We start from the raw sequence: 144,179 nt of genomic DNA, 5'->3' as shown, positions 1-144,179 counted from the left end.
CACAATGTGGAAGTTTATTCAAGTTTGGACATTTCCACCTCATTCATGGAACCAAGTCCTAAACAGGAACATGGAGGCCACCAGGCATTTGACAGGAGTGTGAGAGCCTCACTGAGTTCAAAGGTATAAAGTTGAATATCTCAGCAAGTGTGAAGAGTAGCACATGTAGTACGCATCCTGTAGTTTTTCATTATGTATCTCAGGAAGTTGAGTATATTTAAGGGAAAGGTTTAAAGGCAGTGTGGACTGGGCTTTGAGCCTAATCATGAAGACACAATTACCTAAGAGCATCCGCTAGTGCATTCTTTCAGTTATCATGTATGCCATGTTGGTGATTTTTTTTCTTTCTCTTTTTAATCTAGGTCGAACTGGAAGGTATACACTTATAGAGAAATGGAGAGATACTGAAAGACACTTAGCACCTCATGAAAATCCCATCATATCCTTAAACAAATGGGGGCAGTATGCTAGCGATGTGCAGCTCATTTTACGTCGAACAGGGCCATCTCTCAGCGAGAGACCCACCTCAGACAGTGTGGCTCGAATTCCTGAAAGAACTTTATACCGGCAGAGTTTGCCCCCTTTAGCGAAACTGAGGCCCCAGATTGACAAATCAATCAAAAGGAGAGAACCTAAGAGGAAATCATTGACATTTACAGGAGGTGCCAAAGGGTTAATGGACATTTTTGGAAAAGGTAAAGAAACTGAATTTAAGCAAAAGGTGCTGAATAACTGCAAAACTACAGCAGATGAGTTAAAGAGGCTAATCCGTTTGCAGACAGAGAAGCTTCAATCCATTGAGAAAGAGCTGGAATCAAATGACATAGAAATACGATTTTGGGAACAAAAATACAGTTCTAACCTTGAAGAGGAAATTGTCCGCCTGGAGCAAAAGATCAAAAGAAATGATGTAGAAATTGAGGAGGAAGAATTTTGGGAAAATGAATTACAGATTGAACAGGAAAATGAAAAACAGCTGAAGGATCAACTTCAAGAAATAAGACAGAAAATAACAGAATGTGAGAGCAAATTAAAGGACTACTTGGCCCAGATCCAAACCATGGAAAGCGGTCTTGAAGCAGAAAAGTTGCAACGGGAAGTGCAGGAGGCACAAGTCAATGAAGAAGAGGTCAAAGGGAAGATTGGCAAGGTCAAGGGGGAAATCGACATTCAAGGCCAGCAGAGCCTGCGGCTGGAAAATGGCATCAAAGCTGTGGAAAGGTCTCTGGGACAAGCCACCAAACGCTTGCAGGTAAGAACATGTTTATAGACTGGTTATCGTCTTGAGGTGATTGTCCAGATGCTCTTCCATTTAAAATTAGAAGCCTTCCTGCCTTGGTTTATAAGTTTCTTAAGTTCCTGCGGCTTATGACAAAGCTAAGGTGTGAGACTCAGACAAAGATGAGCACTACAGCCTCCAGGATCCTTGCTCAGGAGGGCACTTTCTTACCCTGGTGCTTGTGGCATTAGGTGACTGTACCCAGGAGCAGAGGGTCCCCATGCAGAAGTGGACATTAATGAGGAGACAGACACTGACCTTCTCCTTCCAGGACTAGGGACACTGAAGCTGAAACAGATCACTAAGGGTCATTTCAGCAGGGAGCACTCCTAGTTGCCTTCGTATCTGTCACTGGTTGTCAGCCCCATCTTCCTTCCTGAGGAGACGTCCTGCTTAGCTGTGACCCCTCTCTGTAGTCTAAGAACACGGGAATTTCTCAACTTGTATTTCTTTGATACCAGTTCTTGAAAGGACAGTGCAGTGATGTTTTGTTAGGAGTGTGGAACAGAGGTGTCTGTCTCCAACAGACAAGACAAGAAGGAACTGATGTGATATAACTACTTAAGTTTAAATTAGCTAAAATTAAATAACACTGAGGCTGTTTTAAAATAATTAAAAATTCTGATTTTAGTTAGACTTGGCCATTTTTCAAGTGCTGAATTGCAAATATGTATACCAGCTGCTTTATTGAATACTTACACCATCAGAGAAAGTTCTCCTGGACAGTGCTGGTTTAGAAGTTCGTTACTCACCCATCCACTCAGCTTCATGGCACACTTGTTAGAAATTCAGAATCTACACTGTAACAAGATCTCCAAACAGTGCCTCAGCACAGTGTCCCATGGGTACAGACAGTCAAGGTTTCCAGAAGACCTGACATAATTTCCTTTCTCAAGCAACAACTGTATTAAGCAATACTACTACTACCCACATTTTGAAAAGGCACTTCTAATGTAGCAGAAGGTTGTTAACCTCTGATTTGTCAGCATTTTACTATTTAGATTCATTTTGACACAAGGATGTAATTGGAAATAGTTTCCTGTGATATTCCTTAAAGGAATATGATTTATGACCACATTATTAGTAAATCCCATAGCCCATCAAAAAGGGTCCAATAATCAAACTACTAACCTGTCTCCAAGTACACTCTATACTCAAAATAGAGAAAACAACCCATACTTTCTATTGTCTTGTCCCCACCAAATCCTCAGACAGCAGCCTGAGAGGGAATTTGCTCTTTTCTTATAGTGCAGTACGGAGAGAAAGAGAAGAAAAGTCATTTACATAATTGAGTGCCACTTGCTTTTGGAGCTTTCTGGTTATCCAATCTCGCTCTCCTTTCTTCAGCGCTCTTCAGTTCTCAGACCTCTCTTTGTCAGAGATTTAAAAACTTCATAGTGAATGCCACGTGACCCAGCAATACCGCTCTTGGGAATTTATCCCAAGAACATGAAAACACTAATTTGAAGAGATTGATGTATCCCTATGTTCATAGCAGCATTATTCACAATAGCTAAATCATGGAAACCACCTAAACACCCACTGAGTGGGTAACGTAGCTATGGTCTGTATACTCAAGGGAATACTGAGTAACTTTTGAAAATGTTGAACTTTTGGTTTGTGGTATGGATGGGACTGAAGGGGATCAGAGGGAGAAAGACAAGCACCACATGATTTCACTCATGTGGAATAAAGAAACAAAGCAAAAGACACTAACAAATCACCACAAAATATCTCTCAGACTCTGTGGTGCCCAGGAGGAAATGGAGTGTAGTGGGTTACCAAGGGGACAGGGCGGTTGGGAGGAGGGAAGGAGAGAGGATGACATCAGCCTGAGAGTGAGAAGGCACTAGAAACCGGTGGGGGTATAGGTGAGACTCTTGCTCTCGCTCGCGCTCTCTCTCTCTCCCCCTCTCTCTCACACACACACTCACACAGACACACACACACAGTGTGAAATATGCATCATACTGTAAATCGATGGCAAAAATCAATAGAATTTATTTAAAAATAAATTAAAGCCCCACTGTTCAACTCTTGTGGGCATTTTGCCTTCCTCATACTACAATATAAATGATCCCTTGAAAACTTTATGAACAGTTTACCAAAAAACAAGAATTCTGAATCCCACAGATCAGATGACTGTTTGCAGTCAGTTATGGTGTGAATAAAAGGAAAATTTAACTATGAGTAGTTTGCAAAATTGCCATAAACCTTGGGATGGGTGATTGATTGATGACAGTTGTGTTCGTTTCATCAGGTGTGTAGTGTATTCCTAGCAGAGTGACACATTACATTTGGGAGAACAGAGTAAAGAAGCTGTTGGCCTTTATTTGCTTATTTGTTGGTCCCTGCCACAGACTGAAAGTGACCGCATTAGCCCATTGCCACAATGGGAACCAGCTTTGGTGACTGTGCCCCTGTGAATGAAAGGAACCCACGTTCCACCCTTGTAGCAGATGGCCCCTCACCGGGATCTCTTTAGCTGGCCAGTAGTGACTACTCCAATTAAAAAAAATGTAACTTCCATCTAGGACAAAGAACAAGAACTGGAGCAGTTGACTAAAGAGCTGCGGCAAGTCAACCTCCAACAGTTTATCCAGCAGACAGGGACAAAAGTGACCGTTTTGCCAGCGGAGCCCATTGAAGTAGAGGCCTCACACGCAGACATAGAAAGGGGTAAGATGCTGAGAAATGTGCTGTTTTACTTAATCCTCACTGGTTAACTTTGAATACACTGTCGGCTTTCAGAGTACCATTCAAAGCTAATTCTTGGGCCACTTAGAAGACATTTTAATGTACTTCCCTTTCTGGGGGAAAATCAGTATTTCAGTTATTTATTTAGATGAGCATGTATTCACCAAATTGCATTGCCCTCCTTTTAAACTGCTTCTCTGTCAGGTTTTTTCCTGAGATCTGTATGAGTCATTTGTAGTCTTTTCACTTGAGTAGTGTCTTCTCTGTTCCTCCCCGCAAAGTCTTTATTAGTAATTGGTGCTGTAGTTAAGGCACTTCGTCAATGTATGCATACGGTCTGAACATTCAAGAAGGAGAAGCAAAGTGTTCATCCTTTGAAAAACATCATTAACTGTTCAAATCACTGCAAACTTCTGTCAAGTGAGGGGCCCCAACACCCCAAGGGATTGCAGTTTTTCCACTTTGTTCTCGGGGGTTTGGAGGGATGTTCCAGACTCTCATAATGCTGAGTGCTCCGAGTCGATGAGTACACTGAGTGACTCCCTGTTTTCCTGTTTAGAGTCTCCATTCCAGTCTGGGTCCCTGAAGCGGCCCGGCTCATCTCGGCAGCTCCCCAGTAACCTCCGTGTTCTCCAGAACCCCTTCTCATCTGGTTTTAACCCCGAAGGCATATATGTATGACGTATCTGTCTTCAGGGGAGAGACCCAGAATGGTTCCAGGGACAGTAATGTTCCCTCTTTGACTAGTGCCAATGATGAACAAAGGATCTATTTCACAGGCCACAGTATCTTTTTCTGTCCTAAATTGCACACCACCCGGAGCCCTACCCTGTGCACTGAGGCTAAAGAACAAAGAAACTGTGTTTGCGCACATCGACAGTGTTGACGCTTTTGTCCAGCAGCTGTAATGCAAAGCCTTCATTTATGTCTGTAGCATGTCGAGAGCACTCAGGAGAGCAGTCTATCCTGTGTGTGCACACAAATAAACCCGTGACTTCAGAGTGAAGAGAGATATGTGACTGGCTTAGTTTAATTTATTCCATGTAATCCATTAATGTGTGAATGTTCATGTGTTCTGTTTTTTATTAACACTCATCCTGTGATGCAAGCACATCACCTCATGTGTGGTGACACATGTTCCAGACTTCGTCCCCACGATGCTGATTTGCAACTGCACAGGTGTTGTAGGGTTCTCCCCCCCACCCCCACCCCCACCCACTGCCCGAAGAACCCACTTGCATTTATTTTGTGAACCTGTCCTCACCATGACTGATTTAGGTGACATAATTCAGGTTTTCTATTTAATTTAGAGTTTAATCTTTTCTTTACAGTATTTCCAGTATATGAATGACCACATACCAGAACAGATACATTTTTGTGAGGTAAACTATACACTTAAAATACTGGCAGTGCTTCAGACACTTTTGAACAAAACCATAATTCTTGAATATCTGTCCACACAGGCCTGGGGATTTCCTGATACATTATATGTCTTATTTCTGCCCTGCCTTATCATTTTACTCTCATGACTCCTCAGAATTATCAGAGGATACATAAATTAGAGATAACCAAGGACCTGGTCCATCTGCTTCAGGAAGGTGACGCTCAGCAACTCAGCTTAAAATAACACACTTCCTAAGTGTGACCCGCCAGTATGCACACCCACGGGTAAACTCTTGTCCATTCATCAGCCACTCTGTACAGTATGGACTATTACCATTTCCCCATTCACTTAGTGAAAGCAGATTGGAGTTAGGTACTTTCCCAAGAAAATAAAGTTCAGTTCAACGTATGTTTTTATTTTCAAACTTGACTTTCACAGTACATTAACCTCCATTTGTGTGTGTGTGTGTGTGTATTATTTATCAAACCAAAAATGAGTCAGTCTCCCTCCCATCAGTAGTGGCTTTAAGACTCACTGGAGAGATGTGGTCAGTTACCTCTTCACCATTTTTACATTCCCTCTGATCAAACTTTGGTACAATATGATTGAGACTTATACTCTGAAATTGAAAGTAGCTTAATTCTGAGGAAAATACATTCTCTGTATTATTTACATGCAACAAAGTTAAAATGGATTAGTATATTAATGCCATGGTAACAATAAAAAGACATGTTACATCTTATGCATGAGGGCATTTTTGAATGTTTTAACACATTTGACTTATTTTTGGTTTAATGAATGCTGAGAATGCTGCTATATTTAGATTTCCAATGAAAAAATTTAAGAATGGTTATGAAAATACATAGGAGCTTCTAGAGAACTGAAAGTAATAATGCAGAGTTGCCTTTCCTAGTGCAGCTAAATGGCTGACCTCAGCTAAAGATATTGTTTTCTTTGGGTTCTTGGAGTTAACAAGTTGACCTTGCCATTATACCATTTTGTGAATAACTTGAGAAATTACCTAGATAACCACAACATACACGCTTTTGCTCTCAATTTATAATAGTTATTTCATATGTACATACTAGATTTAAAATGAGGAAAATTTACGTCAAAATAATTTGTAGATTTTGTGACAATGACTTATGTATGTCCAGTATATGCCTTATTTTTAAAGGATTCCATCCTCTACTGAGTCATTTTCTTACTGTTGTTCAGAGAAATTGAGATCTTATTCACAAAGAAAAACATTTTTATAAATTTAACATAGTCCTATTTAAAAATCAAACTGTTGAACTGAAGGTATATTAAACTTTGCACTTGTAAATTGCAATGATGCTTTGGTATGTCATAAAAAACACAAAGTCAGTAGCCAACTTAATAGTGGTCAAGTACTATCAGCATTAACCTAGTGACTTCAGAGAGAGCCTGGCAGCGCCCTTCCCGCCAGCAGGAGCCTTGGTTTCCAAGCAGCAGCCCAGTAAACCTCTCTGACAGCTTCGCCCAAGTCCTCAAGCTGCCAGACCATCTTCATGGACCTCGTTACAGGTAGGGAGGGTGGGGGATCTAAGTGTGAATCTAGTGAAAACATCGAGCAGCTGGCCTTTTTAGTCAGTCCTATTCTGAAAGCACATCTCTAAGAAATATTTTCTAAGTCTTTTTTTAAAACAAGAAAAACTCACTTCCCTAGAACATCTTAAAGATAGTCTCTTCCTGGTCATTTTTATCTTTTATAAATACAAATGAATTAGACTAAGTGCCACATCTTTGGATACATTTCAGAGCAGGGAGTGGGAAATGGTATACAAAAAATACCAAGTATAAAATTTTGCGTCTACAGGGACAATTCAGGTTCTAAATATCAAATTAGATCACAAGCTTTTTTAAAAAAAACTATTACACCAAAAGTTTTATTGCAGTTTTCTATAGGTATTAAACACATTGGAAAATCATTTGACAAGGCATAGGTGCATTTGTCCCTTGGAATGTCTGTCATCCTCAGAGAATGGCCCCTTAGGGGCTGCCTTAGTCCTTCTGTTATTCTTATGAGATAATTTGGGTTTGTAGCATTTGAGTGTTGTCTTGATGCACTTGGTTGATACAAAAGAGTTATCCACTCAAGGCCAGCAGGCACCTCTGATCTAATCACCAATTCCTGTAGTTCCAATCAGTGATAAACTTGAGCTAAAACAAAACTGAAACAGTGAAAATGGAGAAATTGTGGTGTGAAATGGGAATTTTAACCGTGTATACAAAGAACAAATTAGTCCTTGCTTCCAGAGCATAAGTGAAATTTGTTCCTGCATTAAAAGAAATTTTCTTTGTGAATAAGAGCAAAATGGTCTTTACAGAAGAGAGACTTCATTTAAAGCCATTTCTGTGAACATCTTTCCAAGTTAGAGAATGGATTGAAGAAATAATATGGAAAAGGCAGAAACTCTTGATTTCAGGTGTGCAAAGGGCATCAGCTGAGGGGCAGTTCCCTGCATTGCCTTTGAACAATTGGGCCTTAATTTACATGTAAATAACAATGCTGTGTTCATATCCCTCTTCTACCCAGAGTTGTAGTTGATAAGTCTGTATTGTGTTAAAGTTCAGCTCATGGGTATTACTTTAATATTACGTCCATTTTTTAAGTTGCATGTTTATACTGTTTGCTACAGTATTTTTTTTTTTTTTTAAGTTTGGGTGAAGGCCATCAGCTGTGTGGAGAAGACAAAACAATCACTATTTATTCTGTATTGCTGCTTTACATTCTCAGAACAAGCTTTCAATGCCAGGACAGTGACTGCTTGAAAGCTGCAGGAGCTCTATTCCAATGCATTTTATATATTTTTAGAAACCAAATAAATGCAGATAACTATTTAGTATACTAATTATATTAAACCAGCAGAAATATAAAGGCAATAAAATATATACATATATATATGGGGAGGGGAAAGATTAAAAATAGGTTTACAGCCAGACATGGTGATAGCCCTAAATGTATTTCTCAATGTTTTTCTTTATTGACCCTAGGAGGATTTGAGTTGCTGCAGCTTTAAACAGAAAATTGCCACCATTACTAATTGTGAATATAAGTCTGCTTTTAGTACTGCTTTGCTTATGTACAAATAAAATGTCTGTAATCTGTATTATATGTAATTATTCTTTTGACTTTCATTTCAAATGTATACTTTTTGATTATTATCATGAGCTGTAAAACAAATGATTAATATCTGATATTCTCCCAAATAATAAATTTTCAGGATTCATTGGGGCATTACAATTGCTGGTTTGTTTGTTATATGTTTAATATTGTAAAATATTGTATTTCCTTTAAAAGATGCCAAAGAGAGTAGGTCTGCACATCAGTGACATAGAATAACATCTTTATAAGAGTAATGTTATAACTTAAGAAGCATCTGGGGTAGAAAGTGAATTAAGAAACTGATATACCCTTTTGTTTAAAAAGTACCAAAAACATTATTTTTAAATGAAGCCCTGTATCCCCAGATCTCCTGGAAGCTGTTAGAGGAAGAAGGTAACAACTCCTTGGCGGCCTAGTGACAGGGCAAAGAAGAGCCTCTCAGCCATCTGGGAACTTGTCCCAAGTCCCACAATAATAAGGAACTCATGGGACATTTATTTGTTTTTCTCAAATTTTATTAATTTGCAAGTTGTTTACATAACTATGTAATTTTATGGGAGAACAGCTTTGCCCCCCACTCTCGCCCCCACAGAGCTCCAGTCACACAGCATTTGAATCAAGACCTTCTGGAACTTCCCTGCATCCCATGATAAAGCTACATAGGCTTTATAGTGCCCACCTTCTGCCTTTTAACCATTTTTTAATAGAAAAGTAACATAGAAGTACAAAAATTGGAATTTTTATGTTCTTATCAGTAGGAGTTAGCTGTTGATCAAGAAATTATACATGGAGCATGCTACTATAGAACCAAAGCTTAAATGAGAAAAAAATGTCAGCATGTAAGTCATCCTATTTCCTTGTTTAGGAGATTTTTTTACTTATCCTGTCCTCCTCTGAAGTCATAAGTCTTGTTAACGGCAGATCGAGAGTAAACCCCTGTACACCTGACCCTCCTCCTCTGGCCCACTCCACGTCCCCTGGGGACGGCTTTCAGAACAGGAGGAGCACGCTGACCGCCATCGCCTTCTGCAGTCCTTCAGTGTGCACTGCTGCTGTTGGGGACACCAGCCCGACATTGGTAGGATTTGCTTTGCACCCTAAGGGGGTCCCAGTGTAACCAACGCCACGAAAGGAGAAAGAGTTGCATGGCTGGAGACACCAGGAGGCTTTACCCCAGCGCAGCCCTCCGCAGCCCCTAGAGAAGGGACCCATTGGGAGGCCTCTGGTGCCACTAGAAGGTGGAGATGCAGAGGGCTGGGGTGGCTAAGAGAGAATGTTGATAGGCCTCAGGTCGGAAAGGACCTTGGTTGCCTTGACGAGAAGTTTGGACTTGATCCTGAGAACTGTGGAGGAGAGTTTAGGATGTAAACGAAACGGTCAGATTAGTGCACTGGGAAGGCCCTTCTGGCTGGCCCTGTGGAGGACTATCTGGAGAAGGGGTCTGATGAGAGGCAAGGAAAGATCGCTTCAGAGATGTGCAGGTGAGCAGGCCTGAGGTGCCAGAGACCAGAACTGAGAGGGTAACTGGGAGCTTTGTGCCAGGAGAAGAGGAGCAACAAAGTGGCTGCAGACATCCCAGGTGGAGAGCAGTAAAAGGACCTGGTGTTTAAGAGGTGAGAGCAGGGCCTCCCTGGTGGCACAGGCAGTTGAGCACAGCGCTGTGAAGCTGTCCGCAGCCTCTGCAGCGCTGGTTCGATCCCCACAGGCCTTGCTGCAACCCGCATGGCGAGCAGACCTCTCCTGTCTCGCCCGCTGCTCCCCTCAGCAGTGTATTTCGGTCCTTCTGCCTGTTCCCTGCTCTATCTCTGGTGAATCCTCTCACCCTCCCGCTCATCTGGCCTGTACCCTGGTTCTTGTATAAATAAAATAAATCTTTAAAAAAAAAGAGAGAGAGAGAGCTGAGAAGAACCAAAACTGTAGGTGCTAGAGAGCTCATCACAGTGAAGACCAGTGGGAACAGAGCTGCAGGTGGGTCTACATCCTGAGTGATCATGAGGACTCTGCTGGGGTATAAGATTATCCAGGATTGAGGATATACACTTCGTGGGTAGAATATGCATTAAGAGCTTGGTCTTCAACACCCACCATCCACCACCTCCCACCTGCAGTGCGCCCTGCAGCCTGGCCTGGGAGGATGGCATGGACATGGGGAAATGCCCTTGGCAGCCTTAGCTATAACCTTGGATGAACCTTCTCTTCATCCGGGACATTGGAGCACTTTTTCCCAGCATCATGTTTGTGGGCTCTCAGCCCGGTTCATCCATCTGCTGTGAGAGTGTGTCCAGAATGATAGAAAGGCCTGACCATGGTCCGGAATAAAAGGAAGTGAGGAGGCTGGACATCAACTCCTCTGTAAGCCCAACCTTGACCATGTTCCTGCAACAGCTAGAAGTATGAAAATCAAATAAGCAAACAGGAAAACTTAGTAATCAATGATTTTTAAAGTATGAGGTAATCACAGAGTTTTAAGCAAAGAATACAATGAGCTTAAGTGCTCTGTAGCAATAAGTAGCACACAAAAATAGGATGGGGAGAGCTTGGAGCTACCCCATGCTCCAAGGCAGCGACTCCGAGCATCGCAAAGGCCCACTTCCACATCACCCCCACCAAAGCGGCCCTGTATGGGAGCCCTTGGATTGTACCATCCTGGGCTACCTCGACAAACTGAAAATAAAAAGGTCTGCCTTAATTGAGCCCAAATAGATGTCCTTGTAATTTCTCATTTAAGACTACACAGAAGTAATTTTTCTTCGATAGTGGCTACATTTTTCATCAATATGGCTACATATTTAAAGCCATCTGCTGTGCCCCCTGATGTTTTCATTCCCAGGGTAAATATTCACAATTCTTCCAAAGAGTGTAGTTTCCAGCCTCTTCTCTCCTGAACACGCTCTAGATCTCTCTCGAATGTGGCAGCCAGAACCCAACACACAGCTCCATTGGTTATTAGTCCAGGTCAGTGCTGAGGAACTCCACTCATGGTTAAGAAGCCTGAAGCTAAACCGGGTGGGTGGGTGTCTGGTTAGTATTTTTGTGAACCATTTTATTGAATCATTGAGCTGATCATTGGCTGAAAGTCCATCTTTTTCACATTTTCTTTCATCAGAGAAATACTAATTTACATTTGTACTTGAGCTAGAGTATGCATGTAGAATCTTAAACCAGAATACTTAACTCTGAGAGTGGTGACTCCCAGAAGGGAGATGTGAGCCTTCATGCTGGATCAATAATAAGGTGAACTTTGTCGGGGGGATTCCAGGAACACATGGGTGATGAGGGGAAAGGAGGACCAGGAAGGACTCCAGTGAAGGGGCTGGGTCCATCTCCTGAAGAGTCAGTAAGCTTTGGCTCAGTCCTCATTATTGAGTGCCTACTAAGTGCTGGAAACCGAACACAAAAGACTAGAATCCTTACCCAGGTATAGCTGCTATTCTAAAAGGAAAGACATCAGAACAAAGAAGTATACAATATTTTTGACTGACTACGGAAAAAACATAAAGTAGTAAAGAGCAGTAAAAAGAGCCAGAAGGGATCTCCCTGGTGGTGCAAGGGGGTAAGCACAGCACTATGAAGCAATCCGCAGCCTCTGCAGCACGAGTTGGATCCCCCACCAGGGCATTGACCCACATGGCACAGCAGACCTCTCCTGTCTCTCCCATTGCTCCCCTCAGCAGTGTATTTCAGTCAGTCTGCCTGTTCTGCTCCCCACTCTGTCTCTGGTGAGTCCTCTCACCCCCCACACTTCTGGCCTGTACCCCAGTTCTTGTATGCATAAATAAATAAATCTTTAAAAAGCCAGAAGTTGGGAAAACCTGCAATTTTATACAGGTCTGAGAACACCTCTCTTAGAAGGCACCGTGGGATAAAGACCTGGAGGAGGTGGCTGGAACCTGAAAGACCTGAGGTGTCCAGTTTTTTGTTTCCAGGCAACTGTCTTACACTGTGCAGGCCTGTCTGGCTGTGAGTCTGTGCCCTTCTCCCCATTGTTCATTCCATCAATCTTCTCAAACCTAATAAAGGGAGATAATATTTGAAAGGTATTTTTAAAGTATTTAAAACCTGAATTGAATTACCCTTAACCCTTCCCAAATTAAAATTAAATTCATAAGTAAAATGTCCTATGAATAGACTCTCTCCCACCCAACCTGGTGGTGAAAGGGATGCTCTATATTTCTAGACATCCCCTCCAGATGCAGTGCAGCTTTGTAACCTGAAGATGTGGGTTTTTTTTTCCATTCGAGATCTTAGAAACAAGCCATCTGCCCGCTCCAGACCAAAGTCAGAGTCTTTATGGAAGAGATCTGTAAGGAGGCCAGAGACCGCTAGGGAGGTTTCACCAGGCACTATGTAAAGACTCCCCAGAGAGACCCTAGGGTGGTGGGTGGCTGAGCAGAACTCACTAAGTCAGGCTAGGAGAAGGAACTGACAGGAGAAGCGGCCACATTGTGCAGGACCTTGGGCTTCTGCAGGAAGACAATGGAGAGCCAGGCCTTCAGAACACAGAGACCCAAGATGGACTGACTTAAAAATGTGGCGATGTTGGTGGCGCAGTGATGAGCTGCAGGGGAAGGCATCTATAATTAGTCCTGCTCGCTGTCCAGATCCTCTCTTCCCACCAAAACACGAGTCAGTCCCTGTGACAGCTCTCCCCACCCTGAGCATAGGTATGATCTAACCTATGGAAGCCCCTAGGTGGACTGGAATGGAAAATTCTATGGCTAGAGTGCAAAACCAGGTACAAAAAGATTGCTTTACAGCTGTACTTAAAATATCCTGTTGTACGCTAATATCCTTCCTGTCACAAAGATAGGAGCCATGTCTGCTTATTACCCCTCTAAGTCTCCCAGGTCCTGGCGCAAGATGTGTACTCAGAAGATATTAAAGGAATGAAAATAGGAATGAATGAATTTCATCTTGCATGTGAAAACAAGAGCTCGTTAATCAAGTTAAAATCACTAACAAGTGAGAGACAAAAACAGGGGTCCGTTCTCCCTGGCTCTGCGGCCTGTCCACCCTGCACTCATCTCTGGGCTTTAGCTTGAGTGCTGGGGGAGGCGGGGAGAAGAAAGCAGGCACTTCTCACCTGCCTTTCTTTCCTCTGCTTGGTGGCCAGTGTACAGCCCCTGTCTGAATATGCAGTTGGCTCCCACTGGAGAGAAGTATGCCTGTTTCTAGGTGCTAACCTATGGGCCCATGGCCTATGCTCATTTAAGAGACATACACACTGACCTCTCTCACTGCTCACGTGCCTTCAGCTGCATCTCAGGCTCCAGGACACAGACACTCAAGATAGAAACACAGTGTTTGTGTTTCTCTGATGCTCTCAATTCAGGATCATCTCTCATTCCAAATGCAGCAATCCCATCTCTGTCCTAGATACACTTAAGGGGTTACATAAACTGAGGTCAGCCCTTTGTCCACCCATGCCAAGTTCCAGGTCCACTTCCACAGCCCATGTGCCCCTGCCGCCCTTCCCTCCCTCTTGCCCGGAGCCACATGGCTCAGCAGTTTCCCTCCATCTGCTATATCTGCTTACCTCCCTCTCTTAGGCGCACAGCTCCAGCTTACAGAGTTCCTTCTTCAAAATGCCATTAGGCTTTATGTCTCGAAAATAAGCAAAATAAACACGTTTGCCCAAGTGGAAATTACTATAGCGCTCCACATTATAATGTCATCAGGACAAATTCCCAGTCTCAATGGCCCAAAGTTCTTTTACTTGCTTTTTCCTATTTATTACAACTCAGAGAAAAAGCATTTCCAATGACATTCCTCAACCTCTAGTGGACCATTTATATGATTTAAAAAAGCCTAACTTTCTCCTAACCAACCTGCAGCACAACAAGCGGGTAGAAAGAGAAAGCACACAGCTAAGGCCAGTGGTGGGCCCCCCTTCTGCACTGTTGCCTGGCAGTCTCCCGTCTGTCCCACAAAATTACAGAGGGTCTTGCTCCCAGGGACGGTACTGCAGTGCCCACCACCCGCTCCTGCCTGGTCATCTGATGCCCTCTACAGGAGGACTTGGTCTTGGCTCTGGTATCCAAAACTATCACCAGGAATTACCCCGTTCCTTTAAAATTAGGGATTTGTTTTCATGCTCCTAAATTTCACAAAAAACATTACTGTCTACACTGAGAAATTCTGGTGCCTGGAACACGCACACTTGGAGGGAAGTCCTGATAAGAATATGAATGTGGGGGGCGGGAGGGGAGGGATTGGGGTCAGAATGGGGCGTTTGCAATTGTATGGGGGAATATAAAAATAAAATTTATTATTTTAAAAAATAAATAAATAAATAAAATGTAAAGAAAAAAAAAGAATATGAATGTTCTGATTTTAGTTTATCTCCACAGCCCCTTGACATATAAAGCTAATTGCCTTCTCATTTACCTTTTGCTCAGGGGCTTCACTTCAAGTCCCATATTTTATTTGACTCTTCCCTAGTGAAGAGAAAACACCTAAAGAACAGAACAAGTTGTAGTGAGAAACAAAGGCTCTAGGCTATTTTATGGTCTTTACTATGTGACCCTGAAAAACGATTTCATTCCTCTGGACTTCCATTTGATCTTCCGTAAAAGTACAGGGTTGGCCAAGATGATTTCCTAAGACTTCTTCAGGTCTAAAAATTAGTCTCCTGTGTCACCCTTCTCTGTTCACATTTATTGCTTAGTATAAAAAGTCGTATAAATTAATTTTATTGCCTAACTTGTCTTTTGTGCCTTTGGATGGTTATATTTCTGAGTCTGTTGCGCTACATTTGCTATAGTCTCTCCAACAGTTCAGTGATGTTATATATAAATCCTTCAGGAAAAACAAGGGCACAGACTTCGTGATTATATTTTTACATTTCAAAACAAATGGTTTTCTTTCACTGTCCCCTTTCCAATTATAATTTAGAGTTATCTTCACTCTGTAGAGTGTTTGGTATCCAGCATCAAGAGTAATAATCTTTAGCATCCAACAACAAAAGCATTTATTGAGCACTTACTATGTGTCAGACGTTCTGTTAGATGCTATGAATATAAACGTAGGCACCCTGGACCTTGTAAAACCAAGGGTAAGAAAAAACATTCCTATGTTTAGAAGTTCATGTGCTCCTATCTACTAATTATTCCTGCTCCATCCCAAAGTGGACTTCAAGTATATACTGAATCTACAAACCCTGATGTGGACAAAGAATCTATGGAGAGGCATGTGATCTTTCATAATGTATGGCTGCACCAGTGGATATGTGGCCAACGACCTCAATTCTTAGATGACTACCCTGGCTTCTTTGTCCATAAAATAAGAGAGTTATATATGCAGACTTGAGGCTGGGCTTGGACTACATGATTCTAAGACTCATTTTGTCTCTTACAGGCGTGCGTATTGGACTTAAGTCTCAATTATATAATGATTTTGCTATTAAGAGCAGGACTTCTTCATAAAGACTAGCAAAAAGGAAGCAAAATCCACAGGATCTTCTATTGTTGGAAAGCTTCCATGTAGAGACACCAGATACATGACTAGCCAGGTCTATATTGGATCTATACCAAACAGTTCTCAATTATCTGTATCATTTAAACATAACACATTTATTTCCCAAGCATGGACCATCAATGTCTGCAGTAGCAACAAGTTTTACACTAGGGGGCAGCAGCCACCGTCCAGCAACCTTGCAACACTCCAAAGCTGCAGGGGATCCCCAGAAAACAAAGACTCACCATCTAAGTTTGCTGTTTGTCTTTATATTAATTTGCTTGGCTGAACTACCTTTGAAAGAAGGTGGGCCAAGGACTTAAGGTTATTTCTTGGCCAAAAAGAAAAAGCAATGAACATACTTTATCGTTTGCAGTCTAACTCATTTCTAAAGTTGACAATATAACAGAATCTGGAAAGCTCATTTAAAAACTGAGTTACTCTGTACAGTATAGTAGTGATTGCTCATTTTTACCTACTACGGATTTGATCAAAGGGAACATGTTGTATGGTTGAGGCTACTTAGCTATAACAATTCTGTAACTTATGAAAATGCTCAGATTTAAAAGGGAAACTGAAAATCCACTCACTTAGCTTGAATTCTTAAAGGATTGCAATGTCCTAAAAACAAACAAGAATCGACTAGTCCATATTTTAAAGGAAATAATTTGCAAAGGTGGCTCTGTTTACCAAAACGAGGAAAATTATTCAGTAGCAGAAAGATAATCATCCACTGCCCTATAGATGAGGTAGCTCAAACTTAGCTTGTAGTATTGTGTGCAGTTGTTTCAACTGGATTTTCCAAATAAAAATTTGATAAACAGTGGATTGAAAGTTTCATGAACCAGAAAGCTAAGAACTGCTGTTGTGAATTCCAAACTCTTAGCAAGTTTGCTAAGATTTTCAGCTAAGTCCTGTTAAGAGGCAGGACTTTTTCATAAAGACTAGCAAAAAGGAAGCAAAATACAAAAGTTCCCAGCTTATCACAGACCTCCAGCAACTGCCATGGGGCAGTTTTATCCAATGTGGGTATCGGGAAAGTTGCAGGGATGTTTGGTGGTCTATGATTAGAGGAGTTACTTCCATTTAACATAGAGGTGAGTCCAACATGCCAGTCCATGGGGGTGCAGAGCAGCCCCAAACAGTGAAAAGGCTTTTTTCCAGATCTCCCACACTTTTGACTGCCCTGTCTTTAATGTGTAGGTAAGAAGCTTTTGTAAAATTTTGAGCCTAGGGCGTAAGTCTAATTTCTGTATAATTGACAAAATTATTTTTTATCATGCTTTTAGTAAAATTGAACGCTTTGGGAATACTACTGAAAAATCAAGGGAAACAAGCTGTTTCATTTAGAAGCCTGCCAGTTGTTTATCATGAAGATGCGTCCCCAACAGCATCTCACCTTGTGGGACTCCGTGACCAACAGGACACGCTGTTCAAGTGTACATTCAGCGCTCTTGATTCCTGGAGGAGCTAAGTGTACATGTAGATAGATCTTTCAGTCTTTATTCAAAATGTCAAATATGAAACAAAGAGGCAACCTAGGCACTTTCCTACATCTCTTAAATTCCAACACAGTCATTATCAATGGAAGCATCTGGCCCCCTCCTTGTGGTTTCTAGTGCAGCAACAGCTGTGTATTTTCATTCTTCTATATATGTCTTTCCTTTTATTTCTCCTTTATAGTACAGTGCTGGCATTTTTCTTAATGTGCAATGTAGACCATTTTCTATTGATTTTCTTTCAGAGTAGTAAAGGAGTAAAAGTATGTTATAAAAATGGTCTACCCTTGGACCTCACAAGTTTGAAAGCCAAGACTATCGGGGGCCCCCGTCCTTTTCATCTCTCTCTCTTCTCTCCCGATTATTCCCCTGGCCACTCGCACAGAAGAGAATGATTAGTAATGAGAAATCACTAGGCCAGCAAAGAAAATTTTATTCTGATTAATAATTTTCTAAAAGTTGAGTATTCTTATATGGTGTGGATGTAAATACAGGGCTGCCAAAAGCACATGTTAATCATTATTTCAGTAATTATAATATTAAGTGTTACTAAGTACCTAGTAGATGGAAGGCATTTTGATGTTAAGCAGATAATGTCTAAATAGCACCAAAGACATTGCCACCCAAAAGAAAAATCTCTTTCTTGGGCCTCCCCTGGTGGCGCAGTGGTTGAGTGCTGGGCTGCAAAGCTGCCCGCAGCCTTTGCAGCGCTGGTTCGATCCCCGGCCACTGGCTAGGGTCCCACATGGCACAGCAGTCCTCTCCTGCCGCCCGCTGCTCCCCTCAGCAGTGTGTTTCGTCAGTCTGCCTGTTCTGTTCTCCGCTCCGGCTCTGGTGAATTCTCTCACCCTCCTGCTCTTCTGACTGTACCCAGTGCTTGTATGGATATTTAAATAAATAAATCTTAAAAAAAAAAAAAAGAAGAAAAGAAAATCTCTTTCTGGAAACCAGCAACATGGATTTAACATGAATGTTATTAATACAATAGGTGACAATAGGCGACAAAACATCTCGGTGAAATTTTCAACTAGCTATTTCAGATATTTAACCTGTGTCTTATCCAGCTCAGGTAGACAAGGTCCCAATAAGCCAAGTCAGTAGATACATAAGAAAAAATAAAGCTGAAAATTAATTGAATTTTCTTCATATTAGAAGAGAACAATTTTTAAACAGTATTAAAATACCAATCAAATGGTGAGAGCCTCATAATTTTTAATCTAAATATACACTTATGAATCAAAGTTACATGACAGTGAATTGACTCCACCTTTAAAGCTCTTGTGTATGACTTTGCAATCAAACTCTAGCGAACTTAGTCATAGAAAAAAGACCTCTGCAATTATCAGAAATGGAGTAAATGTTCTATGGAGATTTATTCTTTCCTCCAGGTAGACACTAAAATCAATAATGGAATAACAGCAAGAGTCACAGAGCCCTGGGAAGGTGTCTGTGTGACCTGTAACCGGTGGCTTGACCCCTCAGTGCCTGTCCTAATAAGGTAGAACCTACGTTATGAGTAAAACAAGTCAGTCCACAATCTGTGCCCAGCTGATATGGGAAGTGCCTAGGCTATCACATGACCAGCTTCTGCGCCCCAGACATGAGCGATGCCAACCAGACCTGAGTATAATTATGCAAGCGTGTTGGCCCGCCTGGGAACCCTGGGATGCCCCTGACTTACATATTCACTTGTTTCAGTTAGGAAATGGAAGATGACTGTGGATGGTAGATATCACAGTGTGTTACCCAGCAACAGATTGCAGTTCCTGAAGAAATTCTGAATTATCTCATTAGCAAAACAATTTCCTGATAGGTGGCTACTGCCTCGACCACAGTGAATCCAAGAACTCATGATCCTCTGACCCAGAAAAAATGCTCGTGAGAACTGATTAGATGGCAAGCCACCAAGGAAACGAGTTTTACAGCCTATCAGGTGACTAAAGATCAGTCACCCTGATGGGGGAGCAGGACTAAGGCATTATTCGTGGGGATGCAGACCCTGGAGAGAGTCTGGGCTGGTGCAGCTGGAGGACAGCTCATGGTCCATGGAAGCTCCATCTCTGCCTCCTAGTCTTCCTATCGCACTGGACTTAGAACTCACCCAGGAAGAAATGCAAATCCCAGGAGATTTTGAATTCTGGCATCTCATCCTTGTAACTGTCCCACCAGGATACTACTCTCATTCGAATCCTCTTCTGTACAGATGAGAAAACGGAGATTCAGAGAAGTAACTCCTATGGACGCAAAGCTGACAAGTAAGACTCAAGCCAGGCAATTTCTTTTCAGATTCCAAGCACTTGACCTTGATGCTAGTGTGCTTTCCAGAAACCATTTCCAACTCAGGCTTCCTTAGCATTTTATTTAATTAATTAATTAGCTTTGAGTTACTCAAAGCTCCAAGTAACACTGGGGCCCTTATATCGCCACCATCTCCATTAAATAAGGAAGCAGATTTATAAAGCGATTTTCCCAAGTATTCACAATTACTTCATAAAGCTTGAATTTGTACCCCAGGTCTTCTGAATGTAAGTAGAAGCTACAAGAGGAATGCCCTACCAGGATGGGGCAGGCCATGTTGATCACCCAGCTTAAGGGGAAGAGTTCTGAGCTGTCTTCACTCTGTCTGCCCAGACAATGCTTCAACTGGAGCAGTGTCCTCTAATGCTAAGCTGCCTCCTCACTGCTGAGTGTGTGTGGTCTAGATATAGTTCCTACTGACAGGTAGCATTGTGTAATTTGCAAGTGTTTGCTCTGTTCAAGATGGATGTTGGAGAGAAGCAATAACCTTAAAGCATCCTATTAAGAAACAGACTGTTGGAAATCCCTCCCACCTCCTGGGGTTAATAAGCAAGATGCCAAGACCTAGGATGAGGTCACAAGACCTTCCACCCCCTTCACATCTCTGCTTGGGAGGGAAATGCCATCTTCAGGCTGACTCCACTACTTTGTCTAATCTAATAACCTGTTGCTTACTTTGGGTCTCCAAAGGTCTGGTGGTGGGAGGGATGCTAAATTGGGAGGGATTTGTTCCATATGAAGCAGGAAATACCTGCATGGATCTCTGCTGAGGTTTACTCCACTGAGCTGGTCGAGCGCCTGGAGTCAGTCACCTCTCACCATTTTACCACATTTCCCCCTACAGGGTGCTGGATCTATTTCCCCCAAAAAATTTTTCCCCTCCATTATAGAACATAAAATATTTATTCCTTTGGTCTCAACTATAAAATTTAGTTTTGCTATTTTTGTGCCTTTTTATAATGAATGTTGAGTGTATAAATGTAGCGTGAATAAAACTTCCTCAAAACAAAATTCAACCCATGAAGTAAAAGTAACACAGTGCTTTTCTTAATTACATAATAATAAGTTGTGAGCACCATAACACCACACAATTTTAGCTGTGCCCAATATTAGCAACATAAAAAATGTGGAAGGGCCTCTTATAACTGAATGGGTAAATGGATGAATGGATTAATTTTTAAAATATTTACTGAGTGCCAGCTATGGTGGTAGGCATTAGGGATACCCAAGTTAGTAATTAACTGAAACCCAATAACCCACCCTCAACATCAATATAAATATACCATCAGTATAATTTCATGAGCAGGAACAAGAAATTAAGTACATCAGAAGTACTGCTCCACTTTCTAGTGGTGGTTTAGGACAGAACCTGCAGTATCTCTCAGATATGCCTGTATACTTTGTCCATCTCTCTCTTGTTCCCTGTACAAAAAGATATATTCCTGTTTGTATTATCACTCATATTAATAATTCACATTAGTAATATGTTATATAACTATAATATGTTTCATTACTAGTTTCGACTGAACCAGTTGTGAGTACATTGTGCACAACATAGCCCTTTATCCAAGCCATTCAGCATGTATGTCATAAGAACAAGGAGTTCTTTCAAAACCACAATATAATGATCAATGATCATTTCATTTTAAATGTGTTCATTTTAACATGAACACACTACTGGGATTTCTGCCTTTGTCCATGGTGCAGCACTGGTACTGGCCCTCTTGCCTAAACTGTAAAACTACACAAACTGTCCATGGCAAGTTTGTGTTTTCAGACACAGGAGAGAAAGCAACACAAGGCAGAGCAGGTTACATGCCCCAAGTCCATCCCTACAGGCAGGGAACTATCTGCAGTGAGCCTTCCGCCTGCTTTCTACCTGACTCACTATCCAGAGAGCAAGGCAGAGATCTGGGATCCACGCGGAGAACAGTTCCTCCAAGCTGAGGACAAGAGCTGGGTGGCTGAAGTGCTGGAATCCACAAGGCAGGGCCCCAGAGAGACAGGGGCGGGCTGCTCATCTATGTATCATCCGGAGTTCATCCTGATCCCTTTAATTCCAACCCCAGATCCCCAGGATTTCCCCTACTATGTATTTCTGGCTCTCTTAGAAACCTGGTTTGATAGCAGACAGACAAGGTGAGTTGTTATTTTCAGAGCCAAGGGTCTTAGCTGAGGAAGCACCTGCCAGTGGTGATGTGGGCAAAGGAGGGGTGTGGACCCACAATCAGGATTGTGGGTGTGGACCCACAATCAGTTTTCAGCAGAACTCTGAAAACCAATGATGTAAAATCCAGAAAACACTGGATCTGGTGAGAGTGCACCAAAGATAACCAGAAATGGAGAGGGTAGATGTTTATAGTTCCAACCATATTCTCTCACCCCAATTCCAAGATATTTTGTTGTAGTTTATTGAATTAATTCAATAATTACTTCCTAGCACAGCATTTTTGCTCCTGAGCTCTTTGCTGCTATTCATTTCTTTGTGGTCTGGTGTCCATCCCGCTGTAATTTTTTCAAGAAGGGTTTATGGGTTTGGTTTTTCTTGGTTCAGTGATTTGCACCCTTGGCTCCATATTGTAATGATCTTGGGGGCCTACTGACTCAGCCTCATCTCAGACCAATTCAATCAGGTTCTCTGACGCTAGGATCAGTGCCACAGTATTTTTTTTTTTTAATTCCTCAAGTGATTCTAATGAGCAGACAAATATCTCCAATCTCAAATTACATAAACAGGCTCTCTTAGGGAAAAAGTTTAAAAAGACGAAAGAAAGTTGCAAGCAAGATTCAAAGAAATCATGTGATTTGAGAACCACTGCTTTAAGTTCTTACTGATTTGACAATGCAACTGTGCTGTCTCTACCCCAGAGATGACTTGCAAAGGGTCTTAAAAATTACATCCCATTTTCATTCTCTCAGAACTTTAGCATGCATAAGAATTGCCTGAAAATCTGTTCCAAGGCAGATTGTGATTCAAGAGAGATGGAGTAGACACTAAGATTCTGCATTTCTAGTAAGTTCCCAGGCAAAGCCAACATTGTCTATTCGATGTTGTATAGACCTTACTCCCTTGTTATCAACTCCCCTGTCCTGAATTTACTCTGGAGTAATCTAGAACTACCCGAATTGACCTGTGTTTCCCTTCTGGGTGGCCTGCTTTCTCTGTCTGGCTGTGCATATGATTCACTAATTTTGGACACTTGGATTTAATTAGGTTATAGAAACTAACAAAGTATAGCATGAAGAATCCCACACTGGTATTGTGTTTGCTTCTGAACTTTTATTTTTTGGCTCTAGTGCTTGCGGAGTTCCTGAGTTCCTGCTCTCCAGAGGACTTCTAATAGGACTGGCACAATAGTGGCTGAGATCCCTCTTTCCTCATGTATGCATTCATTTTTAAAATGAGTATTTTATGCCCAAAAATAGATGACTGGATCAAGAAGATGTGGTACATATACACCATGGAATATTACTCAGCATTCAAAAAAGATAAACACATGCAATTTGCAGCAACATGGATGGCGCTGGAAGGGATCATGCTCAGCGAAATAAGCCAGAAAGAAAAAGAAAAATACTGGATGGTCTCACTCATAGCAGGAATCTAGAAAACTTAAATAAGGGACCAGGAAAATGAATAACTATAGGAAAGTGAAAATCAGAATCAACAAAAAACTATGAAACAGAGACACTTTTGGGGAGTGGGGGGTGGGAGGGGAGGGATTGGGATCAGAATGGGGGGGTTGCAATTGTATGGGGAATATAAAAATAAAATTTATGATTTAAAAATAAATAAATAAAAATAAAAAAATAAAGAATATATGGAAAAATTCTAATAAAATATAAAAGTAAAAAATAAATAAATAAATAAATAAAATGAGTATTTTAAAATACACATCACTTGAGGTAATGGGAAAGAGTGCAACCAAGAGAAATAGATTAAGACAATGTGAAACCATATATATGAAAACAGACAATATGAAAGTAAAGATCTCACAGAATTAGTATCAATAATCTCCATTAATGCAAAAAAAAAATGTACTAGTGATGGTTGGCAGAAAGGGAGTGGAGGCAGGAACAGAGTTTTCCTAATTTTAGTGTTCTTTGCACAAGTCACAATTGGAGCTAGATTGACTGACAGATAATATACAAGAGAAAAAGCAGAAAAACTATAGTGTATAAAAGGGGGTGGAAGAGAATAAAGATTTAAATATGCTGCTAAAGGATTCTCAAAGACTTATGACCAGTTAAAAGCTGAAAATTAAGAAATCTTAAAGAGGTGAAACTTTAAACCAGGAAAATTATAAAAACTTATAAATTTGGGTTATAAAATAAGCAGAATAAAGGTAAGGGCAAGAAAATAAAATGCAAAAGGAAACTAGAAAGTTAAGATAAATTAAAATTGAAATTAAAATGAAGTGTTATGAAATAATTAAAAACAGATAAAACTCAAAATAAGGTTGAAAAGCAAGAGGACAATAAGAAAGAAAAAATAAGGATATGAGAGGTTTTAAACATGAGAGTAAAATTAAGATAAATATAATTAAATATTTTATACAGATTTAAAAATAGCATCAATGGACTCCCTGGTGGCCTACGGGTAAGGCTCAGCACTATTACCTACCGAGGCATGAGTTTGATCCCTGCCAAGGATATAATCCACGTAGTATAGACCTCTCCTATCTCATCCGCTGTTCCTCTTAGCAATGTAAATCATTAGATCCACCTGTTATGCTCCCTACTCTGTCTCTGATGATCCTCTCACCCCCCCACCTGTGTCCTACACCTCAGTTCTTCAATACAAAATTAATAAAAATAAAAATATTACAGAGGAAGAGAAATATGTCTTGAAACATACAAGAAGTAAGCGGGCATGGTGCTTTTCTCTCTTTCTGCCTATGAAGTAGTGGCAGTCAGACTTGGGGTAGAAGCCTGAGGGGACAGAGATCAATGAGACACCTTGGCCCTGGAGGCCTCCCCCAACACCCCTCAGCAGGTATAAAAGGCCAGCTTCCACCACAGGCATCTGAGAAAACACCTCCAGGTAGTGACCCAGCACACTCACAGTTGGATGCCAGCCACTTGACCCAGGAGAAACTCCCTAGCCTGCCAGCTACATTCTCTCCAGGATTATCTCCTCCAAATTTAGCCCACACTCAGAGTCAGGGAAACTACTGTAGACCAATAACCTACAAAGCATCAGGTGTCAACAGTTATGTACGTGTCCACAGCAGCAGAGGAACTGAGACAAGACACAGCCTCCAGATCAAAAAGGCATGTATTCAGCAAATAGTCCTTGTACGACTTCCAAGTCCCTGGCTGTGTACTAGACTCCATGATGCATGGATCACAGAGCTCCCTAAGTAGTTTCCTGAACAGATTTCCACTGAGAGGAAAGGAGAGTGGCATTTCACTAAATTGTTTTAGTACATTCCCAAAGATACACCAGAGGGGTGGTGTGGAACAACAGGAGGGCCAACTTCTCTGGGCAGCCCAGGAAGGGAGGTGAGGTGTAGGAGGAGCCAGGCTGGAGGGCTTGGCCTCTGGGAGATGAAGCACCAGGGGCTGAATTTCCTGGAGGAAGAAGGGATTCTCGGAGGGGGGCTTGGCGGGCGGGGGTAGAAACTAGGGTGGGTGGCAGGTGCCAGCATGATAAGCAGCAGCATTTGTGGGTATGGGTATGGGAGACACACAATTAATTACAACACAAAGTGAAGAGCCCCAGTCTGACTTTGAGACATTAATCTGTTTCCTTCCACCTGCTTTCAAGAATGACTTCAGTTCTTCTATGCAAAGATAAATAAAAATCTAAAAAAAAGAAAAAAGAATGACTTCAGGGCTGCATGCATCCCGGAAGTTTTGTTCAATGCTTCAAGGAGCTCTCCTGCTAGCCCTTCTCCCCCACCTCCATTAAAGCAGAGATCTCAGTGTGTCCTCCCCAGACTGACTCATATTTTACAGATAGGTTTCCTTCAAAATGAATAGTGTTCTGAGGTTTGCTTTTTTTAAATAGCTGCCAACATTTTGACAGCAGACTTCACATAAAATCTACATGTCAGCCTCTCCTGGAAAAATCCACTGGTCTGGCCACACGGGGCTACAGTCTCACCTGTTTGTAATGGGCTGAGTCACATCCTCACCTTTGAATGAGGCACAATCTCCAGTCCACGGCAGTCTCTACCATTATCTGTGGCATTTCCCTTGACTTCCATTGCTCATCTAAGCCCAGTTCATGCAATCCTCACTAAACTTGAGAGTTTTTATCAGAAGGAAGAAAGGCAGAAGCAAGAAGGCAATGAGGTCACAGGTCTGCAGCCCATGGGAGTGGCAACCCCCTAAGGCCTGGAGCTCCTAACTTCAGCAAAGGCCCATTCCCAGAAAGGGGCCCTGGAGCCAGGCTCCCAGGTGGCAGGATGGAACATTGACAACTGTGCAAGACAGTCTGAGAGTAAAAGGATCCTTCCTGTTATCCAAGCGTCCCCAGTTCCTGGGAATAAGATTTTAAACCCTCCAAATGGAGCTTGAAAGAAAAGACTAAGAGAACAAAAAGCAAAAGAGTAAGGTTGAGTTTTGACTAAAATAGTCTGCAAAGTTTTCACAGAGGAGATGTCTTTGAATTGCTTTGAAGCTGGATTAGGTGCCTCCTAATGGGGGTTCCCACCAAAGACAAACATTTGAGAGTGCAAAGCACAGGCAGGAACTGGGGATAGTTCAGTGTTCAAGGGTGTCCGATGCCCCTCTTCCGGTAGGGGAAGGAAGAAAAGTAGTGTGAAGTGAGAGAGGGGTGGGGGGTGTGGATTGAGGCCTTCCTGTCTCCTGCAGGTAAGGGGGAAAGCCTGCCTGTGCTTCAGGACACCAGTAGTGTTCAGAAAGTTTTAGTGCTGGCTGTGTGGCCAGTGCACAGTGGAGGGAAGACTGGACAAAGGTCACCAAGCAGGTTCTTGCAGGTGAAAGACGATCAAGAGAGGAGCTTTGGGTTTCGGCCACCATTTATTGAGGGGTTGCTGTGTGCCTGGCTTTGTGCTGGGTGCTGAGGATACTGACAAAAAGGTGCCCTTCTGGCTTTGACGCACTGACTAGGACACAGGGAGCTGGCCACACCTGGCAGAGCTGCTGAAGGGCAGAAGCAGCTGGGATGAAGCCTTAGTTGCTGGGCTGTGAGTCCCACATTCCAACCCGGTCACCCTCTGAGGGTCCCGCTCAGCTCCACGTGGGTCTGGCAGCCATCTGAGAAGTGAGACATGACCTGTTTTGAAATGTACTTCTTTGACAGGGCTGTGGCAGCTTCTTTCTAAATCCCGCAGGGAAATGATCAGAATCTTCTTTAACTTTAAGCTTCAAATAAGGTACTTCAGCTCAAAGAACACTTTGCTTTCACCAGTAAGATATAATCACTTGGACGAACATGAAAGGGCTTATTCCATTGTTTTCCTAAATAATAATTGATTGGCAGATGCCTGGGAACTATGAGACTTCATGACAAGTTCTGAGTGCGAAGCTGGATAACGAATTTGTCTCTTGGGTCACTGTTGTATCCCCAATGCCGAGCAAGCACATAAGAGCTCAGTATACATTTGGTGCTTGAAGAGTGATAATCTTTGCTTCCACAACTTTCAGAACATAATTAATAACTAAGCCGTCTCAGGCAAACGACCTAACGTTCGGGATGGGACAGAACTGCAACTCACCCCACAGGCTGTCACATACACACAGCTCATCAGAGGGCAACAGTGCCTGCTCTCGTGTTTTGTGACCGGCTGTCTCCAGGGTGGCGCTCGCTCTGCCCTTTAGACTGGAGCGTTTACAATCTCCCTATGATGCCTTAGCCGGTTCTGGCACCTGACCCGTCCAAATATTGTTAGCAACGCAGGGATCGCTTTCCATCACACGACCGAAACCATCCTTGCAGGGGGTAGCGGTGCTGGCCCTCTGGGACGGTAGCTAAAGGACACCATGAATTCCGCAGGCTCCCAAAGTGATGGTTCTTTTCGGGTCGTCTGTAAACCTGCCTGTTTCTCCGTCTCAGTCAAACGACACCATCACGTCAAAAAGGGCAAGTGTGAGACTTGATCATTTCTCATAACAGAAGGGGTTTGTAAATAGCTTTTAAAACAATTTTAAAAGAGAAAAATAAATTCAAAGCCACCCCTCCGCCCTGACTCCACGAATTTCCTTCACCTCGCTGCACCGTGCGAGTCCAGCCGTGCTTCCCACTTTACCTCCGGCACGACACAGAGGATCACAATTAAATAATCCCCGAATGCCTCATTAGTGCGGATTCAATTTGCAAAACTGAGACCTACGAAAGCTGCAAGGCCGCACCAGCCCTGCGGCGACCCGGCTCGGGCCCGACCTCCAGCCCAAGCTCGACGTTCGCGCCTCGAGGCGCCCCCCGCCCAGCCCCCGGGGGGCCGCTGCCCCATGCAGCGCCAGGAGTCGAAACCCGCTTCCAACCCCGGGAGGACGCCCAGAGACGCGGCGGGGGGGAGGGGGCGGGGCGCGCGCGTCCGGGCCGGCGGCGCAGTGCGCGTGCGCGGGCGGCCTCGCCCCGCCCCTCCCGCTCACGTGCTGCGCAGCGTGTGCCCGGGCATGTGTGAGCGCACGTGACCGCGCCGCGTCCGGCCGGCACCCTCGCCCCGCGCGGCTGTACTTTGAACCCGCGCGTGGGCGGGGCGCGGGGCGAGGCGGGGGGGCCGGGCTCCCGCCGCGTGACGTCACCGGCCGGGGGCTCGCTAGGCAACCCGAGGAGGCGTCTCCTTCGGATCCCGGAGTTTCGTGAAGCTCTCCCGGCGGAGGCCACGGCCTCCACCCTGCTTAATCCCCCGCGGCGCGGGCCCCGGCAGCCAGGGAAGGAGCAGGTTTCCCCCGAGTCCGTAATCACACGCCCGGGGCCCGGGCTAGCCCTGGGGGCGCGCCGGGGAGGCGGAGCTCTCCAGGGCGGGGGACAGCCCGCTGCCGCACCTGCGTCCCTGGCCACACCCCACTGCGTGGCGGTGCTGCAGGTGAGCCCGGTAAGTGCTCAAGGTGGCGTGGAAACAGAACTGTGCCTTCCCCGCCTCCCCTGGGGGGCTTTCTGATGTCTAAGACCCTGGGGTATCCAAAAATTGCATCCAGCCTGAAGTCCCCCTGTTAAAAGTGATTTTTGAAACAGTGTAGCGCCTGACAAGCCGCAGAAGGAAGCAGAATTTATTAACGGATTTGGGGAGTGTTTAGTAAGTCAGCTGTGTGGTGCATACTAGACTATTCTAGGAATACACATGCTCATAACCATAGGTAAAAGGGGTTACACCGAAACCTCAGCTAAGGTTTACATGGCCCTAAAAACGCCCCACATAAAAACTGGTGGTAAATCGCCCTCATTGCTACCTCCTCAATTCTAGAGGTTCCAGAATCCCAGCGTCAGAGATGAGAGCTCACTTCTTTCAGAAGTTTACCCAGAACCACAGAGGAGAAAAGTGGGAGCGGAGATGGAAGCTCACCAGGTAATGAAGGACCTTGTCAGTCAGGGAGGGCCCGTTTCTGGATGTGTCCAAGTGAGTAGATTGCAAACTTGTATGGTTCTTGGTGGGGCACCTTGAAAACCGTTTCTCCAGAAAATATCATAAGTATTGCATGTTCAGTGCAGTTGTTAGGGGGAAAGGATGTCCTGAGCAAACTCCATACAGGCTTTGTGGAATCCACCCCCACAACATGGGAACTACAAATCCCATGATCACCAAAGGGAAGGTTGTGAGGACCTGAGGGCAGTTAAGCCACTAGGCTCTCCTCTGAATATTTAACTGGCCATTGGCCAGGGGTTGCCCTCTTGGCCCTGTGGCATGGTCAGGTTTTTTTTTTTTTTTTTTTTAAAGATTTATTTATTTATTTATTTATACAAGCACTGGGTACAGTCAGAAGCACGGAAGGGTGAGAGGATTCACCAGAGCCAGAGTGGGGAACAGAACAAGCAGACTGACGAAATACACTGCTGAGGGGAGCAGCAGGTGGCAGGAGAGGTCTGCGCGCCATGTGGGACCCTCGCGGGTGGCCAGGGATCAAGCGGGCGCTGCAGAGGCTGCGGGCAGCTTCGCAGTCCAGCACTCAACCGCTGCGCCACCAGGGGAGGCCCTGCACGGTCAGTTTTTTGCCAGCTCTGGGGTGGTCATTGGGTTTTCAGGTCAGCAGAACAGGTAGGATCCTTTTATGAACTTATCTCCCTCTTTTTCTCCCTGAGTTATTCATTTCTGCATTTCCCCTTCCCTTGTAAATAAACCTTTTATCAACCCTTTGTGTATGTCTGCAGTTTAGCATTCATAAGTCCCCTTTAAGGGTGCGGGTGAGGACCCACAGTATATCGGGCTTGCACTGTAACACCATCCTCTAGAAAGGCTATTACTATGATCATCTTTCCTTCTCCAACAACATAAACTCTGTCTTGTAGTATGTGTGCCCCTGGAGCAACTCCTGGAAGCAGAATCTCCTCACTACACTAAGGGTAAGAGTAGAAAGAACAGTGGGCCCAGAACATCTGGTTCCAGTCCTGGTGCTGCAACTTACTGTGAGCTCTGTGACCTTGGACTCCTTGCTTGCCTTTGTTTCCTCCTGGGCCTTCATGTGCCCCTTTAGAGCAGCCCTTAATCTTTGGGGACTGAATGGAGAACAAGATCACCCAGCCCTTATTTGAAGAGAGAAAAGTCACCCTGAGTTTCTTTTGTAAGACAGATAGGTGGGTAGGTGAGACAGAACTGCGTGTGAGATACTGTTTCTCCCCAGCTGCATTAGCTAATATGCTGTGCTCCAGCGTGCAACCTCCCAAGGAGAGGAGGGGGGAGGTTCAGATTTAAAGAGAAGGCAAAGCCAGGAAAACCTTGCTCAGACCTCACATAAACTACAGCCAATGAAACTGCCCGCCCCCCCAGGCTTTCACAAAGCACTAGCCACAACCCCATGGACTCCCTCTCCTGTTCACTCCAGAAAACCCAGCTGCATCTCTAGGCGTCTGACTCACCCCAGATGAAGTTAGCAAACCACCTCCCTGCTGGCATTGTCTTCACCCCTGCATAGCACTTACTGTGTTGCATTGTAATTTATTTTAAATGGGCCTGTCACTCCCACTACACATTGAGATCCTCAGAGTGCTTCTATTCTCCTGCACTTAACACAGCACCACCCAGAATCTAGGATCCACAGGCTCAAGCAGAAAAGGAGAACACTGTACAGGCAGTGCTCAACCTCTCCCCTAAGGCGCTCGATGGGTGTGTCTACAAGTAGAAGCAGAGCCTGGGCTTCCACGGTGGTGGCCCTGCCAGGCCCACAGGATACTTTGGCTACCACCCAAGATTTCCAAATCCCAGAAGGGGAGGAGGATACCTAAAGCAGGGGCCAGGGTCACACATGAGTCAAAGGGTAGAATCACTTTTCCCCTAGTCCTAGTCACCTGAGAGAAAGAAAGGCTTATCCAGTCAAATCATTTGTTTTTACCATGTAAATTTCTCAGTTTTGTGGCTGGTTGGGGAATCACCATTAGCAGGCTGCTTTTTTAAGTGTACTAAAATGATGAAAAAATACATGTATGTACATGTAAAGAATTTGACAGCTTTTACAAGTGTGCCGATATGAAATTTGCTGAGCATGTGAAAAAGCTTAAGGAAAATTAGGAGAAAAAAGTTGGGGAGTGGGAGACACTGATTCTGCAAATTTGCACTGAAGAAGTGCCCCTCACCTACTGTGTCAGAGCCTAAATAAGCTAATTTTAGACACATTTCAACTGGGTGTGGCTTGGTTACTTGGTATCCCAGGACACAGTAAGTTGGAGGTAGCAAATTAGATAAGAGTTGGAAGCAGACGCCCTGACGCATCAAGAAGTGACAGCTGGCAGCTGACCATGAGCGAAGAGGCTGGACAACCTATAAAAAGCAGATGTAGAAACGCAACAAGAATTCTGTGCAGGTGCCAGCACCCCCAGATGACGTGCAGAGTGCAAGCTTGATGTTTGTAAAGATGACCCTGCATTAGGGAGAAAGGTTAGCTCAGATAGGGCATTTTTTCTCCCCTAAGAATGTATATGACACTCTGGAGAATATGTGTGACTTGCCACTAAAATAACTTTTAAAAAGAGAGAGAAGCTATGCTGGCACTGGAACATACAGAAGCATCAGTTTTCTGAGCCACTCTCCCAGGGACGGTGTATTAGTCTGAGGTCGGCTAAATTGGGCATCACTGAATTTTTAAATATCAACTTTTTAAAATGTATGTTGACATTTGGTTGGCGTTTTCAACATGGTGTCACTGAGCAAGAACAAGAAATCAATCTTAAGACAACCACCCAACTCCTTTCTACAAGCATATTTTTAAAGTACATGGTACACATGTTGTATAGCATAAATCTCATCTTAACCACAGGAAATATGGGATAACTCTTGTGTGAATCCCCTATATCTGTGAACAAACGGAATTTACCCTGGACTTTAGCATGAAGTTGTATTTCCACTCAAACTTGCAGAAAGCAACATCTCTATGTGTAATCACTTAACTATATTGATCAAAGGTCCAATAGATTAAGAATTTTTTTGAATAAAAAACATGAGATTACTCTCTAAAGTCAAATATTATCACAGTGGTACAGCCACTGGCATTACCATAGCTTTCATTCATTCATAAAGGTTCTGTTCATTTCTGTCTTATATAAAAGGTCTTAGTCTGGCCAGCCACATTTTCCCAAGATCTAAATTGGCCTTTGCCCTGCCATGGAGAGGGTCAGAATTGACCTGTGACACAAAAACAGGCTGAGGCTGCTTTCAAGTACTTAGGAACAAATCGCAGTAGAGGGCAGTAACCAAAGTTATGGCCTAAAGGGTCAGTACAGAAGTAAATGAAAAAGAATTTTCAAAATACTAGGCACTGAAACTCCAGTTATACTTAAAAATAGCTATTAAAACATCGTGTAAAGTGTCTTAACGATGCGCTTAGCTCTCTGGGGAGAAAAGGCCATTTAGCACTTCAAAATAAAGTTTGCGGAGATGTCCATGTAAGAAAATTATGTAGTATAGTATATGTAATATAATAGTGTAATACATGTAGTATACTATTGACTCAAGATTCATAATTGACTTAAATGGAAAAATCACAAATACAACATAGCATTTTGGCCAGAAGTTCACCAATGCATGTATAGAATCCTCCTTAGCAAATTATAGTGACTCAAATCATAATTAACTCATTAAGGTGAAATAATGACCAAGTAACATTTTCCAGATGCAGCAGAGTGTATTAGTTTGCAATCAGGCTGTACTATTTTTCTCATTACCATATTAGTATATAGGTATTTGAACGAAAATAACTGGCCTATAAAATCTGATCCAAGCCTAGGGTTTTCATTTTACTATACCAAAATCATACACCTGCTAAAACGCTTTCTTATCATCAGATTTACTTTCAGTATTTTTAGTTATGAACCTAATTTACTGTAATATGGCATTAAAATTTAACTCAAAATATTTTCTATGCTATTTCTCCTGTAAATATTCTAACAACATAGAATTTTTCTGACGCTTACTAAATTGCAACACTCAAAAATCTTAACTACCTCTCTAGTACTAATTTAGTTCCTTACTTCCTGTGGCTTATTCATGATGCTTCATGAGTGCTGCCCAATCAAATTGTTTACGTGGTTCAGTATCTGCAGTGGGACGTAGCAGCTCACCAACTGTGAGACACAATCAATTTGGCCCTTAGTGCTGGCTCCGGGAAGCTGTGTGACCTTGGGGAGATATTTGATATCTCTGGGCTTCATTTCCCTTGTATTATATAAAAGGTAGGGGGCTGGCTCAGCTGATCTCTGAGGTTCCTTCTGGCTCCACATTCCCCTGAACTGACTTGCAGTTCGGTTGTCATAAAGTCAGCAGAGGGAGCACTTTTTCTACATGTCATAAAATTGTTGACTGTCATTTCAAAACCATTCAAAGATCAAGGGTTTGGCAAAGAACATGATTGAAACCAAAAGCTGAAGCTCCCCACACACTTATTATCAAATCACAAAATTGATTATAAATTTGAGAAAAGTCTAGATAGAATTATTTCTGTTCCTTGAGTTCCATGAAAAAGTCATCCCCTATAGGATTATTTTTAAGGTTAAGAAGCTAACATATACTGAGAACTTCAGCACACTTAAGTGGCAATTTATACAGGACCCAGTGGGAAAGAAACACCAGACCATCCCACAGAGATTATATGGTATCAAAGATGAAAAGTGCACGGGATTGCTAGGGTTTTCTTTTGCACTTTTCATTAAGATACAGAGCAGGCAGGATACAAGCAAGGAGACCCAGCCAGAGCCTGCAGGCTTGCAAGCCACTGAAACTGCGTAGGATCAACCCAAGGACAAGTGAAACTGTACATCTGAGCCCCTTGAGTGGCTGTGATTCCCCATATAGTCAGAAATCTTAAATGAATTGAACATCAATTATCCTGTCTGTTTAATTATTAGACAATCTCATAATGTATATTAAAGTTTTTATTCCTTAGTAAGAATGTTTAAATCACAAAATAGGGTGGCAATATTTAGATCATAGATTTTATGGAGTGCTGAAAATACTAGAATATAAAGATAATTTCTACTTTAAATCTTCACATACTAAACTTTTCTCAACCAGCTGGTTTCTTGCAGACAGTATTTATTTATTTTTTTTAATAATTTAAGACAGCATAAGCTTGTACCAAGCATAAGCATTGTAACAAAAGTGCAACTTTTCAGCAAATCCTCCCCCAAAGATATTTTAACTCAAAATATCATTAGCACATATTTTCTCCCTACAAAAATAGCATGTCAGACATCATTAATTGGATGTATTAACAACTATGTACATAAAAGCCACCTTGTCGGCTAAGAGTTTAACGTTGTTTAAACACAGCGTTTAGGCAAACAGCAGCAACAGCAGCAGCAAATGCACCAAACTGACTAAAAGACCCAGCTATTTTTTTCACTCATAGACTGTTGTGTCTCACCCCTTACATAACATTCAAGTGAGATTTCTCACAGTGCTACCTTGGCAACAAACTAAAAATATCTAGACAAGGTCTTGGTTTAAGCCTTATTTAAAAAGCTTTCTTTGTGATTATCCGTATCTGGTTTGGTCTCCAGAAAATACATAGACTTGGAGATAGGAAGGCCTGACAGGTCTGCATTCCACCTCTTTTCAGGATTTCCAATCAAAACTGACCAGTTCAATGCTCTCCTCCACTTTTGTGATTTAACAGCAAGTAGGATAAATCAGTTTGGACTTGTTTCCTTGTTTAAGTTCAGTGCACATTCCTTTTTTCTTTGAACAACAAAATTATAAAAACTTGGGACCACGATGGATTAAATAATGACAGGGTGAGTACAGATGCACTTTTTATATATGGATGTATGCGTGAAATTAAGATGAGTCAAGTGATTCCTGGTCAATTTCTCAGTAAAGTGCTAGCAGATGTCCTAAGAATGACTCTGGCCTCCTAATCCATCTCCTTCCCTGACTTTAATTCTGAGGAGGGCCCAACTCCGTGGCTTTTTTAAACAAGTGCAAGTTACTAAGGGATGCCACTCAAACCACTTCCGAATAGGTTGCAACGTTAACGACTGCATCCCCCTTCTTTTGAACGCCTCTTGAAAAGGTGACCGTGAGAAAATACTGAAGCGTCAATTCAGTTCCAAAAAGATCCTCCTCCCCTTGGTGGACAGCCTCCCGAAGCAGGCGGGCGGGCGGGCGGGCTGACAGGCGGGCCAGGCCCGCTCTGCGCCCCAGGCAGGTGACCTCTCCCTTGCGGTTCCGGCGGACTCCGCAGCAGCCTGTCCTCCCGGGGCTCCAGGAGCTCACCCACCGGGCTCGCCCCCTGGCTTTCTCGAAGATCACATGTTCGCTATTTTCAAAGAGAATGGAACTGGGCCTACAGGCCGGCAAGACTTGGGGGCTGGGGAGGGGGAGGGGGCGAGGGGGCGTTCTTTAAAGAAAACAGCCTGGAGAGCTACCGTGGAGGTTCTTTTACAGCAGGTGGGGTTGGAGCGGGGGGGGGGGTGTCAGCGTGTGCGGGGGGCAGGGGGAGAGGGGTGAGCAGAACAGGGACGCCAGATGCGCACACACCACCTGTGTTTGTGTTGTTTCGTAAAAAGCCGGCCGTGCATCTGGTACGCTTCCTCCCTTGGAAACGCGAGGGGCGTCGGCGCTCACGAACGGGGGTCTCCGCGGGAACCCTCGAGGGCAGGGCCAGGACTCAGGGGCTCTGCGCGCCCGGCGGCGAGGGGTCTTCCTGAGCGGCGCCCTCCGGCTTCCCGGGCTCGCGGGCGCCGGCGAAGGGCAGGCGGGCGCGGCCGGCCGGGTGCGCGGGGAGCCGCGGCCCCGGGGGCGCCCCCTCGTGCGCTCGCAGCGCAGCGGCGGCCGCCTTCTCGGGCGGGGGCGACAGCACCGAGGACAAGCAGGGGAAGGCGGCGGCGGCCGCGGGCAGGCCGGGGTACAGCAGCGGGAAGGGGGCGGCGGCCGCGGGGTACAGGTACTTCTCCAGGCCGCTCTTGTCCAGGAAGGGCTGCACGTAGGCGGCGGCGGCCGAGGGCGAGAGGAAGTAGAAGGGAAGGCACAGGGGGGCGGCGGCCGCGGGCGGCGCGAAGGGCGCGCCCCCGCCTCCGCCGAAGGCCACCAGCGAGCTGAGCAGGGCGGCGTCGGGTCTCAGCAGCGCGGCCGCCGCCACCGGGTCGGGCCCCAGCAGCGCGGCCGCCGCCGCCGCGCCGCCCCCGGGCCGCCCCCGCCCGCGCCCGCGCCGCCGCCGCGGGGGTCGAGCTTCAGCCTCTTGGGGGCCGGCGAGTCCTCCCCGGGGGGCTCCTGCTTGATGGCCACGCGGCTCGCGCCCGCGTCCGGCCGGGCCTCGGCCTCGCCCCCGTAGCCGCTGTCGGTGTCCGTGTCGTGCTCGGCGGCCGGCTCGGCGCTGGGCTGAGTCCGCTGGATGACCGGCACGCAGTGCGCCAGCGGCTCCAGCTTGGGCCCCGCGCGCTCCAGCCCCGCGGCGGCCGCGGAGCCGGCGGGGGCGGCGGGCGCGGGCGCGCCGGTGCCTTTGCTCAGCGTGACCTGTTGAGTCAGCAGCGGGGGGGCGGGCAGGAACTGGGCGGCCACGGCGTGCAAGTGGCCGATCAGCTGGACACAGCGCGGCTCCCTGGGCGTCCAGCTCTCAAAGCGGGAGAGGTATTGCAAGACTTCTTTGGCGCAGGTTTGAAATCCCGAGTGGAAAGCGTCCAAGTCGGACTGAATGGGCGACTTCAGAGCTCGCTCCCCTAGGATGGGGAGGGGGGCGGGGGGGCAGAGGAGCGGAGGCAAGAAGCAAAATACCGACGTGAACACATCTGCCTGTCACGTGGGCCCTGCACCGACTACGGGGACCTCGCCTCTGCCGCGGCGCTCAGTGATATCATCCACCGGTTGCCTGGCGAGGGCAGGGGGAGGCGGGCGCGGGGAGCAGGGGGGCGCTCGGCTCCCGGCTGAGGAACCCGGGGACGAGGCGCGTGCAGCCGCCACTTTAAATAAAAATCGGATTCCTCCGGGCGCCGCCAAAAGCCTCCAGGATGCTGCGGGCCATGGGCGCTCTCCAAGGAAGGGGAAGGATCGGCAATCTCACCAGCGCGAGCGCGCCCCGGGCCCGCGGAGGGCGGGGGGGGGAGGGGAGGAGCCCCCACGCGGCCGCGGGGGGGCGAGGGGGGGCTGCCCGGGTTCCTCGAGGGTGGGTCGGCCTCCCTGATCGGACTTACCATTCTGTAAAGCAATTATCTTCTGATGCTGCTGCTCGGTTAAGGCTGTTAAAGCTTTCAAGTGTTTCAAAGTTAATTCCAAGACTACGGCTTTCTCCAGATGCCCCAGAGTCTGCAACGGTGCGAAAAAGAACGGGGCACTTGATTACTTAAAAGCACACACTGGGCTCGGCGGGCTATCCGCGAGCACAGCAGCTCGAGCCGGCACGCGGAAAGGACTGGTCCTATAGGCTTCCGGAGCCTTCCCCAGACAGGCTATTCAGGATGCCTGGTCTTGGAAACACCTACTCTTGAGTTTGGGGGGGAACTCCAGACTCCAGCCCAACTTGGGAAGAATCTGCTATTTACATTTATTCTTAAATCTCTGGGAGTAGTACCAGGTGATTAACATGCCCTTGGAGAGCAGCAAAGAATGAAAATGTGCATCTTACTGTCAACTTCAGATGTTCAGGCAGTAAATCTTTCAGCTGAGCGATGCACTCATTAATTCGGTCTCTTCTCTTCTTTTCTATTAATCTGTGCGGTAATTTGTAGGTATCCTTAATACGCGAGAGTCATGGGAGAGAGAAAACAATAAGCTGAACATTCATTTACCGGCTAGAACAACACCCCCCGCCGCTCCCAAAGACATACTATGCGATACATTATGCCCAAGAAATCTTTTTCCTCTGGGTTCTTCCGAAATGCAATTTAAATTCAGGTATGATGTTTAATCTCCCCCTGAGAGTATCCAGCAAACCACTTAAAATTCACAGTTGGGGAAGCTCAGGGGCTGGAATATATTTGCGGGCAGAGCTCCGCTGTGAAATCAATAGCCCCAATTAACTATCCAGGCAGGTTATGGGGAACATCGGAAACTTACACTTACCTTGCTATCGTCTCGCTTCATGCTCCTTTTGGGCTTACACATATACAAAGAGGAATAGTCCAGTCTGCAAAACAGAAATCACCATCAGGCACCCATTCGGGGAGGGGCTCTGCCCTCGCCCGCTCCATACCACTTTCTGGAGAAGCAGCAGCATTAAAAAAAAAAAAAAAAATCAAACTGAAGCCGAGACTGATACTGGCAAGGGTGCGTGCACCTTACCCTATAAAATCTCTATGTTCCAGTAACTGTCTCTCTTGCAAGTGAGGAATTCCTTCGTCCATGTTCCACCGCTGTCCGTTTCCTCTGTTTCGATTTTTGGGGGCTCTGTCCTAGAATCTGTGGGACCGTAGCCTTGAGAGCTCTTGGGGGGGAATCTCTGCGTCTCCAGTCTCTCTCTCTCTCCCTCTCCCTCTTCAGTGCAGTGTTCAAAGTGTGAAGCAGTTGGTCCCCCTCCCACCGCGCCCGCTCGCCGCCCGCTCGCACACGCACACACACGCACGCACACTCGGCCGGCCCCGCTGCGCCGGGAGTTCGCTCTCACTCCGGGCAGTGTTTGGCCACAGGGCACGCGCGTCCCCGGCCAGACCAGCACCAGCTCACGTGCGGAACGTACCATCCGCGGTCCAGCCCGGAGGGGGGCGGGGGAGGAGGGGCCGGGCCGGGCCGGGAGGGGGCGCGGGCGCGGGGGCGGCGCGCGGCGGGCGGGCGGGCGGGGACACCTGATCGGGGCCACCGGAAAGGAAAAACAACTCGGGCCAAGAGCTTCGTCTTCCCGGAGCGGCGCGGCCAGCCGCGGTGGGGGAGGGGCGCCGGGGTGCGGGGCGGCCGGGGGTTCCTCGGCCTGGAAATGCGCCTCCCTGGCTTCGCCGGCGCGTCATTACGGTGCAGGAACGTGAACGTGGCTTTATTTTTTTTTCCCCTTTTTTCTTTCTTTTCTTTTTCTTTTTTTTTTTTTCCTGCTTTTCCACCGACCGTGCAGTTGGTTTGGACCAGAGAAAGCGAATTCGCGGTGGGTAAACTTCAGTCCCGTAGGAAAATCTGGAGACTTGTTTGCTCCCCGCTCAGTGGCCTGGGGTGGGGCGGGGCGGGGGACCCTTCGGCCCCGCTGGGAGGTTGCCCCGAAAAGGGGCCACTTGGAATGCGCTCCCCGAAGGGCTGAAGAGAAATGACTATGTAGTCACTGGGTCAGAATGTCGCAATCCAAATGTCTTTCGGCGACACGGCGTCCCTGGGCCACCCAAACTTCCAGCAGCAGCCGGAATTGCGGTGCCACTAATCACAGCAGCAGATGACGACGTTCGGGGCCTCTGGTGCTCCCGGAGGATCGCGCCGGGGAGGGCGGGGGCGGCGCGGGGCGCACGAGAGGGGCCGCCGCGGAGAGGCAATGCCGCACCGCCGCCGCCAGCCTCGCTCCGCCGCCCCCCGCGCCTCGGGCGGCGCTGCGTGCGCCCCCGCCCCCCGCACCCCCCCCCCCCGGCGATAAGCGGCGCGGGGAGTGCGCAGAGCCCACGTTTACTACCGCTGGCACCTCCGAAGCCTCCCTCCTCAATCCGGGCGCAGACGGTACCAGCACAGGGCCAGCAACGTGATCCGACCTGCCGCGGCTGCCACATCACCGCGCGGGGAGCCCGTGCGCGCGCGCGCTCGCCCTGCAGCCTGGGCGCACGGCGCGGGGAAGCGCTGGCCAGCCCTGCCCGGCCACCTTGCCCGGCGCCGGCCCCGGAGCGTGACTCACAGCCAGTGGGAGCTCCCGGAGGTGCCCGGGCGGCGCCTCGCCCCCGGCGCCGCCGACAGACAGGGCCCTCCGAGGCCCGGGGCAAGGCAGGTCCCGGGTCTCCCGCCCTGCTGCCCCGCCGCTCGCGGCAGCCCGGGAGGGGCTGGAGAGGACGCACAGTGATCTGGCTACAGAGAAGCGGCTAGAGAAGGGTCCTTCCTTTCTGTGCCAGGAGTAAGAACCACATTCTCCCGAGTCATCCCCGAGACACCCCTGCATGCCCGCGGCTGCTGAGCCAGGGGGAGCAGCACAGCCAAGGCGCGGGCACGGGAGCGGCAGGGACTGGGGCGACCGCTACGTGTCCCCCTGCCCGTCCTCGGGGCGCGGGTGCGGGGCACGGATCTGGGTCGCGAGAAGCGGCGGCGGGGAGGTCACGTGCCTGCAGGAGTCGCGTCTCCCCCACCCCCAACCCCCCCCCCCTGCCGCCGCGGGAGCCGCCGGGGCCGGGGCCGGGGCGCGCGCCGCAGTCTCCCGTGTCCTGGGCGGAGACGCGCGCGTCTGGCTTCGTGACTCCGGCGGCGGCCCCAGCTCACCCCAGCGTGGGGACACGCTCCCCGACAGTCCGCCTGGACCCTGAGAAGGCCTTTTAAGGTCGCTCGGCTTCCTCAAATAGGGTGAATTTTTTTTTTTTTTTTGGGCACCAAACAATTTAATAATGAATTCTTAACCCGTCTTTTTTTTTTTTTTTATGTTGATTTTATTTGAAAACTCCATCCAATCTCTCTAGCTTCCAGGTGACTGGACGACCATTGTCTTTGGTGGGGAGGGCAATTCGGAGCCCTACATGCGGCATATCCCCGCAGTATGTTAGGTGTTTGTCCTTTTGTTCCTAGTTGACCAAAAGGGGGGAAGAGGGATTCCGTAAAGGCGAAGATTTTTTTTTTTTTTTAAATTACAGCACCGCCTTCCCTTATAGGTTGCTGATTATGTGGAACAGGCTGAGGGTGTAGATAATATTGGCTCCAGAGTTATATTTTCTGCTGAACACGATGGCGAGAGGATTTTCCAAAAATGAAATCGAGACGGACTCCTTGCATCTTGGCCTCACGGGACACAAGGCAGACATCTGGTCAGGCAAACCTCGGGGAGACCAAGTCAGAGGCAGACTCCACAGCTCACTGACTGAGGAGGAAAGGCGATCAAGGACGGCTGCTTGCGGCTGTAAAAGCCCCATCCCTTAAAGAGATAGAGCCTGTGACTGCACATGAAGTCTTCCTATTATTATCCTTTTTATTTCCTCTACACCCCCCCACCCCGTCTCTCCTGTCCCGTTTCCCCACGTCTGCGTACATTTTTGTTTCCTTTCCCACAGCTTGCTTTTTCTGGTACCTGGCTCAAGCTGTCAATGCAGTCTTTTCTCATGTTTTGGTCTCTGACTGTAATTCTTTGATTTCTCCCTCTGCTGGCTTTTCTTCTGTACCCACCTTTTGACGCTTCTGTCCCTTTTCCTCTTCTTTTCCTTGTGTTCTTTTCTACCTTTCTCCCCATTACATGTCTGCTTCTGCTCTCTCCTTGTGGTTTTTTTTCTTTATTTGCGTTTTTGTCTTTTTTTTTTTTTCCCCCTTCATCTTTCACCTGGAGGACTCTCCTTGCATATCTGTGCCTCTTAAACCTGAGTTCTTAAACTCTTGCCTTCTGGAGTAGGGGCTTAGTTTAATGCCTCCAAAGGTCCTTTTTCTCCAAGGAGGCTACAACAATCACTGCCAACTATGTCACCACTGCAGTGAGAGTGATGAGGGCAGCATGCACCATGCTAAGGACTTTTCTGGACTTCACTTATTCAGCCACAATCCCCTGAGGTCGAAACTGTTACTGTCCCCATTCTACAGATGAGCAAAAAGCTAGGTGTCTAGGGAAATTATAAAATGAGTTCTTGGATTAAAGCATAGTGTACTCCAGAGTCAGTTCTTAACTATGGCTCTCCGATCTATCAACAGCATCTGAATGGTAACAGGCTGTTTAAGCAGTGTTTTAAGCACTTACCAGTGTGAATGTGTCCACTTTTTTCAATGTGTACTTTTTTCAATGTGTAAGAGAGATGGGGAAGGGAGAAATGTTGACAGTGCTGCTGATGGTAACAAAAGATACGGATATGGAGCAAGAAGGGGACAGGCTTTGATCCCTGCGTGATTCAAATGCAGTTTATTCATTTGCATCTAAACATCCCAATTAATTGCTATCATTTCTTACAGATGGACAGATGGAAGTATAGTTTAGAAAAGGCTAATGGTGACCAGCTGCTCACCATTTTCCTGGAACAGACTAAGCCAAACTCTAATGCGGAGGCTTCAGGTTAGTAATAGGAAGAGTTCACCTGTGGTGAGTTTAGAAAGGGAAAAAATTCCCCTGTCTGACAAAGGAACAGAAGACTAGAATGCCCTCTTTGGGGATGTTTAAAAATAGGTTGAGTCTTATCTCTTTAGGAAGGTTTAATGCTGCCCTTCTGAAAGCCAAGGAGATGCAAGATGAGCTCAAAGCCTTTTTGAGCCTATAATTAAAGAATTTGGTGATGCCTTTCTTTCAATTAAAAAGACCTATCTTTCTCCTTTTAATAGGTGAGGGAGAAGCTGCTTTTCTTGAGTTGAGCAGGGAAATCACTACCTATGGAGACGAATGAAAGGGAGGCACTGTGTGCCCCAGTTCCCACCGCCCATCACCACCCTCCTAAGGGTTGAAGCTCTGCACTTATTAGAGTCACCTTCAGACTTCAGAAGGTCTTATCATGTTCACTTGCAAAATCTTGGATTTCCAGCATAAACAGAACTCTCTAGAGAGGATTAACATTTCCAGAGAAAAGAACGGTTATCTGCCTCTTTTGGGATCTGTGGGCCCTACTACTATGCTGGAGAGGTGACTGGGGTGTGTAGGGACCTGAAGGCAGGGGGTCTCATTCAAGCTAACCGTGCACCTCAAATGGCCTCAAACTTCCAGATCTACCCAGATGTGTGGGTCCTCCTAGTCTGCTGTGAAGAGGCCTCCTCGGGGTCAGATGCCTAGTGGAAAAGAATTTATAGTCACTTTAGAGCCACTTACATCAGAAAGAGGAAGGTACCCTCATTAGGTTGAGCTCATAAGAATCCAAAAGAAAAAGTTGAGGGTCAATGGTAAAATCAAGGTGGTGGGAGTGGAGTGGCGGGAGGGTCTCTTGGGTGGAATAAGTGATCAGGGGCTCATATGAAAGCTCCTCCACCTGGGCCATCCCCTTCTCTTGGCATGCACATCGCTCTCAGGGGAGAAAGGCCAGTGTTGCCAGACTGGCCATCTGACATCACAGAAGGGAACAGAGGAGGGAGGAAAACCCCATGCTACTCCCCAGAAGCCAAGTATGACTTTAAAATATTGATAAAGCTATTTGCTGAAGGGACCAGATTTAAGATCTCAAAATAGAAGGCTGGGTTTTCCAGTTACTTACTCAGCAAATTAGTGGAAACAAGAACACGGGCCCCTATTGAGTTTGTAAAAGAACTTAAGTCTTTCTGTAGACTGCCAGTTAATGTATCCTAGAGGTTGTCAACATACACGTGAATCCATTTGCCATGTAGGTGACACTGTTCAAGTGTACACACTTAATAGTTTTTGCATTGTGCCAAGGAGCAGGTCATATTAAGTAATGGAAATGAAATTTATCACTACTGAAATCGCATGTATGTGCGTGCTTATCGCAAATGCTCATGCTTTTCTCCCACCTGCCCTCTCCTGCTCATCCGTCAGGTGCCATCTGACCATCACTTTCTCCAGGAAACCTTCCCTGCCTGCCCAGACCAGGGCCATGTCCTGCTGTAAACCTCTGGGACCTGTCATTCTCTTCTATGACGCCTGCTCTGTTTGAAAGACTTAGGTATTTCATGTCTGTGTACCTGCTTGCGTGGCAACCCCATGAGGACAGAGGTCTGAGTCGCTGACTGCTGAGTCCCCGCTGCCCATGACTGGGTTGAGCATGGACCAGACCCACAGATATTATTCTGAGTGGCTCCTGGAGATGTCCCACGAACTCATGTAGGAAGCAAAGTCCTGCTCAGGGGAGAATCTTGAACAACAATTCATAACCTAGCAGTGCGGGATCCTCATGCCTGTCAGAGCAAGGACATCATGTTAGTTTCACCCCTGCCCCACCCTCCTGCTGGGACTTCTGTATATCTGCATGGCTTCTCTGGAAGGACGCAGCCTCCTGCTCTTGAGGTGCTGCATTTCATTCTTGGCCTTGCCAGGCATGTGAAGTTTAGGACATAGGTAGCTTGAAGTGCTCCTGAGAAAGCAAGAGACCCAGGGGCCTGGCAGGGTCTTTAGGAAAGTGGGAGGCAATTCTGCTGGGAGGTCAGGCCTCTTCCCCTGGACTGGCTGTTTGTGTCTTGCAGAATGGACATGTTCTGTGTCCAGAAGGCAGTTAACTGTGCCAGAGCTCTCCTTAACATCCTGGGTTAAGTTGGAGTTTCTCAGTCACAGAATTGGTCTTCCTCTCACCATGAGCCTGGGCAAGGCAGAGAGAGCCAGGGGCTGGAGCTCATCCAGCTGCAATCTCCAGGTGTTCCAGGGACCATGGGCTGCGGAGGTGACATCCAGGCCAAAGTGGGGAGGGGGGTGCAGTTCTGCCTGCCAAGCTGTTTATAGGTCTGCTGTGCTGAGTGGATCTTAGGAGGGGGTCCTGGGGCTGGGCCAAAGAGCTTGGTTACCAGGAGTGCAGAAAGAAACAAGCCCTGAGCCAGGATGTAGGAGTCAAGCCTCAGACAGTGAAACAAAGTAGGAGAGCTGAGAGCCAGCAAAGGCATCCATCAGAATGCCAGGCTGGGAGGCATAGAGGAGACTGGAGTGAGGGGTCAGCGCAGACAATGGTGAACTGGAAAAAGACATGGGGGCAGGGTCCAGATGTGGATGGGACTGGGATACAACTGCTGAGGAGGGCTTGCTTTTGGGGTGTCAGCCACACTCCCCAAAGACTGGATATAGGAGACCCTCCCCCTCAAACGAACTTTGCATTGCCTCATGGCACTTCTGCTTGCAAAAACACAGAGTTCCCATTTCCCTACTTATGTATTCAGACAGACAGTTTGATTTTCCTGATCATGAGGCTGCAAGGTAGAACTGGACTTAGAGCACCCGGCCCCAGGAGCAAGCCCGCAGCAGGACTGGATCTGAGTTCACACATGCCCAGCTGCCTCTCCCTGTCCAGGTGATCCAGAGGAAAACACTCTCCATCTATCAGGATTTGCGATAGCTAATGATTTTTCTGGAAACTATTTCTTTTATTGTGTTTTAGAAGTTCTGCTTCAGATAATCTGAGGTAATAACATTGACATATTACATATGCTTTCCTATTATTTCAGGCTACTGCTAATGGTGATAGAGTGATGCAGGCTCTGGCCTTAAGATAGGGAGACTGGGGTTCAAATACTACTTTTCCCTGACTAGCTGTTGTGCAGGGAGAGCAGAGGTCTGAGTGAGTATGCTCAGGCTAGCCACCATGGCTGAGGACACCTATGGCATAGAAGGTGAGCAGAAAATAGTAGCTATTGTGCCCCCGCCCCCATTTAGGTACCCAGCTACAATTTACAGATATCACAGGATATGGTTTAAAGACAACTGATGAATTACATAGCCTATTTCATGTTCAAAGGACCTGTTGCTTTCAATTATCCTTTTCTTTATAGGTTTTTTTTTTTTAAGATTTTATTTATTTTTGCATAGAAAAACTGGGTTATAGGCCAGAGATGCGGGGAGTGAGAGGGTTCACCAGAGACAGAATGGGGAGCAGAACAGGCAGATCTACTGAAATAAGCTGCTGAGGGGAGCAGCAGGCGAAACAGGAGAGGTCTGCTGTGCCATGTGGGTTTTCTCTGGCCAGGTATCGAACTTAGGCTGTCATGGTGATAGCGCCAAGGCTTAACCCCTAAGCCACCAGAGAGGTCCTCAATCACCTTTTTCTTTACTAATAGGTGAATAATAATCTGCAGAGGATCAAACCTGTCAGTGCAGTTTTCCACTAACAAGATACATTTTTATTTCCTATGATAGTAGGAAATAAGCTGTACTGCCCACCACCCTGTGCTTTTGAGTCCTACTCTTCAGACAGCTCCTCTGAGAGGTCACAGGTTCCATACTTGTGCCCAAGTGGGGAAACTGCTTCCTGTTCATGCTTTGTCCTAGGTTCAAGCATTGGTCAGGTCTTCAGCTGAATAAAGGTGCAAACTTTGCTGGCTGGCCAGGGCAGCTACACTTCTTCATGCCATCTTTCTAATAATCATAACAAACTCTTTGTGTTCTCATGTTTTACAAATATTGACTCATGTAATTGCTCCACAACCCCCTGAGACAATGCTATTAGAAAGGAGACAGTGAGGTGCAATATGAAGTCGTGTCCATGTGGCACAACTAGTGCAGGGAGGAGCTCAGTTCCCAAGCAAGAGTCTAATCCCCACACAGCCTATACTGAACATCTAAATATATCCAAAAAGGCAATTGTAGGTGGTTTCTTTTCTCCTGAAAAAGAAACTCAATTTCTTTTAGCTGTTCAACTTTACAAAATAGGGTAAACTCTGATCAGTCAGTTACAGAGCATCTTCTATGCAGAAGGTACTTTCTAGGTCAGTGCTGGTCCAACAAAACTCTCTGTGATGATGGAAATGGTCTATCATCTGTGCTGTCCAATACGGTTGCCACTAGCCACAGGCAGTTATTGAAGACTGAAAATGTGCTTAACTAAGATATTGAAATTTTTAATTAGTTGAAATTTAACTAAGTTAGGTTAAACATCCACTTGTGAGTAGCTACCAGATCCATAGTGAAAGTCTAGATGTTTAATCAGGTCCAAATACTGACTGTTCTGCAGATAATTATATTAAGAAAGCCAAGATAGTTTCTTTTTTTTTTTTTAATAGAGGCATGTTTTTATTTATTTGTTTGTTTGTTTTTTGTTTATACATGCACTGGGTACAGTCAGAAGCGCGGCAGGGTGAGAGAATTCACCAGAGCCAGAGCGGGGAGCAGAGCAGGCAGAAGGACTGAAGTACACTGCTGAGGGGAGCAGTGGGCGGCAGGAGAGGTCTGCGCGCCATGCGGGACCCTCCTCCGGTGGCCGGGGAGCAGCCGGGGATCGAACCGGCACCGCAGAGGCTGCGGGCAGCTTCGCAATCCAGCGCTCAACCGCTGCGCCACCAGGGAGGCCCCAAGATAGTTTCTTAGCCTGAGTTTGTTTTTTATTTTCTAAGCATCTATGATGCTCAGTGTCTGTGTAGCAAGTAACAAATATTAATTATCAAGCATAAATTCAGGCATATGAGGAGAAACTAGAGCCATCAGCTTCTCTGTGGTTTATAAACATAAAGCATAGATAGAGCATTTTAATTTTTCTGGAACTGAATGGAATATATTACCAACATTTAAAAATACTGACCATGAATTTGTTATGAGATGAGTATTGTAGTCACTTTCCATAAATAGATAGCAATATAATAATTTTAATACTGAACATAATATCATCTCTATTAGGTTTAGATATAAACAGTGGTGATAAAAGTTTTTAAACAGTCCTCTGGGTAGAATGTGTGTGTTTATCATATACTATATTATATAGGATATGCAGTAAGGCATACACTTACACATCATAATAAAATGTACATTATTTCTATGAATTTTGTATAGCTAATTAATTCTTACTGAATGCTATTGTAGCATTTTAGCTCTTGCCAGCCTCTGGTTGCAATTGATTCACAAGTATAATTCCAACATGAATGTTGGTTTATATTTTTGTTTATGGCACAGAGTAATGTAATAGTGAAACATGGCATTTGTTAGAACCTAATTCATTTATCAATGATGTGAGCAACTTCTTTACTAAATCAGGTAATAATTTTCACATTTTAGAAAAAGCATTTCCTCAACTCTATGGGCAGTTCACATTATAATGACTATAAGAATGATGCACTTTTAAGTCCATCTGCATGATTAATATTTTCTCAAGTCAAAAAATTGACAAAATAATACATCAAGCCCTAGCTTGTAGTATGCCAGTTCCCATGGTATAAATATTTCTACCACAGTCAATTTCAAGCTACCAGTACATTATCACCGAATGTCGAGTTGGGAAACCTCAGGTACATAGATTATAGTAAAATACAATTAAATTATTAGGAAGTGATGAATTTTAGGTATTTATTGTACTTTGCACTTGATATAATTTATTTCATTATATACTATTGTATTAGCTTTTGTATTAAAAGTACTTAATGTAACTTATTTAGCTATAAGTTTATATAACAATTTTTCATAACGGTTAGTCTCAGAATTAGTTCTGTGTTCATCAACAATTTATCAAGTGCCCATTAAGGGCAGCCCTCAGTGCTGGGGTTAGAAATGTGAAGAAGACCTGTCAATATTTGTGCTTTCCGGGATGTGTCCTTTTTCTCTATGGATGAGCCTACCTAGATCATCTATGTACTAATGACTCCCAGATAACACTTCCACCTCTGTTTTCAGTGTCAAGTTCCAGACTCATAGATCCATTTTCCTACTTGATGGCTGCCTTCCTTGGGTGTCTTATAGTTGTCTTAGACTTGACAGGGCCATTCCAGCCTGATGCAGCCCTTGTCCACCTTCTACCTCAAATCTATCCACTCTGCCTATTCTTCATCCTTCTCAGTCACTGACACTATCATATACCAGTCAAGTGATGCCCAGATCTAGGACTCATCCTTGGGTCTGCTCTTTCTCTACTTTCTACTTCCAGTCTGTTGGGAAGTTTTGTTTTCTTTGATACCAAGCTATTTCCTGAATCTGGACCATCTTGACTACCTTCATGGATATCATCCTCCTCAAATCCATGCTCTCATTGGGACCATGGAGACTCCTATTTGGTCTTCTAGCCTCTACTTTTCCCTCTTCTAGACCTCACACACAGTATGAAGAATAACCCAGGTCATCACTCTGTTGTTTATCTCTCACATCTTTCCAATAACTATATAATTAGAATAAAGGTCAAATTTCTTTCTATATCTGTGGTAGGCAGAACAACAGCTCCCTAAAGATGTCCACATCCTAACCTCCACAACCTGTGCTTAAAGATTTCCTTATGGCAAAAGGAATCCTGAAGATGTGAGTAGGTTAAGGACCTTGAGCTGGGAAGACCTGATGATGTAATCAGACCCAGTGTAATCACCCAAGTCTTTAAAAGGGCAAGAAGTGCAAAGAGAGTTAGAGGAAGATCCAATCTTGCTTGTTTTGAAGAAGGAGGAAGGGGGACCAGAACCAACAAATGGGCAGCCATTAGCCTCAGAAGCTGGAAAAGGCAAAGCCCTGGATTCTTCTCTAATACCTCCAGAAAGTAATGGCATCAGCAAACACATGAATCTCAGCCAGATTTCTAACTTCCATAACTGTGCTGTTTGAGCTGCTAAATTTGCAACAAATTGTTACAGCAGCAATAACAAAGCAATACAATAGCCTCTAAGACCCTCCAAGATCTGCTCCCCAACTTCATCTGTCATTGGCCCCAGGGATTCACTGTGCTCTAGCCATCCACACTTTCATTTTGGCTGTGTAACTTTTTTAGGATTTTAGTACCAAGCTATTCCTTTGCCTTTATCTTTCTTGCTCAGATCTTCACACAGCTGGCTAGCCATCATTTGGATTTCTGAAAACTCCTCAAAAAAAACCCACCACCCCTGAGTCACTTTTTAATTGGTATTTTTATTTCCTAAATATCTCCTATCAAGATCTGAACTTGTTGCAATCAACCGCTCCCAACCAGGCATGCACCATTGAAATAAAAACTCCATGAAGTTAGGGACCTAGTCTACCACGTTCACCTATTAAATAATGAGTATTTGCCGAAAAAAATTAATGAGAACTTGGTACCTCACCTCAGGAGACACACACAGTGGGAGAGAATACAACTGAAGCAGTAGTTACAGAACAACATCATGAACATTATGAAGGGAACCAAGGGGTGTTATGGGCACCCACAAGGAAACCACTTCAATGGGCTTTCCAGAGGAATGGCTATTGGGAAGAGTCTTGAATTGATAGTGGGAAAGGAAAAAGCTGGGTAAAAGGGAGCAGAGGGTACTAGAAGGACGGGCACAGAGTTGTGAAATAGAAAAATTTGGGACTGCAGATGGTGTGGTCCCCTGGGAACCTACAGTGAAGATGCCTCATCACAAAGGACTTTGTAAGGACCCTCCAAACAGATTTTCCTTTTGTATAGGTGGTGAGGTGGGACCCTTGAAAGGTGAAGAGCTGTGTCTGTTGTGCATTGGAGAAAATGTATTCCCATGAGACTATTGAGAATAAATTGAGGGGGAAGGATGGGGGAGCAGACACGAGTTGGGTGGATAGGGCCAGCCATTGTCAAGATAAATGCTTAGGGTGGTAACAATGAAGGTAGAGAATGATGGGGAGACCTGAGTACTATTTTAGAGGTAAATCCTATAGGATTGATGATCCATTTATTGTGTGGTATGAGGAAGAAGGAGGATTAGAATGACTCAAGATTTTGACTTGGGTAACTGGACAAAGGCTGGTCTACTGTTACAGGGCAGGGTGAGGAGCACCCCGGGATCCCCAAGTCTGCCTGCTCTAAATAGGTTCTGTCACATACCACGTCAAGACAAAACATAATTTAGTCTATAAGACCTTTAATGGAAAGGAACTTTAATACAATCAGTGTGTAATAAAGAGAAGGGGAAGAACAGATAAAATAGTTTTCACATCAAACACCCAGAGTGACCCAGCGCCCCCATGGGTAAATGCCCAGCTAAACAGGGCTGGCCCAAAATTCTGCCCCAAGTCTAAGGCACCTCTGGTGGGGACCCATAGGAAAGGGGCAGAAGGGGCCAGGCAAGTCTGAAAGGAAAAGAGCAAAATCAAAATCAAGATAAAGGCTGTTTTGTTTTTTTTTTTAATCTTAAATTTTATTTTTATTTTCCCCATACAATTGCAAACGCCCCATTCTGACCCCAATCCTTCCCCTCCCGCCCCCCACCCCCCAAAAAGTGTCTCTGGTTCATAGTTTTTTGTTGATTTTGATTTTCACTTTCTTATATTCATTTTCCTGGTCCCTTATTTAAGTTTTCTAGATTCCTGCTATGAGTGAGACCATCCGGTATTTTTCTTTTTCTTTTTGGCTTATTTCGCTGAGCATGATCCCTTCCAGCGCCATCCATGTTGCTGCAAATTGCATGTGTTTATCTTTTTTGAATGCTGAGTAATATTCCATGGTATATATGTACCACATCTTCTTGATCCAGTCATCTACTTTTGGGCATTTGGGTTGTTTCCAAAGCTTAGCTATTGTAAACAGTGCTGCTATAAACATAGGGGTGCAGGTGCTCTTTGGAATTGATGTTTCTGTGTCCTTTGGGTAAATACCTAGGAGTGGAATTGCTGGATCATATGGGAGCTCTATGTTTAGTAGGTCCAGAAATCTCCACACAGCTCTCCATAGTGGTTGGACCAGTTTGCACTCCCACCAACAGTGCAGAAGAGTTCCTTTTTCTCCACACCCTCGCCAACATTTGTTGTTGCTAGTTTTTTTAATATGTGCCATTCTCACTGGTGTGAGATGGTATCTCATGGTAGTTTTGATTTGCATTTCCCTGATTACAAGTGATGTGGAACATTTTTTCATATGTCTGTTGGCCATTTGCATTTCCTCTTCAGAGAAGTTTCTTTTTAGCTCTTCTGCCCATTTTTTGACTGGATTATTTTCTTTGTTGTTGCTGAGTCTCATCAGCTCTTTGCAGATTTTTGTGATCAGTCCTTTATCATTAGTGTTGGGTGCAAAAATGTTCTCCCAGTTGGTGGGGTTTCTCTTTGTTTTTGTTATTGTCTCTTTTGCTGTGCAGAAGCTCTTTAATTTGATGTAGTCCCAGCTGTTTATCTTTGCAAGATAAAGGCTGTTAATCTCTCCACCGGTGTCTCTCACCCATGTCTGTGTCCAGCGTCTCCTTCCATGTCCCCCAAGTTCCTGGTACACGTTCAAGGCCAAGGAGCAAGTACAGCTTCTTCACGTGTCTCTCTGCTCCGTGTGCCTCCTGCAGGTCTCCTTCTTGCTCTCCATCCTGCTTCCTTCCTTCCCCAGGCTCCTCTCCAGCTTCTCCTCCTCCCTGCTCAGCTCTACTATTCCTTGGGTAGGGCAGGGAACTTGAACCCTCCCCTTTCCCTGGGGACCACCCTGTTACACCACCAATAAGAATAGGGAATATAGGTGGGTGAGACCAGACATATTTCACATTAACATGTTGGCAGTGCCCAGGGTGGAGAAGACATTTCAGAGGCACTTTGGTGGTTGAATCTGAAACTGGGGGGGTGGGGGTGAGTCAAAAATACAGAATTAGATTTGGGAGATGATGATAAACAGATGAAAGTGGTTGAGAAGTTTCCAAAGCTAGGTTAGAAGAAAAGTGGATTGAGGGTAAAATCCAGGGAACACTAATTATTCGCACTGGATGGAAGAAGGTGGGTCCTAGAATGGACCCAGGAGGGATAGTCAGAGGAAGGCAAAGACCTGGGAATATACTCCCATGGCCAGAGAGACCTGCTTCTTACTCAGCGGCCATTTCAAATGCCAGCTCTTCCAGGTTCTTCAAATGAATGTGATTGCTTTGTAGGGAATCACAACTTATTTGTACCTATTTTATGGCGATTCCTTTCCTCCATCCAGAACATTACAGATCTTTGTGTTCTTTAATTCAATTATCTCCCTTGATTGTAAATTTCTTGGAAACAGAATCTATGACTTAATCTGTTCCCATTCTTGGTAGTTCTCTGCAGACTGATTTACACAAATCACCTTTATGGCAAATGAATAGAACTCCCAAGAGTGGTAAAACATTGTGGGAAGTAACATCTATTTATATTTTAAGAACAGTAATCACATGAATAACTATAGGTGATGCCAAAGAACCAGGTAAATTACTTCTTCAGGACAACATTGATTTATCTCTTGATCTAGTGATTATGATGAGCTCCTTAGGAGTCATAAAGAGGGTTATTTATTGAATGCTATCAAATGCTTTATACATATCATCTTACTCACTCTTCACCATCACCTCTGGGACTGGCATTATAATTATTATTCCCATTTCACAGATGGAGGAGAGGAATCTCAGAGGAGTAACTTACCCAAGAATATAAATAAGGGCTGTGATTTAGAGCAGCCTGTCTCCAGAGCTCCACCTGCTCTGTGCCTTTCAGGCCACATCATAGGAAATCCTGCACTAAGACAGATGGGCTGCTATGGGGGAACTTGGAGACCAGCAAAAGGATTTGCAGGTTTAATTACCCAAAACCAGGTAAGCATTTTGAATAGTTAAAAAATAGTTGGTATATCTGCATGTGAAGCAAATACTTGCTTTGTGTGATGTAGCTTAAAACAAAGACTCACTGATTTAAACAATTACTAGAATAAGGTGAATTAATTCAGCAGATCTAGAATGCAGAGCTTTACCACAGTGGACTGCTGCATAAAAATCAAATACTGGCTACCCAGTTCTAAGAAGAAGCAAGTGACTCTAATGGAATAAAACTCCCAAAAGAGATCTCAGTGCCCTGAATAGGAGAGCTTCAAAAGACAATGTTGCCAAGTTTAGTCCTACTATCCCTATTCTCCTGGTTGGGACTGTTTAACAGCTGGGAAATGGTCCTTTATTGCACTGACCTGTTCATATTATAATGCAGCACATATTAAATGTGTCTCCCTTAGACTGTGAGCCTAGTAGGAAGAGAGCTCAGTTTTCCATTATTCTGTCCACAAATACAAAACAAGAGCAGACAATGAAGAGGTGGCACCAGTAAGTTTTGCTGCAATATGAGGCCCCCACCAGCTTCATGACAGAGGGCCTGTGCCTTTTTTGTCCACCACTGACCTTCAGAGGTGATCCCCAGCCCCATAAATATTTTCTGAGAGAATGTCTTTAGAGAATGGAGCAATCATCTGACAGGTGAAATGGATTATCTACTAAACCTTTTCATTTCTAAGATCTGTGATTATATTATTCATAGTCTAAATTCGTATTTAAAATATTACGAGTCGGTGACTTTTCTTCTTGGCCAATGCCATGCAAATTCTGTTCATTTTTAAGTTCATATTTCCAAATTATCAATATATTAGTAAATTTGGTAATATAAAATCACATCTATAGCCCACGTGGCTATGTTTTAAATTTTTATTTCAATTAATTGAAAAAGAGAAAATTGAAATGGCTATCTTACTATATTTTTGGTGAACAGAATTCTAATAATGTGAGACACCATCAGTTCAAATTCACATCCCATAAATGGTACAAAATCTGTCTTTTTCCCAGCTTATTAACAAAAACAGGAATTGACACATCTGTCAAATTCAGTCATGTCTACACGTGTGTAATCAGAATATGTCAGACTTCACCAGCCAGGTAACACCAGTGTATTAGTCAGGACTGATCCCACTGCAAGTGTAGGAACTAAATTTCAATTAGCTGAAGCCACAAGGAGATGCTGGCTGTGTAACCAGCTGAGGGAGGGCCAGGGGACAGATCCAGAGGTGAACATAGCAGATCTCCTTCTCTCCAGCTCTCATCTCCAATTCTCACTGCAAATGAGCTTGATTCTCCCTAGCCAATTTCTTCCTCAAGGGTAAAACCGAGGGGGTGAGGGTGGGCTGCAGCTGCAAGGCACAGCTTCACAGCTTTGTAACCAGGGAAAGGATCAAAATGGCCCCTCCTGGGGTAGTTGGTCACTCACTGTCCTAGAAGGATGGCGAGGGGCTCTGATCCCTTAGCCTCAGTGATGGGTCTGCCTTTCTGGTTGGGGCTCAGGTAAGATCTGTATCCAGGGAGTGGGAGAGGAATCAGAGGGCAGGTGAAACAGGGAGGTGGGTACTGCCCCCAGGACGTCAAGGTCTGGGAGCCCTGCAGAGTGAGCAGAGTCCAGAAGATTCTGTTGTGCCCAGAACTTCTGTCTTGTAGACTCCTGGGAATCTTCAGGATGTTCACAAATATCCAAGACTAAGTCTTAGCTTTTACTCCCCGTGGTGTGATCTCATGATGTGGTCATCAAAATGAAGATTTGCCTTCACTGGACTGGAGCAATCCCAGCAGCTTCACCTTCTCCACATGCAGCCCCAACTTTTAAACCATGCAGAGATGAGAAAAGGCAAGCTGTTTGTGGGTTTTTTGTAGTAATTTTTATTGTTTATTGATGTATGGAGATATAATTCACATACCATAAATTCACACCCTTAAAGTGTGCAAGTTGTTGTTGTTAGTATATTCACACCGCGTGCAACCAGCACCACAATCAAGTTTAAACTACTTTTATCACCTAAAAAAGAAACCACTTACCATTCATCTATTTCCAAGCTCACCCCTCCCCCTGGCAACCCCTAGCAACCCCCGTCTACCTTTTATCCCCAGATATGTCTCTTCCAGATACCTTGTAGTAGTGAAGTCATGCCACATGGACCCTCCTTTCACCTAGCCTGTTTTCAAGGTCCACTTCTGTTCTGCCATGTAGCGGGACTTCATCTTATTGCTAATTAATATTCCCTTGTGTGGACAGACCACATTTCTTTCTTTTAATCAGTTGGTGGCATTGGGCTGTTTCCACTTTGGCTACTATGAATAATGCTCCTGTGAACATTATATCCAAGTTTTTGTGTGGACTTGTGCTCTCTGTTCTCCTGGTTAGAGACCTGGCCATGGATAGCCTGCATCCAGTGGTTGCGAACAGTCAGATGGCTTTCCAGAGTGCCTGCCCCATTCTGCATTCCCACCAAAAGTGCATAAAGGTCCCAGGTTTTCCACATTGTAAGGAGTATTTTAACAGAATACAAGATAAATATCAAGGTGAGGTTTGTGAAGTCACAACCTCTTAGGGGCAGTAAGTTCAATAAACTTTACACTTTTATTTAAATATTTTATTTATTTACTTTTTCATAGAAGAACTGGGGTGTAGGTCAGAGGTGGGGTGTGTGTGACAGGAGTCACCAGAGACAGAGGGGGGAACAGAACAGGCAGATGGACTGAAATACACTGCTGAGGGGAGCAGTGGGCAAGACAGGAGAGGTCTGTTGTGCCATGTGTGTTAGCTCCTTGGCCAGGGTCAAAAGTGGTAGCACTGAGCCTTAACCCCTAGGCCACCAGAGAGGCCCAAACTTTACACTTTTAAGACTTGATTGATTTGGCTTAAAAAATGGTATTTAAAATACATGTTGTTGCTCACAAACATGCATATCTAAGTAATGTGCTTGAGTAAAACTCAATGTACAGTGCAAGCTTATCCCATAGGCTTCAGTGACTGATAGGAACAACCAAAGTACCTCAGCAAAGATCCAGGCTGGAAGGGCTCAACTCCTTCCCCAGGATGTTCTTCGGTGCAACTGGATAGGTGTGGTCGGGGGGTTGCTTAATTCCATTTCTGGAAATACTCATCTGAGCCTTAGCTTGGCCAAGGCATCCTGGAACATATGTAATGAAATAGACCATGGAGATAAGATATGAAAAAAATAAAGCACAATAATATTGACTAATGGCAAAAAAGGCCAGAAGGTGCTAGTGAAATACAGCTTGATGTAACATCATAAACTTCTTCAGAACCAGCAACAGCTCTATAGCTATGGCCCTTTTTTCTCCCTACTCTTCCTCAGCAAGTCCAACAGTGGAATATTTAAAGGAAGCAAGCACGCCATGACAGTTCTGTCCTTTTCCATCTTCACATGCTTCTGCAGAGAGCCAGGCCCTGTGGGAAGGTGGGTAGGTTGGTATAGTTTGGGGGCTACAAGAGAACTCTCAAAACAGATCTGAAGATGTGGGGTGCCTATTCACGCCTCTGTCTTTACAGTGACAGAATCTTCTTTTATAAGCATTGTATCTAAGACAACTTTCTGGAGCTTTAGAATACATCTTAATTTTACCTAATGAAGTAAATACTTCATTTCATAAAATAGAAATGGCCAAGGAATTATAAAATCATGAGTAACTTTATCCTGTAGCTTAGAATTCTGCAAATTTCTGTTCAGGAAAGGACTCAAAGATCTTCCCTCGGGATTACAGCCCATAAATTAAACCAGCACTGCTAGTTTCATTCAGGGACTTGTGTGATCCAGCCAGGCCGTTTTTTCCCTCCTCTACCACTCTTCTGATTGTCAAGTTACCTGAATGGCTTTGTGTTTCTCAGCCTTACCTTGAGGCGATTTTGGAGCCCCAGATTCCAATTAAGTGCAAGGGCTGAGGCATGTAAGTGAGATGCTACGTGGTTTGCATTTTTGTTCTGGCCACTGGTGAGGAGACTCTAAGTGGGTCTGAATAAAAAACTAAGGCCCTGCATGATCCTGTTGAATTCAGAACTGATTTTGTGAGAGGCATCTGAACAGGATGGGCTTGTTTGATGATAAAGAATAGGCCAACATGTGGTGCGGCTTTTACAGAGTGGATGCGAATGAAAATGCAGGCTGAGGGGAAGCTGTCATTCCTCTGCTTAGGGTTTGAGTATTTGGGCCTTTTGCTGTCTGCTGCCACCTTGTCGCAAGCATGGTTTCCTAAAATGGAGTCAACATCATGTGAGAACATGTACATGAAATACAGTGATGTGGTAGATCTTTCTTTTTAAAAGAGCCTTATATATAAACCAGAGACACACTGGGGTGGGGGGGCGGGGAGAGGAGAGATTGGGGTCAAAATAAAGAGGTGCAATTGTATGGGGAATACAAAAAAAATAAATCTTTAAAAAAAATTAAAAAAAAAAAAAGAGCCTTATCACTATGAGCCTCTCTCAGTGGTGTTCTTATGTGCCATGTCCATTCAGATGGAAGTGCGGACATTACAGGACTCTGAGGGACAGGGAGCTCGCTGGCCCTGACTGGCTGGTCTCCCTGCAGTTAGTTACTGTCTTCTGTGTTGTCTCAGATTGCTGGCCGCCCAACCAAATGCCTGGACTTTTAATTTTTTTAAATATAAATCTTCTTTATTCCCCATTAAACATGACTTTGTTTCACTTTGCAATTAGAAAATCTCCAAGCCATCTTGGATGTCTACTAAGTAATGGTAGTTTTTTCTTTGGGAGCATTTAACATGTAGAAGAGCACTTGCTATAAATTGGTGAACACAGGGCTCATTCTTTTTATTTGATGAGCAAGAGCTATGTTTAAATTGTCTACAGATGTGACGTAGTTCATATAGACCCCTCACCAGTACTACGTCTACTTGCCTATCTGGCTGCACTGATAAACATGCAGCAAAAGCTTCCTTATGGATAATTCTCATGATTGGAAATTACTGTTTTGCATTTTTATATATCTACACCTGGTAATTAGTGACCAAACTGGTGACTCCGAAGCACTGTGAGAATCAGATCATTATTAAGATCATCAAAGAAAGATCAAATTTTATCCATAGAATGACTTCTAGATTTAACTCACTTTATTTTAGCATTAAAAAATAGGATTGAGGGAAGCCAAACCCCAGGTTTGAAACTCAACTTCACCGCTTGCCAGTTTGATCTTTGGGTAAATTATGTACATAACCTCGCTTAGCCTCCCCTTGTTCAACTCTCTTATTGATAATCACATATAGCTCATAATTTCTCATAGGAATTAGACGAGCTGATGAATGTACATGTCTGGCACATACTTAATACTTGGTAAGTGTAGCCTGTCGTTATCAACAATAGTGACAGCCGCAATAACACCTTGGAGACCATGTGCTCTGTGGGGGCTACATGATCATCTTTATTATAATGTGATCTCTCGATACTCAATTACTGTACCTTTTATCATACAGCTATGATACAGCTATGATACAGCTAGCTATGTCCACGGGCATGCACACACACGAGCACACATATCACACCTGAAGTTTTAACAGAAAGGTTCTAGAATTTAAATCCTCCTCCATTTGGATATATCTAGTCAAGGTCAAAATGTTCTTATGTCTTCTCAAGTGTAGGAAGAAACACGGGCACATAATGATGGTATATAGTGTCCTGTCTCAGGCTTGAAGACAATTCCAGCCGACTGAACACCATCTTAACCTGGGGCACTGTGGTTTATAGCTGCCTCCTGATTGTGTCAGCTAGAGCTCAAGGCCAGGCTTGCATTAGCCGTAAAAAGGCAAGCACTTTGGAGAAAGCAAGAGATGGATTTGACTCGGGGCCAGCACAGAGGTGCTCTGTTTTGCCTGCTCAACTCACACACATCACACTGCATACAAAGCCCAGCAGTTGCCTCTCATAGATAAATACCTGAATACTGAGTAGCAGATTTCATGGAAGTTTTTGATAATGTCTATGTGACATGGTCCCAGACATGATACCCTCAATTTTCACCTATTAACCAGTATGATTTACATACCATTTCTTTAAAACTGGTTCCATTATTGTTTTTCCACTTAAACTAATGATTTTATTTTCCCGGAAATTACTAGTTGTTTCCTCATCCTTTACATAGGTCTGAATATGCTTCAAAAAGAGCTTTTCTACAGGCATCCTTTATGAAAGGAAAGTCAGCTGAAAAGTCATATTTCTTTTGGCACAAATCCTTATAAGTTTTTAATTTGGGAAGTCATCTATCACGATAATGAAATTACCTACTAAAATTGTCTGAAGGGAGGCCCTTGAGGCCCTGAGGATACTTGCAATAAAGGAGCATGAAGCCCAACATCTCGGAAGCTACAGGAGTTAGAAGGAGGCAGGAGGCTTTTGTTTTCTTAGACCTTGCTTAAAACCTGGAAAGAGACAGTCATCGCTGGGATTTGTGACGTATTTTGTATGAGGATAATTTTGCCTCTGGGAATGTCAGAAGCCAGACCAGAATCACTCCTGGGATTTTGAAGTCTGAAGTCACTTCTTGGCTCTGCTTGCTTGGAGAACTCAGAATGCTATTCATCGGCCAGTGTGGACCGTGGTTGAGGAACGATTAGTTGTAACAATCATTTCCAGAATTTTTTTTAAGATACAGACATTCTTCTCCATTGCTCTGCAGACATTGGAATGAAAATTCTTGGTAGGGGTCTCAGGTGGGACTTAGAAATAAAGGGGCCAGAATGTATTTTAAAAATCTCCTTGACTTTCTTTCTCTCAGAGAACTCAAGCACCCTGCTAGTCTTTTGAAAAGGTTTTTTTGGAAAAATATTCGTGTTATAATGCCAGCATGAGATCAACTTTTGTTAAAATACCCAAGCAAAATCATCAAACATTACTAAATCCTTTTGGAGATGCCAGAGAAAGCAAGGAGAGAAAGTAAAGGGAGATAAAGTTCATTCTGGGATCTTTAGATTAGTCCTGGTATTATTTCCCTATTTAGAGCTCTTCCTAACCATGAAAAAAGAGTCTCATAGATTTTGTTAGTTTTCCTCTTACTCATAGATAATAGCAAACATGAGTCGGGAGGGGGGGGAGTAAAATAATTAGAAGGTGATGAATTTTGATTATTTCCTTGCTGTAATTTAATTATAAATTTATATAAATGTATGTAATTTTATTTCTAAAGATAACTATCTAATAACATGCTTGCAAAATTCCTAAAAAAAACAGAGACTTACAGGTCACTATGTCCAACCAAACCCATCGATCTCATAAATGAGCTCTTTAATTCCCTTATCACTCTCCTTCAGTCCAACAGCAAATCATGTGAACTTGACCTCTAAAATGTATCTTGGATCTCTTACTTCTCCACCACCATATAGCTCTTGTCACCAGCACCCCTCACCTGTGTTCCTGCAACTACTATATATGCATCACACATCACTTCCCGTCTTAAGCCTTCCAACATCTTCCGATTGTCTCTCAAAGAAAATCCAAGTCCTTACCATGCCCAACAAGGTCCTACATCATCTGGCTATAGCCTCCCTTACAACTTTATCTTGCCCATTGTCTTACTCAAGTACCTCATTCCATCCACGCCAGTTTTTTCTTTTCCTGAAACATACCTACTATGTAGTAACTCAGGATCTTGGCATGTGTTCTTTCTGCCAGGGATGTTCCTGCCTCGTACCACTTTAGGGCTGACTCCTTCTCATCACATTCCAGTGAAATATCTCTGTGATGGTTAGTTTTATGTGTCAACTTGACTGGATCCAGAGATGCCCAGAGAGCTAGTTAAACATTATTTCTGAGCTCATCTGAGGGAGTTTCCAGAAGAGATTAGCATTTGAATGGGTAGAATGAGTCAAGGTAGGAGACTGACTCTCCCAAAAGTGGGAGATCCATTGAGGGTCTGAATAAAACAAAAGGCAGAGGAAGGTGGATTTGCTCTCTGCCTGACCGCAGACTTGGAAGTTAATCTCTTCCTGCTTCTACCATCCTAGTCCCAGGTCTTTAGACTTGTAATGGAATCTACAACACTAGCTCTCAGGCCTGATTTACAGATGGCTCTACATGACATGCTGGACACTCAAAAGCAGACAACTGCAGCAGGCAGCTCTTTTCTGGGCTATTCCTGAGGGGGTGGTCATGATCCATGCCCCTGCCCCTCAGTGGGCAGGACTTCCAGCAATGTGCTGGTGTTTCACTTTGCTTAGTGCTTACTGAAAACAAAGGGAGTGACAGAAGATCAGACACAGAAAGGAGGACTCATTACCAGTATTTTCCTCTTAGCTCGTTACAAATATATTTGTGTGTATCATTTTTTAAAAATCTCTCCATTCCCTTGTCAGATGTAAGATGTTTTGGCTTTATGTCATAATATTTAAATTTTGTTGATTTGACATCACAGTGTGGTTTTCTTTCATTATCTGAAAGCAGAGCATTCACTCCTGGGAAACCTTTCAGAATCTGAAATGGTGCAAAGCAAAGTAGCAATTACAACTAATTTATATGGAGACATTACTGAGCCTTTCCAGACCCCCCCAAATAACCTGCCAAACCATATCAAATAGGATATAGACCACCCCCCCAAAAAAATATCGCTCACATCTAGTAGAAGCAGGATGGCCAAATAAGTAAGCCCTGTGGGAAGTAGTCGCGGGAAGGGCCTGGCTCCCGGGCCTCCTAGCAGCTGTCTCCAGGCCTCGGCGACACCGTGCTTTGCGGCTTGTGTCCTAAATGTGACTCCTTTCTGGCTTTCCTGCTGCTCCAGTGGGTGCAAGCAGGTGCTGCTGACAGAGTCTGCAGGGAAAAGCCTGGTGATGAAACTCCACCATGCCTAAAGTGAGGGAGACCTGTATTTCTGGCCTGGCTAGGAGGAGGAGAGAGTCAGCCTGGCTCAGGAGCTCCACCTCCTCTCCTGGGCCACAGGTAAGCGTGCTTCCGTGGTGCCCAGGAGCCTCCATCATGTTGGCACGATTGTCCTGTTTTGGAGATGGTTTAAGGAAGTGGCTATGGGGCCACCTTGACAGGGTGGCCTCCTGGTGGTTAATTTTATGTGTCGATTTGACTGGATCCCGGATGCCCATCTAGAGAGCTGGATAAAGCGGTTTTGGAAGTTGTCTGAAACTCCCTCAGATGTGCTCAGAAATAATGTTGAACTAGCTCGGTGACATCCCTGGAACCAGCCAGTTTACCCATCTCCAGAAGAGATTAGTGACTGAGTTGGTGGCCTGAGTAAATCTCTTACAGTCACTAAGAGATTAGTGACTGAGTTCCAGTGTGGCAGGCGCCCCTCAGTCCTCTGAGAGGCAGAAGGGACCAACAGGGCAGAGGAAGTTGGGTTTTGCCTGACTGCTGGGGCTGTGACACTGACCTTCTCCCTGGTTCCTGGTTCTCAGGCCTTCAGAGTTGGACTTGCTCCTGGTTCTCAGACCTTTGACGTATTACACTAGTGCTTTCCTAGGATGCCAGCTTGCTGATGGCAGACTTCCCAGCCTCCATGACCATACACTTATAATAAATCCCTGTCTAGACACAGATGCAGATGCAGCTGTAGACGTAGATGTACACGTAGCTGTAAAATAGAGGTAGATATGGACACAGACAGCTATGGACACGGACAGCTATGGACTCAGATGTAGAGAGATGGATGTATGGATACAGACAAATGTGGACAAAGATATGAATAGACATGTATTTCTCTTATTGGTTTTGTTTCTTTTGAGAATGCTGAATGATAGAGTTCTAGAAGAGTCTTTCCTGACTATTTTATCTAAAGCAACCCCACTCCTCTATCATCATTGTCACATTTTCCCCATGACCTCAGGCAAATTACTAGCTTCTTTATGTGTCAGCTTTATCAAATGGTAAATGGAAGTAGCTGAAATGCTTTCCTCAGAGGTTGTGGAAAGCAAATGAGTTCATGTATTTAAAGTGTTTGGGACATTGCCTGAGTCACAGGAAGTACTATGTAAGTTTAGCTGCTGATATTATTACCATAGCTGTTATTATTACTATTATTATTATAGTATTCACAGGACTTATCACTGCCTGAAAGTATTTTGTGCATTTATTTGCTCTCTCCCAGTGGAGAGCAGGGTCCTTGAGAGACTTGCATATTGCTGTGTGCCATCGTCTAGAATAGCACTTGGCACTCATCAAGTACCTGAACATTTTTTGGATGGATGTGTGTATAAAATGAATAAACATAAGACCCAGTGGTGACTGGGTGATTCTGAGCCTGGGCTTATTATCAAAAAGGCTGGTAATTGGCATTGTTGTAAACCACAGCCTTTTGTGTAGGTGGTAGCATTCCCTGACTATTGCCACGTATCAGCAAGGACTTGGATGAATTCTGGGTGCTGGTCCTTCCTGAGAACTGTGTGGTCAATGCTCCTGCAGTCTGAAGCATCAGCAAGTCTGTGGCTAAACTCAACTTCAGTAAGTTCTGAGAGCAAGTCATTTAAGCCTGTAGTGGTGAATGAGCCCAGACGTGCAAGTATGAACTTGGGAGTCCGAAGGCAGCCTGGTACTTGCCAGTCCAGAGCTTCAGAACTTTGTGATCCATAGTGAGGAGGCTCAGCAGTGGTCCCTTTTGTTGGGTGAACTTGGAGAAGTCTCAGGGAAGCTTCCGCTCTTCTTTGGTGGTTGCATGTACAGCAGAGATATCATCTATGGCAAAAGCCTCATCTTGAGCTCTCTTACCTTGCATCTGGGCAGTCGCTCAAGAATGTGATTTAGAAAGACCTGCTTCCATACTTTTTAATTTTTTCATTTATATCCCTGATATCAAGTGATGTCAGGGTTTATGAAGATTTATTAAAATTTAACCTCTGTTGATCTTGTAAACTCAGTATTTTCACTCTGCTGAGAGCTTTTTGAAGACAGCATGTCATCCTGGTATTGCCTTCTTCTACCTAACACAGGGCTGCACAATAAATAGTAACATTCAAAGGAAAGCCAGAGTTCCCCTATTTGGAACAATATCAAATTGGAGTGTGGCACCTGAATCCTTAGAAAGCAGAGTCTGGGTGAAACAATGCAGAGTTCTGGGGCCATAAATTCTGAATCATCTCCCTTCTCTCCTTCACTAGTTCCTCTTTTTTTTTTTTTAAGATTTATTTACAAGAACCATACATAGGATGGGTGGGGTGGGTGAGAGGATTCACTAGAGACAGAGTGGGGAACAAAACAGGCAGAATGACCAAAATACACTGCTGAGGGGAGCAGTGTGTGAGACAGGAGAGGTCTGCTGTGCCATGTGGGTAGCTCCCTGGCTGGGGATCGAACTCGCGCTGCAGTGGCTACAGATAGCTTCATAGGCTGTGCCCCAACCCCCTGTGCCACCAGGGAGGCCCCTTCACTAGTTCCTCTTAAGGAAACTCTGAACCAATAGTGGGCATCAGATAGACCTGGTTTCGGGTCCTGGCATGAGTTCAATGACTACATAGATGACCTGGAGGAAGCTACTTAACCTCTCTGAGTTTTGTGATCTTTAATATAGATCACAAATGGTACCTGTGAGGTTAATTAAGATAGACAAGTAAACATTTTAGTCCAGAACTGATACTTATGATGCATTCAGTTACGGGAGGCTGTAGATCTGAATCTTATGGATTGCTTTATGTTTGCATAGTATCATAAGCAGATAAAATGGTAGGTGTCTGTGTGAGGCAGAGTAGAATTGGATCCAATAACATAGGGCCTTGGCAGACCCTGAGCTAGGATTTTGGTAGGAAGAAGAGGGCTTGGGGCCTGGAGGTTGGGGCACTGTGATGACAGTAGTTGGTGAGAAAGTTGGGTACAATAGTATAATAAAGGAGAAAACAACATGGAACCCACAAGTAGATCCGCTTCACAAAAGGGAAAATGTTGCTGGGAATGATATCTGGATCCCTGTCAAACTGCTGGATAATCTTTATCCTGCACTAATTATCCACTTTTTAGAAGGAAAAAAGCATTACAATTTTGCATGGCCATGAAATTAGGAAAACTTGGCTGACTTTAAACTGACGCCTGGTGTCTTCATGGTATAAAGCAAGGCCATTGGGGAACATTTATTTCTTCTTATAATGTGTAGATAAAAGAATGGAGAATGAATCATGAGTTGAAGTTATTGGTCCATACTGAGCAGAGAATGGTGAATCAGTAGACAAAGGGCTGACAATTAAAAAGGGGGCGATAAGAGATAAACAAGTCTTCAATAATATAAAGTGACCCAGACTTTATCCTTAAATGGCTATGTATACAAACTTCGGACCTCAAAAGGAATAAAAATCCCAACATTTAAGAAAGTGGCCTCTGGCACAGTCATAGACTAATATCCTTTGAATGATTTTGTAATACATGTGTAGGCGAGAGAGTAATTTGGCAGAAAGGGGAAGAGTTAATCTGAGAGAGGAAATTTGAGGTTAGAAGAACTTGAAGGCAAGTCATTCACAGTGAATGTAAAGGAAAGGGCAAGATTTAATAGTGAACCAGGGGAACAAAGAATAGACTGAGTGTTAGTGACCCCATGCCTTACATGAAGGACATGGTGTCAGGCGCGTTACTTCCCCATCACACTGATTATGACCCAAGAGATGAATCCTATTGCTGGCCCTATTTTAACAGAACAGAATGATGACATGTTTGTGGTGCTTGAGCTGGGAGGTAGGGGACCTAAATTTTGTACGTAATCTCTCTGAGACAAAAGCTCAGGTACTTAGACATTTAGCTGAAGTGCTCAGAGGACTAAGGAAGATGATGAAGATAGGGACAGGATTGGCCAGGAAAGGGATCAAGATACTGTGATGTTAGGGGCCTCCCTGGTGGCACAGGCGGTTGAGCACAACGCTGTGAAGCTGTCCACAGCCTCTGCAGTGCGGGTTCAATCCTAGCCGGCCAGGGAGATACCCACCTGGTGCAGCAGACCTCTCCTGTCGTGCTCGCTGCTCTCCTCAGCAGTCTATTTCAGTCAGTCTGCCTGTTCTGTTCCCCACTCTGTCTCTGGTGAATCATCTTACCCTCCTGCGCATCTGGCCAATACCCTGGTTCTTGTATGCATGAATAAATAAATCTTAAAAAAAAAAACTGTAATGTTAAAGAACCTTGGAAAGAAAGTAAGACTCAGCAAAGAATTCAGAAAAGGATGTGTCTCAAAGGGACTAAGGTAATTCACCTTCTAGACCCAGATGCACATAGATAACCTTCCTGCCATACACAAGGAGGTCTTGAAATAGACACGATTTCCGTTGACATAGATGAGAGAGAAGTACAGAGAAGTCACCGTTAATGGCTTAGTTGGTAAATACCGGGGTTAGGATTAGAACCGCTGTCTGCAGCGTTAGAAAGCCCACACTATTTCCATTCGAACAGCTGCCTTGGGAAAGGAAGCGCTGAGACAGGGTGTGAGAGAGCAGAAATGGCATCTCCTTCGAATGGTGGGGTGAAAAATGCAAATAAAGCATGACTAGAAAGACAAAAAAAGGAAATGAGAAAGGGAGGACCGGGGGTGATAATTAGGTTCACACCACCTGTTTTTCCTTTGACCAAAGAGGTCTCTCTTCAAGACCCTGAGTGAAAAACAAAGCAACTGAGTCCCTTTGAAAGACTGTCAGAGGCTGTCCTGGGGATCTCCTCATGGCATGTTCACACTAGAACATGCACTTTGGAGAAACCCCAAAGTGTGAGCAGGACACTAGTGATTGCAGCAGATGCCAGAGAAAACAAGTTTTAGGAAGGAATAGCTGAGGAGAGGAGCTTAGCAAGACACCCTCTTCAGCAGTGGCTGACAGGAAGTAAGGTTACTCTACAGGATAAGAGAGACCTGACTGTGTATAAAAAACAGCCCCAAGAGGCTGGCAGGGTAGATTTTATTATCCCCACTTTGCATGGAAGGAAACTGGCCCAAAGAGTTTGAGGACTTGCTGTCTTAGTTTTAGAAGCTGGGTGCCTGACTGAATGACGGGCTTCATACTGTACCATTTTCCATCTAAAGAAAGGCCTTTCTAATGGGGAGGGGAAGCTTTTTTTTTTTAAAGATTTATTTATTTATGCATACAAGAGCTGGGGTATAGGCCAGAAGGGTCAGGGGTAAGAGGATTCACCAGAGACAGAGTAGGGAACAGAACAGGCAGACTGACTGAAACACACTGCTGAGGGGAGCAGCGTGTGAGACAGGAGAGGTCTGCTGTGCATGTGGGTAGCTCCCTGGCTGGCCAGGAATCAAACTTGTGCTGCAGTGGCTGCAGATAGCCTCATAGTTTGCGTCTTAACCCTTGGGCCACCAGGGAGGACCCAGGGAGGGGAAGATTTTTGAGCAGGGGCTTTTATCTTGTGTTATACAGGTAGATTTAATTTTTTTTTTTGAGTTTTTAATAAAAACAAGCCTCCTCCTCAGATGAAAATGACATCCGGCTTAGTCTTCTTAGCTGTTTTTGGTGGCGGAAGTGTTTTCCTGTCCAGATTCTCATAGAACCTTCACCTGATATGGGCTAATGATTAACTGAGGTGGATGCTGAGTTCACAAAGTGAATGGGGACTTTCTTGCAAGTTCCTTAATTCCCAGTTCTCCAGAATCGGAGAAGCCTCTGGAAAGCAATTCTTTGATTGCCAACTCAATAGCATTCTTAGAAGTAAGCTGACTGTTGAGAAGGACACACTACCCCCTCACTCTGGAGTCTTTGTATTGCACTTAAACCTGAATAAAATGGAGTGAATGAACTTTGACTCATTCCGAAGGTTCAATTCATATTGGCCCACAAAGCATTCATGTTGAATAGACTCAGGTGTCAATGCTGTGCAGACTTTCAGGCTGCTGGGATGACTAATTTTGCCACTTCTTTAAGGTAATCTGGGAGAATGTCCACCCCCCACCCCAGATTTCTATAATAGGATGAATGGAAGACACTAAAATCATAGTCAAAGTGACTTTGAAATTCACTGTTGAATGTCTCTAGCCATTTCATGGCTGATTCTACACCTCTGCTTCCTTCCAGTGGGATACAATTAATATTCCCTAATTATTATATTTTTTAATATTCCCTAATTATTGATAAGATTCAGTGACTCACTAGCAGCATGGCACAAATATCAAATATTGATCACTCTCCAGACATTCCTTGAAGATATCAGCTACTTCCTAAGTCCAGATGGGTGATGTGCTTATTTCCCCTGTTAACACATTTTATTCAGGACTCAAAGTATTTTTTTTTTTAAATAGAGGCATGTTTTATTTATTTATTTATTTGTTTGTTTGTTTTTTTGTTTATACATGCACTGGGTACAGTCAGAAGCACGGGAGGGTGAGAGAATTCACCAGAGCCAGAGCGGGGAGCAGAGCAGGCAGAAGGACCGAAGTACACTGCTGAGGGGAGCAGCGGGCGGCAGGAGAGGTCTGCCACCATGTGGGACCCTCCTCTGGTGGCCGGGGAGCAGCCAGGGATCGAACCGGCGCCGCAGAGGCCGCGGGCAGCTTCGCAACCCAGCGCTCAACCGCTGCGCCACCAGGGAGGCCCTCAAAGTATTTTTTTTATAAGAAAAATCTCATGAATGTCATTATCTACCCTCTGTCCTGTGATAAAATTATCTAAAGGGGCAGTTACTTTATCTTTGTTCTTTGCTTAAAACCTCAGATCCAAAGCAACTAAAAATGGAGAATAGGTTTTGTTTGAGAAGGTAGAAAACATGTTTATTTTAATATAGCAGAGGACACAGTAGGATATTAATTAATTAGCTTGATGTGGGAGAAGATCTCTAGAATCTTAAATGCTAACCCCTACTCATTAGCCAGTTCATCCCCACTATACTACCTTTCCTCCTTCCCTCACATACTTGCTCCATCCCCCTCCCCATGCCCCCCTCCTTTCTATCTTATCTCTCTCTTTTTTTTTAAAGATTTATTTATTTGTACAGAACTGGGGTACAGGTCAGAGGCATGGCGGGGTGGGGGTGAGAGGATTCACCAGACACAGAGCGGGGAACAGAACAGGCAGACGGACAGAAAGCACTGCTGAAGGGAGCAGCGGGTGAGACAGGAGAGGTCTGTTCTGCCATGGGGTTATCTCTCTGGCCAGCCGGGAATCGAAGCACGCTGTGGAGGCTGCAGACAGCTTCACAGCACTGTGCTCAACCCGCTGTGCCACCGGGGAGGCCCTCTATCTTCTCTTCTGTAATTCTTCTGTAGTTGCACATTCTTACCTGTTCCTGCTCTGGACTTTCTTCCTTCGGACATGGCTATGTAAGAGTCTACCTGCCCAGGTTCTGTAAACAGACACATAACATTCCTGGCAATGTCTGATACCCTCTGGAAACAAGCTGGTCAGGATGGAGAAGGTTCAATAGCTTAGTGGTGGCACCTTTGGGTGCTGAGTGACAGACTTCTTACTACCTACATCATAGTATTTGCAGCAGTACCATCTAACAATTCTTTTTTTAAAGATTTATTTTATTTATTTATGCATGCAAGAACTGGGGTGTAGGCTAGAGCTGTGGGGGGCGGTGAGAGTATTCCCCAGAGACAGAGTGGGGAGCAGAACAGGCAGATGTGCTGAAATACACTGCCGAGGGGAGCAGCTGGCGAGACAGGAGAGGTCTGCTGCCGTGTGGGTCACCTCCCTGACCAGGGGGAATTAAACTCATGCCACATGAGTGGCTGGGGATAGCTTGATAGCACTGAAGCTTTAACCCCTGCACTACCAGGGATGCCCTCTAACAATTCTTTTTAACTCTGAAAAGTCTTGGCAATTGGCTTTTATAACCAGAAGAAGCAGATAAGGTCCCAGGCAAGGGAGGCTGGATGGAGTGTTGCTATAATTGTAACAGGGTGGTCCCCAGGAAAGGGGGAGGTTCCCTGCCCCACCCAAGGGAGGGTGGAGCTGAGCAGGAAGAGGAGAAGCAGAAGAAGAGACTGAGGAAGGAAGCAGGATGGAGCCAGGAGACCTGGAGGAGGCACATGGAGCCTAGAGACACGTGAAGAAGCTGCGCTTGTCTTTTGGTCGTGGACGGGGTGACACAGACGTGGGTGAGACCCGTGGGGAGGTGACAATGGCAGCTTTTATCTTGATGTTGATTTTGCTCTTTTCCTTCCGGGCTTGTCTGGTTGTTTCTGACCCTTTTCTGTGGGTCCCCACTGGAAGATGCTTTAGACTTGTGGCAGGCTTTGGGGCCTTGCTCTGGGCTGATCCCATATGGATGGACTTTTACCCACGAGGGGACGGGTAACTTTGGGCGCTTCATTTAGAAACTAGACTCTTTGCCTTACCTGTATTGTTTCCTAGTTTTTATTAAAGTTCCTTCCCATTAAAGTGTCATATGTTTTGTGTCGATGCGGCGGATGGCAGAACCCATTTAGAATAGGCAGGTTTGCGGGGTTTGAGCTGCCCCTCTCCCTGTCCTATAACATAATCACAACCTAAGGAGCCCTAGCAGACCACTAGCACTGGATGAGTTTTTTGTCTAGAATGCTCTGATATGCCCATTACCTCATAGTGGCATTTAGAGCCAGGTGTTGTAAGTCTAGCTGAATGCTGTTGGAAGACTGGCCTCAAACCACAGGCATAGCACAGGCCACCTCTTCCTGTCAATATAGCCCATGATGAGTTGAGCACAGAGGCACGGGAAGAGTCAAGGTATCCTCTATTTCAAGGGACAACACCAATTGTCAAGAACCAGTTGAGTCACATTCTCCTTTGCTCTGTTGTCTTTAATTAAGACTCCTCTTGGGCACAGCAGCCTTGTGACCAGGAAAGGTAATTCTGGCCACAGGGCTTGTTCTGCTGGCCCACCAATCATACTGATTGGGAAAGGGAGGTGGAGCTGGCTGGAGGGCAGAACCAGACCTTGGGTGTGAACCAGTCAATAGGGGTGTGGCAGGCAGATTGACTGAGGACAATGGGACAGGGCTGACCCTGCTGGGACATGCCCTGGCTTGGGGGAGAGGTCTCATAGGGCAGCAGAGAGGCCCAAAGGCTGACTCTGTCCAAAGAATTAATTGAGTCATTCTGGCAGGAGTTTTGCCAATACCCAAGAAACAATGAGTGGTAAAAATGAGGAAACTGGGATAGGCAGGGTTGAGCCTTGGCAACATGACCAGGCTAGAGAGGAGTCACCAGAGGAACATGGCGGGGAACCATGTCTTGGAGGTCAGGAAAGATGGGTGGTGTGTACTCTGGCAGGGGTCCCATGGGGCAGATAGAGCAGTGCAGGGAGCCAGGACCTGCACAGTCACCTTCGATTCTGTCTTCCTTGTTGATTACAGGAGCTGTTCCAAGGTGGTGGAAGTTTCTAGAAGCAAGGTCCATTCTGTACCCATTCATGAGGATCCTCATGTCTACAAACACAGAAAGAGTTGCTATGTGGATGCAGGACTGTACATAGTCTCTGAGTATACCTGTCCAGAGAGCAGAATCCCTGGTAGAGACAGAACTTACAAACAGATGTTCATGGAAGGAAGAAAACCCACTCTCCAATCTCCCGGCAGCAACTAGCCCCCTCAGTGATATTCTCAATACTCAGTGCAGTGCCTGACACACAGCAGTCCCTGAATGAGTGGACGGCCCTGACTCAGGATCCCTTGCTAAGAAGGGAGACTCTGCATGGGTCTGACCATGACATCGGCCCCTGTTGAACACTTGTAGACAGTTCTGCAGAGCTGAACAAACCAGCATCATTTACCCCTGCCTTCCAAGTGGTCTTTTCCTTTCAAATTAGCTTTTTTTTTTTTTTTAGATCAGTTTACATTGTTTGCAGACCCCAGTAATCGCTGGAATCCAAACACACACAAAATATCAGTATGTTAGGTTGTTGGAGAAATAGCTGTTATTCAGCACTGACTGCCAGAGCACACTCATCTCTCCATCATATGCTGTCAGTCATTTCGAGAGATTATATAAACAGCAACACTCATTATAAACAACATAAACCTACAGTGGTTTATTTTGTTTCCTTGATGAAAAGGGTCATGTGAATTTTTCTTTCAAGGGTCCAGGTTGTCGATGGCAGCTGTAGAACTATTTTTTTTCTTTATTTATAACTGTTTTCACCCGGTTCCCCTTGACTTATTACCTATCCTAATGTACCATCCCCGTCACCGCTGCAGCCACTACCTCTGCCAGAGCCTCATGCAGGGGCTACCTATGTTTGCTCTTCTCTCCCTCAGCCTGTTGCCAGCTCAGCCTTCTCAGTGAGTGTTTAAAAATAAAAGTCATATCCCTTTGCTCCTCGCTTAAATCTTTGCCATGGTTCCTGTTTCACTCACAATAAAATTCTAAGAATTGATCAAGGTCTACACAGCCTTTTATGATCTATTTCCAGTCCTCTGACCTCCAGCCTCTCAGCCATGTGGCCTCCTGGCTGGTCCTTATGGCTTTTGCTTTAGCTCTCTCGGCTCTGAGCCTGGAGCAGGCTTCACCCAAGTCAGCCCTGGCGCACTGTGTCTCTCCCATACACCTTCGTGCAAATCTTTGCTCTCGTGGGACCTGCCTGAGCCCTCAGTCCTGCCACTGAGCACCCACCCTGTGCTCTGATCCCTGTTGTCCGCTCTCTTTTTGCCTTTCCTTCTCTTCACTTGCCTCTTTTTTTTCTGTAACTTTTTTTTTTAATTGAGGGAACATTGACTTGCAACAACTGTAAATGTTTTAGGGGTACAGGTTCGCCCCTCTTCAGATGTCTGTTACTGTTATAGGACAGGGAGAGGGGCAGCCCAAACCCCGCAAACCTGCCTATTCTAAATGGGTTCTGCCATCCGCCGCATCAACACAAAACATATGAGACTTTAATGGGAAGGAACTTTAATAAAACTAGGAAACAATACAGGTAAGGCAAAGAGTCTAGTTTCTAAATGAAGCACCCAAAGTTACCCGTCCCCTCGTGGGTAAAAGTCCATCCATATGGGATCGGCCCAGAGCAAGGCCCCAAAGCCTGCCACAAGTCTAAAGCATCTTCCTGTGGGGACCCACAGAAAAGGGTCAGAAACAACCAGACAAGCCCGGAAGGAAAAGAGCAAAATCAACATCAAGATAAAAGCTGCCATTGTCACCTCCCCATGAGTCTCACCCACATCTGTGTCACCCCGTCCACAACCCAAAGACAAGCGCAGTTTCTTCACGTGTCTCTAGGCTCCATGCGCCTCCTCCAGGTCTCCTGGCTCCATCCTGCTTCCTTCCTTCCTCAGTCTCTTCTTCTGCTTCTCCTCTTCCTGCTCAGCTCCACCCTTCCTTGGGTGGGGCAGGGAACCTGGAACCTCCCCCTTTCCTGGGGACCACCCTGTTACATTACCACACCACCCCCACCACAAAGTGTCCATAATCCTTCACTAGAGTGCTGGGGCTTCCTCCCCTTTTTGTTTTCTGCACCCCCTCTCCTCTAGTAGATTTAGCGGCAGTCAGATTTCTAGGATTTCTTTTGGTCTAGTTTTGTTTTGTTTTGTTTTCTATATTCCACTTATGAGTGGCCTATTGCACTTAGCTTAATGCCCCCAGTCCCATCCATGTTGTTGTAAACAGCAAGATTTTATCTCTTTATATAGCTGAGTAGTATTCCATTATGTACCTATCACATCACCTATCCACTCACCTGTCTCTTAGGTTGTTTTCTGTAGCTTGGCTACTGTAACTTGCACTGCAATGAACATGGGAATGAAGCTATCCCTTCAAATTAGTACTTCTGCATTCATGGATAAATACCAAAGAGTAGAATTGCTGGATCATATGGCATTTAACACTTCTTACCAAACTTCCTGATTTATTACATATAGTATCTAGCAGCATGTAAACTGCATAGAGACAGGGATCTCTGTTTTGTTTATGTAACTGGAACAGTATCTGGCACCTTGTGCTTGTTCTTGAGTGAATGAGTGAGCATATTCATGTTTTTTGGTATATATTTTGTCATCTTCTGTGTCACCTAGCACTGGCCAGTGCTTTCATCTAAGCATGTTCTGTGGCAACTGTTGCTATCGTGTTTGATCACCTTGCACATTATATCAAAAACTTTTTTTTTAATAAATGATTCTTAGTACTTTTTTTTTTTTAAGATTTATTTATTCATACAAACACGGTACAGTCAGAAGCTCGGGAGGGTGAGAGAATTCACCAGAGCCAGAGCTGGGAGCAGAGCAGGCAGAAGGACCGAAGTACACTGCTGAGGGGAGCAGCGGGCGGCAGGAGAGGTCTGCGCGCCATGTGGGACCCTCCTCTGGTGGCCGGGGAGCAGCCGGGGATCGAACCGGCGCTGCGTAGGCTGCGGGCAGCTTCGGAACCCAGCGCTCAACCTCTGCGCCACGGGGGAGGCCCTCAAAAACTTTTTTTTAACTTGAGAAAAATCATTTCCATGGTCATACATGTACTCATGCTTTCCTTGTATAATTCATACTGTTCACATGGGCTCTGAGAGAACCTCTTAGTCAAGTCTGCTTTTAAGCAAGTGAAGATTGAAAGTTTCCTACGAGTTGGTTATTCTCATCATGGTAGACTGTAGTCAAGGTCCTCCTGCTCTTAAACTTGTGCCTTTTGGCTTTAATTTTGTCCTGAGTTTCTTATCTATTCTCTCTAAGTACGAACAACTAGTAACCAGATATCAATTCTCTAAAATCCCTTTATGTAGCTGAAGAGGATCAAGCCAACCCTGGCACCCATCTTTCCCCAAGGGACATCATTCTTTTCTTAAAACATGTTGCTTTAACTCTTAATATTTCAGAATGTGGCAATACACATGTGTAACACAACAACTTGGTAAATGCAACAGCTCACCAAGACTCAAACTGACAATGGTTAAGTGGGAATGCCTTTTTGAGGAAAGCACAGTATATCTTGGTCTAAAAAGGTTTTGCCTAGTTTAAACAGTAAAGTGTTCGTGTCAGAAGAAACTTCAAGATAGTCTGATTGCTTGGGGAGATGAGTTAATATGTTTTCTAAAAAAGAAGTACAGATGTTTTACTTCCGGAAGGTGGTTAGGGGGATTAGGAGAATCAAGATGTGTGTGTGTGTGTGCTTGAGGAAGAGGGGAGGGGGAGGAGGAGAGGAGGGGAAGGAAAGGGGGAGAGGAGGGGGAGGAAGCACCAATGAAATCATGAGCAAACTCTTGATAACTGTAGGGGCAGGATGGGCTACTGAGCAGGTTTTCTGATCCAGCAGATGGGGTAAAGGAGAGTCCTGGAGCCCTCAGTGGGTTTCTCAGGTTTTATTGAGCTCTCACATATAGAGCAGCGACCAAGTACACAGCAGAGGGTAGGGGGGTGGGAAGCTGGGGGGGGTGGTGGCCAGGAGGCTGGAAGACCTCCAAGCCCCCAGCAGGTCTTCACTCTGGGCTTTTCTCTCTCTCTCTCCTAGCTTTCTTTCTCCTCTTCTCTCTCCTGCATCTTCTGCTCCGTTACTGCTTCTGCTTCCCTTGGTACTATCTCAATACTCCTCCCACGGCCCACAGAAGTAAACAAGACAGTTTGCAACAATATAACAACTGCGGGTGCCCATCAGGCAGGGCAATTCTAATGGTGGGAGGGCAGAAAAGCCTGAAAACCATTTACCCTACAATAACCAAGGAAAAAAGGAAGAACGGTGGTCTGTGACTTTGGAACTTAAAGTGCAAATATGGCCACAGTATCACAGCATGAAGACAATGAAGCCGTCTTTACTTGAGAGAGGGCAAGCTCAGAACTGAATAGATTAACAGTTAAATGGAGGAGGGCTGGAGACTCAGTGTTGTTCTTAAGAAGGCATTAAACACTTTCCCTATGATCAATTATAATCAATAGTTAAGGCGACAGGAAATAGTTCTGAAGCCCTCAGAGCCAGAGCAGGAGTGAGCGCCTAGAACTGGGTGAACACCTAGAATGAGGAAAGCTGAGAAAAAGTTTTGTTTTCATAGTGAAAATCTTGACTATCCCATGGGAACTTACATTAGACATTTATATGTCTTCAAACACCAACACAAATACGTCTTACTATATTCATACATCCGTAACATTGCACCCGACATCCAGTAACAACAGATATAATTGAACTTTACTGTGCTAAGCACTAAAGCCACCAGGATAAACAAAAGCAGTCTCTGCTTTCCAGAATTGGAGAGGATAAGAAATGTTGACATCCTAGTAAGTATAACATTGGAGCGGTTGTTTTACTAGCTGTATTTTGACAGGAAAAAACTGAAGTGGATGTATGCGGAGTAAGCAGGCGGGAAAGCTTCGGGCCTTTCCGCCCTCCCACTGCGCATGCGCACTCAGCCAACCGGCGTGGCGTGCGTGGCGTGCGTGGCGTGCGTGGCGTGCGTGGCGTGGCGTGGCGTGCGTGGCGTGGCATGCGTGGCGTGGCGTGTGCGGCGCGGCGTGCGTGGCGTCGCAGCGCAATGCTGTGCGGTGTGGTGCGGCGGAGGGAGTTGTGGAGTGGAGTGTCAGAGCGCGCCCGAGTATGGCGGCGACTATAAGCAGAGAGCGTGAAGACCCCAACAGGGCTGCTGGAACCGGTAATGGACCTACCGGTGTGGGTTGGTTGCGTGACAGTATAGTTGTTGATCATTCTCAGGTCTGTACTAAATCCTTGCAGGCAGGTCACTCAGTTGAAGGTCACGGCAGCCTCAGGCCCAGCAGCAGAGACTGAACTGCAGACAGAGAGTAAGAAAAATGCCACCCCCCGGAGCAGTGTTTCTCAAAGTGTGGTCCACGGGCCTCATGGGACAAGCTTTTTTAAAATGCAATTCTCTGGACCCTTCTCAGAGTTCACCGTGTTGGGTGCTGGAGTCTTTAATTTTTAATTAATTAATTATTTGTCCGTACGTTGCTGTAGTCCCCATAGTTCTCCTGCCACACCATGTCATCTGTGAACCATCACCATATTCCCTTGTGTTCTTCCCTCCCCTGATTTGACTCCCCTTTCTCTCCCCAGCCTTTGCTCTATGCTTTAGATCTATGGTCGGCTTGCTAGTTTTGACTTTTTCCTGACTTTTTTTTTTTTTTTGGTTTCTCTATATTCCACATATAAGTTAGACCATCTGCTGTTTATCTTTTTTCCTTCCGACTTATTTTTGCTAGCATAATCCCTTCTAGCTCCATCCATGTTGCTGCAAATGACATGTTTGTCTTTTTTGATTGCTGAGTAATAGTCCATTGTGTAAATATACCACAACTTTTTGATCCGTTCATCTATATTTTAAAGACTCTCCAGGTGATTCCTGGGTACTGTTTCAGAATCAGGCAGTTTGGGTTTAACACAGATTGATTTTTGCACACCTGAATCTGTGACATGATGGCAAATCAAAGCAACCGGGATGTCTATGGGTATATCATCCAGGAGCACTCTGTTACTCATTTAATTCAGTTTGCTGTCAAGTAGGACTCCAAGGCCTTTCCTCCTGGCTGGAGGGCTCACCAATCCTTCCCTATATTGCATGTGTCTTTTTGGGTGACTTGTCTTCTCCTTCTAGGTGTATCATTTTATATTTGTCCCTGTTTAATTTCTTTCTGGTTTTGTAAGACCATGAAAAACCCTGACTAAAGCTGTGCTGAATTTAATTTAACATCTCTTCTCTGCAGTATTAAGGGCCTCATGTGAGTTAGAACCAGACACACATTCATATTTGATTCCCCCTGTATTTCATTTGTAAAGATAAAGACAAGCAGCCCCCAACTGGCAACCCTTTTCCCAGCTTGTTTTCTGTGGAATTCCACACCCCTGTGAGTGACCCTCAGCCACAGGTAACTTTGGCCTTAGCTTCTACGTCATTTCATTAAGGAGAAATGACTGTTCTCTTTGTATGTATTTCTCGCCTGGCTTATATAAACATTCCATTAAAACACACACACACACACACACACACACGAGGAGCTTTTGAATGAGTATTTTTATTTGAAAAATTTTAAACATCTAAATGGAATAAGAACAGGAGGTATGGACCTTTAATATATTTTAAAATTAAGGAGTAATTTTAAAAGGGTCTGGAAGATGAGTTAAACCACCCACAAATCCTGGGTCCTAAATTCCATGTATAGGGAGCTAAGAAAAGGGTTTCCTCTTTGTAAAGAGTTCCCTGTCCTTTGTGGTCTGACTATGTCTTCTGCTTTCAGGGAACCTGTACATCACCCCTTTTAAGTGTTGAGAATAGAAACTGCAAAGCTGGTATTTCAATGCACGGTGTTTTAACTGCTGTTGCTTTGTTATAGGTGTCCTAACTGAATATTTTCAATTTTGTGCTTATGGCCTGAAGCAATTTAATCATCCAGGATACAATTTAATAAACTGAAAAAAATCAAAATGTGTACAGTAATGAATGGGATTAATTGCCATCACGCTGTGGAATGCAACCAGTAGTTGCTTAATAAATATTAATTTATGATGATGACAGTTAGCCCTAGGGGCAGCAAATATGGTTTTCCTTTTCTGAGTCACCATCCCGTCAGAGCAAAGGCACTTTCATACTTGATTTTCACAATCCGAAAAAGGAAATCGTTCTTGTTCATCATTGTCAACCTAGGATAGAGGAAGAAATGCAGAAGAATTAAGTTAATAATTGTCTTTGTGTTTGAATGTGGCGGCTGGCCAGTTGTTCTTTCTCAGGTACAACCGAAGAATTAGATTGAATGTGTTTGAATCAGGAAGATTCAGGTTAGATGATGAAATCCTGGAGTGTCCCTTCACGACATTCTTTAACTGGGCCTTCTTTTGCTCCTGATGGCCAAGGCAGAAAGTTTGTTCAGATGCCTCTTCAACCATCCTATCACTCTAAGACAATTTTAAGGAGTTATTCACCAGAGATAATAATTGCAAGGGTAGCTCTTTTGCACAGTACCTTAATAAGTATTGTTCCAGGAAAAAAACACCTACTGTTTAAGTGCCTGAACTTAGAAGTTTAACAGTGAAAAAATAGGGCTGAAAATATCCATCAAAACTAGCAGCCGGGAATCGTGTGACTGAAACTGAAGCACGCTCATAACCTTTGACCCAGTAGTTCCCGCCGCTGGAGTGAACTAGAGGCCACCTGGCCATACCAGGCCTGCTGCTTACTTTTGTATGGCTTGTGGAATAAGAATGCTTTTTACCTGTACAAATGGTTGAAATGGAATAAAAAAAGAACAACATTTCACGGCACATTGAAAACTATAAAGTTTTATATGAATATGGGCATGCTCATTCATTTACATGTTGCTTATGACAGCTTCATACTAGATCAGCAGAGCTGAGTAGCTGAGACAGAGACCATCTGGCCTGCAGAGCTGAAAATATCCATTATCCGGCCCTTTATAGGCAAAGTTTGCCTGTCCTTGATTTAGGGAATCTACGTGAAAGAAGTGGCCCACAAAAGGTAGAATAAGCTTCTTATCATAGAGTTATCGGTAATGGAAAAGTTGGAGAAAAATCTAAATGTCCCCTAAGTAGATAGGCATTATGAAGTCAATTGTGTCAAATCCACTCAATGGAAAATTTCAAAATCATTAAAATGAAGGCAGCAATTTTCTACCAATATAAAAAAAATAAAATGGTTATTTAAAGTAGAAAATAATCGGACACAAACTTATATAACTATCCGTTCAGTTATGCACAGTATATTTATTGGGTATATATCATATATATTAGAATAAAAAAGCCTGGAAAGTTATTTATTTATTTTTATTTAAATATTTTATTTTATATAATTCTTACATCTTTTTTCATCTTTGCACAATGTATGCATTTTCATTTTGGTTATATTCCCCATAAAATTGCAACCCCCCTCCTTATTTTGACTCTAGTCCTTCCTTTCCCCGCTCCCCCCCCAGTGTGTCTCTGGTTTATAGTTGCTTGTTGATTTTGATTTTTACTTTGTATTGATTAGTCTTTTTCCTGGTCTCTTATTTAGGTTTTCTAAATTCCTACTATGAGTGAGACCATCCGGTATTTTTCTTTTTCTTTCTGGCTTATTTCGCTGAGCATGATCCCTTCTAGCTCCATCCATGTTGCTGCAAACTGCATGTGTTTATCTTTGTTGATTGCTGAGTAATATTCCATGGTGTATATGTACATCTTCTTGATCCAGTCATCTATATTTGGGTTGTTTCCATAGCTTAGCTATTGTAAATAGTGCTGCTATAAACATAGGCGTACCGGTGTCCTTTGCAATTACTGTCTCTGTGTCATTTGGGTAAATACCTAGGAGTGGAATTGCTGGATCATATGGAAGCTCTATGTTTAGTAGGTCAAGAAATTTCCACACAGCTCTCCATAGTGGTTGGACCAGTTTGCACTCCCACCAGCAGTGCAGGAGAGTTCCTTTTTCTCCACAACCTCGCCAACATTTGTTATTGCTAGTTTTTTTAATATGTGCCATTCTCACTGGTGTGAAATGGTATCTCATTGTAGTTTTGATTTGCATTTCCCTGATTACAAGTGATATTGAACATTTTTTCATATGCCTGTTGGACATTTGCATTTCTTCTTCACAGAAGTTTCTTTTTAGCTCTTCTGCCCATTTTTTGACAGGATTATTTTCTTTTTTTAATTTTATTTTTATATTCCCCATACAATTACACCCCCCTTATTTTGACCCCAAGCCCTCCTTTCCCCGCCCCCCACCGCTCATAGAGTGTCTCTGGTTCATAGTTGTTTGTTGATTTTTATATTTTCTTTTTTATAGTTATTCTTTTTCCTGGTCCCTTATTTAAGTTTTCTAGATTCCTGCTATGAGTGAGACCATCCAGTATTTTTCTTTTTCTTTCTGGCTTATTTTACTGAGCATGATCCCTTCCAGCTCCATCCATGTTGCTGCAAATTGCATGTGTTTATCTTTTTTGAATGCTGAGTAATATTCCATGGTGCATATGTACCACGTCTTCTTGATTCATTCTTCTATTTTTGGGCATTTGGGTTGTTTCCAAAGCTTAGCTATTGTAAATAGTGCTGCTATAAACATAGGGGTGCAGGTGCTCTTTGGAATTGATGTTTCTGTGTCATTTGGGTAAATACCTACTAGTGGACTTGCTGGATCATATGGAAGCTCTATGTTTAGTAGGTCAAGAAATCTCCACACAGCTCTCCATAGTGGTTGGACCAGTTTGCACTCCCACCTACAGTGCAGGAGAGTTCCTTTTTCTCCACACCCTCGCCAACATTTGTTGTTGCTAGTTTTTTTAATATGTGCCATTCTCACTGGTGTAAGATGGTATCTCATTGTAGTTTTGATTTGCATTTCCCTGATTACAAGTGATATTGAACATTTTTTCATATGCCTGTTGGCCATTTACATTTTCTCTTCAGAGAAGTTTCTTTTTAGCTCTTCTGCCCATTTTTTGACTGGATTATTTTCTTTGTTTTTGTTGAGTCTCATCAGCTCTTTGTAGATGTTTGTGATCAGTCCTTTATCATTAGTGTTGTGTGCAAAAATGTTCTCCCAGTCAGTGGGGTTTCTCTTTGTTTTTGTTATTGTCTCTTTTGCTGTGCAGAAGCTCTTTAATTTGATGTAGTCCCAGCTGTTGATCTTTGCCTTCACTATCACTGCTTTGGGTGATGTGTCTGTAAAGATGTCTTTGATGTGCATATCCCATAGTGTTTCGCCTATATTTCCTTCTATGTATTTTATGGTTTCAGGTCTTATGTCTAGTTCTTTAATCCATTTTGAGTTGGTTTTTGTGCATGGTGTGAGGTAGTGGTCAAGCTTCATTCTTTTGCATGTAGCGGCCCAGTTTTCCCAGCACCATTTATTGAAAAAACTTTCTTTGCTCCAGTGCATATTCTTTGCTTCTTTGTCAAATATTAGTTGACCATAAATCTGTGGGTTTATTTCTGGATTTTCTATTTGATTCCATTGGTCTGTGTGTCTGTTCTTGTTCCAATACCATTCTGTTTTGATGATTATGGCTTTGTAGTATAGTTTGAAGTCTGGGCGTGTGATGCCTCCATTCCCTTCTTTTTTTTTTTCAGGAGAGCTTTGGCTCTTCGGGGTTTTTGGTGATTCCATATGAATTTCAGTGGGAAGTATTTCTAATGTTTGGGTAAAGGAGATATATTTTTGTTTGATTTTTTCTCCCTCACCTCCTTTTTCTTTTTTCCTGTACAATTTTGTGTTATTTCCATATTAAAACCTTTATCAGAAAAGAAATACGAGAGAGCAGAAAAGGGCAATGAACAGACAAAGAACTGGCACTGCCCTGTCACAGGACTGCAGCTGCCATTTCTCAGCCTTCATCTCTTCCTTTACTACGTGTCTCTTTTGCAGCAGAAGAGCAGGATTCTTTTAGAATCTTCCCTGCTCTCTTTCCCTACCAACCTAGGGAGACACCTGGCATGAAAACATTTCCCCTCCATTCAACAAACAGTCTCATTCACCAGCAGCTGTACCATCTGAGCAGACTGCCACTCTTTCTCTGAAGAGATCTAAGTGAAATTCTGCATTTTTCACGATGACCAGAATTCTCACCTGAGTGAGACTGAAGTGTGTTTTTCCGAAGTGTACCGGGGGCCTTGATGCTGAACGTCCTGCTTCTCCCTCAGTTCCTCCACGCCCAGTCAGAAAATGACTATCAATGATAAGACATTGCAGTCTTTTATAAGACAGCATTCCTTAGCATTGCTTTTTCAACATTTCAAGACATGTGGATGAAATTATAGCAAGGGTGACATGTTCATAGGATCAGATAAGTGACTGACCCAGAACACTGAAGGGAAGGGTAGGAGATCATTATGCACATAAGGCACCCGTAGAGAGAGGAAGAAAAGAAGTTTAAGACGATTCAGAGTGATTGGAGGAGTGGCCCCCTGCCTGGGGTGACTGGTTGGGCAGTGATGGCTTTGGGGGTCAGGGCTGTGATGGCTTTGGGGGTCAGAGCAAGCATAGAGGTTGCTCCACGTGGATGGATCATGTTGACAGCATGCAGAGTAGATGTCCTTCTGGATATAGCTCTTACACTTGTCAGAGATATCTGTGTGGGCACTGGAGAGCTGAATTACATCTGATTAATGTCTACTGAGCACCAATGATGCTGAGATAAAGAAATAACAGGCCAGGAGAGAGGATGTGATGGGCTTGGGGCATCTAGCTACAGTGGCTCTGATTCAGATGAGGAAATGGTGACAGCAGAAAAGAGGAAGGAGAAGAAAATCTGAGACATTTCACAGGAAAAAATGAAGATGCCTTAGTGATGGATTCAGTAGGAGACATTGTATAGAAATTTCCCCAAGGGCAGAGTTTGTGTCCCCAGATACAACACAGCGACTAACAGGTGTGTTTGCATGAAATTGGTTGAAGATCACAAAGAGAGAAATTTGGTACCATTAACAAGATTAAAAGATAAAGTTAGAATTTTTTGAGACAGATTATGAACCTAGTTTTGGAAAAAGTAAGGGATATTCAACATCAAATATCTAGTTAGTTGGTAAGAGTCAAGGAATTCTCCAGATGCTCTTGAAAAGTATTCTTATATTTGGTAAGCACTTTTTTAGTTTTGAAACTCCCAAAGAATTGATTCTTTCTACTAACAATTTTTTGTTCTTTATGTCAGTCTTTCAGAAACAATTGGAAGCCTGTCTCAGTTAATATGCTAATAAAATACTAAAATTGCCTGAATATGGGGTATGACATTCACTCATACTGGTAGATATTTTTGAAATATATTAAAGAGATTTTTTCATATATTTCCCTTATTCTTTCAGAAGCAACTATTTGCCTTGAGAGGATTTAGGAATGTTATAGAAAGAATACAATGGACTAGAAGGGTTGTATTCAGCCAGTCATTAAAATGGGACTTTCAAAAAATAATAACTTAAGCCCGATTTTTTCCAGAAAGTTTTCTAAGTTTCTTGAACTATCAAAACTAAGCCATGAGAATTAGAATCAGATTTTCTTCCATAGTGCAGAAAGGATAGCCATTCCCATTAAGGCGTGAGGATGGCACTCAAAGGAGGGAAGAGAATATGAAATATTTCATATTCTCTTCCTTTTCCAGGGAAAGGAAGATTAGGAGTTAGAGGTCAGAGATCAAGTTATCACCCTTATCTTCCATGTGAGATTGAGAACTCAGTAAGTAAAGTTTAGAAACATCTAGATAGGCACTGGAAGTTGAAGGACCTCTGGAATAATGCCTACTTCTATAAGGGTGGTGTGGAAGAAGTTGAGGCACCTAGAAAAAGCTCTAGCTTTTGACTTGATGTACATCCAAGATGGCAGGAGGGAAATGGCCTGAGGGAGATGGTGTGAGGAAGCTAGTGTTGGAGAGGCAGCACAATGTGGGGAGAGAGATGTGCATCTGGTTCCTCCTGTCTACATATATGTCATTGATGAGGCTTCTCAGTGAGGGGTTTCCAGAAGATCTTGCAGACTAGTAGAGGATTAAGGACAGAGGAGAGAGTTTAAAAATAATGAAGACTTAGAGGCAAATGACCAGGATCACACACTCCTGTGCTGTGAACCTGCTTCACCTTCAAAACCCAGACAACAGCACCTGCCACACCTCAGCAGTCAGCCATGCAAGAAACACCCCCCTCAGCACCCCTAAGCTTCAATAAGCAGAAGCCTCAGCCCACTTCATACATCCAGAGCTTTCCTGTGGAGGAACAGAGGAGGGAGCTAACTTCTGAGTCCTGAGCACTTAACCCCAGGTTATCTGAGCAGAAGCCAAGATACCTAAAGAGTACACATGTTTGAACAGGGTTAGCATTTGCAGATTCAACAAAATAGCTACCCACTGGCCACACACACCCCCTCTCTCCCACCAACTCCCCAACTATGTGAGGACTCATGAAGAAGTCTGAAGTTACAATGAAATAAAGAAACTGCATTTCTTGTTCATTTGAGTGTATGCATTGTGAGTATGTATTCACTGCCACTACACATGGTTAAAATAAGGAGTTAAATGAGCACACACTATAAAGCTGAACTAAGAAACTTGTCTTCAGAATGCATGGCATCAATTCCAGTTGCCTTGAGTAAGAACCATCCTAAGCCATTAAGAGACCACCTTCTCCCAATGACATTGAAGCAGACTTTAGAATATCACACTATTAAGTCTTTGTGTATTTACTAAGATCCAAATAAATGGATTGATTGTCACCATTGAAATCCTTTCAAAGTAACAAAGCAGTATAAAAAAAATCTATACAAACATTTCTAAATTGTATGCTTCACTTTTGTTCTTTAGTTAGCTCTGTTATTCCCTTGGCCGATGATTTGCTAATTCCAAGGAAGCCAGAGGAAATTTGCTTCAATCTGGAATCTCATAGCTAATAACATTTAATGTTTCTCCCATGTCAAAATTTTTTTTTTCTGTTGTGTCTGTATGTTGACTGAACTATCAATAAATGGTTTGAACTACTGCAACTTTGTAAATATGGCTCGCTGAATGTTCTCCTTAGGCTGGAAGCCAGGTCTCTCTCTCTCTCTCTCTCTCCTCACTCACTCAACTGGCCTCTTGTTCCAGTTTGTTGTTTGAATAGCGCATTTTTTTTAATTTTTAAAAAAAATTTTAATTTTTTTTTAAAGATTTATTTATTTATACAAGCACTGGGTACAGTCAGAAGTGCGGGAGGGTGAGAGAATTCACCAGAGCCAAAGCGGAGAGCAGAACAGACAGACTGATGAAATAAACTGCTGAGGGGAGCAGCGGGCAGCCGGAGAGGTCTGCACACCATGTGGGACCCTCGCCCAGCGGCTGGGGATTGAACCGGCTCTGCAGAGGCTGCGGGCAGCTTCGCAACCCAGCGCTCAACCGCTGCGCCACCAGAGAGGCCTTATTTGAATAGCTTTTGAGTCTAATTTGATGGCTGCAACATCTTAATTGATAGTCCCGAGGATACTGATAAATATATTTAACTAGTTCTCTGTTTCCCAGGTTTCCCTGTTCCCTCTGAGGTCTGTTCATGTGGACCCTGCTGTTGTGCCGTTGATTTTACTCACAAGTTCTGGCATCCATGCCACCTGCTCGAACTTAGACCAAGGGAGAGTATGTAATGACTGGCAGGCTTCTGGGGCCTCCCAACCTTCAGAATTTGGGAAATGTTACTCTTGGGCATGACTGCCATCCTGGGAATCTCAGTTTGTTTGATTTCTTCTGAAAAGAGTATAGGGATGAATGTCAGGGCCATGTATGCGGTGATGTCCTGCATTGATCTCTGGACGTGGAGATGGGGATGGTGCATGCACCTTTCTGTCCAAAAAGAGCTTCAGCTCAGTCTCCCCAACTTCCCAGTTTTCAGTCTGTCTCTGATCTTCGTCCTTTGTAACTGGGTTCAGAGCCCAGAGGGCTCTATGTGGAACCTGATTCTGGAGCCCTTCTCTTTGGGGATAACCAGTGCTGTTTCTCCTCTCAGCCCCCTCCCTTCCTCCCTCCAGAGCCCAGAAATCTGCTGATCTCTTTCATATGCTGATGGCTCCTTACTTTTCTCTTTACCTTTACAGGCTTAGTCTTTTCCTTCTTGTTTACCTCTTTATGGCCATCTCAAGAGTCTTGGGAGGAAGGTAGACAAATACATACACTTATACATTCTCTTATATCAGAAGCTCATGCTGTTTGTCTTAAAAGTCTGTGTTAAGGATTGATGGATTAGTCATTTTATCTTCAAATTTTATGTTTCAAGAAATTTGGAAGATAAATCCCATTGTATTAAAACCTAATGCTCTGATAGCTTATTTCTTTTTGTTGTTATATTGACAGTGGCTCAAGTATGTGGATGATTACACTTAAAACGGTGCCTTCAAGAATGAAGAAATAAAATTTAAGTAATACCATACAACTGGTAAACAAGAAAAAATTCATTGGTGGTTCAATTTCAATAAAATCCTAGAAAAGACAAAATAATCTATAAAACTTCAAATGAAATACGTGGGATTCTTCTAGTGCGACATCTGGAACATCAAAGGGAGAGCTCTCATGGTGAAAAGCATCCAGGGAGGAAATGGCCCGGGTTTCACTGGTCACTAAAAAAATAAATACACCTTGTTTACAACTTAGATGGATGAATTAAAAATAAATCAGGAAACTTCCTAGCAGTAGTTGTGAAATTGTAAGACATGACTTGAAGTCATGGTGTTAGGGGGAAAAGGATGTCCCAAAGCAAATTCCATACAGGCTTTGTGGACTCCACCCCCACCCCAGGTCAAAGCCAAAGACACTGGGAACTCCAAATCCCATCACCACCAAAGGGAAGGTGGCTGGGACCTGAGGGTGGGGTTAAGCAGCCAGGTGGATACAAAAGGCAGACACGTGGGCTTTGGGGGCTCTCTCCATTTTTTGGCTCTCGGCCAGCTCGCAGCAGTCGGGCCAGCTCTGAGAGTGACTTTGGGTTTCCAGGTCGTCGGATCGGGTAGGACGCATTAAAGACTTTATTTCCCTATTTTCTCCCTGAGTTGTACATTTTCCTTATTTCCTTTTCTCTTGTAAATAAACCTTTTATTAACCCTTTTGCGTGTGTCTGTAGTAGAGTATTCATAAGTCCCTTTAAAACGCGCGGGTGAGGACCCACAGCCAGGAACCCATTTAATATCGGGGTTGCTCTATAACAATGGTATCAGCCCTAACTTACTATACAGATCTGATCTTTGAATACCAATCTTGGTAAAATATTGATAGTTCTTCAGGCACTACTTAAACTAGCAATACTGACTATACCTATTTTTCTCAACTTTAAGAGCTTTTTTTAAGGTATCATTGGTATAAAATACACTGCACATATTTAAAGTGTGCAGTTTGATATATTTTGATATATGTATACACCCATGAAATCATCAAGATAATGAACATATCTAGCACTCTCCAGAGTTTTTTCAGTTTCTCTTAGATACCCCTCCTACCTCCCCCACCTCTAGTGGTTTCCAGGAAGCCACTGACCTATTTTCTACCAACATACTGTCTTTTCTAGGATTTTATTGAAATTGAACGACCATATGTACTTTCTCCCCCTTGGAATATTTATTTTGGAATTCAGCCATGAAGTTGTCACTGCTTTAGGGCTATTACAAATAAAGTTGCTAGGTTCCCTGTGTGTGTTTGTGTGTGTGTGTGTGTACAACTATTATATAAACATACATACACAATAGAATACTACTCAGCTATAAAAAAGGATGAACTCTTGCCATTTGTGACCGTGTACATGCCATTGGAGGGGGTCACGCCGAGTGAAGTATGTCAGAATACCAAGCGATTTCACTCCTATGTGGAATATAGAGAAACAAAACAAAGGAACAAACCAAACCAAATCCTAGAAATCTGACTGCAGAACTGATGCTACCAGAGGGAAATGGGTGGGGGTGGGGGAGTGAGAAGCAAAGTGTGGAGGGGCCCAGGGACAGTGGTGGAGGACTGTCGATGCCTCAGTGGGTGTGCTGTGACAGCATGTAGATGAAGAAGTGTACAGCTGTACCTCTGAATCATATATGGCATTGTATGCCAATGTGACTTCAATAAAAAACAATACAATAAAAGAGCACTTAAAAAATAAAGTTGCTCTGAACATTCACATGTAGTGTGGACAGGGGCTCTCGTGTCTCTTGACCTGGGATATATGGCAGAGAAATACTTAACTATTAAAGAAACAACCAAACTCTTGTCCAAAGTGCTTGTGCTATATAGCATACCAGAGTATGTGAGAGCTCCCGTTCCTCCCCGCAAAATGCTTAGCCGTCTTCACCGTAGCCAGTGCAGTAGGCGTTCAGTGATTGCTCATTGTGGTTTTAATTTGCATTTCCTTAATGACAGCATACATCTTTCCAGGTGCAATGTGCTATCCATAGATCTTTTAATGTAAAATGTCCACCCAAATCTTTTGCCCATTTTTATTTTGGCTTGCTTGTATTTTATTATTGAGCTTAAGAGTTCATTGTGCTGGGTATATATAAGTGCTTAATTAGTATGTAATTGCAAATGTTTTCTCCCAGTCTATGACTTTTTATTCTCTGACTATTGCAGTCTTAATGAGGATTTTTACTGTTTTAAATCAATGACAGTCATATTTATAATCTCTCGTCCAGTCAGTCTGGGGTGATGCCTCTGCTTTCTAATGTATATTTCACAGATGCCATTTACTTGTACTATCAGTGATTTTGAGGAATTCAACTCTATATAATTTACAGAGCTTCATTATTAAAATTAAAAATGTTACAAAATCTGTGATTTTCATTGTTTTTAAAGTGAGTTTTCTGGGTATTAAACTACTTTGATTTTCTCAAATTGTAAAAAATTATTTCAGATGTAGAAATTCTCGTGGCTTTTCATTTAGATATTTCTCCATCTTTTCGTTTATATATTTTTGAATTGTTCTATATATATTTTTGAACATATATATATTTGAATTGTTCTAATGAAATAATGTATTCAGTATCTCTCATTCAATCTTTCTATAGACAGAAGATTCACAATCATTAATTTAGCCATAGAATATTTGGTTATATGAAATATTGGCTTAATAAATGAAAGGGAGACTATGAATGATGTCCCTAACCCTATCACAAGAGTTCAGATTCCTATAGTGGTATGAAAAATTTTGTTAAATGTAGTTCAGGAATTAAGACAAATTCTAACTAAAATGGTTGAAGCAGTAATATATTGTAAAGCCATCCTCCCAGACTTGGTTATTGACCTTTCTGCACACAATGGACAGCTGAGCATCATGGCACAGGGCTAATCAGTAACTTTATAAAAAATTTTCTCCTATGTCACTCCTATTCTTGTGTTCTCAGGTGCTGTACAAAGTGAACATTTCTGCAGAAATAATTGAAGTTGCATGGTCTAGATATTCTTTAGAAAGAGCTGCTTATCCACTGCGATGGGAACATCATCCCCCTAGCTGCTTAAGTCAGATACTTGGGCATTGTTTTCTTTTTGCCCTCACTTCCAATTCTACTGCCTTGTTCAGGGCATCATCATCTCTTTCCTCATGTCCCTACTTCATTCTTTGCCTCCATCAGTCCAGGGTACACACTGCAGCTAGTTGATGTCTCAAAATATAAAACCAAACACACTGCTTGGCTGCTCAAATCACAGCGATAGCTTTTTATTACCTAAAGAATAAAGTTTAAGTTTCTTAGCAAGACTCTTCATGTTGGACTTTATTGTTAGGGCAATAATAATATAAGAACAGAAGGAGACAGAATCAAGAAAAGTTCAGAATATAAAATGAGCAAAGCTCAGTGGCATGGTGGCAAGAATTCAATGAGGTGATTTCAAAGAAGTGTTCTGCAAAATATGAAACACTTTTTCATTTTCACTTTTTTTTGGTTTTGTATTATATGTACCGAGGTAGTGGTGCTTTATAACACCATAGGTGTTTTAGGGGTATAGGCTCCTACCTGTTCCAATGTATGTTCCCACTCCACACCCACCACCGAAGCCGCAATAATCCTCCACAGTGCATCGGTCCCTCCTTCCTTGCTCCCTTTCACACCCTGCCCCTTGGATAGGCCCAGTTCTGCTGTCAGATTCCAAGGGTTAGATAGGACATTATTTTCATGCTGTTATCATGTTTGTTGTTGTTGCTGTCTGTGTCTCAGTCGCTCGCTGTCTCCCCTCCTCTGGGGGTTCACCTGAAAGGACTGATCAGAGCTTTTTGGGGATCAACATTCTTGAGGCAGTGGGTTCTAGGCATGAATCCTTCCTTTGAAAAGAACAGAATTCATAGAGACTGGGAACTAGAAAAATCAGAAATTGGATATAGTCTGTCAGGTCCCAAGTGCCTCATGGTCTCTCATGTCTGCATCTGACTCTGCTCTTCAGCTTCGGCCAGCTCTCTCCGTACTCATCTTGCACAGATGTGTGAATCTCAGCAGTGTCATCTTCAGCCCACTCTGACAGCTGTAGTTGCTCATCTCACAATTCCAGACTTCCAGGGAGGAATCTGATTGCTCCAAGTCATCCTGGGCACCTGGCTCTGGGTCTTAGGTCTCAGACTAGCCTATGGACCAGATCCTCTGGGTCAGCTGCTTAGCAGTTGTCCAGTTACTTGAGGTCATAAAATGCAAGGGCACAGGCTTTGATGCCCACTTCATAGGCACTAAGTGTGAGACCTCTTCCAGGAAATACGTTCAGGGCAACCATAGGCTCCTTTATACATGAGCACAGTGAAGCGTAGTTGTTACTGGCAAGGATCGTGGACCAGACGTTGTGGGTTCAAGTTGTAGCTCTATCTGGTGACTTTTCTGGGCCTCAGTTCTTTACCCACAGGAAGGAAATAATAATAGTACCTATCTAATAGTGTCATTGTAAGGATGTAGTATGTGTGCATGTGTATGTGCACAAGCACATGTGAGATTATATGTATATGTGTGTGTGTGCACACACCACAAAGCATGCTCATGTGAATTAAATGCTATGGAAGTGTTCGCAATCGTTGTAAACAGGGAAGCTGATGTATAGAATCAGGCAAGTTAAGAAGGGCTGTGTGCGGCTCATTGTACAAAACTACCCAGATACAGGGTGAAATCCAGTTTAAGTGGAACTGTGGGGAAGGAAAACCAGCTAATGAGCACAGTAAGAATGGATTCTGAATTCCCCAGTTGAAATTTGGGAACCGAACTACAGGAGGGGTTAGGACAGAGGAGGAGAAAGGAGCAGAGTGGGTCTGGCACTGGTGCATGCTTACACTTCAGCTGCACCCACACAGGGAACGCCAGTGTGCCCCTGCACCAGGGCATTTTTCAGAGTGGCCACTGGCAAGCCTCGTCCCTGGTCTCTCTCCCTGTAGGAACAGCAGGGCTGGAGTCAAAACCTGAAAACCTCCTAAGGACTTTAAAGATATCAGATTCTCTAAGATATGATATCTGTGAGATATTTGGACTAGATTATTTCATTTAATCATTCACTCACAAATATTTATTTGGCCCTCCCTGTGGGCCAGGCTCTGTGCTGGGGGTGCACTGATGAACACAACTACAGTAAGAGCTCAAGATCAGACTGTCAGGTAGTGGGGTCCAGGCTGCAATCCTGGGAGAACTGGGGGAGAGCGGCGAAAATTATCCTGGGCAGGGAGAGAATATGCAGGGGCCCAGAAACTGGGCGGTGAGTGGTGCTCAAAGCAGGACAGGACCAGAGTGCTGGAGAGCCCGAGAGGAGAAGGTGAGGGTTGAGGCCCAGCAGGGGAGTCATCTAACACACTGTGCAGGTGTGTGTGTGCATGTGTGTGTGTGTTGGGGGGGGGTTGTTAATCTTCTGTCCTGAGGGCAGTGGGAAGGGGTGGAAGAGATTAAGGTTATCTGGATGTCATTCGTCCTGGTGGATTGTCCTCTCCTGTTTTGCTGGCGACTGGAATAAGGAACTGTGGTGTGAGAGCGGGGAATAATCATGCCATCAGCACAGGGGAGCTGTCAGAAGCATGTGTGCCTGTGTCAAGAGACCTCCCGTCCTTCACAGGGTGGCTAGGGCTCTGTTTCTTAAACATCCCCAGTAAGCAGAAGTTCTGCATGGGTGTGTTCTCAGTTTCTCATGACTGCACCCATATAGCTTCAGAAATACTGGTGTTACTGTACAGTTTTAGATCCAGATGCCTGTTAAGAGGACCTGCAAATTTGTATGAAAGTCATCAGGGACAAGCAAGCTGAACTTCATGCAGCTTAATTTAAAGGCTGCTGTTGAAGGAGGCTACTGACCCGATTCAACTGTGTGCCAGCCCCACACACACAATCTTGCAGTATCTCAGCTGATGCTCAGCACATAGGTAATGGAAACCATCCAATGGTTGAATCCTGATAGTAGCCAAGCTCGTCTTTAATGTGTTTATTTTGGGGTGCATAGTAAAATATTCCCTTAGGCTGCTGGCTTTTGTCTGAAAATAGATACTGTGTGACCCACTCTAAGGACAGGTGCTCTGGGTACTGTTTTCTGATGGCACAGCAGAAGATTGCTGTCCCCTCCCCATCCTGTGTGGTCCCTGCTCCCAGCAAGCCTGCTAAGAACCAGAGAACTCAGCAAGATGAGGATATTATTGAAAAAAGTTGGTGAATTTATGTTTCATCTTCTTTCTCTACTTCTTGTCCTGGAGGTGTGAACAAATAATGAAACTGCTAAAAAAGAAAGGCAGCATGCAAGACAGAGGCCACACAATTGGCCCTTGAAACTTCAGAATCTAGATCATTAGCCGTGGATCTGAGTTGGAGGTGCTGAATATTCATTCACACGATCGTGCATGCAGCGGCAAGATTTCTTTTCTTGACACAACGAACACAGTGTCCTGACACCTTTATTCACTAGCATGCTCGCAGAGCCTAATCAGAGGCGACAACAAGGGTGGGGACTTTTTATTTCACCTCCCACGCCACCCCAAAATCCCTCCATCATACAACATTACGTACATAAGTTGATGCTACAAAATATAAACTAAACCACTAAAACTTAAGAAATTAGATTTCTCCCACTCACCTGTCCCTTGGACTGTCTGGGCATACGGCACATAGTTTTTGCCCCATTTAAAATTTAGCTTTAAAGTTCACAGGTTAATAACTAAGCCATTAGACAGTGCAGAGATGTAATCTGAAACTTTCAGATAAGCAGAAACTTGAATGGTCTGTGAGATATTTTGCAAGGAATGAAGAGGAAACCAGATGTTCATCTTCTCATCTTTTCCAGAATCACAAGCATCTCACACATAGTTTGGGTCGCAACAAATATTGAGTTGACTCTATGCTGAGGGCAGGTATGAAAGTGGAGTAATATAAAGCGGAATGGCTGGCTTTGGAAGTAAAAAACACACATTTTTTTTTTTTAATATTAAATTTTATTTTTATATTCCCCCATACAATTGCAAACGCCCCATTCTGACCCCAATCCTTCCCCTCCCGCCCCCCACCCCCCAAAAAGAAAAACACACATTTTTTAAGGGGAAACCTGCCGTCTGCCCTTCCAGATGCACTCATCAGCCACGCTGGTGTCCTCCCTAATCCTGGCCATTTGGCTTTGTTAAAGAATGGGGCAGGCTCCACAGAAGGCGCAGCGATGACTCTTGCATTACACAGAATCACATCCCAGTTCTACTTTCGCTTGAAGGAGATCTGTTCTCTCCTTCAGCTGAGGATCAGTGAAAACAAGGATCTCTGTGAACTTTTTTTTCCCTTTCCTAGAGTTCAGTAACTCATTTTATTCCACTTAACCCTTTTATTCAAAAAAGCTGTTCTTGATATAGTTGGGAAAGCTTTCATTTCATCCCCTCTTTGTTTACCCAGAATGTGTTATCTTGCATTTGAAGACATGATAGCAGCAAAAATTATGTTGCAAAACAAAATTGTTATTTCTTTCTATGTCATTTGTTTTGGGTTTTTTTTTTTTTTCTGCTGTTGTTCTTGTAGAATTTTTTAAATTAAGATAACATTGGTTTGCAACACTACATGCCTCTCAGAAATACAGGAGCCCGGCACTTCAAGGGTTTGGAGACTGCTCTGTGCTGGTTGTTGCCCTCTTATCTGGCCTTATTGTTGTAATTGTTCTCACAACAGTGGCTTCAAAAGGGAGTGTGTGAGCCTGCAATCTTAGCCCGCAATTTCTGTTGGTACTACCGGAGACTTTGCAAAAGGCAATTAGGTAGGCAGTCAGGAGGTCTTATCTAAAAATGCATGATTGTGAAAACAGAGCCACCAACAAGAGATGAAAGTTTCGTCACTTTGCTTTGCTTTGTAGGATGAGGTGAGCTGAACATATCCAGTAAAATAACAGCCTGAGGGAAACAAGAAGGAAACCTGGCATTTGTTGATGCCTCTCATTGGAATGCCTCTAGATGGAGGGCCGTTGCCTAACTTAGAAATATAAATCAAAGACTGAGCTTTAAGAAAGGAGAACTAGATTTTGAAATAAATGTGTTCCTTTTAAAGTCCTTGGAAGGCATTTTATTTAAACAGTTGCTTTTGTTCTAGGTAGATTATTTTTTGAAACTTTTTTAAAAAACATTTAATTAATTAATTAATTAATTAATTTTAAAGGTTTATTTATTTATACAAGCACTGGGGTACAGGCCAGAAGCTTGGGAGGGTGAGAGAATCCACCAGAGACGGAGCAGGGAGCAGAACAGGCAGAAGGACCAAAATATACTGCTGAGGGGAGCAGTGGGCGAGACCCGAGAGATCTACTGCGCCGTATGGGAATCTCCCTGGCCGGCCAGGAATCGAACAGGCACCACGGAGGCTGCGACAGCTTCACAGCACTGCATTCAACCCTCTGTGCCACCAGGGACACCCGAAACTTGTTTCATGAGCCAGTGTACCCCACACTCTTTGTGGAAGCTAGAAGCATTCTCTCAAAGGATAGGTTTGACTTTTGGGACATTCTTCAATTGTTTGGAGTGGGTAGAGACTATGTGGAATGGGAGGAGTTGAATATTGAGAATGGGCTCACTGACTTTGGGTTCTAACACCCTGTCAGGTAGTAGGAAGCTGGAGCAAAGGACATAGCTAAGCCAAGCCTCATGCGTAAAAATGAAGATATGTGGAAACATTTTTTGTTCATTCATCATTCATTCATTCAATAGATTCCTATTGAGTATTCTCTGTGAGGGGGCAGATAACAGGAGTTGAGGGAAGGAGTGATTACCTCTGGCTAAATTTCTGTCCTAAGCTGGTGATCAATCTCCAACAAAATAAAAATAACAAGTTGTGTACACAATCATTAAGTAATAAGGGTGATTATCTTGGGTGGTTCTTAAATCATTGTGGGTGAAACTTCCCAAAGAAAACTTCCAGATTTTTGAGCAACTAATCTTTACTAGGTAAAACTTAGCTTCTTTTCATTGATAGCGGTGAAGGGCTAGGCTTACTTCAGATGCATTTGTTTGGAGTCTGGATTTCTTTCTCTTTTTAAGTTTGCCTTCAGATCATCTACAGAACCTGTGAAAAGTACAGATTCTGTCTGCCACTGCCTGAATTAGAATCTCTAGAATAAGGTCTAGATCATAGGCACTTAAAAAGAACATCATGGGTAGTTCTGATCCACAGCCAAGAATAAAAACCACTGGTTTATGACAACCCTTCATACTGTCAGAAATTTCTATCTTTATCTTAGTATATTATATCCATCTCTTCTTCTCACACAATTTTTTTAAAAAGTTATCATCTTAGCACTACCTTATACTTGACACTAAGTTCAATTTACACAGGAAGAGCTGATCCAGAGAGTATTTCTCCATCTACCAAGTCATGAAATAATTTTTATTGAGCATTCACTGTGGACCCGCTTCTGATGTTCAGGTGACTGTAAAATAAATTTAAGACCAGTCTTGACCCAAATGGCCAGGGTGTCAAGAGTATTGTGAAAGGGGTGTTCAGAACATTCAGATCTTCTCTAAACCAGAGCTACCCTTCCTTAGGTGTTGGAAGTGCTGTGCACTGTTAGCTGCAATTTGCAGCCGGACATAGTGTGGTGTGAGCCTAAGCTGGATTGCAAAGCTCAGGCTAGACACTATGCAGGGTCTTGTCACAAGTTCTGGTCATCAGCCCAAGTCGTGCTGCATTCTATATGGCCACATGGTAGGAAGAAATTTGGGAAAAAAGCATTACAGGGCTATAAGCATTTCTTCCAAATAAGTAGCCCCTGACTCTCCTGCTGCCTTCACATACAGCTGAAAACTTGAGAGAAGGAGCAAGTAATCGTGTCCCACTTCCAACCACTATGCCCGTGGACATGCTGGATTCTACCAGCCAGGTCATTTCTTGGGGGTGGCAATCAGGTGCGGCATGGAAAATAGGGAGATTGCTGTTTCATGGCCTGCTTATAGCAGTTTGGAGGAGCAAAGAATGAGGTTCACTCTTTCCGGATTTGCAAAACACTGTGCATATTTATAAACTGCTGCATTTAGTACATTCCACTCTTCAAGCCATCCAACTCATTCTCCTTAGAGTTAACACAGTTCCTAACACATAATAGATCACCAATAATGCCTTACAAGTGAAAACTCTCCTATAAAGCAATTACAATCTAGGACTATATCAATTATAACTTAGGTCGTACATGCAATGCTGTAGAAGTTCAAATAAATATTTCAGTCAACTGGTTAGGAGATTCTTCACAGAGAAGGTGGCCTTGAAATAGATCTTCACATAGGGTGAACCTCGTATTTACATGGAAGACATCTCTGTGATCAGAGCTGTGAGCTCTCTCGGGATGTTGGAGCAGAGTGACAAATCAGCTGTCGCTGGGAAAGTTAGCGTAAGCTGGAAATCACACCAAAGACCATCACTTGTCAATACACAGCACACTTAATGACACAGCTCATGTCTCTTCTAGATCAGTATTCACAGAGGAAAGGCTGTACAGAACTTAAAATGGGATCATTTATCATATCTCATAAAGATGGGAACAAAAATGCAATTTGTAGGACAAGAGAAGTGAGTTTCTTTCAAAAGTAGGGTGGTGGTGGTGGTTTTTTTTTTTTTTTAAACACTCTAACGTGATGCGCCCTTCAGAGGAAAACAAAAACTAGGAAGAAGAAGAAAAGATCACCCAGTGTCCCCAAGTAACTACGCTTCATAATCTGAGGAGTCTTTTCTAAGTGCTAGTTTCATTCTTACTAAACCTCAGGTAACTGCTTCAATAAATCTTTCACATTTCCTCCCTTTCTTTTCTTGTGTTGCTCCCCCTGCTCTCTCTAAGCAGGATGTTCAGAAGATAAAATTGTTTTAATTTAAATAGGCTTTTATGAGCTACATTTAAAATAATGCATGAATTTAAAAATAATGCATGGCATAGAAAAAATATCCCTTACCAAAATTTACACGATGCAGTAAATGCACAAAATAATGGTATGAAGTGAAAAAGAGATTTTGAAGAGCATTGCAAATGATTGATAGGCATGGGGCAGATGAACTCCAGCAAGACCTGGGTTCTTCAGTGTTATGGGGAGCAAGGAGAGGAAAGCTGGGAGCAGCACTTAGCCTCTTTTCTCTCTGTCCCGTTTGATTTTGTCCTTACTACCCTGCATCAGAGGAGCAAAGATGTGACACTAGGAAGGAATGTTTGCTGGGACTCAGCCAAGGGCAGGGGCTGCTGGCAGGGCCCGCTGGCAGGGCCCATGAGACATGGGATATCTGAATCAATAGGCCCAACCTGACATTTCCAGAGTGACTTATAGCCAAGGAGCCACAAGGTGTAAGTCCACTCTTCCGTGCCACTCACTTTCCAAGGACATGGTCTGTGTACCTTAGATGGTGACACCAGCCACAGTCATGCTGCCCCGGTGCCTTTCAGAAGCTCACACCCAATTCCGTCCTTGCACATGTTGCACTTCCTTCCACTTCTCTGCATACATGTCTGCCCTTCTCCAGTTCATGCCAGCTCTTGAGGGCGGGAATGGCATTTGTACCACTGGTACCTACTGCTTGGCAACATGAGGCCCTAAGTTTTTGTTGATAAAAATGTTTATCTTATCAGGAAGAATTTTATCTAGGTGACCCACTACCATAAAAGCGGTAACAGGAAGAAAGAAAATGATGACATTACCATTAGTCTTTGGAAAAGGAACGCTGCCTGTTGCCTTTGGGGATAGCAACAGTGTGGGGCTAAGCCAGGTTTTTAGAGTGACTTAATCCTGAGGCTCCATCCCATGCAAACTAAATGCCAAGACTGCACACCATATATAATTAAATCAGGCATGTAAGGAATATGTTTTAAATTATGTACCTGTGATTCTGACCTTATCCCTGGTTGCACATGTAAATGCCTGTTAAAATGCTACCTAATTTTATGATTTAGGCTAATAAAAAGCAACAGAAGTTCCAGATATGATGAACTCGGTGAACATGATGCTCTATCAGCACAAATGCACTGAAGCTGAAGGTGGTGTGGATCATAAAACAGCACCTCCCCACTTGCAAATAGACATCTTATAAAGTGCCATTTTGCCCTGCAGGGGCTTCCTACCTTCTTACATAATCTGACATAGTATTTTTATATTCCTGCCATTTGGGATATGAACTCACCACTCACTTGTCATTTGTGTACATTTGTCTTTTGCTTCTTGGAGCTCATTATTCCAGCAATAAGGATGTTCATGGGCAGTGCTAGTGGGGGCACTAGTGAGGGCACCTTCAGTTTCAGGGGTAGAAATTGCTCACTTCAACAGCAGGAAGTTTGTTGACTTACTTATTTTTGAACCATTTAAGAAAGTTGGTCAGACATCTACTAGGAGCCAAGAAAGACGATGCCATGATCAGATACACTCTCTCTCCCGGGATATCCAAGGATAACCTTGATTTACACGCAGTTATTTCTGAGCTCCAATAATGTCATCAAACCTCAGTCTCTCTGTTTTACATGTGTACACATACACACACATCCTTTTGGTTCTTCTAGCTTGTTTCTCCTTGCTGATTGGCCTCATTTTCAGAGAAAGATTTTCTCCAATTTGTGGGAAAGATGCCTTACAACTGGCAGTTTCCCTTCTAGAAAGAAGAGAGGCCTGCACCTGACCTCAGCATCATCCTCTCTCGTCCCTAGGAAAAGATGCTGGCTCATCCTGCTGTGGTACTTCATGCCCCTGAGCCTTCAGCACAAGGAAGGGCAGGGACATGATGATTGGCAAGACCAGGGCCAAAGGCCTGCTCCTGTGGTCATGGGGTTAGTGGTGGTCGAACAAGGCCATGTGGGTGTGTGAAAGTGACTTTAGACCCCAAACAGTGACATCTGATACACCCTGTGTGATGTTTTAGGCAGTATAACATTTGAAGAATGTGACTCGTTTTGTCAAAATTTAATTACTCTTAAGCTACTGTTAGATTATCAAAACATTATTTTTGAAGGACCAGCAATTCAGTAACTTCCATGTAATAATTTGAGGTGAACTGGGAAAATCGTGAATTTTGACAAACTTTCATTTGGCACAACAGCAGGGGGCTTATAAATAAAAGGGCAGACTTTCTATGATGGCCTGGGGTGGGAGCCAGCAGCCTGCAGTGGGTGCCAGTCACTTGGGTCACTTCCCTGAAGCAGTGAGTGGGTCAAAGCTCAGATAGAGGCACTCTAAAAATAATTTAAACTCCAATGGGAAAAAAGTAAGGTTGAATTATCTCATTCTAGAAGACGCCTAAATACAGAATTGGGAGAGAGTTACAGAGGTTAGTGGTAAGGAAAAATAAAATTATATTGTGATGTAACGCACAGATTCAGTCGTGGAAACTTCAATCATCAGGCAGTGAGTACTAGAGAAACAGGGAGGATTATACTTCCCATGGAGGGTGTGGGAGGAGAAACAAGGACAGAGTTGCCAAGGAGAAACTGGCGAGAAAGATAATGGGAAGAGAAAGTGAGTAAGACATGAGGGCAGGGCTGGGGTAATAGCTAACAATTATTGATTCCTAACGAATGCCAGGAAATATTCTCTGTGTTCTTACGAACTTTTGTATTTATACTTCACAGCAACCTACTGAGGTAAGTACTTTTAATAGTCACATTTGACAGAGAGGAATTGGAGGCTTGGAGAGGTGATAGAGCTTGTCCACATCACACAGCTGCTAAAAATTAGAGCCGAGATTGGAGCTTGGGCTGTCTGAGTTCAGCATTTGCACCTGTAGTTGCATAAAAATGAGAGAATTCATAGAAGAATCATAGGAGGAAAGCACCAAGCCTACAGGATTTGTCTTAGGGCCAGAGATGACTTTAAAGGTGTTGACCGTCAGATATGGAACCAAATGCAGAGAATGTCAGTCTGTATTTACAGGAAACCTGCATATTATAAAAGTGATAAAAGACGTTCATCTGGCTTAAAGTCAGACAGTGACTCAGTTGTTCCAACTAAGGGGGAAGAGCAGTCAAAGTGAAAATCATACAGTTTGCTTCTAAAACATGGGATTATTTTAAATGACGTGGTACTGTTTTTGGTGGTATTAGAAAACTTGATTATAATTTATCCAAAATGACTCAGTTGAGTCATTCCTAATGACAACACTTAAACAAAAATAAAAGTGGACGAGATCTGCAATTCAGGGATTATGAGGAAATATTGTTTACATCAAATATATCTGAATCTAGATGAATCCTGTGTGTAAATTAAATGACTCTTTAGGATGTGTAAAGGTTTAGGGGAGTCATACGCTGTCCTTTGCACAGTGCTGGGTACTGGGTCCAGAGGTGATTAGGAAAGCATGGTGCTTGTGGGGCAGGTGCCCCATAGCATTGTTTTCACTACCCTGGGATCTGGCAGGGATAGTCAGGCATCTAGGACCATATGCCTTCAACATGTGTGGCTTCCTGCACTTGCCACTTACCAGTGCACGCTATACAGTGAGATGCATGGGTTTCATGTATGAATTGCATGCCCCTCCTCTTCATCTAGCTCATTATGATGCATATTATTAAATTTGTGCAATTTTTAAAATATATCAGAAAAGGAAAAAAATAAATCCAAGTCATACAGTCAAAATATAAATAGAAAGCTCACTGATTTAGAAAAAGAAGGAAAAAAATGTAGCCTTGAACAAGTCACAGCCACTGTGAGGAAATTCCAACTTCAGAAGATGTTGGTTAGATTTAGAGATCAAATCTAAGAGTACTGTGGAAGGACTGAACATCTGTATCTCTTCTAGACTTACTATTATCATGGTAATTTATGCAAGTTATGCTTTTGATTTTTTAGAGACATTTTTCAGGAAATGATGTAGTTTCATTAAAACTTAGACTTAGGAAGTTAAGCAGTAAAATATGCCATGGGATAGGCTGTAGAAGTAGAATGGCTACACAGCTAAAACTGCATTATTAAGAAGAATAACTGGTACTACGGTCATCAGATCTTGACATCGAGTTTAAGGTTTTGACATAAGGGCTAGGGGCTTTATTTGTGGTGCACATGTCTCTGCACACTCATGGGGCACACACCACAGATCAGCAACACCTCTAGATCCAGTTTATGTGTGGAAGCCAGTGAGACCTAAGGGCCAAGAGTGCTGCTTGTAATAAGCAAGGTCTCTGTCTGCTGAGGCCATTTGATACTTCCTTAAATCAAATCTCATTAAACATTTTTGATATATTTAATTACATAGTAAAGCAACTTGATATAGAGCTTGGAACTATAGTTTTCTATGAAATCTTTTTTGTTCTGGGTGAATCTAAGCTCATGTGTTCAGAAATACGCTGGTATAGAGATTATTTCTAGTTGAATTTCCCCAGGACATTTTGTTAATGACACTAGGTTTAAAAGGAGTTGTTTTCCCAGTTCTGTACTTCTGAAAAACAAATAACTTCAAAATAATGTTGATGTTAAGATACAGCAAAAGTAGCAAGACTAAGCTTAATTCTGTTATTTTCTTGAGAGGGTCAAAATAATCTTAAGCCTTTTATTGACTACTCTTATATAGTTTCTAATTTATAATCTCTGTCAGTCGTGAGTTATAGAAATGCAGCTGAGTATCTGAAAACACTTCACTTCTACTTTGCCTTTCTTCCCGGTAATATAAATATCTGAAGAGGCCATTGCTTAACCTATAAAACCGAGACATTATAATTTATGAGTAATAAAAAAAAAAAATCTGTTCCTTTCCGTTAAGCAATGTGACAAACTAGAAATGCTGATTTTTGTCAGTGGGAGGACATGCTAATATAGTAGACTTTTCCTGGTTGAATCTTCACTAACTCTCCATCCCATTTTAATCACTAACGTCATGATGCTTTTCTCACACCTTCTATCTTGCTACTTCCCCTTATTAAGTGAAAATAAATACCTTCCCCATATTCTCATCTTGTGGTATTGCCAAAGACCAGGCTCCCTCAAACCACATGCAGCCATGCACCTGGGAACTAGGAGGTGCACCGCCCCGGAAGACTGAAGTTGGCATTGTAATCAGGTTACAATGGATTTGGGCTGCAGTTCACTGCGCCTAGTTTCATGTGTAACTTATCTCAGTTAGACAATTAAAAGTCAGCCTGTATTCCAAGCATTTATTTAACGATTGTTTGACAAACCATGAGCATCAACAGCTGGGAAACTTAAGATGACAAACTTACAGGAATATTGCATTGTTTTCTTTAACTATATATTCTATTTTACATCTAGGGGAAAGCTTTGAAGAAAAGGGTAGGGATATTCTCTTCCATACTAAATGACGCCCAGTGGTATGGTCAGCAGGCAGACTTTGTATCTTGTTATAAGTCAGTAATAAAATAATGGTCCCATGGACTCATATATTATGGTAGTGATTTGAGGTAGTTTTGTAAAGTACACAGGTAGTCTTAGGTTTGAGGCTAATAGCTAAGACTGCGATAATTAAATACTATCCATGAGACTGGTGAAGGGCTGTGCGTGACTTGGTGGTAGGTGTGGTAGCATATATGTGAGAGGTGTGATTCTGTACCCCTAAATCATACAGGGTTATAAACCAATGCTACCTCAAAAAAATTCCACCCATGATCACCACATTGTTTAAAATCCTGATTTAAGCAGTTCACCCACTTGTTTGCCTGTAGAAAGTAATTAATAAAAAGATAATCCGTAAGAGGTCATACTTGGGTTCCCCCCCCACACATCCCTAACTAGGCAAATGGTTTCATAGTCTGGTTACTTAACAATAACTCTGAAATTCATTGTTTTTATTCAGATTTTTTCAAGTAGAAACTAATTCTTATGTGGTTATAAGATGTAACAGTGAAGTATGTAAAGCACCTCCTAGCATGTGCTTTTACAGAAGAAATACCCAGTAATTGGTAGTTACATTATTGGCAACAACAAATAATTATGTGTAGTTAGTTTCCTAAAAATGAAATGCTTATTATGTTTTCATGAAAAACCAAATTCCTTTTCTTCCCTTCCCTTCCTTTTTCTCATTTTCTTTTCCTTCTTATGTTTATTGAGGTAACTTTGGTTTACAACTCCATATATGATTCTTAGGTATAGGGTTGCATCCTTCAGATGTGTGTTATGACACCACACCCACAAGGCACCCATAACCCTCCCCACAGTCCCTGGGGCTCCCTCCCCATATTATTTTCAACCCCCACCCTCTTCTGGGAGCCTCAGTTCTGCAGTCAGATTTCTTGAGTTTGTTTGGGTTTGTCTGTTCCTTTGCTTTGTTTCTTTCTGTCGCACATGTGAGTGAAATCATCCGGTGTTTGTCTTTCTCCTCCGGGGTTATTTCACTGAGCATCATCCCCTTTGGTCCATCATGTTGCAAATGGCAGGAGTTCATTTTTTTAAACATTGTTACACACACACACACACATCCCTTCTTTTTCATATATTTCTTGTTGGACACATAAGTTGGAAATAGCAAAAATTATTCTGGTTGTCATTTGGGTTGTTTTCAGTCAGGCCCAGTGGGCTGGGTGCTGTGGTGACACACACCTTCTATCCATCTGTCTCACTGGAATCCTAATGGAGCGGCCTCACAGCGGACCTGACCTGACGCCAGCCACTCTGATTTTCTTGTGGGAGAGGAAGCTGCTGCTTCTGCTTCCAGCTGCCACCTGGGATGTGCGGTTTAGATTCTACATTTGAAGCTGCTGCATTTGTCCAGAAGGGAAGTAGAAGGAAAATAAAAAAGTTCATCAAATTAAGAATATATTAATTAACTAATTAATAAAGAATGTATTTCATAACTTCAAGTATCTTTGCAGGGACTTGGCAGTTTCCAAGGGGAGTGACTGATATCTGCTGTGTAATTCTGAGGAAGCCAGGCAGGGTGTTAGACTTGCTTTAAATGAGTAGGCTCTGCCTATCCTAGCATTTGGGGCTAAATCATTTATTTTTTAATACAATGTTCTGAATGTGAAAATGACCACATCATCAAAGTAGATATAAATACTCCCAAAGTGATAGGATCATTTCTTAGTGGTTTCACTGAAATTTGCTGTAAGTGCTACCGAGTTGGATGTATTTGGGAATAAGAATAATCGGTTTTATTGATTTGTTCTGTGATTTTAGGCAAGGACTAATCTATTCCTGAACATCCTTATGATCTGCACACAGTAGGTACTTTTAAACTATCTCACACGTGGACTCATGAGTTGAACTATTCGTACCCAAAGTGTATAGTAATTGTACCAGGCACTGTAATGGAGATTAGTGGAGGCTGGCTGGGGACCCCCACATGAAAGATTAAAAGCTCTTTTAATAACACATACACCATGCAAAGAGAGTTCACAATTAGCCCAGCATCTCTATAAACAGTTATTTCAAAAGCAAATACCTCAATGGGGAAAATGCTTATTTGTCAGCTGGGTTGCAGAACTTAAAGAGAAGAGCCTAAGCCTTGCTTGGAAAATAAGAACAATTTAATTTCTGGAAACGACTTCACAGCTTGGGGCCCAGCAATGACTATTTTGGATTAAATTGCCTATTAATTAAACTCAAATGATTTAAACATTCATCACCTTGCATTGCACCTCTCAGAAAACAAAAACAAAACCAAAAGAATCCTGGGTTTCCGAGTGAGGCAAACAGAACACACAGGCACTCCCTCACTTCTCCTCTCCCTCAGTCTCAAAGTGCAAAGGATTTCGGGGGCTGAGGGACCCACGCTGGCTCCGCGGGCAGCCGGGAAGCGTTGCCTGTTGCCTGTGGGCCTGCAGGCGCTGAGTCCTGGCGTGTTGGCAGTTAGCGACCCCCCTCGACTCCCCCTAAGCAGCAGGCTCCCTGTGGCCTTTGGAGGCTCAGCGAGTCGCTCCAAATGTTTTCCATATTTGTTCAGCCTCCGTAATTCGAATACCAGGGCAGGCTCAGCCCGCCCAGCCCGGCGCTCCGGGCCCAGCTTGCTTGCAGCGCACGCACCCACCGCCCCGCAGCGGCCATGGGCAAGGACAAGCCGCGCCGCGGCCAGCGGAGACAGGGGGGGCTTGCCGCGGACGCCGCCGGGCCCGACGACATGGGGCCGAAGAAGGGCAAAGGTGCCCCCAAGGAGTGCGGGGAGGAGGAGGCCCAGAAGTGCTGCGGCTGCCGGTTCCCCCTGCTGCTCGCCCTGCTGCAGCTGGCCCTGGGCATCGCCGTGACCGTGGTGGGCTTTCTCATGGCGAGCATCAGCTCCTCCCTGCTAGTCAGAGACACTCCATTTTGGGCTGGGATCATTGTAAGCATCAAGCCTGTTTTGCCTAAGCGCGTTTGCCAAACAGGAATGCAAAGCCGCATGGTCGAGTTAAGACTAACCCAACTGCATGTGCCTTTCCCAAGCTCCACGCCTAACTCGCTCTTCTGGGTGACCGACCGGTGCCTGCCACACTTGGCTGGAGGGGGCGAGGCTGGGCGTGCGTGGGAGGATGTGCCCCTCTCCTGCTGGGTGGACGCCTCCCAAGGGCCTCCCAAGGGCCTGACCCGCACCTGCAGGAGCTGGGCAGCCACTCTCAGGAGGCTCATGTGGGTCACACTCAACAACCTCAATAACAACAGCAGACCCCCTTTGGCTTTTTCCTTACCCTAGTCCTGGGGCCCTACCCCTGTCCTAAGTAAGTAGCAAAAAGTGAAGTCAGTTTATGTAGTGAAAGCAAGGTTAGGAAAAAGTCTGTACTTGGAGCTGACACCTTGGATAGTAGTAATTTTATTTTTTAGGTCTGAGGTTCCATTAGAGTTTTATGAAGTAGTGCTCCAGGGAACACAGCACGCACAGCCTTAATCCACTGGCTTCTAAAGTGGGCTAGGCCCAGGGCGTTGGCCCCGCGGAAGTATATTTGAGAATTCTCCTAATGCATGTCCTAAGTGGAACATTGCTCAGCTGTGGAGAGTGAGTGTTGAAACACACAATATACTTGGCTTCATTTAATGGATTCTTTAATGAGAAGCAGTCACCATTTATAGAGCACCTACTGTGTGCCTGTCCTGCTAGAGGCCTTATGCATATTACTGCTAATCCCTCATCATCCTTATGGGTTAGTTATTATCATTCCTATTTCTCAAATGAGAGAACAGAGACCAGACTCATCCAGGGTCATGAGTTGAGGAGGTTGGCAAATTGGCCAAGTTGGTGTCTTTTTTTCATCAGACTGCAGCTTTTTATTCATTCAGCCAGAAGGCTGCCCCAATTTCCTTTATAATCTTAATGTTATGTTACGTTATAGTGCCTCCAACTTATGAAATCATGGTGCCTTATTTCATTGGATCCATGAAACAGCACTATGAGGTAGGACTTGTGATTTTTCTTCGGATGTGAAGAAACAGAGAAATTAAATTACATCCTCAAGGTCCAGAGATTTAGAAAGTGTGGAGTCAGTGGAGACTAGAATAGACACTTCTGCCTTCTGTGTCATATTTCATCATCACTGCTATTACTGACCATAGGAATTATAACTCATAAAACAACCCTCAAAATAATTTTGTATCAGGGACAGATGTTAAAAACACCTGATAAATATGCATCAGTGCAGGTATTTTCTAATTAAGACTATTTGAACTCGCAAATTCTTGCAGAGCAATTTCAAAGTTTTAATGTGTACTAAGAATTCCCATGAAATTATCATGATTGGAGTTTTCTAAATCAAGTGCTTTTAAAAATAGCGTGTCACTAAGATATACCAAGTTATTTCACTGACTGTCAAGATTCTTAGAGGGAAATACTATTTCTGCCCCTTAAGACTGGGAAACTTGAAAGAAAAACAGAATGAAATTCTTCAATTCAGTGGTTTTTGACTATCATTTGCAAATGTGTTTTCTATCTAGCCTTCATTTCAACTTTAAAGCCCAGAACAAAAAACAAATAAACAAACAAACAAAAAACAAAGTTGAGAGAAAAATTGCCTTAATATTTAAGGCATGAACACAAATCATGAAACTGATATTTTCTGAACTGAGCCACTCTGAAATTCCTGGGCTCCTATCAGGAACACCACATGCTCCCCATGGCCCTGGAAGCTCCCCTGGGTGTGGTACAAAGAACATTCTAGGCAGGCAGGCCTCCCTTCTTTCCAGGGTATAATCCTGGGAGGGTCTGTTTGAAGTTTGCTCATAGTGGGTAGCCCTGATGATATTTGTAACCTTAAGTTGTCTTTCCAAAGAGAATAGATGTACAACAGAGCTCTTAGTGGAGATTCCTGAGACACCCCCAAGCTCTCTGAGGAGCAGGTGAGGACACACCGTCCTCCTAGGGGGCAGCCCCACAGACTGGGTGTCCTCCTGCCAGGTCTGTGGCTGCTCAGGGAGGGGCTCCTGAGAGCTTTAGGGGAAGGGCCAGAGAGAGAGGCAAGCTGGTGGAGTGTGGATGCATGAATACTGCACCAGCTTAGCTATTATTTGTTTGCTGGGCAAGTTATTATGACTCTGGGCAAGTTATTTCTTTCGCCTTTCATTCTTCATTGATGAAATCAGAATGATGATAATTCCTACCTCAGAGGGCTGTCCTCAAAATTAGCCACTTGTTAAATGGTTTAATACTCAGAGCAGTGCCAATTCATGGTAAGCATGGATGCCTTGGCTTTTTATAGCAGTTCATGAAGCAATCAGAGATAGTGACCCTCTTCAAAGCAGAAGTGGCTCCATAGACAGGAGTGCTTAATGTCGGGGCTCGTTCTGAGAAGGGTACAGGTAGGCGTTGTTGTGTGTGACATCGCGTGTGTTATTACCCAAGTCTTGCTGGCCTGGCCTGCTGCGCACCTTCACTGTGTGTAGCACATACTAGGTCTGGGAAGATGCAACACTGTGAAGTGGCACATGCTTGCATTCCATTGTTGGCCTTTCTTCCTCCACGCACCCCTCCCCCCACCTGTTTCTGGTTTTGGGGATTTTTGTTTGTTTGTTTGCCTGCAAACAGCTTTATTGTTTCCAGTTGGTCAACAGCTTGGAGGAGGGCTCCAGGGTGATAGAAACTCTCCCTAGTGCCTCTCAGGAGAGACTCACCAGAAGCCCTGGAGACCAGGGGCCACCTGCGCCCCTCAAAGGCCACTGTGCTCAGGCAGCTGTAGTTGTGCTTGAAGGGGAGCCTCTCCACCAGAGACCCGCCGATCCCGGCATGGGGCCCAGCCTACAGCTACCGCCCTCCCCTTCCCCGGGCTGTGCAGTGGGTCAGGGGGGTTGCCCCTCTTGAGGAGCTTCTCCTGCTCACCCTCGACGTGGCTTTCTAGGAAAGCCCAGGGATGGGGACCCATGGGGAACACTCGGGGCCTGCTGCTCCCAAGGGGCCTCTGGCGTCACCTCTCCAAGACAGTTGGCTTCATGGTGTCCTGGACTTCCCGCTCATCTGGACTGCCTGCAGGTGCTGGAGGGGTGGCCAAGGCGCTAGAGTAGCTTCTTCTCAGGCAACTCCACGCCCCGCACCCTCCACGCCACATGGTTGTGCTGGGAGTAGGAGCCCAGCAAGAGGTGGGTCAGGAGACCCTCAGTTGCAAGGGAGGGAACAGCCGCTTCCTCCACCTGCTGGAAACATTCTGAAATTCTGGGAGTTCATGCATGGCGCTCAGTAAGCAGCTAAGTCCTCTGCCCCCAACCCCCAAACAGTGTTGGCTGGTTCCGGAGGCAGAGGATGGCAGAGATGGTTTCTACTGGGAAAATGGGGGAAGGGTGGTGGAGGGGCAGCCTGGGGGCTGTTCAGTCCAAAGTGGGTTGAAGCAAGAGACTGACCTAAGGCCCTCCGCTTGGGTGCTGATAGTGCTGCACAGCAGTGGTTTGGGCTCGCACCAGGTCCCAGTCCCATTGAAGGGACTCTCAGTTGGGCCATCTCTCTTTTCTCTTGTTTCAGCCAAGTTACTGTTTAGCAGTCTTAGTGGTATTGGATTAGTCCAGAGCTGGCTGAGTTCTGCTTTCTCAGTTATCTTGGAGAATGGGATCCTCCTCAGGGTCATTTCCCCAAGGTTTGGGGTAAATCTGGTCTAGTGTACCCTCCAGGGAATCCGCAGTGTCTGCCCTGCTCAGGAGACCGGCTGCACCTGCATTGCACAGGTCACTCTCTGGGGCTGAGGCCCAGTGGATGGATTCCGGAATTTAGGACAGATGCACCCACTCAGCTGCAGTTTAAATGCTTCACTCTTCTATTCCTCTTTATTCTGTTGCCTCTCACCAGAGGGTCCTTACTTCATTTGGTAACGTTACTACCCCATTACCTTGGGACTTGAGAATTGTCATTCCCATAACAGAATCTGGGTATATGGTAAATCCGTTTAGGTGACTTCTTTTTCATGGCTAATGTCTGGATGACTTGGTGAATAATCAGTGAACTTCTGATTATAGACTGGCCCTTGGTGATTTGTGAGAAGAGATTTATGTCCAGTGGAATTTTAGGAAAACAAAGAGGTTTTTTCTTACCTATTCCTAAATATTACCTATCCCTCACCCTCCATCAGAGAGATGAAGTCTTTTTATTGCAGATACAAAAGATTCCTGTAAAGGGATAAATAAAATGGAGCCGCTATGGAGAATATGTAACCTCTCAAATTGCCATTCTTCTCTCAAATTTTTTATAAGTGGCTTGAAATTGGTAAGTCTTGCCTCAGTGATATACAAAGTGAGCCAGGGTCTTTGAGCTTGGTGGGGACACGGATTCCTAGGAAATAGCAGGTCATTCTGTATTTCATTCTTTTAATGGCTTAAGTGAGTGGATCAAATAGGTATTCAAGTTTGCTTATCATTCCAGAATTATTATCAATGGCAATTATGTATGGGTTGAAGGAATCTAAGAACTTTGGGGACTTCTACTTCTTGTTCAAATGAATACAATTTTTGGTTAGGCCAGACATCACATGTTTGAACTCTAGTTTATGTTTCTTCATTCAGTAACATTTGCTGGGGGTGTCCGCCACACGTTAGCTGTGCTAGGTTGACGGACGGCAGCGAGTCTCTGCGGGGAGGGGATGTCCAGCTGTCCTGATGCACATGTGCCCTTATCACATCTGACAGTAATGAATATTCTGATTATGAAATTTAACCTGTACAGATATCTTTAAAGCCCATTTACCTTTCAAAGTATTTCACTTACAGTGATTTATTTGCTTTGGCATCTCTACTCTGAAGTCAATTTAAGAACAAACTCTTGTTTCTCATGCCCAGTGGGGATGCATAGTACCTGCTAACCTCTTGGCCCTTACAGGGAATATTCCCATGAGAAGTGGGACTTTCTTTGCATTATTGTGTCTTTTGCTCTCTACACTCTCTCCGTTCTTCTTTTACCCCACCCAGCTGGAATAAAAACCCTGAGATAGATACCACTGTAATCACATTAGACAATTTAAGGAGAGAGCTTAAAAGGATGGGAAGAATATTGCCTTCTTTTAATGTCATTCACAAAACTATGAATCTGTAATGATTAAGAGTCCTGTCAAGATTTTCAATAACACAAGTTATCACATGTTAACTTACTCTAAGGAATTGAAAAAGCAGGTCATTCAGATTTAAAAATCTATTTTTAATCTTGACTTAATGAAAGGGAATATTGGGTGGTTATTGATCTTAAGTAAAATATACCCTGACATTCAAAATTAGATAGATGATCTCAAGTAAGGAACCAATATTATTGTTATCCATAATTTATAAGTAGGGAAACTAAGACATGTTGATTTGTCTAAGTGATTTGATCAGGGTTGTGAAGAGAAGCCAGAAGAGAGGAAAGGTGGGCATTGGGGTTTTGGGTACGCTCTAAAGTCAGTCAAGAACTATATAGGTCTTATTGACATTTGAGAAATTTAATCTGGAGTTACATTTTTAGGACTGTGTTGCACAGTAATATATTGTTTTTCATATTGGAATTTAATATGCTTCCTAAATCTAATGTTGCACTTCTGGTACCACTGGGAAATAATTTCTATTATAGCAACTGTCACAGGATCGTTAGGAACTGACAAGTGATAATTACATGGCCTAACTTGATCTCCACTGAGTATATATAATAAATAATGGTAGGAAAATTATCTTATAGGTGCCTGAAATTCTCATAGCGAGTATAAAAATGGAGTGTAATTTAATTACTTTGGTGAAAGATTAATTTTAATAAGTGTGTGTACGTAAAAAAAATATTCAAGAATTTGATGACTTGTTTCCTGAAAGAATTTTAGGAATACCAAATAGAGAACTAGGAAGGTTAAGAGTGAACAAATCATTAGATACAGAAATTCATTGGAAGAAATGTTTTTTATTTCTCCTACCTGGTTGCTACAAAGCCAACTACGCAGAGGCCAAGGGAATGCTTATATAATGAGGATGTTATCCTTGAATCCTCTTTCTTTTCTACAACAAGGAGGAGATGGGATGGGTCGTGATATTTTTCCATCCTGTAGTATGAATATTTTCAACTCCAAAAGTTAATTCTGGAAACTTGAGATGGCAACTATCATTCTGATTTTCTTTTTTAATGATAGAAATACTAATGTTTCAAAATTGGATATAATCAGGTAAAAAGAACTATTTATTCCCATTCAGCATATATGTCCCTGGGGCACACAATAAATCTGTTGCCAATAAACAGAATTGCTGTTTGAGCTTGTGGATATTCATTTTAAAATATGGTTTAAGGAATGACATATAGTTGTATTTCCCAATACCAACAGATCTAAGTTTATTGATAACCCTTAAAATAACTCTGAGGTAATCATATGGAATGTGTAATTATTCCAATTGGATTCTTGGGTTCCAGTAGGATGAAAAAATTTGGACATCCCAGTAGGATGTTCTATTTCATGTCAGAAAATGACTGAAGAATTTTTTTAAAAAGAGGTCATTTTGATTTATTTTGCATTCCCCCAGTTAGAATCATTTAGGACAAACTGGGACTGAGATGGTCAAATGCTGAGTGTTAGTATCACCAACCTTATGGACTACAAAGGAAGTGGTGGCATAGGTTGCCCTAACAGCCTGACAGTTTCTTTTTTTTTTCCCCCAAAGATTTATTTATTTATGCATACAAGGGCTGGTGTGTAGACTAGAGGTGCAGGGTGGGGGAGTGAGAGGATTCACCAGATACAGAGTGGGGAGCAGAGCAGGCAGATCTACTGAAATACACTGCTGAGGGGAGCAGCAGGAGAGTCAGGAGAGGTCTGCTGCGCAATGTGGGTCACCTCCCTATCTGGGGATCTAACTCATGTTGCAGCAGCTGCAGATTGCTTCATGGCGCTGCATCTTAACCCCTTGCGCCAGGGAGGTCCCTGGCCTGACAGTTTCATAGTTTGCCAACGTGATGTCCATTTTCAGTTTGGTTTGAGGAAGTGGATGCCGTCCAAATTTTTTCTTGTCGATAGTCTTGTCCATGACATTTCTGTTAAGGGTGTTCTTTATCTGGAGCCCCTTGCTTATATTGCACTCTGCAGGGGTCACATCAACATTCAAGGATGCACATGGACAGTGTGGGGAGTTCAGTTTCTATGCTGCTGCGGGACATGCAGAAAATGTAGCAATGGGCAATGGATAGTACACTTTGATTAGATATAATTTCTTTTTTAAATAATTTTTTATAATTTCTTTATTTGTATATATTTCACATCAGGTGTAGTCCCTGTAAAATTTCCACCACCAATTCACCCATATGCACCCTTAATCCTTTGTGCTCCTCCCACCTTTTCCCTCCCCTTCCTTGCCCAGGTCTCTGATTTATAGTTGTCTGATTATTTTTGTTTAGTTTTGTAGTTTTTTTCAGATTGTTATTTTTCCCGGATCCCTTATTTTGTTCCCCTATATTCCTCCTATAAATGAAACCATCTGTATTTTTCTTTTTCCTTTTGATTTATTTTACTGAGCATAAGCCCTTCTAGCTTCATCCATGTTGCTGCAAATGGCATTAGATTATCTTTTTCTTTTGCTGAATAGTAGTCCATTGGTATATGTACCACATCTTTTTGATCCAGTCATCTATTTTGGGGCATTTGGGTTGTTTCCAAATCTTAACTATTATAAATAGTGCTGCAATTAACCTAGGGGTGCAAGTATCCTTTTGAATTAATGTTTCTGTGTCCTTTGGGTAGATCCCCAGGAGTGGAATTTCTGGGTCATATGGTAGCTCCATTTTTAGCAGACTGAGGAAACTCCACACAGCTTTCCATAGTGGCTGGACTAGTTTGCACTCCCACCAGCCATGTAGGAGAGTTCCTTTTTCACCACATCCTCGCCAACATTTGTTGCTACTAGTGTTTTTTTATTTATTTATTTATTTTTTAATATGTGCCGTTCTTACTGGTGTAAGGTGGCATCTCATTGTGGTTTTGATTTGCATTCCCTGAGTATGAGGGATGGTGAGCATTTTTTCATATGATTGTTGGCCATTTACATTTCCTCTTTGGAGTTATTAGATATCATTTCACTCTGAAACAGAGTTCATTTTTAGGTCCTAGATCCTGGAAAACTAGAGAAATATTGATCCAAAGAGCCCATTGGAATCCAGAGCTGGACGAGAGCTCCTCATATTATATTTTAACCTTCTAGTTATTACTCACTATGAATATTCAAGGCTAGGTTTATTATAACATGTTCATAAACACAAGGTGAACCTCTTTTTAAAAATGGATGTTGGAAAGAGTATTTATAGCATAAACTATATAAAAGCCTCTTTCAGGTGGTTTGAATGCTGCCTCAGGTCTTAGTAGATTGAGATAAAACTTGGCAGGAGTGACTGTCAGATGCAGGAGAGTGAGGCAACACACTCCATCCATCACCCTGGATTTTAAATTTCATATGCGTGTACCTACATGAATGGCAGTAACTAAAATGCATTTCTATTTCATTCTTAGTTTGTGGCAGCAGGGTCCTGTTCTGGTGAGGGCTCTCTTCCCAGCTTCAGATTCCCAGTGGCAGGGTGTGCTCCCCTGGACTTTCCTCGACATGTGTGTAGACAGGAGAGATTGCCCTCTCCCCCTCTCCTTAAAGGGACACCAGTCCTGCCAGATTAGGACTCCACCCATGTGACCTCGTTTAACCTTAATTACTTCCAAAAGCCTTATCTCCAAATGCAGTCACCTTGGGGTTAGGGCTTAGACATGTGAATTGGAGATCAGGACCCGCCTTTCAGTCCCTGGCACTTTCAGTGAGGGATTTAAATTCGAATGATAAGCCTCCATGGCTTTCACAGAACAGTCAGAAGGCTGAATGCTTCTGATGAGGATTCTGAGCCAGTGAAGTGACACGTGGCGATGCCACAGGGCGGCAGGTGGCGTGGCTTTGTGCTCCTGCAGTCTGGAAACGTGGAGGAGGAGGTTGTTTTCACAATGCTTGCAGATTGCTGTTTTTGCCAACTTTCTATAAAAAATTAAATCAAGGCAATTCAGCTCGTGAGTACAATTCTAAGATAGCTTAGGCGGGTCATTTGCTGCATTAGCTTTAAGACTTAGGAAACACCATTCAGAAATCCCTGCCTCCCTTTACTGCTTGGGTGCCACTTGCTGTCCAGCTTGGGTACCACTCACTGATCCAACTGATTGATACCTTTCTTCTCAAGCAAGGAAATAAGGGTGATTGACTGAGCAGTGCTGTGGGGGGCTGCTCAGGTGTTCAGCTATTTGAGGAATCTGCCATCCGCTGAAGTCAGTGATCACTTGCTTGGTATTCCTAGAGCGCAAGGGAAGCCACCTCCCAGGTCTTCTTTATAATGTACTGTTGTTTACATTTTGGATAAGAGACACTCCTTGTTCTGTGGGATGGATCAGAATACAGCCTTTGGGGTAATAGGGTGAATAATCTTCCTCTGGCCCCAGATATAGCAGCTTTGGTTGATGCCCCCCTTGACATGCCATAAAGGATTTTATGTAGGCTCCTATTTCCCAGCTTAGGAATCCCGAACCTGGCTCCACTTTATTTTAATCAAATATTGCACAAACCCAAACCATCCCAGAGGTAAAGGAGACGCCTGACTCGTCCATTGTGTCATCTTCCAGCAGTTTGATCCAGTCCCAGTTCCAAAAAGCAAGTAGCAAACAGAAGGCAGAGGTGTTGTTCCAGAGGCTTCCTGGGACCTCTCCGATTTGATTTTTGAGCATGTTTAGAGTTGATGCTCAATTTTTCATGTGCACATGTGGAAGTGTCAAGTTGTACTCCCAGAATTATATAATTACAGAAATGATTGGCAAATCAATAAGATTGGGGGAGGGGGTGGAATCTGATCTGACACTATTAGTGCCAGATCCCTTCCCTCACACAGTCAGGAATGTGCTTCAGTGCTGTTTCCTGGGCTCTGGCAAAAGGCCAGTAGTGACTGGACATTAGAAAGCACAGGGTTTGTTCAGAAGCAAGCATTCTCACATTGTACAGGAGCTCTGTCAGGCCTGCTTCTGTTGTCAAAGAAATGAGCAACGCCCCCTGGCCGAGAGCTCTCTGGTGCTGGGAGAGGCTACAAGAAACCCAAGGATGCTGTTTCAGTGACTCCCACTCAACTGCTGTTTTGAAAGTGTTGGATTCAGCATTCATTGCAACGAGCATTAGAAATCTTTTTAAGTTAGGTTATTATCAAGGTGTCTCCCTTGCATGGAAGATAATGACAGATGACAAAAAAAAAGGGGGTATCACTAATGTGTTAACTAGATCCCAACTAGGGGGAGAATTTACCCTTATTGCTACGAAAAAAAAATCACAGCATCTTCTTGGGAAATTTCAGGTGTGGCACACATATCAGGCCATTAGGTTTAGGTGGGGCCTTGTCTCACATTCAGCTGTACCAGGAAAGCCATGAAGGAGGCTTTGCCAAGTTGAGGGAAATAACCTTGTAGTCTCCAGCTCTGCTTCCGGGGGGTGAAGGTTGACCGACTATCAAGGAGATCTCAGACTGTGCTCCTCCCTCAGTCAGAGTGGAGGAGCAGGCAAGGCCGTGACAGGCAAGCTGCGGTCCCATGGGTGAACACATACGACACGAGAAATGATTTCTCTCTGACAGCGTGCAGAGGAAAGGCAGAACCCAGACATTTTGGTTTATATGTGACTTGTTTGATAAGTGTGTGCATTTCTCTCATGCTGTCAGCTGCTCAGATTCTCAAGCAGGAGAACCAGACCCGTGCAGGTCAGATTCTCTCATAATCTTGTGAACACGTCGTTTGGCATGCTTGTTTAAGGGCGCTGAGCCTGGTGAAGGGCTCTGAAACCAAATATGATTTTAAAAGCGAACCTGGAGTGACCATCGCTATTGTGTTGTAGAGCCCTCGATAAATAATTCTCATTCAGTCTCCGAATCTAGTGCGTCACAAATTTTTCCACCTCGAGACCTCCCTGAAGCCTCACTGCCCTTCTCTCCCGTCCTCACACACACTTCACAAAAAGCTCAGTGTCTAGCTAACCCATGTTGCCATGGAAGGGAAGAGGAGAAATGCTGAGAGGCTGCAGGCTGTCTGGGGACACTGACCTCTTCATGTTGGAAAGGACAAAACGCTTTTCAAAGGAAAAGCAATATTACTATATATTACTTCAGGCTCCTTTTTTTTTGGGTAAGAAGTGCAATCAATTAGAAAAGCCACTTAATAAAAATTTGTAAAGGTTTAACAGGATGGTTCTCTCAATTTTGCTCCAATTACAAAGTTATATAATTGGATTTATATTGATTTACTGTATCATTTCTATACACTGTACTATTTCTATTAGTTCATAAAGTTTTATTTGTTGTACTGTTTCAGATATATGAACTCCAGGGTATTAGTGTAGAATTATCTCGGCAATCATTTCTAAAGTGGGACCAAATTTGAAAACTTACTTAATTATGCCTGAGTAATAAAAATCCAGTCCATAAATCATTCCACTAGGGCAGGCCAACTCTACATTTATAAGATTCCTTTCCCTTCTGAGGCCTTGAAAAATCCCACAGTGAAACTTGTGAACTATAGATGGTTTATGTTTTGCACAAAAATCTAACAATGTTAGTTTTCTAGTTTTCCTGTTGAGTCATGGGACATACTAGAACACAATCTGTTTCCCTTATATTCTTTGAAAATGGATTATTTAGCAAAAGTAGGTGTTTATAAAACATGTTAGTGGTTCATTTCTAAGTCACTACAACAGGGACTTAGGTGATAGATAAACAACAAAACCAGAGTCCACAAAAGAAAAAGAAAAACAGAAACTTCCCAGCTTAGTCATTCTCCCTCAACATCTACATCTCAAAAATACTGCCCTGGAGCTCAGGGCCTGCATAGACAACTGCCCAGTGCTGGTGCTGTGAAAAGGCAGCACAGAGAGAGGAGGCCTGGATAACCCCATCTGGGAGCAGCACCACAGCATGGAGAAGGGGTCTGAAATTGTATAGTCCCTGCTGGAATAAATGAAATGTGGATAGAATCTGACTCCATAGATTGGTACCCATGTTCAAAATCTATTTGCTTATGATTTTTATTTTTGTGTGAGTTTGAACAAATCTAGGCAATTCTGTGATAATTTTTTAATTATTAAAAACTTTAAGTATATAATTGACTATAGAGAATTGATGAAACAATCCTTACCCTATAACCTGGTTGCCAGATTTTCATATTTTTATCATTATTGCTTTATATATTATAAAGAAAGAAACGTTTGCAACATGCTGAAATCTGTTTACTTTCTTAATGATATGGTGCCACCTATCCTCCCTCTCCAAAGGCACCTACTATCCTGAACTTGGTATTTAGCACGGTTCTACATGTTTTCATATTTTTATACCCATAATCAATAATTGACAGTGTTTTATATGTGTTAAACTATATAAATGATAGCATAATATCACTTTGCTTGCTAGTTTTTGAGATTTATTTTTAATAGTACATGAACACCATTCACTCATTTTTTCCTGTACTATATATTTCATTATATGAATATATAACAATTTTTTTCATTCTCCTGTGGTTGAAAATGTAGGTTATTTTCAAAAATGATTTTTTTCATTTTTTTATTTTATATATTTTTCACATCGTTTTTCATTTTTGCACAATGTGTGCATTTTCATCTTGGTTATAGTCCCCATACAATTCCCACCCTCCTTGTTTTGATCCTGCTCCCTCTTCCTCGCCCCTCCCCCCCAGTGTGTCTCTGGTTTATAGTTGCTTGCTGATTTCGATTTTTACTTTTTTTTACAATTGCAGTGTTGCAATGGACATTTTTTTCATAGCTCCCTAAGCACATATTCCAAAATTTCTTTAGAGCATGTTCTTAGGCATTGAATTATTGGGTTATAAGATACAGGAATTTTCAACTTACCAGATATTGCCAAATCAGTATCACAAACCCAAAGTTGTACTAATTCCCACTGCCAACCACCATAAATTATAGTTCCCACTGGTCTATGTATTAACCAATGTTTGTTACTGTCACACAGCTTTAATTTTTGCCTATCTTATTTGTGTGCCAGTGATACCTTGTTTCAACTACATTTCTCTGATCACTACTGGAGTTGAATGTATTTTATAGGTTCATTGACTATTTTATCAGTTTTTTTGTCATTTATCCCACCATTATTTTCTGTGGATTGTTTATATCTTACTCATTGATTTGTAGAATTTGTTGTTTTTGTTATTTCTCCTTGTGGCTTGGGATATGTAAATATTTTTCTTAGTTGTCACTATGTTTCTTACATCTTTTTATAGTGATTTCCTTATAAAAGATTTAATTTTAATGTATTTATATATATCAATTTTTTGATGGTATGGATTTTCATATATTTTAAAGAAAGGTATCCCTATTTCAAAAGCATAAAGATTTTTTTTGTGTTGTTTTCTAAGAATGTTGATGGTTTGTTTTTGTATTTATATCTTTAAATGATCTACCTTTTTGCATATGATGTGCAGTAGTGTCCATATTTTTTTCTCATGTGGATTAAATTGTTTTAGTAGATTTAATAAATAATTTGTCCTTTATATATGGAAATACGATGTCCATTTATCATCTTTCAAGTTCCCATATTAGATTTGAGGATTAGTTCCAGTTTGGCTATCATGGTGCCAATACCACATTACTAAACTAAAATAGTACTATAGTGCATCTTGTTACAAAAATGTTAGCATAAGCAACCCCCTCTACTCCCCCTTCCCCTACCTTATCCTTTTTTAAAAATTGTCCTGGTGAGCTCGAATTCTTTCATACTTATTTTAGAATTGGCTTTTGGAGTTCCAAGAAAAACACATTTGATATTTCATTCAATTTGTATTGGGTATAAATGAGCAAAGAATATCTCCATTTGTTTCATCTCTCTTTATTTCTTTGTGCTATATTTGGGATTATTTCCTCAGATCCATCTTCTAGATCACAATTCCCCTTTCAGTTGAGTTTAATCAGCTTTTTACTCTTCCATTGAGGTTTTTATTTCTTGGCAACAATGTTAATTTTCATTTCTAGAATGCCTCTTTTGTTACAGATATTAAAAAAATATATCCATGGTATTTTTAAAAAGACCCTTCCTTTCATTTTTAATTATTTTGAATGTACTTTCTTATAGATCTGTTTATTAGTTCTATTATTTGAAATTCATGTGATTTAATTTGAGAGAGAGAGAGAGACAGAGAGTAAATACACACATATGCATGCACGTACTGGCCTTTGCTAATGAATCGGTTCTTCATGTGTTTGCTCTGATTGGTTTGCTCTGATTTGCTCTCAAGGTCATTTTTCCAAGAGTCTTTACATAATTTGGTGTGACCTATTTGAAGGTGTAGCCTTTCCAGATTGCTTGTCTTGCCAGGTGTCCCAATCATATCATGAGCCAACAGTCACTTTTTTTTCCCCTTAACCTATTATGGAAAATTGCAAAAGTAGGTAAAGCAGTGTAATGAACCACTGTGTTCCCATGACTGTGTTTCAGAAATTAAGTCATGATTAACTTTGCTTCCTTTGTGTGACCCTATCCTTCACACCCCCATAGCACACAGAGCATTATTTCGAAGTAAATCTTAGATATTATGTCATTTCATCTTAAACACTTTATTGTGTAAGCCAAAAGATGAAGGTAAAAAAAAATCAAAATACCAATCACATATATCAAGTTAACAATTTCTTAACAGCATCAGATCAGTGTTCAAATCCATGACTGACTCATGAATATTTCTTCAGAGTTTCTCAAAATCAGGATCCCAGTAAGACCCACATGGTGCAATTGCCTCATATATCTCTAACCTTTCCTTTACTCTAAGAGTTATTCTTTTTCTCTCCTTGTATCCTCTCTCTCCCTGCCTCTCCCCTCTATCCCACTCTCCCTATTTCTTTCTCCCTCTATAATTTATTTGTTGGGGAAGCTGTTTTTTTTTTTTTTTCAGGATGATCTTAATGTTACTTTCCCATCCTAATAGGTTTCAGGAATGTGCACGTAGTTGAAGATCATCTAACCTCCCTACCCCTCTTTCAGCTAGAACAGAAAAGCTTTCTGGATGGCTCTCGTTGCTAGTAGGTTAATTATTCTAATAGTGTAAGGATGTGACATTTGGATGCTATGGTATTTATTCCATCTCTTTGATGGGTTTCATATCATTTAGTCCTAAACATTATGCAGTGACAAAACCTCTCACTACTCCAAAATTAACTTGCAAGCTTCTTAAATCGCTATTTAAAAAAAAAAATGGGCTAGTACTTTTCTATTTACTGCATTGTTTGGGGAATAAATGAGCTAATGTATACCTAGCAGATAATGCATAAAAGGCACCTTTCTGGGTAAAGAGGGTCCTTGAGCAGGACTAGAAGACTCAAAGTTAGTGAATCTTATTTTTTATTTATTTATTTTTTAAAGATTTATTTGTTTATTTATACAAGCACTGGGTACAGTCAGAAGTGCGGGAGGGTGAGAGAATTCACCAGAGCCAGAGCGGGGAGCAGAACAGGCAGAAGGACCGAAGTACACTGCTGAGGGGAGCAGAGGGCGGCAGGAGAGGTCTGCGCGCCATGTGGGACCCTCCTCCGGTGGCCCGGGAGCGGCCGGGGAGCAGCCGGGGATAGAACTGGCTCAGCAGAGGCTGCGGGCAGCTTCGCAACCCAGCGCTCAACCGCTGTGCCACCGGGGAGGCCCAATGTTAGTGAATTTTAAATGAATCAAGGTGAATAAAGAAGTAAAGGAACATTGTAGATCAAAAGCACAATTTGTGTCCATTGACAATTGAGGACAGTTTTCATCCACATTCAGCATCATTGCTTCTCAAGTCTGTTGTTTGTGCTTATTCAGTCTTTTGAGGATGCAATTGTAAAAATTTCCAGCAATTCTTATGAACTATGAATCTTACCATAGATACACAGAAAATTACAATATTAAAATGAGACCCACACCAAAGGAATTCTACTTGAATGTTCTGTGATAAGTCATACCCTAGGATAGTTGTTAGACATTTCTTCTCAGTTTTCTGTGAGTTGATGAAAAACTCGGTTGTGAGATTCATTGCTTTAAAGCAATGAGCTTTTCGCCACCTTTTTCAAGCAAGATTCTTGGAACTTATGAATTGTAGCAACTTGTGCTGGCACATCTCTCAGGGATCTCACTAGCTTTCCATTCTCACATTGGCAGGAACATCAAGGAAAGCACACTAAATCCACAGGATTTGGGGGATTCTGGTTCTCTTCATCTAGCTGCTGCTCATAGGTTCCAATTCTTCTCTATCAGTTCCATCAGGATAGTTTTGGTTTTCTGATATCTTCTAAGGCAGCATACGAGGTACAGAGACCATCTATGAAGTACTACTTGTGCAGAACCTGGGACAGCCCCACTTCATCATGTCTCCTTCCTGTGTATTACATGTAGGGCGGACCTGGCCAAGCTGCATGGCAATGCAAATTACATGCAACATTGGTTAAAAAAATTAAAGCTCTACTCTGTCTGTGTCTGTCTAGCTACCTCTCTATATCTCCCTGTCTATAAACATATATATATATATATATATATATATATATATATATATATACACTTTGGGATGGTGGTAAGGGGGCAGGGGTGGGGATAAAAAAGAAGAAAAAATATATATAATAATAATAATTCTATGTAATTCTTGTGACTGGATAATTTCAAATCATGAAATTAAAATGAATGTATCTTACCAAGTATATAGTACAATCATGCTCTTTAGCACTCTATTTCCTTTACCAACTAATTAGCACTTTTACTACAGCAGAACAAACAGGTTGAATCGATTTTCATTGCTGGCAGTTGAATGAGCAATAAATTTCCTTGAGAAGTGCTTCAAACATTCTTAAAAATTTGATTTTTGAAATGTACTTTCCAAATCTAGATTTTTCAAAGTTATAGTTGATGACAGACCTGCTTTTGTTTTTCAATTTAATTAGCACATACTTCATTTATTTTGGGCCAATTTGAATGTCTTCGCTTACTCATATGTGGAAAGTTCATGCATTTATAGTAACTCGGACATAGAACTATCCAGTATCCTTGCCTCAAAGTAAAGAGAAATTATAATAACAAAGGGGGGGGAGGATATTGAAAGTGGATGTCACAGTCAGCTTAGGTGTGGTTATGATTTGATGTGATATGTCATCTAGAAATACCTTTTGCTGAGACATTTTGACCAGAATCTCTACAGTTGCTTTTGAAGACAAGTTCTTAGTTGTCTTTGCAAAGTAAAGGTCACAAATCGTTACCTCTACTCCCCGCCCCCACTGCCAGAAAGGTGTGGAGATGCACAAAGTAGGATGTGTATTAGAACCTGACCCAGGAGCTGTTCTTGGGCCAGGTGGACTTGGTCCTTGGTGAAGAGAGGGTGTCTGTGCTAGAACTCTCCATAAACAACTTTTACTGTAATGGAAAAATAGAAATAAAAAGAGCAAAGCAATGATGCTCTGGGTTGTAGCTTCCTAAGTAAATGGAAATACATTGAATCTCTTCTTGATGCAGGTGAGGCCAAATTCAATACTCCAGCAAAACTTGCTGGTTTTAAAACTTTGTTGCTAGCTACAGTTTCGGGCATATTGGAAAAGAAGCTACTGCTTTGAACTTGATTTTGTAAAAAAACGAGGAAAATCATTTTACAAAATTATTCATGCTCTGGGTTTTAATGTCTGCACATTAATGTTTGGGGGTTTTTAGAGACAAATAGTTATCCTCTTCATCTTGATGTTCAGCTCTGCCACAAATGCTTTGGTTTACTTTGAATCTTTGTATTTACATGCTTATCATTTAGGGAAATTCCCATCAATATCTGTGCACTAAGTTTTGCTGACTCAATTATGCTTTTGTGAAAAGTAATATTAAATTTGGATCTATGATGACCAGAAGCTGTGTCAGTGGAACAGAGTTTTTTTGTTTGTTTTCAGAAATTAAATGATTGTCTTTGTAAAACCACAATAGTATAATCAGAGACGCAGATAAGCGTGGCATGGCTGCCAAGACTGACTTTTCCTGGGTAGTGCAGAGGACACTGATTTGTAGCAGAAAGGAAAAGAAGCAGAAGTTTTATAACGCTTAGGTGTTTGCAAACACTTTATGTTGACATTATTGAGCCCTTACTATGAAAACAAAAGTCGCGCAAATCATTAATGAGTGAATTCATTTATTTGTTTGACAAATATATGCTCACTGCTTCATCCTTGGCACTCTGTACATGGCCTTTCTGTGTGCTGTCTCATGGCTTCCTACCAGCAATTTATGAAGTTGGTGTTGTTATTATCCAGGATGATGAAACTGAGTCTCACGGTGGTTAACTGTGCAAGATCAAAACCTGGGAAACAGTAGAGGTGGCTTTTGAACCTGATTCTGTCAGATCCAGAGCTGAGGTGTACTGCCTTGGTCTCTGGCTTGAGGTATGTGGCCCATTTTGCTGCAAAACTTAATGTGGTTACGCACTTCTCCCAGGCCTGTCTCCGGAGCCAGTGAGGGTGAAGCTTGCATTTACTTCTGGGTCATGCTGTGGGGATAACAGGACCAGTAACCCCTCATAAGGAAATTCTATGAGTTGTTTCTCTAAGTGGTTGCTGGGAATTGCCAATTCATCTTTTAGGGGGAACATATCACTTTAAGAATTTATGATTTGTATTTGCTAATCACCATACTTCACACTGGTGGAAGCAATCAGTTATGACATTCACTGCTGTGTTCTCTGTAGAGCTTTTCAACAACTCACAGACTTTTCTCAAGTAGTGTATCTGCTGCTGTGTTTGTTTGTGGCTGGTCTCCCCATTCTAAAGCATTGGTTCTATCAGGGCAATGTTTTTTTGTCTCTTCTGTTCACTGTGGTCTTTCCAGAGCCTCAGGCAGTACCTGGCACATTGTGATAGGTACACGAAGAAAATTGGTAAGTGAACAGAATGGCACTATTTCTAAGATGAGATAGAGGGCTACATTTATATATTATTAGTCATTTCAGCTCAAATTTCAGAGTTAGTTATTCTTACACAATCTGAGGTTGTATGAGATGAAAAAAAATAACCTACTACAATTCCAGGTGCATTATTTATGATCCTTAAAATTATAAAGTCCTAGATGGGACATTCTTTTGGATCTCAGAGTCTTCTTCACACCATGCCGCCAGAGTTGGGGTGCTTTGTGTCACTCTGCTCCGGAGAGGTGCACGTGCTATGTCCCCCAGATCTCTGCAATGCTCTCTCCCCTTACACTGCCCTCAGGATTCCTCCAGGCAAGCTCGCTGTCAGTAGCTACCACTATGGGCTCTTCATCTGCGATCTTGAGTAGAAAACCATTCAGAGTTTTAGTTTCCTCATCTACAAAATGGGACCAATAATAGCAACTACCTCATAGGATTTTTTTGTGAGACTAAATGGAATAGTTTATCTAAAGGGCTTAGTTATAGTCTGGTATGTGAAACTCTCACTATTTAACATTACAGTGTCAAACCATCTCCACTTCACAATCAGTTTTTCCTACACAAATGTAAAGATCATTCCAAGCATCCACTGGGGCTAATACACAGTGGAAGGTGTGATATTTGTAACCAAGACAGCCCATGTGTTATCAAATCTCTCACCAGTTCTGTGTTTTAAACATGGCCAAGTTGATGAAACATTTAGAGTCCTTGAATCTGCTGTAAATGGTGTACTGTCATGAACTTAGAAGTGACTCTGATTGTAATAAAGTAATAATCGCTACCAGTTATTCTTCCGCTGTTTGCATTATTCTAGTCTTATTTATATCACTGTTAATCCTTGGATTGACTATCAAAAGAAGGCATTGTTGTCTTCATTTTATAGATAAGGAGGCTGAGGCTAAGAAGATTGAATAATTTTGTCCAAGATAACTTAGTACAGGAATAGAGTGGAAACAGACTCCACAACCCTTAGTGATATAGCTTGATACTTGATCTTTACAGAACTAAGTAAGTTACCACTTGTTGAAAGAACTTTTAGGGTTACCTTCATCTTTTGAGAGTTATTTTCACCTTTCTTACTTTAGCTAATTAGAGAAAAGGGTATTTTTAAGTGCTTTTATCTAACTTACCTAAACATAATCATTGAAATTATTAATAATGCTAATAATAAAATGTGGGGAGGAGATAACGTCGGAATTCTACCATGTTTAACAACAAATTGTCTTTAAAAGATAATGCATGATGGAGAAAAAAAGATTCCATATCCCCTATTTTGTAAAGAGGATTAGAGATTTTGATGAGTGGCCAGTGAGGATGGATTTGTAGGTACTGCTGTTGTCTGCTTATTCTAATACATTGTCTAGGCCGGCCTCTTGACATTACCCATGACAATTATTTTCCTCTCCCCCAGTTGCTCTGCAAAGTGGGTATTAAAGTGAAAATTTCTAGGGCATGGGCCCTCTCTTGTTCTTCACCCTTCTAGTGCCTATGGCAATGAGGGTAGTGGGCTGACAGTCTGGGGGCGGTGGGAGGGGGTGGTTCTTAGATGGGCTCTCCACCCTCAGTAAGATCTCAAAGGTTACGTTGTAACCATTCTTACTCTTTTCCCACAAATGAGGAAATGAGGATTCCTCCCTGAACCTTTGGAGTGTTTCTGTAGGCTGGTTTCAGGGATTCCAAATAATTTAGTAAAGAATCATATGCCACCTGCCTGATTCTTCCTAAGAGCCTGCAACTCTTTGTATTCTCACCAATTTTCCTTCTGAGCCAAACACTATCTGAGAGTGTCAGGGGTGTCTGGTGATATTTAGAAGTAGGCCGTGAAAAAGAAGTTGCTGATTTGTAAAGTCTGAAAGATTGGACTGTGAGCAATAAAGTTAGACTTACCTAAAATTAAATAAATAGAGAGAGCATTCCAGACTTTGCTTTTCAGTAGTTACAAACCAGCCCCACTTGGTAGCTATGTCTTTGGTAAGACAAGAAGCCAGAAGAGGCAGATGACGTGGAAGAGGCACAGAGAGCCAGGGGTACCTCCCCTGGGTCTGTGAAGACGGATGTTGCAAATCTATCCCCAGTTCTGTGTTCAGTGTCTTTGTGTCAGTAGCTTGAAACCAGCTGTGGTACAAGTATTTACACCATGGAAAGCAGCAAAGGTGATAAATAGCAGCCCGCCTCAGCAGCCGGTTGTTAAAGGTTTACCTGTACACCCCTGTAGAGGTGGTCCAGTCCAGTTTTGGAGGGAATTGCTTTACCTGGGCTTGGAGTGAGCTGTGCCTGTCTACACTAGCAGGGTACCGTGTCGCACTAGTTGACACTTTAGACACACTTCCCAGTCCACCAAGCAGACAGACTGAGGGTACAGGCTCTGTAATTAGGTCACATTAAGTAGCAATAAAGGGAAACCGTCCCCAACCCAGCCAATCTTAAGGGTTCATACAATAGCACAGACTGCATTTTTTGGTGAGGAAACTGTAAGAGTCAAAACCTTTTTACATAATGGTAAAAAAAAAATTCAGGTGCAACGAATGTATCTCTTGTCCTTTTCATATCTTGAAGCTGCAGTTTTCTCTCCCTTGTAAAATACATTTTTGAGATTAAATGCAGACATATATGACAGCTTAACATTTTATAAAGGCCCATAAATGGTAACTATTACTATTATTATATTATACTTATTATGTTACACCTTTTATATATTGTTGTTATTGTTATTGTAATTATATCTCATTGGTACTTATAATAAGTTCTACAGGAAACTGCTCGTCAGTGAGCTCTGGACCTGTAACCTAATTTAGAGAAAGACATTTGGAAGCATTTAGAAGACTGTGTGTTTAGCTTAGACTAGTGGTCCTCAGGGTGTGACCTGGACAGACCAGCAGCATCAGTATTTAGCACCTTGATATTTATTAGAAATGCAGAATCTCAGTCCCCACCCAAGACCTACTGGATCAGAAATTCTAGGGATGGAACCATGTTTACTGGACCCTCCATGTAACTCTGAACTACTGTCTTAGACTTCATCTTCTATCAGGCAGTGGCACCGAGAATGCAGTAACAATGGCCAAGTTATGCTAAAATATTCTACCCAATCCTTCTGAAATCTTCACTCAATAACCACCCTTTAATAGATCCTTATGAAATCTTTTGTGTATTATTTAAAACGGTGTTAATCAGCAGTTCTCTTTAGACTGCATTCAATTGACAGATTGCAATATATCTGTCATTTGTTAAAATGATTTCTAGCATTCTCCTTTAACTCCTATTAAATAAATGAAAATACATATAAATTCTCTTAAGAAACATCCAGAGAAACACTTATGGTTCTGTTACATCTCCAGTTGATGAATTGGTTGGGCAAACATGAGAAAAGAGTTCCTGGTGTTACTGTATTGACTGAATTAAAGCACTTTCAATACAGAGAGGTGAAGGGTGATTAACTTGCAGACACAGAGTCACACTTCAGGTACACAACTGAAAGGGGGTGGGAATGGAAGGAGGAGAGAAACCTTGAAAGACACTTGACAGGGGAAGGTTGTATTCCCCCGATACCCCTGTCAAGCAGCTCAGTTGACAACACAAAGAAGAAAACAAATAAATTGGAGGTTGTGTGAATGTCACAAGACTAGAATGTAAATATGTATGACATGGAGAGAAGTAAATACCAATAATTCACATTCTCACAAAATGTTTTAAGGTGATAACTTCTAGCCACACCAACATGAAAAGGAAAAACAATACGTAGGTAAATCTCTAAGACACTGGTCCTGTATTCACCTTTCATTCCTAATGCCAGCCTGCAAAAGGCACTGCAGGTTCAGTAGACCAGATAACAAAAACAAAGGCAGTATGTGACGAGACTTGGGGCCCATGCATCTGGAGATGGACTTAACATTCAGAGAGTGTCCCAACTCTGTTTAACTTTCGAACTCATGGGAGAATGCAGCGTGCAGGCAAAGAATATCCTTCCACAGAATGTGGAATTCAGGATTTAGGTTTTCTCTTTATGCTAAACAAATTGTAGAAACACATGGAAAATGAGGCTAGCAAAAAAGGTGGTTGTCTTTTTCTTTTTGCCATTAAAAATTATGTCAATTTTTCTGATCCACCTATTTGTCCATCTGTACATGAACCTTATCTTTGCACGTTCTTCAAGGGTCAGCACCCCATTGCCTTTGCAGCACTGGTTTCTCAGTTCCCGTTGGCATTGTAGTGAGGGATACACCATCCATCTCAGGCCTGGGTATCTGGTCCAGTGAAAGCTTTCTTGAAAACCTTTCTTAATTGCCTCTTTTCTGTTGCATGAGACTTGCCTCACCATATCTAATGGGAGCCCTGGCTTAGGCTCCAGGAATGTTGTTTCTGATAGGTCTGGTGGGTTGCACTGCTTGTTAACATGCGCTCCCCCTGCCTACCTGTGATGTCAGAACATGCTGTGTTTCAGACATGTCCACATCCTGCCTGCTTTGGAAATAAGACCCTTGGTCTGGTGAGAAATCTGCCCATGGCCATAAAGTCTTCAGTTTTAAGGATGCAGTAAATACTGCCCTTCTAGAAAGTGCTTACACCCAATACCAATAAACTGGCTGGTAAGGAAGTATTGCAAAGCTATAGGGGAGAAAAGGAAGTCTCCCCCTCTTTAAAGCCCATGAAGCCCTATCAGAAATTAAAATATGTTGAATTGATTCAGGCTCCATAGCAAATGCTCCATTTAAAAATCCACAAGGGTGATCAGTGTTATAATATTTAGACATGCATGATTTACAATCAAAATAACAAGTGTGTTTGAGATGTTTTCTATTCAAAAGAGTCAGAGGATGTGTCAGAGGAGCTGTGATCCTGCCTCTGAATCACATAGTGTTATACACCAATGTTAACTCAATACAAAAAGAAAAAATTAACAATGAAAAAAAATATCAAATAATCCAGTGATCACACTTCTGATATTTACCTGAAGAACATGAAAACACTAATTTGAAAAGATAGATGCACCCTTATGTTCTCTGTAGCATTATTCACAACAGCCAAGCTATGGAAACAACCCAACACCCTGGGACAGAAATGAATTAGGAAGATGTGGTCTCTATACTACTCAGTCATAAAAAAAAAAAAAAAGACTAAATCTTGCCATTTGTGAGACTATGGATGGACTTTGAGGGGCTTATGCTAAGTGAAATAAACCCAAAGAAGAAAGATTCATACCAAATGATTCAGTCATTTATGGAGTACAGAGAAAATATATAGAGAATATAGAGAAAAAAAATTGAGTAAACAAAATGAAAATGAAGCCTCCCTTTAGACCCCAACAATAGAATGATGGTTACCAGAGAAGAAGAGGGCAGGGAGTGGGTAGAGGGGTCAGACTGGGTGGTGGTGGATGGTGAGGGGGCATTTGGTGGTGGGTGTGGGATGATATATACAGTTGATGTGGGGTTCAGATGTAGATGTAGGGTTTAGATGTAGATGTACATCTAAAACCTACACAGTGTTAGAAACTAATGTTACCTCAATAAAAAGAAAATGTAAACAAAATGGGAAGCTAAGAGTCAAAGTTTCTTCAAAACTGGGAAGCTTTCTTGGCCCTTTTCTGTGCTTACTAGACCCTGGATGGTCCAGGATTCACTTGCGCTGATGATTAATGGTGCTGATTTCCAGCCCAGACCTCCTTTCTGAGTTCTAGGCCCACATGGTTGATCTCTGAGTCCACGTGGGTGTGGTCATTTTCCACTTGCAGTCTGCTTCCTCTTGTATCTTTTGTCTCTTCAAATTCAACACCATCCTGCTGACGGTTCCAGTCAGATAGTTGAGCATCTTTCCCGCCCTTCCTCTCCTCAGCCCTTCCAGTTGGTTCTCACACCAACTATACTGGGTCATATACCCACTGTCTGCCTCACTGCAACAGCCTGGGCGCCCTGTATTTCTCCAGAAATGAAGAATAGCCTCTTCACTGGTCTTCCCTCCCCAGTCCAACTCCTCACAACCAGAGGGAACAGTCATTCTAAAAAGACAAAACTGAGACACCATTGTGTGATTGAAATAAAAGCCCCAGGGGCCAACTTTCTGTCTGTCTCTGCAAGCACATCTTTCTCCTTTTCGTCTCATCCTCTGCACCGGGGCTGTCGAATCCACCCATGTTCACTTTGCATTTCTCCACATTTTGGGCCTCCACATACCCTCACTGCTCTTCCTCACCTAATTTCTGCTTGTCCTTCAAAACCCACTTCCTCCAGGAAGTTTCCCAGCTTCTATCTATAACAGCAGATGTGGTTCCAGGTTTACATGGTATTGTCGCTTCACTGTCCTCTCTCCCGCTGGATCATTGTAGACTGTTGTATGTCCTGACAAAGTTCCTTGCATTGATGAATGCTCAAACATGCTGTCCGAGGTCCTAGTGCAGCAGCTTGCAGGAAAGCAGGCTAAATGAGGGCTGCAAGGCAGGAGAAACAATCCAAGCAGATGTGTTCGAGCAAAGCAGAGAGTCTAGTTTTTAATCTGCTCAGTTAGATTCTGAATGTAAAGGCAAAGAGGAAAGCCTCAGCAATTGCCAATTTCAGCATAGCAGCCTCCTGGGATGGATAGGGTTCTGTGAACCACGGCGTGGACCCACACTGAACAGGGAGCGCCAGCAGAAAGAAGCTCAGGGACTCAAGGAGCCCCACAGAAGCAGGTTTAGAGACTGCCATCTGGTTTGCTGCCAATAAACAAACAAAAAACCCCGGTCTTTTCTTCCCTTGGAGTCCCCTTGGATTTCTTCTGTGGATTCTGATGGTGAGATACCTAGTCCCTTATATATGTTCTCAAATTGGTTCTTTAATTAAATATATACTTTTAATATTTTTAAAAAGAACTTCTCTGACTTGTAAATGGCAGCTGTGTTACAAATAAAGATGCACTAAGGGGGCAAAAATGAGTTTTGGAGTCTAAGACAGGTTAGTGGTTACCAGAGAAAAGAGGGAGGGAGATAAGTAAGTCAGATTTAGAGGTCTTCTGTATGGTGAGGGGTAGAATTGCTTTTAATGGTGACCTTAATGTAGCATGTACATATGTTTACGTGTAATGATGATGCACCTGAAACTTACATCATGAGATAATGCAGTCTCATTACAACAAAATACTAAGAAAATGCTCTGTTGGCTTTGAAGGTAAATAGCTCTACCACCCTAACAGGGATGGTACCTGGTGTGATGTGGCCTCTGGGGTTAGGAACTTAGAATACTTGAATGATTTTCCAGGTGACTTCCAGATACCCTTCCAATATCTGTCTAGGAAAATGGTGCTTATCAGCTAATGCAATTTTGTTTTCCATCCCAAAGCAGAACTTAGCAACATTTTAAGGTCTCCAGAACTGAGTATGAATAGGTAATTCTTTGACTGGAAACTTGAAATCATAGTGAAAAGGAAAGGCAAATTTGAGTTATCTTTTTTTCTCCAAGTTGCCATTTTTCCTACCTGCCTTCCTCCAGCCAGGCGATCCCCTCTCTTTCCTTCATTGACACACAGAACCTTGGAGATCACTCTCTGCCGTCCTTTCCAGGCAGCTCTGGTCAGTCATATCGTAGTCATGATGTCGAGCTCCTGTGCCTTTGCTCGCCACCTCTTTCACTCTCTCTGCCTGCTGCCACCTGCACTTTGGCCCAGCTGGTGTATTAACCTTGCTGAGATGAGTTAGATAATATCCTGAGCACTGTGTCTTCTGTGTTCCCATTTATAATGTGAAGATCCTAATAGCACCCACTTCCTAGGGTTTGTGATGATTATATAAGGAAATCCATACAGGCCTATACCCTCAGGAGAGCCCCAGCACAAATCGAGTATTCAGTTAATGTTAGGGATCACTACTATTACTAGCATCCCTTGCAAGGTCCATTTCAAGTCCACCTCTTGAGAAATATCTTCTTGTAACGGCCTGCCTGGGTGTTATTTCATTCTTTTTACACTTCTCTGAATAACGGTTAACATGTAGCACCCTGCCTGGGAATAGTGTTTACACTGATGTTGGCCTCAACTAGGTGGAACACTATTGACCTCATGCTTATTGAGGTCGAAGAAATTGTGTTCATCTTTGTACATGCTGCAGGGCCTTGCGTAGCACCTGGCACATCAAAACAATGTCGTAAGTCCTGGCTAACTGGAAGTAAGTTCATGGTTACTGTTTTTAAAATTGTTCCTCAAGCTGAGGGGTAAAAATAGCACATAAAGATAGTAAATGAAATGAACACCTCGATAACAAGGATGGAACTGGCGAGAGGCTTTGAGACTGATGCCATCAGAATACATGATGTGCCCTGATAACGCCCTTTCGTCCCTGTTCCCGTTGCAGGTCTGTGTGGTGGCCTATCTCGGGTTGTTTATGCTCTGTGTCTCCTATCAAGTTGACGAACGGACATGTATCCAGTTTGCTATGAAAGTGAGTTGTCATTTTTCTTTTTTTTTTTATCATCACATAGGAAGAGATACACGCACAAAATAAAGGAGTGCCTTTTAAGGGGTTGAATATCTGATTAGACTAGAAATTGCGTTTTTAGGCAGGCCAAAAATGTTTTAGGAGGGCATTCATCCAGACCCCAAAGGTAATGCTGGGTTGTTGTTTCTTTTTAAGTTTTCATTTCCATGAAGTGGGTTGGCATGGAGCACATGAAGTCTGTTCTTCAGTGCCCTTAAAAGGAATATTGAAAATTCATCAGTTCAACACAACATTTGGCCAGAGAAAAGGCTTCTATCAGTGCCCACTTCCATATCTCGGGGGTTATTGAAAATATTTTAGTAATGAAGCTGTCTAAGTGTATTTCCTTTTGTAGGTGGGATCACTGAGACAGAAAAAGTACATTGGGTGCATCCAAGTTACCTGTGCCAAGAGTGTGAGGGCAGAGGGGGAGGTAGGGTTACGCTTGGTTTAGCAAGTATGTGTGCTTTCTTGTGCCTCTGCTTTTTCCCTCTTAGAGATAGTACATTTGGTCTGGGCCAATTCAAGTACACACCATTTTCACTGCACAGTAGAATCTACTCCAAAGGAAAATATAGACCCACCCTTTCAGAGTTTAGGGAGATAAACACTCAACTCAACAATCAGAGCTAGTAGAAATCAAATTCCTACATTTTCTTTCAACTGCTGTACCAGAGAACAAAAAGCTTTGTGTAATGTGCTTTTTTGGGGGGCGGGGGAGGGCTCCATTCACATTGTTTTTTCTCCCACAAGAAAACACATAGACGCTAGATCCTCCTTTGTACACTAAACCAAGAAAGTATAAGGTGTAAGAGTAAGTTAACTATATTTGGAAATAAGGAATATGCAGAAAATAAGATACTAGGGGCTTCTATTATATTGAAACTGTTGACATGAAAAAGCAATGTGCTGATACAGATATACACAATACATATAAATCTCGTTGTAAAAGAATAATTAATGGAATAAAAATATTCACATCATATTAACTAACCAAAAAAAAAGTTGACGGCACAAAATGCATGGTATGATCCTACAGAAGAAAAATATAGCTCTTATGGGCATAGAAAACAGAGTTATCTCTGAGTGGTTGGATTATAGCTGCATTTTGGAGTTTTCCCCTCTAATGTCAAAATGTTCTCCATTCACTGGGCTTAACTTTTCTAATTAAAAATTAATGGATGGTATTTCTTAAAAATGATAGATATGTTTACAATCAGAAGCTTTACCTTTTCTATTTTACAGTGTTCCTTAAAAGAAGGCCGGAGAAACAGGCATCCCTAGGTGAAAATACTCTGACCTAGGTCATCAGGACATGGAATGTCCTCTGAGCCCAGGAAAACAGCAGAGGCAAAAAGCGTTGGCTAGGAGGCCCGAAAGCCATCTCAAATCTGCACTTAAAATCAGGAGTGAGGGCAAACCCCAAAACTGAGACAAACCCCAAACAAATCACTGCCAGTGTCAGCCAGGCTGGAATCCCCCACAAGGAAGATCTCATTAACTATCTTTTCTTTTCACCTGTGACAGGCCATGACCAATACAGAGGCACTTTCTCTTCTCCTGAATGTGACCCTTTCTGATACTCCTGCTCTCTTTAGAGTGCCTGGTATAATTTCTTCAGGTTGGAAGTGAGTCTCACTCAGTCTCCAGGTTTTCTGGAGGCACAGCAGTTACAGCAGGCTTCCCTGGGCTGCTCATACCATTCGGGGAAGGAGTGACGTGTGTCTTCATCCGTGTTTTCACCAGCAGAGCTGTGCCAGAGGGCCTCACTGTTGACACCCTGGACTAAGTTTTGTTGCAGAATTTATTTCTCCCTCTGGGAGGCCCGGATCACCAGGGCAGTCAGTGACGCGAGGATGACAGCATGCCACTGTAGCCTATATGTGCCACAACACACTGCACATGCATGTACACACACCCACACACTATGCAGACATATGCACACACATTAACACATATAGGCTCATGTGTACACCCCCCTGCATATGCTTACACACATACAGGTGCATGCACACCACACACACATATGCACACACCCACACATACCCATTCACACTAGCCAGTGCATTCATAAACACACATGCACACAAAAACACATACCCACAACACATATACCCTACACACACACACACACACACACACACACACACCCTCTATTTCTTAGGCACAGTAACCTCAGGGGCTTGTCTTTTAATCTCAAGCTAGAACAGCCTTCTCCAGGGGCCCTTTGTCAGATCCCGGACCCCACCGGGACTCCTTTCTCTTTCCGCTCAGCCCCTGGCCCCTGGGTTGCAGCGGCCAGTCCGCGGAGGATTCGGCCTTCTGCCTTTCCTCGTGGCTCTGCTTTCTCAAGGCTCAGCTTGATTTTCAGAAACGTGTCCTGTTCATGTGCCTGCAGAAACCCTCTGGGGCACATTCCCCACGAGGGCATTTAAGGCGCAATTGCCTCGTGCCCACATCCAGGAAGCCTCTGGGCTATGCTGCCGCCTCCTCCTGCGCGGCGAGCTGCAGAGGGGCCTCAGCAGCCACTGGGGAAGGTAATTAAATCGAAGCCGATCGCCCTCCCGCCGAAGTCACGGAGCCTTGAGGCTGCCGCGGGTACCAATTAGCGGTGCGCGGGGCCAGCCGGCGCTGCGGTTACATAAACGGGGCCACCGCGCCTCCCGCCCGCCCCGCGCAGGGCGCACGGGCTGACACCAGCTAATCAGACGTGCGCAGCCTGGCTTTTATCAAGATATATTTGCTCGCCCTCCCAAGGTCATCGTAAACACTTTCATTGATAGTTTATTCGTGCCGGGTAGGTAAAACAAGCCACTTGATTTTAAATTACAGATTATCCCCCAAAGCTTGTCGCTGTCAGATGAGTTGCTGCAGATGTGGCCCGCAGGCTTTGGGGAAGCGAGTGGTATTTATGCCTGAACATGGATAAGAAACTTGATTCCGTGGTGCACTCGTGTTTACTTGGCCAGACGCTTTCACCCAGTGGGAGAGGCAGAGAGGCCAAGCCTGACAGAGGCACCAGGGAACACGTCTGCACATTCAGAAGAGTCACGGACTGGGCTTTTGGTGCTCTCACTCACTTCTAGCATATTTAAAATGCGCAATTAAAATTGAGTAATCAGCGTGTTTGTGTAAATGTTTACATCATTTCTACAAGCCAAGTATGCATTGTTACTCCCACATGACAAAGACAAAGCCAGTAAGCTGATAGTCTGAGTCCTGAAAACTGGCAGCTCTTTCTTTCTCTACCAATTTGTTTATTTATTTCACAAAAATACTTTAAAAGTGCTACTATGTAGCAGACACAGTACTAAGCCCTTTACAGAGGTGACTCTTTTGCCCCTTATTATAACCCTGTGAAGTAGGTTCTGTTGTGACCAGTACTCCCAGTTTACAGATGGAAAAATGGAGGTACTTGTGGAAGGGTTTAGTTCACCCAAGGTCCTTGCTAATGAGAGAACTAGGATTTGAACTCAGGTAGTCTGGCTCCCGATTGTGCTCTTCACTTTTCACAAGACTGCTGTATTTGGTCTAAAAGGTCTTATTTTCTGTAAGGCAGACCCTTTATAGTATATATAAAGAACAGTTATTGCTCTGTGTATTTTATTTATAATTTTTTTTAGGTAATATTAGTTTACGAGACTGTCTACATTTCAGGTGCACAGCTTCACACCTGGATAACTGTACATGCCACACCCCACCCACCACCAGAGGTCTAGTTACCACCCACTACCATCCATATAGTTAACCCCTCTACCTATATCCCCCCACTCCCACCCCCTGGCCACGCTCTCTCCCTCTGGTAACCACCATTTTGTTGTTAGAATCTAAGGGTTGGTTTTGTCTTGTTTTGTTGGCCCATTTGCTTTCTTTCTTTTATCTTCCACATGTAAATGAAATCATACAGCATAGTCTTCTTTTAAAAATGGCCATTCTCCTTCTCAATTCAACAAATTTTTATGATGATTATGAGAGAGAAATATTTTTCAACTATTTGACTTATTTATGGATTGAGATTGAGGGATTGTTGTCATTACTTCAAGATGTGATACCAAGGAATGTTCTAGAAATCTATCTAAGGCTGTGCGGGTGTGTTAGAGGTAGGAGGATTATTACAGGACCTCCCTGATTCGAGCCATTGCGCTCAGTAAAATGTGTAGAGAAAACACCAGTTGGGGCCATTCTACTAAGCAGGTGACTCTCAGGTGGGAAATTATAACTTTAATTTGAGTTTTCCCTGCTGGTAAAGGCTTCAATGTACCTATGTTCCCAGATTAAACGATTCCCAGTTCTGTGCTGACTGCCCTGTTAATGCAGCCTCAGTGGGTGCACATGTACAGCTTCACCAGCACGATTTAATTTAGTTCTTGGCATCAAGAGTTTTGAAGTCAGTCATCAAGCTTGAATATTTCAGAAAAACCTAGAATATTTTAAATGTTCTGCCCCCAAATCTACACAAAACAAACCCAAAGGTTTTTAGCCTAACCTTCAGTTTTTGCAGAAAATATGGCCACTGAAAATGTTGGGCATGGAACCAAAGTGATGCATTCAGTGTCACAAATTAAATATTTCCCTTCCAACTTTTACAACAGGGCCACTTATATTTATCTGACTCCTTTTCCTCCAGTGGAAATGAAACATTTTAAGTATAAGTTTTCCTTATTACATATCCAAGATATAAGATATTTCCATGAACTTTTACCCACTCAAGAAGAAACTTGGGTTGTGCTTGATAATCCTTCAGATGATTTGAAAGTGAAAAATGGTGTGCATGTTTAATATATCTTTGATGAGATATGCCTTCTTTGGTTGTCCAACTATATTAAGGCAAAATGATTTTAACAGTCCCACTCTCTTCCTGTGACCTCAGACATATGGTCAGGCTTCCAGGCAGGCCAGACGTGTGCTTAGTGTTCCAGCAACCAGTCACACATGTGTGCACGTGCATGAGCACGTGTGTGTGTGCGCACACACACCCCACACACGCCATGGAGAAAAAAATAAAAAAAAAAAGTTTGATTTATTGTATGCTGAAGACTTGAAAATCCTTGAAATTGTCGTTATGTAGAAAAGCACTCACTTAAATGACTGTTGTGCACATAAAAAATCATATATATATATATTTTTTATGTTGCATTACATATCATTGGAGGTGGTGGGAAGGTGGGGGATAATTTTCTCACAGCTATTTTGATCTGAGTCTGGAAATGACCAAAATCAACCTGAATATGAAGAGTTTACAGTCACCAAAAGGGCTCCTTGTGAAGAATAACTTTTGCCTGTGGTGTTGTCAGTCTGGCACTGAGAGCTGTGTTGACTACACTAGTCCCCAGAACCTGGAGCTCTGGTGTTCATCTGGACCCTCAGTGGGCAGGACCATGAAGAGAAATGTTTCAGTAGGTGCAAACATTTCTTGTGACACAGTTTCTGTCCCAGCCATGTCAACGAGTCCTGGCAATTTTATCCACATTGTTCAGATGTAGGCTATATGTTTTGCCTCGTGCAAGTATGCCATGGTTGCTCAGAATCAGTTAGATCTTGTACCAGACTCTTTTGTAATCCCAAGGCTGCTATTTTGGCCAGCAGAAGCTGAGCAATGTGAGGGACCATGCAGAGTTTCTTTTCATGCTCAAGTTGCTGTATGGGCTCATAGATGGGCTTGGGTGAGACTGGTAGGCAATGAAGGTGACATCCAGCCACCTGCCTTCTGGAGCCATCCTTTCCCTCCTTCCTCCCCCCAGACCCCCACCAACTGCTGATTGGAGATCCTGGCATTCCTGGACACAGTTTGGCAAACACTGCCTTGAACATTATCTTTTTATGAATCCATGTTGCTGGTTGAACAGTCATTACCAGTTTGGGTCAACACAGTGTTTGCATTGCAGAGACTTTACTGTTCTTTACTACCTAGTCTTGTTTCAGTCTTCGTATCAGCCGCTTGTGATCAGCGGAGTCACAGATACCTATCAGGGGATAGCTGTCGTGTTTGGGAGTCACCTGAGCTGCTTGCTTGCATGAGTCACACACAGACCTCCCACAACAGAGCTCATCCTCTTGGCCCCATCCATGAAAAGTGCCCAACAGCTGTATGGCAAATGGAAATATGGCTGGGGTAGAAGGATTGTGCGTGAACAAATTAACATGGAGCCATTTCTATTCCCCTGGGTACTGTGTTTCTGAGGAGAAACAGCCACTCTGCCAGTGAACTTCCTGGGAGAGAGGGAAAGGACCGTGTTTATGAATTCAATTTGTCAGTAGTCATGCAACGTTCTTTTAACTGGGAGGGTTTTTTTTTCTGCTCTCTTGCAGCTGCTGTACTTTCTGCTCAGCGCCCTGGGCTTGATAGTCTGCGTGCTGGCCGCGGCCTTTGCTGCCCACCGCTACTTGCAGCTCATTCAGCTGAAGTGTATGGCCACCCTCGACTACTGCCAGTGCAAGCTGTCCTTTGAGGAGCCACTGAGCAGGTCCTTTGTGTACCAGGATGTGACCGACTGTGCCAGCTTCACCAGCACCCTCAAACTCTTTTTACTCATCCAGATGATTCTTAACTTGGTCTGCGGCCTCGTATGCTTGCGGGCCTGCTGTGTGATGTGGGAACACAGGTACCAGGTCTTTTATGTGGGTGTCAGGATGTGCTCCCTAACACCTTCCGAAGACCAGCAGCAAAAGGTCTAGTGTTCTCGCTCAAAAGTGGGAGGGAAAATAGCTGAGGTTTAAAAAAAAAAAAGGAAAGAAAAAAAAAATTTGGCCATGCTATTATTCACTGTTTCTAAATGAATATATTTTTTCAGGAAATGAAAGAGCTTTTCTTCAGGCCTCTATAGGATTTGAAAAAAAAATCTTGTGGTGAAAATAAGATCCAAATTGACTCCAGGATATTAAAAGAATGCTGAATGGGGAATAATGGCATAGATGTGTCTTTAAGTCTGGAGTTGACCCCTCACGCTCACTGTAATCCGTGACTTCTATACCCTTCTTTGCTGTGGGTCTGGTGTGATGGTGTGAGTTTAGGCCCACACTGCAGGATTCTGTAAGTGTGCCTCCAGGCCTTCCCTCCTCTCACTGTGGGCCTCACTCTGTCTTGGAGAAAGGCAGGGGTGGAGGAAGTGCTGACGGCCAGGGACACCCTGCCGCTGTCTCTATAGATCTGTCTGCAAGCCGTGAAGCAGGGGGAAGGAGCAGAGCAGAGTGGGAGAGGAAGGGCTGCTGCAGAAGGCCCGGGCATGGTAACACCTGGTCCGGCGGCAGCCTTGCTCTGGGCTGCCTGGTTTGGCTCTCCAAGCAGATCACTGACTAAATGCTTTGGAAGATTACCAGTTTCTCAGTAATTGAAAGCTAGTGATAGTTGTATTCTTAACGATGTAGAAGCTTTAAAAATAATTACATTAGGTTTCTATTCTATCATCTAAAACAAATCATTAAAACTAATTTCTAGCTAATTGTTAATTATAATTACGCTCAGAAGACTACTTAATGAGCCCTGGCTGTACTTATGTAGCACTGTCAGTATTAGGAGAAATTACTCTCACAAGAGAGGAGGCTCGAAGATTCTTTTCTTCTGAAAGCCAAGCTTTACAAGGAAGAAAAAAAATTATTAATAGCTCTCAGGTTAAAAATATTCATTTAAACAAAAACAAGAACATTTGTAGTGGGAATGTTTATACAAATAGCACATTTGTGATATGTGGTAAATGATCTCTGTTGGCAGCTAAGTACTTTTGAGGAAGATTGGGTATTGCCGATGTGTTCCGTTCATCAAACTGTGTCTGATACATAATCCTATTATTGATTTGTATGCTGTCAACCAGGAGACTTACGCTAATGTTGTGAAGTCCCTATTTGAGCATATGCCCCCTGAGTTGATGGGGGGTCGTGTAGTTTCTGTTTTGTTTCTAAATGCTGTGACTTTAAAAAGCACAAGTACCCTGTAGTGAGAGACTTTTCTTTTACTATTGTTACCATTAAATTTGGAACATTATCAGTGATTTCAGGAGGGAGCTCAGAATGCAGACTCATACAGCATAAATGTTATTAAGAGCTTTCTCTAGTAGAGAAAGTTTCTCTGTCAAAAACTGAAATTCAGGATAGTCATTGAGCTCAATTTCCCTTTCTACATTGCCTATCAATATACTTTACTAGTCATGAAATTCTACCCTAAAAGAAAAACACTTTCTTGTTTGCCTTAGAAGACAGATGAATAATTCTATTGATGTGATCATAGTGTCGGTTTCTGCACCACATAAATATCCAAGTATAAAGGAAACTGTTAAGTCAGTTAGTGGGAGGACTGTAAGGTTCTTTTTTGTCCTCCGCATAAACAGGTGTGAAAACCTGTTTATATATTGACTTGCTTTAAAAATGGCCTGCTGCACATTAGCTCTGGCCACGAAGCCTTCGCAATGAGACCTTGGGGCTGGAGGCTAGATCACACTCAAAAATTGCATGGACACAATACCAGGAATCCTGATGGTGACTCGTTAGGAAGTCCCAACACTGAATCCATTTTGATTTTGACAGTTTCCAACATAAAGAAGAAAATTACTGAGAATCTGGAGTATTGTAGGCTATTCTTTAGAACAAGGAACTATTGCTTTAGAGCCAATGATAATGAACTAGCCATCACTTAGAAGGATGCCTTGAATACCTTTAATAACTTTTTATAGTGAACACCCTGGGGTGGGGGGTGGGGCTTTATTAAAAAATTTAAATTCTATACATCACTAAGGTGCTCTATGCTTTACAGACCAATCACAGGGTATTTCAAATGGCAGACTAGCTTTAGCTTCTGTACTTCCTTTTTCTAAATACTGCAACCAGTAAGAACTCACAGGGCGATAAACTTGATGATCATCAGGATATACACCTATAACTTGGGGATTTTGCTATTTTATGACTGAATCATTCTTCAATTCCCCAAGAGAGAAAAAAGATCAAACAGAAGGAACAGTAACAACCACCACCCATCCTGGTGCTGTCATGCCAGTATTGATAGGAGGAGGCCTCGTGTTGTATGAATAGCAAACTGTTTGGGGCTGGATTTGAAGTATTTTGAGGTTGTGTTTTGCAAATATTGAAGTTACAATAAAGGCAACAGAGAAGGAACAGATACACAGCTTTACACTTAGCAAAATGTTACGTTTAACATCTGACAAGGAGCCAAGGCGGGGACTGGCTCCTCCAAACCATAAAACAGGGAGATTTGCGCAATCCTCCTCCACGTCCACCTCCTTAAGGAGAATTAAATGAATCAAGACTTTGGAAAGAGGGGGAACAACCGGGACTTGGCAATACTTGAAATAGGAGGGAGGACTACAGCAGCCTAAATGTACAGACTCTGTAACCGAGCCCACTCAATCGGTCTGTGCTTTCACGTGACCACCATCTGTGCCTCCCTCGCTCCTTCCAAATTTGTGTAGGCAGCTTCTTGGAGCCGGGCCTAAAAATATAGCTACACCAGGCCCTAGAAACTGTAGTCAAAGTAACAGACATAACTTCCCCCCTCTTTGAATTGAAAGTCTATGTGATCTCTTTTGAGGGGTGTCCAGCTCCACACGCCGATGTGTGGTTTTGACAGTGAGACCCTTTCATGTTTTCTCATCACGCCCAGGACATCAGACTCTCAGTATTCTTGCACCTCCTCTCTTGCATGCAGTGTATCTAGAATGTGTTTCTAGATTTTTAGTAATATCAAAAGGAGATTCTGAAGAACAACAGTGGAGCAGTTGGAGATCATCAGAAATGGACTCAAGAGCTGTCCTGAAAATCGGATCGTTTCCGCTCACGAAGTTTCTGAACTCTTACTGTGTAGCCATACATTTCTGTAAATCCTGCTGGCTGCTGTGCGGGCTGCCTCTGAGAGCCCTATGGGGTTTTCCAGGGTACATTGTATGTTCAGGACACTGTTAAAAAGAGCTGATAACTGCATCTGTGGACTCAACAGAAACATTGGTTTGGATGAAGACTCAGAGATTCAGCCTGTGAAATGAATGCCTTGATTCATTTCTTCTGATTTGCTAGTTCTTTGGTATCTCAAATGATTATCCCCTTCACAAATATCAGCCTGTACTTGGTGCTGCGGTCTCATTCTTCTGGCACTGACAGATTAGTGAATAGAAAACAAAGCATTGCCTACATGTTTGAGGTGGCTGTTTTTAAAGGGGATATGTGTAATGCAGATTTTCTTTGTTAATAAAATTTTCATAATCTCTGCAAGCACTGTGTTTGGACGTGCTTTCAAGTGGCAGTACGCTGCACGTGAACTGGTGCACACAAAATCTCTCAGATTAGTGTTTGCTTCAAAAATGGGGTTTGGAAATAGGTGAGAACTAGTGCTCATTTTTGACTGCTGTGTTCCAGCGACTCCTTTCTCAGGGTGCCCCATAGCCACGGTGGAGGACAAGGGGGTGTGTGCTCCACAGGTCAGTCCTGAAATGCAAAGAACTCAAAAGGC

General features: G+C 43.3%; 3 protein-coding genes across 8 annotated transcripts in view; 2 read left to right on the top strand and 1 right to left on the bottom strand.

The window, feature by feature from the left end:
• Nucleotides 1-17,543, top strand: part of RASSF8 (Ras association domain family member 8) — a 116,364-nt gene extending 98,821 nt beyond the window's left edge. For 2 of the 4 annotated variants that reach the window (XM_037514203.2, XM_037514202.2), the window contains exons 3-5: nt 363-1,252; nt 3,814-3,958; nt 17,235-17,543. In XM_037514203.2, the coding sequence (XP_037370100.1) occupies nt 363-1,252; nt 3,814-3,958; nt 17,235-17,419 (1,220 nt within the window). In that variant the 3' untranslated portion in view covers nt 17,420-17,543. Of the gene's footprint in view, nt 1-362; nt 1,253-3,813; nt 3,959-4,535; nt 8,616-17,234 lie in introns of those variants that run through there. The other 2 variants (XM_037514205.1, XM_037514204.2) reach the window with 2 other exon arrangements.
• An 11,556-nt stretch (nt 17,544-29,099) lies between these two features.
• Nucleotides 29,100-143,961, top strand: SSPN (sarcospan). 3 transcript variants are annotated; one of them, XM_054696344.1, is made up of 3 exons: nt 29,100-29,221; nt 133,607-133,693; nt 140,039-143,960. In XM_054696344.1, the coding sequence occupies exons 1-3, from the start codon at nt 29,207-29,209 to the stop codon at nt 140,402-140,404; spliced, it is 468 nt and encodes a 155-aa protein (XP_054552319.1). In that variant the 5' UTR covers nt 29,100-29,206; the 3' UTR covers nt 140,405-143,960. The 3 variants fall into 3 exon arrangements, with proteins under 3 accessions (XP_054552319.1, XP_054552320.1, XP_037370098.1); XM_054696345.1 differs by lacking the exon at nt 29,100-29,221 and adding an exon at nt 76,747-76,835; XM_037514201.2 differs by lacking the exon at nt 29,100-29,221 and adding an exon at nt 105,995-106,277 and having other exon boundaries at nt 140,039-143,961.
• Nucleotides 35,772-38,927, bottom strand: BHLHE41 (basic helix-loop-helix family member e41). The gene is given in 6 exon segments (XM_037515270.2): nt 35,772-36,485; nt 36,488-37,014; nt 37,486-37,597; nt 37,917-38,024; nt 38,354-38,417; nt 38,573-38,927. Coding segments are annotated over 6 exon segments (1,392 nt in total). The 5' UTR covers nt 38,635-38,927; the 3' UTR covers nt 35,772-35,966.
• Nucleotides 143,962-144,179: the final 218 nt, after the last annotated feature.

The sequence above is a fragment of the Talpa occidentalis genome, unplaced genomic scaffold (assembly GCF_014898055.3).
Source record: "Talpa occidentalis isolate TD23 unplaced genomic scaffold, MPIMG_talOcc4v2.1 talOcc4.16, whole genome shotgun sequence".
Classification (NCBI taxonomy): Eukaryota; Metazoa; Chordata; class Mammalia; order Eulipotyphla; family Talpidae; genus Talpa; species Talpa occidentalis.
This window is presented reverse-complemented; position numbering and strand designations above follow the sequence as displayed.

Coding starts and splice junctions, on each gene's coding strand:
- SSPN (XM_037514201.2), top strand. CDS start 106,002: ATGGGCAAGGACAAGCCGCGCCGCGGCCAGCGGAGACAGGGGGGGCTT. Junction 106,278..133,606: donor CATTTTGGGCTGGGATCATT/GTAAGCATCAAG, acceptor TTCCCGTTGCAG/GTCTGTGTGGTGGCCTATCT. Junction 133,694..140,038: donor GTATCCAGTTTGCTATGAAA/GTGAGTTGTCAT, acceptor GCTCTCTTGCAG/CTGCTGTACTTTCTGCTCAG.